The sequence below is a fragment of the Mus musculus genome, chromosome 11 (genome assembly GCF_000001635.26).
Source record: "Mus musculus strain C57BL/6J chromosome 11, GRCm38.p6 C57BL/6J".
In the NCBI taxonomy this organism is placed as follows: domain Eukaryota; kingdom Metazoa; phylum Chordata; class Mammalia; order Rodentia; family Muridae; genus Mus; species Mus musculus.
The window spans coordinates 57,443,079-57,587,257 of NC_000077.6; the positions used below are offsets into that span (position 1 = coordinate 57,443,079).

Below are 144,179 nucleotides of genomic sequence, written 5' to 3' on the forward strand. Positions count from 1 at the left end.
ATAAATATTTTTTAATGTAAAAAGCTACATTGCAGCCGGGTGTGGTGGTGCACGCCTTTAATCCCTGCACTTGGGAGGCAGAGGCAGGCAGATTTCTGAGTTCGAGGCCAGCCTGGTCTACAAAGTGAGTTCCAGGACAGCCAGGGCTATACAGAGAAACTCTGTTTCGAAAAACCAAAAAAAAAAAAAAAAAAAAAGCTACATTGCCATTGATTTGAAAAATTAAGAAGGTAGTTTGGATGACTCTGTATCCAGTTTTGGTTTAAGCTTCAGGAGTTGGATTGCAAAGTAGTTTATTTTAGGCATATTTAAGTACAGCACACTTTGGCGAAAAAATATTTCTGATGATAATTAACTCAATCCTGTGTACACAACGAAGCTTAAGACATGACTACATCAAAATTCTTTGTAAAGTATATGTGACATCTTCCATAAAGATGGCTCTATAGATTGACTACATATGACATCTTTCATAAAGTTAGGTTCTACAGATTGCACAGGAAAACAAGCTCATGATAAGGATGTAGGAGAGGCTCTGGTGTGGCCTTAGCACAAATGTCCCCATGCTATTAACCACCTCCATTCCCAACCTCTGGCTGAAACCAGGTCATGCACCTCTCCCTTTAAAGAGACGACCCTGCCTGTTTGACATTCCTTAGTGCTTCTCTGTGAGCACAGGGGTTCCTACGCCTCCTACAGGACACAGAGTACAGATAGATGATGTTACAATCATGTGGGTGACAGTAACACCCTCCTACCTCATGAGATAGGTAGTCCAAAATAAAACTTAAGAGTTAAACTGTGTCAAAGCTCAAATGGACCTAACCCATCTAACAGAATTTTCTGTCCAACAGAAACAGAGTACAGGCTCTTCTCAGCAGCCCACAGAAATGTCCCTAAGTAGGGCACATTCTGTGTCACAACGTGTGTGTTGATGAATAAAGACGAATCTAAGTCATGTTATGTATCTCATCAGCTTATGGTGGAAAAAGGTCAGAAATAAATTGCAAAAAAAAATGTACAAACTACACAAACACTTACACTTGGAGACTGAACAATGAGTTTGTTTGTTAGTTTGTTTGAGACAAGGTCTCACTATGTAGCCCTGGCTGTCCTGGAACTCACTATGTACACCAGGCTGACATCAGAGATCTTCCTGCCTCTGCTGGAACTAAAGGGGAGCACCACCACACCCAGCCTTGAACACTGAATTCTTGAATAACCAATGTATCATTGAAGAAATCATGGCAGTGACCAAAACCTGTAAAACTGAATGAAAATGGAAGCCCAACTTCCCAGCCCCTCCGGAGGCAGCGAAGGCAATTCTGAGAGTGCACATTAAAGCCGTGAGTGCTTACACTTAAAAAAAAAAATCAGAGTTCAAACAAGAAATGAATGATGTTAGTGCAGGTTACAGAAAGCAAGAAGCCACACGCCAAAGCAGCAAACAGCAAAAAAAACAAGGAAGAGCAGAGCAGAGGCGGAGTAGACGGAGACTTGATGAACAACACATGGAAACCAATCAAACGAAAGGCAGGGCTTTGAAAAGAGGCACAAGGTGACAAAGCCCTAGCCAAAGTAGCCAAAAGCAAGAAAGGGAAGACACAATTGATAAAATTAGGGATGTAAATATGTGTGTGACAAGTTACAGTGAGATGAAATCGGCTTGTATGTCCATCAACCTGTGTGGGACCATGTGTGGTACACAGACACATGGAATTTTATGCAGCTGTGAAGAAAAATAAACTCAATTTACTTGCAGGAATATTGGTGAAAATGTGGATTATTCGGTTAGGAAAAATAAAATTCAGGAAAAAAAATACCATGTTTTCCTCTCAAATGTAGAACCTTATGTTTTAATGTGAGTGTGTGTGTGTGTGTGTGTGTGTGTGTGTGTGTGTGTGTGTGTACGAAAGGGGACCTTGAGAGAAGAAGAAATCTTAAAGGGAGGAGAAAAAAGGGAGGGTGAGGGAGTGCATGGGATTGAAAGCAGCAGGAAACTGCTTGGGGGAGGAGGGAAGAGACAGGAAGGAGATGGGGAAAAAGAGAGCAATGGAAAGGGGGGAGGAGTAAAGTTTGATGATAGTATGTGTGTTAAGATGCCACAGTAAGTCTGTTATGGGTCTGGGGTCATTCAGAGATTCACCCATCTGATCATGAATAAGTTTTAACAAAGAAGAGGCTATTTTCACATACTGGCACATACAAGAGCACTCTCAAGACATAGCTCTGTATTACATTTGTTGGGGAGGGAGGGAGTGGTTATAAAGGTGAAACTCACAAGGCTACGTACTTCCTGTCTTCACGAAATCAGGAGCAAGCACACATCCTCGTGCACTTCCTGCCCACATGTGTTCTGGCACATATCCTGCCTACAGCAGTCAGGAGCAACCAAGCTTGTTTACAGCAGCAAAAACACACAGTTTGTACAAGACCAGGCGATTACAAGAACAGCTCCCAGAATTCCAGGAAGCTATCTGTCCTTGGGCAAGTAGGGCTTCCAGGTTAGAAGCAGTTTTGTTTTAGAGTTCTCATAAGCACAGTAGTTTTAAACTTTTAAACATAGCATTCAGCATCAAAAACCATCTACTTTGCATGCTAACCCAGAGACAAATCTGAAAGGGAAACTGACTTTTGAGTCAAAGAATATTGGCAGAAATACTTTCACTTTGGTCTTGAGGTTAGGACTACGGACATGCATCCTGTGCTTGGAGGAAACTGGCCTTAAATGAACATAGCCAAGAGCACTGTAGAGCAGAGGAGAGGTCTCCTCTGGTGGCTCAGGGTCACTCTGGCCTCAAGACGAGGCTAGCATGCACTTAAAAATGACTGCTCTTCATTTTTTAAAGTGATTGCCTAGAAATTCCTGGCACCATTTGAGAAAAATCTTAAGGACAAAAGAAAATGTAGTAGTGCAAACTGCCTGGAACCTGAGGGTTGGCAGCAATCCCCAGGAGACTGAAGGCCTTGGTACCCCGCTCCAGTGTTCTTACAGCCTAGCTACAGGGATGCTCCCTTTAAACACGTGTGTCGCTTTTACAATCATGAAATCCTCTTGCTACCAACCCCAGGAAAGACTGAAAAGCAAAATGAGCCCATATGTTCACTGATACGGAAAGCAGAGAAGCCCAGAGAGAACATGAATAATGTCTCCCTCCTTCTCCAACTCTATTAGACTGATAAGCACCTATTAGTAATTCATTTTTTAAAAGACTTCGGCGTTGAGGGTCTGAGGTGAAAGGGAGCCGTTAGTTTGCTTTGTCCCAGCCGAGATCACATGGTCAGAGAAGAGGTGAAATTTCTCCTCTGGTCTTGGGATGATGAAGGTGTCTGTCAAGAGATCAGAGTCTGTTGCATAATGTTCTGTCGGCATGGACATCGGAGTGTCAGTCATTAATGCTATCCTGTGCCTTCCTCCATCTCCCTTGTCACTCTCAAGGAAAATTATTTTGCACTGCATTTACCTTTGGGTGGGGGGGAATATTTTCTTCATGTTAAAATAAACTTGGTGATTCTAACCCTCATTAATCTGAATGTCAAAATTCCAAGTAGGGAGGAAGGAGGGGACTGAGCCCTCTGGAAAACAGCAGGTGGGAGAGAGAAGGAGGGGTTATCTTCTTGTTTCAGAGGATTATTCCCTTCCCCTCCCTCCACCCCACCACCTTCTTGGTTCCCAAGATATACTGTCTCCCCAGCTCTCTGTAACTTTCCCCCCAAAGTCAGGTTTCTGAGTCAGGGATAAAATAGAGAAAGCCTTCACTTTGTGTTTCAGAATTATGACAGCTAAGAATCTATTAGAGTTCATGTTTTAAAAAGAAAATACTTTCCAGGTCAGAGTTAAGATTCCGTTTAAGGCAGTGTAAGCATACGGAGAGAAACAAAGATATTCTAAAGAGACACCCGGTCCCTCCAGTTGTCAGGCCATTGAAACAACAGACCCCAAGGAACTAGACTTTCTCCCTGAATCCCAAACTGGGGGGAAGGGAAAGGCTAGAGCCTGCTATGGCCTGAGGAGATTTGTTTCCCAGAGCTTTCCCTCCTGACCTCAGTGTCTTAGTTAGGGTTTTACTGCTGTGAACAGACACCATAACCAAGGCATCTCTTATAAGGGCAACATTTAATTGGGTCTGGCTTACAGGTTCAGACTTCAGTCCATTATCATCAAGGCAGGAACATGGCAGCATCCAGGCAGGCATGGTGCAGAAGGAGCTGAGAGTTCTACATCTTCATCTGAAGGCTGCTAGCAGAATACTGACTTCCAGGCAGTTAGGATGAGGGTCTTAAAGCCACAATGACACACCTACTCCAACAAGGCCATACCTACACCAACAGGGCCACACCCTCTAATAGTGCCACAACCTCGGCCAAGCATATACAAACCACCACACTCAGTCAAATGGTTTTGCCTTTTTTATCCTTTTTTTATTGGATATTTTCTTTATTTACATTTCAAATGTTTTCCCCTTTCAAGGTCTTCCCTTTGGAAACCCCCTATCCTATCATCCCTTCCCCTGCCTCTATGAAGGTGCTCACCCACCCACCCACCCACTCCTATCTTCTCACTCTGGCTTTCCCCTACACTGGGGCATCAAACACACTCAGGCCCAAGGGCCTCTCCTCCCACTGATGCCAAGAAGGTCATCCTCTGCCACATATGTGGCCAGAGCCATGGGTCCCTCCATGTGTACTCTTTGGTTGGTGGTCCAGTTCCCAGGAGCTCTGGTGACACTGTTGCTCCCACCATAGGACTGCAAACCCCCTCAGATCCTTCAGTCCCATTTTCAATTTCTCCATCAGGAACTCTAAGCTCAGTCCAATGGTTGACTGCAAGCATCCATCTCTGTATTTTTTAGGCTCTGTCTCCTCTCAGGAGACAGCCATATCAGGCTTCTGTCAGCAAACACTTCCCGGCATCCACAATAGCATCCAGATTTGGTGACTGTATATGGGACGGCTAATATCCACTTACCTGTGACTGCATACCATGTGAGGGTTTTTTTGTGACTGAGTTACCTCACTCAGGATGATATTTTCAAGTTCCATCCATTTGCCTGAGAATTTCATGAAGCCATTGTTTTTAATAGCTGAGTAGTCCTCCATTGTGTAAATGCACCACATTTCCTGTATCCATTCCTCTATTGAGGGACATCTGGGTTCTTTCCAGCTTCTGGCTATTATAAATATGGCTGCTATGAACGTAGTGGAGCATGTGTCCTTATTACATGTTGGAGCATCTTCTGGGTATATGCCCAGGAGTGGTATAGCTGGGTCCTCAAGTAGTACTATGTCCAATTTTCTGAGGAACTGCCAGACTGATTTCCAGAGTGGTTGTACAAGCTTGCAATCCCACCAACAATGGAGGAGTGTTCCTCTTTCTCCACATCCTTGCCAGCATCTGCTGTCGCCTGAGTTTTTTTTATCTTAGCCATTCTGACTTATGTGAGGTGGAATCTCAGAGTTGTTTTGATTTGCATTTCCCTAATGACTGAGAATATTGAACATTTCTTTAGGGGTTTCTCAGCCATTCGAGTTTCCTCAGTTGAAAATTCTCTGTTTAGCTCTGTGCCCTATTTTTTTAACCTGAGAGTAACCTTTCCAATGCTGCGACAGAGAAAAGACCAGTGAGAAGGAAGGAGTCAAAGCCCCGAGTGGGCAGGGTTCTCCTTGGAGATCAGGGGCCATGGACACCCTCAGAAAAAGTGAATTGCCTCTTGCTGTGTTACATCAAAGGTAATACAGGGGGAAATGCCACTCTAAGCCATGGGTGAGTCCCCAGACACATTCTGAAGCAATTTCCCAGCTAGAGAATACAGCAGTCGGCAAATCTGCACTAACAGTAATGACTTCCTCCCCTGGAGACCCTTCACTTCCATGTAGCTCTCCATCCTCCCTCCCACACGCACACTGTGCTCCCCAGCACCAATCTTCCAGGAGCCTAGAAGTCCATGGCCATCTGAGAGGGGGTCAGAGAGTCCATGAGGCATCTTAAAAATGGTCAGCCTCCTCCCAGTTGCTCGGCTGTGTCAAGATGAAGCTGAACATCTCCTTCCCCGCCACCGGCTGTCAGAAGCTCATCGAGGTGGACGACGAGCGCAAGCTACGCAACTTCTATGAGACCGGAAGTAGCCGCTGATGCTCTTGGTGAAGAGTGGAATGGTTATGTGGTCCGGATCAGCAGTGGGAATGACAAGCAAGGTTTTCCCATGAAGCAGGGTGTTCTGACCCATGGCAGAGTGCGCCTGCTGTTGAGTAAGGGGCATCCCTGTTACAGACTAAGGAGAACTGGAGAGAGGAAGCGCAAGTCTGTTCGCGGATGCATTGTGGCCGCTAATCTCAGTGTTCTCAACTTGGTTATTGTAAAGAAATGAGAGAAAGATATTCTTGGACTGACAGATACTACTGTGCCTTGTCGGTTGGGTCCTAAAAGAGCTAGTAGAATCCGAAAGCTTTTTAATCTCTCCAAAGAAGATGATGTCCGCCAGTATGTTGTCAGGAAGCCCTTAAACAAAGAAGGTAAGAAGCCCAGGACCAAAGCACCCAAGAGTCAGTGTCTTGTTACTCCATGTGTCCTGCAACACAAACGCCGATGTATTGCTCTGAAGAAACAACGCACTAAGAACAACAAGGAGGAGGCTGCAGAATTCCTAAACTTTTGGCCAAGAGAATGAAGGAAGCCAAAGAAAAGCGCCAGGAACAGATTGTCAACAGACGTAGGCTGTCCTCGCTGAGAGCTTCTACTTCTAAGTCTGAGTCCAGTCAAAAATGAGTCTTTACGTGCAACAAATAAATAATGACCTTGAATCTCAAAAAAAAAAAAAAAAATGGTCAGCCTGTCAGGGAATCACAAAGGACATCTATCACAGGGTCTGCAGCCCCTCCAGCCACCCTTTACAGATGCCTTTCTTTTAACTCCAACCTGAGGCACGCATGGTACACCTGGGAGATGCTGTGAGAAGCCAAAACCATCAAGGTGAGGTGAGCAGAGTGTGGTGAGAACCAAAATGAGGCGGAGCAGCAGATAGAGTCGCTCTCAACAGGCTGGGGCTGCTTTACTGAAACAGCAAGGAACTCCAGCCTTTCCGTGGGATGAAGAGAGAGGGGCTAGGAGACATATGTAGCTACCAGGAAGTTACAGTTATTTTGTTTGATTGATTAATTGATGATTGATTGATTGATTGATTGATTGATTGATTGATTGATTGAAAGCAGGATAGGTCATTTTTGAGACCTAGAAATATTTTTCTGCAGATGGAACAGACTGGTCATGCTGGGACTAAGCTTTCTTAATGGCTAAGGGCTGTAAAGCCCGACTCAATTCTTCATGACCTGAGGCTATTATCCAACGCACATGGTCTCCTCCTCTAGAGCCCAAGGGAAGGCAGAGCTTAGCCCTAGTGATGTGCTGCTGAGAACTGGGGTAGGGAAGGGTGTGATATCATGGGTGTTAACCTCTGCTTACCACCTGAGAAGGTGCCCAATACATGAACGAACGAACCTATGGAAATGTAGATTTGATTTTGACTTGGGCTGGGGATATGAGGAAGAAATTGGAACCATGAAGCTAATTCTGGACGATTCTGACAGGTGTGAGAATCCTAATTAAGCTCATGGAAAACCCTCAGCCAACAAAATCCTAACTCTCTGGAGTTCTGAGGCTCGTTTTAGTTGATTCTGACTCTAGACATAAAAGACAGCAATGTTTAGCTGCGTACCTTTTAGATAGAAGGATATCACTGAAATGCTAAACCTCCATTCTAATCGTCTTCTTTTTACCATCGTCTAACGCCCTGCCTCCACCTTCCAGAAGTATACTCCAAGGCAATAGAGGGATTCTATTTTTTATTCATTTACTTAGTTACTTTTGAGGTACTGGTGAGTGAACCCAGACCTTGTGCATGCCAGACAAGAACTCCACATGCCAGACAAGGACTCCGCTACCAAAATATACCTTCAACCCTTACTTAAGTTTTTATTTGGTGGACAGAGTCTAGTTGTCTAGGCCTTGGGTTTGAACTCAAGATCATCCTGCCTCGGCATCCCAAGTAGCTGAGAGTGCAGGCTGCACCAATATACCCAGAAATAATCTATAATGCAGTGACCATAGAGTTAATGTAAGCACACCGAAATATAAACTGGCAATAACACCCTGTGTCTCAGTGCCTGCCCACCACTGACGTGTCAGTGCTAACTAACACGTTTCAATGCCCTCAAACGTTTCTCTTCAGCTACAAAGCAATGTTGAGGATCCGATTGCTAGAGAAGACACTGAACACAGGGTTATACTTTAAGACAAACTGGATAAGTACGTCTCTCAAAGCCGGGTGTGGTGGCACACGCCTTTAATCCCAGCACTCGGGAGGCAGAGGCAGGCAGATTTCTGAGTTCGAGGCCAGCCTGGTCTACAGTGAGTTCCAGGACAGCCAGGGCTACACAGAGAAACCCTATCTCAAAAAAAAAAAAAAAAAGGATGTCTTTCAAGATGAGACATATATAGCCCCAGACACAAGTTAACATCTGTAACCCACTGAAAAGAGAACCATTATGGTAAACAGAGTCAACATCTGTGCCCCTGGGAAAAGTCACCTCTCACTCCAAAACACATGAGTGGAGCTAAACTTCCCCCTGATGCCCCTCAGTGCATTTCCCAGCAGCCGAGCCTCGAGCATGCTCCCTCTTTGGATATTCTTATGAAGTCTTTTCCCAACTTGAGTCTTAAAAATGGGATAACACAAGGGCAAAAGCTTGGGAGAGCTGGGATGATGAAGACAGCTCTTTTGCCAGGCCCAGGCCAGGCTACAGTAGTAACTATGGACCCTGTTTGACATGCCACAAAGCTCCCCAAGGTCCCCTTGAGTCCTCAATCCATCTGCTCTAAATATGCACTTTAATCTGAGTACCTTCAGCTGAGCCCCAATCATCTGGTCTATTTCTATCGGTTAGCTGCTCATCCGAGGCCCTGGTCCAGCCAGACTGGTCTCACGGATAAACTGGGTTCAGTTTCAAGATCTGATATATCTACATGCCAGCATCCCTTTGTCCATGGAAAACACATTGTCAGGATGGGTTTTAAGTGTGTGTGTGTGTGTGTGTGTGTGTGTGTGTGTGTGTGTGTGTGTGTGTGTCTGTCTGTCTGTCTGTCTGTCTGTCTGTCTGTCTGTCTGTCTGTGTGTGTGTGTGTGTAACAAAGACAGACATTCAGAAAGAGGGAAAACAGGGAGGTGCCAAGGCCACATGGTCTTCACTCTGGGCCCTGCCTGGGGCTCCACTGCAGCTCTGCCTGCTGTTTCCATGAAAACAAACCATGTCTCTCTGATAAGCTTACCTCTCCCTATAATATAAGCAGTGGTGTCACCTGCCTAGAGCTTTGTATGTGTGCACACTCATATACATATGCACACATGGACACACACTCATACACACATACAGACATAAACACACAAATACACACATACATTTATCCATATATACAGACAGAAACACATACATACAGACACATATGCACACAGAGAGACATACACACAATTAGACACAAGCACATATACAAAACACATAAATGCACATGCATGCACACACAGATAAACACATGCACCTGTGTACACAGAGAGAGAGATACACTCGTGTGTGAACTGCTTCTCAGGAATTATGAGCAAAGCCTCTTACCACAGCTGGGCATCAGCCACAGAAACAAAGTGATTGTGAGCCAGGGCAATTCGTGAACCAAGGAGCTGAGCTGGGGCTCAGCCTCAAGCATGGGAGCAGAGGCAGCCTATGGGCAAGCACACTGCTGAAGAACTGTGTCTTTCCCTCTCCAAGTAACCGTTAACTGTTTGTATCTCCTTGGCTAGGAGGCAGGGCCCTGGGAGCCCATCCCCTAGTTCCATAAAGGAAAGTTAATGAACTCAGTCTAGTGCAGGTGTCCTGTCCACAATCACAGTTGCCGACAATTCAAGAATGCAACAGGCAAGTCACACATGAAGGACAGCATTCCACAACACACACATACCCACAGAAAGAGGCACACACACATATTTATATATACACATGTGAACAAGCATGCATAGATGTGTACACATACACACAAGCAAACACATGTATACACATATACACAAGTGAACAAACTTGCAGAGATGTGTACACACAGAGACCCGCAAGCACATACACGTGTGCACACATACACTTGTAAAAAAAAAAAAAAAAACTTGGGAAGATATACATACACACAAGCACACATATATGTACACACATATGCACACAAACACCCACATGTGTCCACATACATACACACAAGTATACACACATATGCACACAAGCACACACGTGTGTCCACATACATACATACATACATACAAGTATAACACGAGCACACACAGAGATCCATATGATGCTCAGAAATAGAGAAGGAATTTCAAACCTAAGATATGTTTCAGGGAAGAAATGGAAAGAATTACTGATGAGTGAAGCACACGGGGTGAGGGAGGATGATTTCCACGCCTTCTGAGGAAAATGACAGCTTAGGCTCTGAGGCTGGCAGTCGGGGTGGGTTGAGAGACACCTTCCACTTGCCTGTGCCACCTGGCTGCTTCCTTTTCTCCCAGTGATCAGCCTGCTCCCTCCTTTCAGATAAGTGTTCTCATACTTCAAAAAGGTAGTTCAGACCGTCTGTTGCAGTCTTCTAGCCAGAGCATGAGAGAGAATAAAGTATTGGTTCAGATAAGGACTGGTAGAGCTGACTGTTAGACAACAGAGTGCAGGGATCGTCTGAAGAATAACTCTCTCAGTGTACACACCCCGGGGTAATAGTGAGAGGGGGGCCTGGAGCACACAGACAAGATGCAGAGTGGGTAACTGGAAGCATAACTCTCTCAGTGTACACACCCCGGGGTAATAGTGAGAGGGGGGGACTGGGGCACACAGACACGATGCAGAGTGGGTAACTGGAAGCATAACTCTCTCAGTGTACACACCCCGGGGTAATAGTGAGAGGGGGGGACTGGGGCACACAGACACGATGCAGAGTGGGTAACTGGAAGCATAACTCTCTCAGTGTACACACCCCGGGGTAATAGTGAGAGGGGGACTGGGGCACACAGACAAGATGCAGAGTGGGTAACTGGAAGAAGAACTGCTCTAGATCTCTCAGCAACCCCACAAGCATGACCCAAAAGTAGAAACTGACCACCCACCCTCTCCCCACCATCCACCCCTGATGGAGACAGGGGACAGTTCTGGGAACACACTGAGAGAGATGAAAACAAGTGGCCAGAGCACCCAGGAGAGCCATTTGGTGATACTTAGCAAAGCATTAAGTGTATTTATGCTCAAACCCGCCGGTTCACCTCTCAGACACCTCCCAGTGGGAACGGGACAATGGCATGTGGTTATACAATGGCATGTGGTTATGAAACTTCCATGGATGCACAATGGGCATGCTCACAGTAGAAAAAAACCATGAGGAAATGTCCACATGGCCATGAACATGGGGACTGATCATGTAAGCAAGTTCTCAAGAACTTGAGGAAATTCCACGGGACCCCTCCCCTCCTGGAAAAGGGTCATAGGCACCCCCCCGGAAGGGAGGGGCTAATTACATTTCTCAGACCACAGGGAGGAGGGGAGACACATTCCTCGACCTTTGGCCACCTACCTCATTCCCTAGAGAGCAATCAGTTTAAAAGTCACACTGTTCTACCAATCACATTGTGCCGAATGGCTGCTGCCTTGAGAACTGTATAAAGGCTTGTCAGACAGGCTTCAAGAGGTTGTTCTCTCTCTCCATGTGCAGGGTGACCCCAACATGTTGGAACAATAAATTCCTCTTGCTTTTTACATCAATCCCAGCTCTGCGTCATTCACTCAGGGAGTCTTTGGTAAGCTAAGGCTCGCCCAGAGTCTTACAGCATGACGCAGTGCAACATTCCCACCAGGAAGATGGTGAGGTGGGTCTGTTTCCCTCATTGGCACAGGAAGGACTTTTGATAGCCTAACACAGGAAGCAAACAGTTCCAAATAGTGTGGGAACTGTGGCCCCATTCCCTCGCTTTGGCCCATTTTCCCCCTGAAAGCATAGGCAGGGTTTGAAAGATCCGAAAAGAATATTCAGTGCAGTGTCGGCAGGTTTGTTCTGGATAAGCAGGTTAGGCCTGAAACCTACTTTCTCTTATTCAAAATTGTGTGGGGGTTAAAGCGTTCAGAGAACAGCTTCCCAGAGCGAGTTCTCCCTTACTCTGTTTTTGTTCGAGGCAAGCTCTCTTGTCTCTGCCCCATGCTTACTTACCCCAGGCTAACTGGACAAGCTTCTGGATGCTTCTCCTGCCTCTGCCTCCATCTCTCCCATCTCACCATAGGGATGTTGGGATTAAAGATGAGCATCATGGGCATCAGGTTGTTTGGTTTTGATTGGGCAATCAAACTCAGGTCATCAAACCTGGTGGCGAGAGCATTTACCCACTGAGTTTCCTCCCCAGCCCTGGCTTTTTCTTTTAAAATGTGTTTTCCAGGGCAGCTTGGGGCTTCAGTCAGAATCCTTAGATGAAGTGTTTGCTGAGCAAGCATGGAGATCAGAGTTAAAGTCCCCAGCACCTGTGATAGTCACATGGAGATTAGTTCCTGTGATGGTGAGAGACAGGAGGATTCCTGGTGCTTGCTGGACAGCCAGCCTAACCAAGTCAGTGGGCTCAAGGGTTAGTGAGGAACCCTGCGTCAAGACAGAAGCTAGAGAGTGGCAGAGTGTTGACCCCTAGCTTCTATATACACTCTCTCTCTCTCTCTCTCTCTCTCTCTCTCTCTCTCTCTCTCTCTCTCTCTCTCTCACACACACACACACACACATATAAAATAAATGAAATAGCATAAAACATAAAGTATCTCTCTCTGATCTTTGTGTAGGTGAGTGTGTATGTGCATGTGTGTGTGCATGTGTGTGAGACCATATATGAGTGACCATAAAATAAATGAAATAACATAAAACAAAATATATGTTTGCTTTCTGATTTTTGTGTATGTGACCATGTGCATGTGTTTGTGTGTGCATAGGTCCACAGGCACATATGTGCATATGGAGACTGGAAGACAAGTCTCTCTCCCTCTCTCCCTCTCTCCCTCTCTCCCTCTCCCTCTCTCCCTCCCCCTCCCTCCCTCCCCCTCTCTCCCTCCTTCTCCTCCTCCCCCCCCCTCAGATTTGCCCACTAGCCTATAACAACAGGCCACTGGGCTCCAAACATCTGTCTCCTGTTCCCCACAGCTGGGATTACAGACACAGCTTCTGATCTGACTTCTGTATATGGGTTCTGAGGATCGAATCCAGGTCCTCACACTTGCCAGGCAAGCCCTTTACTGATGGAGATGCCTTCCTAGCCACCTTCTTTTTTTATTTTTTTCCAAGAGAAATCTTACAATCAAAAAATAGCTAATAAAAACATCAATATGTAAAAACTCTCTTGAAAGCAACTAAATATCATAATATTCCAATGGACTGAAGATATGAGTAAAAAGCTCTCAGAAGTTTAACTTGCATGTTTAAAATATTATATATGGGCTGGAGAGATGGCTCAGTGGTTAAGAGCACTGACTGCTCTTCTAGGGGTCCTGAGTTCAATTCCCAGCAACTACATGGCGGCTCACAACCATCTGTAATGGGATCCAATGCCCTCTTCTGATGTGCCTGAAGGCAGCAACACTGAACTCATATACATAAAATAAATCTTTAAAAAATTATATATTCATCTTTATAAGCTGTCAAAGAAATTAAGACTGGAATGTACATCTTAATTTAGTGAAAGTTTTCTCTTTTAAGTCTGAGCACAAAGGACAGGTGAGGGTTTGTTGCACACACATAATCAAACCCTGGCAGCAGACAAGTAAAATGGTGTCGTTCTTTGAAAAACAATGTTTCAGCATTATTCAGAAACGCTTTAATTCTTTGGTTAATTCCCATACTTCAGTGCAACATTTCTATTCTGCAGAGTGTTTTAAAGCAGACCTATGGTGCAGACGCACAGATAAGCAAGTCATGTGTATTGTAAATAGAAACTTTGAAACAACTAAGTCTCAATGTGTGAGGACAGGTTTGTGTACTCAGCACAGAATACCATGAGACACTAGATGTAAAGTAGTGTTTATGCAAAGCTTACAGCACAAAAGCACTTATTCTTTAAAATACATAAAGCTGGACACATATACAACTGTAAGTTATGTGTGTGTATGTAAAAACTAAGTCAAAGAAAGGAAGTGAGGGAAAGAAAGAACATTACAATTTAATCTACTTTCACATATTCTTTGGGAATTTTGTATTTGTACACAATGTATTTTGTATTTGTATACAATGTATTTTGATCATATCAATGTCTTCTATCAGTGGCCCATGTTCCCCTCCCAACTTCATATCTTCTTTCCATAACCCAACCAATATGTTCTGTTCATCTATTCATGGGTATGAGACCATCCACTGGGGGGCATGGGCAATCTACCAGGGGTCACAACCCTAAAGACAGCTGACCCTCTCTGTCTCCCCTCAGCAGACATCAGCCAGCACTAACTCCCCAGATAGGATGGGTACTCTCAGACATCAGCCAGCACTAACTCCCCAGCTAGGACGGGTACTGATGAACCACTCCTCATGGGTTTCATCTTGTTCCCGACTTGCACAGGCAACCACAGCTGCACTCACTTTTAAACTATGTAAATTATCTGTGTGTATGTAAAAACTTAGTCAAAGAAAATAAATGAGAAAAGGGAAAACTATAACACATTCTTTAAATATCTGTGAGTACTAGAGCTAGGAGTAATTTCTCTTTTCCATGTGCTTTGCTCTACATTCTGAGTGTTGAGCCATGAATATAGAATGCTGTTGTTAGCTGAGCTTTTCCACCAACTTCCTTCCCTAGATGTGTCAGATTTTTTTTTTAACCCCATGAAGTTATAGGAATTAAACATCCCATTTGGAATACAGAGTCTTTCTGAATAGCTCATTTATTCTTATTATTCCCTTGTCAAAATCTCCCCCAGGTTCCTGTTGCCTAGGATATGAAGGTCAAATGTTATATGAGCATGATGACCAAAAACCCAGTAAGGGCTTGAAGCCTCCTGATCATTTCCTACTGTTCCTACAATGGTTGGTGTCTATGTGTGTACCCTGACCCTTGCTCCAAACTGTCCCCTCCCCCACACCAATAGCCTCTTGTGGTTACATCTGTCTCTCCAAGAGCTATCACTCCTTATGAGGTGAAGACAGATCCCATTGTTTCAGAAAGCCCTACCCACTCCATCATGACTAGCTGCCCTGACCTCACTCTTCCCTGATTCAGTCTCTGCCAGTTGCTTTGACCCATCTCTGCACTGTCTTCCCTGAGTGATGGACACAGCATTTTGCAGGTGGGCTGTGTATTGGCAAAACAGGACTCCACACATTGACACCCACTGTGCATTTCTGGTTAGTCGCTAAAATAAATCGGAAAACATATGCCACAGTCAAGTGGCCACGCAGTGTGAAATCAAGGAAGCAGCTCTCAAAGGTTCTTCAATCCCCCTAGAAGTTTCGTTTGCTGCTGTGACCTTCATCCCCAACGGATAGGATCTTCTCTGATCCAAGAGGCATGGAGTTCAGTGGTAGTACCGTCCCTCTGTAGGAGAGCCCCCCCCATCACCACTGATGGGGGAATTTCCCTATGCATGCAGTGTTCCCAGGTGAGAAGTTATTTCCCAATGTTAGGCAGTCTGGGTCCTTGAAACAACCTCAGCATCAGTGATGTCTTCAGGTCTATGATGGAGAGAGGGCAAATCCACTCAAGAATTCCAAAAGACATTGCCCTTTCTAGTGCATCTGAGAAGCCGGTCCTTGCATCCTGGGTCATGGACAAGTACAGGCTTCCCTCCAGTGAGGCTATAAGGATGAGCGACAGGGAGCTAAGAGTAGCTGCAAATTTCTGGCCATGAGCACTAAGTTCATTACCACATCACCATAGGAAGCACTACCACTTATGAGCCCCTAGGTCACCCAGGAGCGTAGCCCAGAGTACCCAGTCCTCTGGATGATGCTGGGGTTAGGGATCAGCTCCTCTTTATAAACAGCAACACGAGGTCTCCAGAGCAGTACCCCCCCCCCAGGTCCCATGCCGCAAAAATAGTGGTAGCAGATAGATACACTCACACCACGCCAGCAGAGTCTGGTGTGGAGATGGCTCAGTCAGCTCAGTGCTTGCTGCGAAACTGAGGAGTTGAGATCATTACCAGCACCCACGTGAAAAGCCACATGCCACCAAACCTGGATGACCTGATTTTAAGCCCAAAGATTCACATAGTGGACGGAGAAGCCAGTCCTTGGAAGTTGTCCTCAGACCTCCACATACACAATGGGGCACGTGCATACACAGTAATCTTTCCTTCTGCTTTGTTTAGATATCTAAGCACCTTCATTCCAGCACTGGGGAGGTAGATAATTCCCTGTGCTCAGAGGTGAGCAGCTTGACCTAATCTAAGAGCCCCAGGTTCCTTTTAGAGAACCTGTCTCAGAAAATCAGGTGGAAAACTCCTGAGAAAGACATCTAATGTTGACCTCTGGCTTCCACGTGTGTATGCAATATACACACAGAGAGACACGCACACACACTCTCACACACACATGCTTGTGCACACACTTATGCACACATACTCACAGGAAATGAAGAACAGAAACGAAGCTTTTCTGCCAGCCAGGGGCCTTTCTTTACCTCTCCAGGGCTCTCTAATGTCCTAAGACCATCCCCAGCCTACCTCCTAAGTTAATTCCTGCAGCCTCAGCTTCAAGCACTTTCTCTCCTTGGAGTAGTAACTGATCCCCAGCCTTCGAAGCAGCCATTTCTCTTCCAGCACTGCCAAATCACCCCTTGGCCACCTTCCGGGATGACTCATCCCACGGCTCCTCCCGGCCTGATTCTTTGCACCGTTTCTGTCTCTTCTCTCGGCAGCTCTCCAACACATACTCTCCATTCTGAAAGGCATTTATGATTTCCAGGATAGGTTTGGGGGAAATTTTTTAGAGTAAGTTGGGAGAGGTGTAATGGTTTGGGGAAAGGAGACTTCCCATCCATCCAAACACCTTCTTTCCTAGGGAAGAGAGATTTGATGAAAACTCAGAGGGTGCTAGACAGGGAGGCGACTTAAGAGATGCAGCACAGAATGGTTCAAATGAAGATGGATCAGAAGCTCGGATTAAACGTCCCCGAGGCCTTCAGTCTTACCCAGAAATGTGCAACAGAGAACACACTTGGATTTGTGGATCTGATTTAAAATGCAAAATGTCTTTCCTCAAAATAGGTAAATAAAAGGTCAGATGCTAAGTGTAGTTCATGCCCTCTAAGCAGAACTAACCACCACCAAAGATACTCACCACACAGGCCATGTGGAAGCTAGGTGTCTCCTTGATTGTCCCTCCCTAGGAGCTAGTATTGCATGGCTAGGTAGCTTCGAGAAGGCTGAAATCAAAAGGCTTGGACCCCAGCTTGGCTCTCCTACCAATAGCTTTGTTAAGCTTTGGCCAATATTGTTAGCTTTATGGGCTTCAATTTCCTCAGACATATGGTAACATTTTTGCAGCACTGTGGGTGGATCCCAGAGCCTTGCACATGTGGACAGGGGCGTAATCACCTCGCCCACTGCTAAGCGCCCTCCATGACCTAGAGTAAGGGTCCTTCTAGGTCTCACATTTTGTTAACTTTCTAGTGAATATCAAAGTGGCCACTACCAAAGGCCAATGCTACCAGATGCTTGGCAAAAAGACATTTCCTCGGTCCCATATGTGTGTGAAACATTGTGTGTTTAGGGGGTGGGGGGCTGGCCCCTGAGACAACTCTGTAAACAGTGGACATCATAAAGATCCTATGAGAGCTAGGTGTGGTGGGTCATGTCTGTAACCCCAGCAGTTGGGAAGCAGAGACAGGAAGATCAGTAGTTCAAAATCAGCCTGTGTGTACTGAATTTAAGGCCACCTGGGTTACATGAGACCCTGTCTTCAAAACTCAAAACAAAAGAGGAACAACTACCACCAACAAAAGACCTTATGAACCATTTTTACATAAAGATTCAAAACAGCTTAAATCAATATAATTTAACATGGCCTTAATGTATTCCACAGAACCCTTTATACTTTCACTGTTGTGGTGGTGGTGGTGATGGTGGTGGTAGTGGTAATTTTGTTTCGTGCTGGTGGTAGTTTTGGTGATGATGGTTATGGTGATTATGGTTGTGGTAATAATTGTCATTGTTACCTCATGGAATGCATTTTAGGACACACTGGTAGTAAAGTTGACATCTTTCTTCTTGCCTCCAGTTTTAGCCCCCTTTTTGTATTCCTCCCCAAGTCAGGTCAGTACCTAGAAATTCCACTCAAAGCCAAGTTAGATGTTTCTGGGTGTTCTGTCCTTTCAAGCTGTGATAGTTAGCCTTAACTGTCAGTATGACACAACCTAGAATCACCTGAGAAGAGAGCCTCCATAAATGATTGTCTGCATTGGCTTAACCTGTGAGCAAGTTGATAGGGACTAGCTTAATTAATGAAGTGAGAAGATCCAGTCCACTGTGGGTGCACCATTCCCTAGGCAGATTCTTGAACTGTATAAGTGTGTTTGTTGTGACAGTGGTGGTGGTGGTGATGCCGGCCTCTGAGGATGTCTGTGGGGAAATGTCTTAAGTTAACTGATGTGGGAAGACAGTCTAGTGTGGGCAGCGCCATCCCCTAGACTGGTGGACCTGTACTGCATAAGATTGGAGAAACAGATGTAAGCACAAGCAAGCAAGTGAGCATGCTTATGTTCACGCCTCTCTGCCTTCAACTGTGAGTGCAATGCGATGAGCTGTTTAGAATCCCTGCCCCGATTCCCGCAGCGATGGTCTACATCCTGAAATCCTGAGCTGAAATAAGTCCTTTCTCCCCTAAGTTGCTTTCCATCAGGGTTTTATACCACAACCACAGAAACAAAACCAAAGCATGGTCATCGGCGGGTGACGCCTATGCCTGATCCCTGAGTATCACAGGACAGAACCCACAGTATCTCCTTCAGACACTGGTTCTGGACACAGAGAAGCAATGCTAAGGCCACTAAGGGAACTCTCCTGCTGGTGTTGGCAAGGTGTCCCCTCGCTAAGAAGCTGCCTCTCGTAGTCTACTCTGTTACTCAACAAAATAAATGCCCAGCAGAAATGGGTTTTCTTGACTCTGAAGATTACAAGTTCAAGACCAAGGTCCCATAGGGCTGGCTTCCAGAAGGGCTTCTCTCCCTGGCTTGTTAAATACATACATACATACACACAAAAATACATACATACATACATACATACAATAATACATACATGCATAATACATATATACAATAATACATACATAATACATACATGCATACATACATAATACATACATACAATAATACATACATAATACATGCATACATAATACATACATGCATACATAATACATGTGTGCATACATACATATAATAATAATGCATACATACATATAATAACAATGCATACATACATGCATGCATACATACATACATACATACAATAAAAACAAAACTGTGTCTTCACATGCCCTTTCCTCTGCTGGACAACAGAAAAGGAGAAGACTCTAAGACTCTAATCACATCCACCTCTTAAAAGGACACTAACCCCATTGGGTGAGGCCCCTATGACCTTACCAATTTTTGGAACGACCCTCCCTGTTAGGCACAGCCACTTTGGGAGGTTGTGAGTTCAATATATTGATGGTGTGGGGCTCCATGTGGTGCATAATGGTAATTCTCTAGATTTTCTGTAGCAGGAAGAGGAGAGTTTGAGAGCTTAAGAAGCAGAGAAACCAAGAAGCATCAACACTCCAAGCACTGTATGAATGGAAAGGGGTGGCCAGTCCAGTCCAGGCACCTACTGCCTCCACCCACCACCTCAGTACCCTGAGAAGTGACAGGATATGGAGAGGACTGGCTTGTGACACACCTTGAAAGGATGTCACCACATATGGGGCCCTACAGGCCAGCTTGGTTCAGAAGCTGCAGAGCCACTGTCTTCAGATCAAACCGACTCGCAGGCCATCTGCAGCAAATGTGTGACGGAGCTACCGAGGAAGCGAGGACGTGGCCTCGCACTCTGGGACAAGGAAGAGCCTCGGGGCTGATGGAGAATGATGTCCTGCCACAAAGATGTCCTGCCTCGAAGAACAATAAAATCTTACAGCACATTAAATTTAGGAAACAAAAATAGCCGGGCTGTACATCACTCCCAGGTCTACACCCAAAGGATGTACGCAGAGACACTCACTCATCCATACCCACTGCTTCTCTATCTGCAAGAGCTGAGACACGGACCTAGCATAAATGTCCATCCATCGGTGGCTAGACAATGGATATGTGGTATGTATACATACACAATGAAACTTTATTCAGCCATAAAAAAAGAAAGAAATCATGACGTTTGTAAGAAAATGGATGAAACTGGATATTTTTAACATTGAATATCCCAGGCTCAGAAAGACAAATATGTCTTCTCTCATGGACAAAATCCAGATTTCAATTTGTGTGCTTTGTAAGGAACGGAGATTTTTTTTTTTTTTGGGTTGGTTTTTGAGACATGGTTTCTCTGTGTAGCCCTGGCTGTCCTGGAATGTGTTCTGTAGACCAAGTTGGCCTTGAACTCACAGAGATCTGCCTGCCTCTGCCTCCTGAGTGCTGAGACTAAAGGCGTGAGCTACCACACCCAGCAACAGAAGAGGTATTAAGGGGAGTTTTGAAGGGGAACACTAAGGAAGGTTATACAGAATAAAAGTGGTTACTGGGGGAGGGGTCAGCAGGAGAGGAGCAGGACGCAGGTGGGGAGGGTCAATAACCAAAGCACTGAGGCTTGGGGAGAAAGAAGGCTCAGCAGTCGCCCACCTCGCCCTGCAATCCCAGCTCCAGGGGCTTCAACTCCCTGTCCTGGCTTCTGCAGGCATCTGAACTCACACAGCACACAGACACACAAGTACACACATAAGGAAAAGCAGATCTTTTTAAAAATTAGTACATATAAAAATGTCGTTATGAAACCCTTTCTTTTTTTTTTATGGTAATGGTAGCTTTTAAAAGCACTAATGACAAATATAGCCTGGGTATAGCTCAGTGGTAGAGCACTTGCCTGGCATCGGTGATGTCCTGGGTTTTGTCCTTAGCACTACAATAAATAAATAAATAAATAAATAAATAAATAAATAAATAAATAGGACAGACATAACCTGCAGCACTAGAAATTTCCCAGCTGGCACTCTGATGCTACACACTCTGGGCTGAGAACGAATCCACGCTGAGCAGGATGGCAGGCAAGGGTACAAGTGCCAAGCAGCTCCTGATGAAAACGTCCATTACATTCCAAGTGCATGCCAAGCTGGAAGTCACTCAAGAGCCCGTGGTTGTGTTTTATATATGCAATTCTACATGTACATAATTCTATACATGAGATGAAACATTTGCCTTTCTGAGTCTGGGATACTCAACATTAGAAAATGGCCAGTATAGGCAGTGGGCGGTGCCCAGTGACTTCCCCACCTCTCAGGAGCCACATCAGCCTCGGGGCATAGAAGCCTGGGAAGAATGTCATGCCCTGTGTATCCTTAACAACTCATCCCTCAGACTCACAATCCCAGAAGCCCGGCTGGGAACTCTTTCTAGTGAGTCCTAAAAGCTCTTTGCCGCCTACGGTGGTATCCACCTTGAACAATCGTTACTCAGAGTTCTAAGACCTAGGAAATCTTTTCCTGCCTCAGGGCCATTGCACATGCTGTGCTGAAACACTGTTCCTAGGACAGGCCTTTGGGGCTCAGCCTTGAGTTACCTGCTCTATGCCACAAAGACCACATGACTCCCTAGGCTCAAAGCAGACAGTTATTGGCACTAGCTTCTGGGATGTTATGATGATTGGGAGCTGAAGGGTACTGGAGCAGACCAGGTGACACCTGGTGATCCAGGTCATCCACTGTGCAGCCCTAACTGGGAGACCAGCAACAAAACTAAAGATTTTCCCAGAGAAAACTAATAGAGAACAGCTCTCCCTGGGAGCTCCGTGTGCCAGTGCAGACTCCAGTATCCGCACTGACTTCAGATCACTGACTCAAAAAGCCCAGTCCCAGGTCAAGCCCCGCCTCCTCTGCCCGGGCTTGCCTCTCCCCATTCCACCAGTGGTGGCGCCTCTAACTGAACAGGAGAGTCAGCACTCTTCTGAGAGCAAGGCCATAAATGCCTGTAGATTCCTGTGAGTGCCTGTTACCAGTCACCAAGGAAACGATCGGCCCCCCACCACCACCACCACCCTCCTATTGGTGAGCCGTTCCCACCACATCCTATCCTCCCACCCACAATCTAGGCGCCGGCACGTGGGCCTTTGGTTTACTTGTTGCGGGCTGAGGGACGAGGCAGGGATGGGAACTTCCCCTAGCTGGCTGGGCAGCATCTGACCATCTCCCTGGTTGGCCTAAGGGACACAAGTAGAGTGTACGGCCCTCCGTTGGCTCTACCCGATTTCAGTAGAGATCATTCAACCTTTGTCTGGGTTTTCACCACAGTCCTATGAAAACCATTGGCAAGGAAAGTCAACAGCCTTTCCCTCCCTTGGGAACCCCTCCCAACTCTCTTACCGTCCCCTAATGTCTCACTTTCCATGATAATTGTTAATACAGCCTGCTTCCACTTTGCACACAATCACAGAGTTTTCAGTGAGCTCAAAATCACTGTCCCAGCCTGGACTCTGATGACGGTGACTGCCCAGTGTCTTAGGTCTTTGGATCACATGTCACTAGGACGTGAGGAGTGACCCCAGAACTACCTTCCCAGCCTTCTAGCCATCTTCAAATTATAGTGATTAATGGGTCTAAACAAGTTAATTCTATGAGATATAAATCATCCCTCCATAAAGTTACAGTCATGTAAAAACTGCTCGCACATAGTAGGTCCTCAAAAGACAGAGGTGGCTATTGCAATCTCTCACAGAATTATTGACAGGTTCATGATGTGGTAACCCAGATAAATTAAAATTTTTTTATTCTACAAATATAAAAAAAATCGTGTAAGACCAAATAAAATTAATCCCCTGGAAATGCCACTTCATAACCCTGTTGAGAAATATGTATTTCTTGTACAATAAAAAGAGAATGAGAAAAATTCAATTCCATTAAAATATCACTGTAGAAAAAGATTCTATTGTTATGGAGGTGGTTTTAATTTTCTTCCTTTCACATATTCTCAATTTTGTAGCAATGAATACACGCTGCTTGGATAACACGGTGGAGGGCTGTTTTCATAAACGACTTACTTTGCTCTCAACCTTGGGCTCCACACTATGCAGAAGAGCTTGTTCCCTGGGCTCTCTCCACATGGAATGGGGCATGATAGATAACAGACCAGCCTGGACCGACGAAGAACAAGCGGAGAGCAAACGTGTTGCCCAGCAGGGTTAGAGGACCCAAGGAGGCAGAGCCTGCTGGTAGTGCCCCGCAGCAGCCAAATCTAGTGCCAGGCCTGGTGAGACAAAGTAGCTCAGACATGCATGTCACAAGTACAAACCGAACCCATCTGTGCCAGTCCCTCCTAGGGATAAGGTCAGAGGATGGAAATTGTTTTCAAAGGCATGGACCCCAAAAGTAAACTATCCTAATTTATGTCTTTGGACAGAAGTCACGAACATTCTTCTTGGTCCTGTTCTGTCTTCTGGAGGCCTGGAATGCCAGAGGGTAGCCATCTTGGTCCTGTTATCTCTTTCTTCTCTTTCTATGATGGATAATTGACCACCCCAAGCAGAGAACAGACACCCGATTACCTTGACGTGACCGGCTCATCCTCCTCTTCATGGCTTAACCCAGTCTCTGCCATAAATCCTATTAAACATTTAAAAACAAAAACAAAAAAAGCAACAGCACTGGACTATCAGCTGGATGGTGTCCCATGTGCGGGTCTCCTACCGTCAAGTAACTCCATCTCCTTTCTTAAGTTCCTACCCATGAATCCGTAATAAGACTCTTTCTAAACTCAGCATTTCTCCATGAATTTCGTTCTTCGAATTTGAGAGACAGGAACCCTGAGGCCATCGACCAAGTGGCGGTTTTGTGTAACTGAGCACCTAGTATCCCATCTACTGGGTTTAACCCCCCCCCGCCCCCCGCCGCCGCTGCCCCCAGAGAAAGGAAGGCTTCGTGTTACTTAAAGGCACCCCACTTCTCCCTTATCACGAGGAGTCACCATGCGTTGTGACAGAGTTCCATCATGAAGAAGGAAGTCTCTGGTCCCAGCAGAACGCCAGGCTGGGCAAGATTTGCACAGCCATATCTGAGCTGAACACAACACTTAAGAGTCAGTCATTCTGTGGGGAACCAGTACCTGGGGGGTGTAGGAAGGAGGCGGGGACTTCCTATCACAGACCCTGGTGATAACAAGTTATACAAGGTCCAGAGTTACAAGCCCTGGTCCCCTTCCGGCTCTGCCTCGACTTCCTCAGAATGAATCCCTCCCATCTATGGATTCCAGCGCCACAACTGCTAGGCTCCTACCAGGCTCTGCCTCTTCCCCTGCTCCTTGGCATTCCCCTGTTCCATGACCTCTCGAGCCTCTGGAAGCCCCAAGGTTCCTCTTCTGAGCAGATAGGCAAGAGGACCGCACCTAACTCAGAAAAGCATTGTGCTTAGAAACTCTAGCTGCAGGCTGCATCTGAATCTATCGTAAATGGCTCTAAGGATCCGAAGTTATGAGGCATTACAGCCAGGAGAGAAAGGAAATGAGCAGCCCCAGCTCAGCAGGCACATTGAAGGCTCCGGAGAGGAGAGCGGACCCCTGTGCAGACAAAAGATACTAGGAGCAGCTCTAGCTAGCCGTCTAGGCCATATCCTTGGGGCAGCACTGCCACCTGCTGGCCAGAAAGGAGCTTTGCAAGAAGGTGCCTTCCCAGCTGGCCCGGATAAAAAAATAAACCTTTAATCCCAGAAGACTGGACACAGACCGGAGCCCCAGAGATGGGGGTGTGATCAACGGAAAGGCTTAGGGATGTACTGGGATTCTAGAGGTATGAAACCCTGGTTCATGTCCCTACTTTTAAACATATCAGTTGCACACTGCTTAGCTTCCCAGGCCACCATTTTCTGGTCCAGGAAACTTCTATTCTAGTTTTGTTTCTGTTGTAATAAAACATTCAATAAAAAGCACCTTAGGGACAAAAAAAAATTCATTTGGCTTAAGATTCCAGGTTAAATTATTGTGAGGAAGTTAAGACAGGAACTTTAAGCACTACGCCCACAGTTGAGAGCGGGAGAGAATAAACACACAGATCCTTGCTTGATTGCTCTGCTTAGGGAATGGTGCCGCCCACAACAGACTGTGTCTTCCTATATCAGATGATCTAGGCAGTCCCCAGAGACGTGCCCACAGGTCAACATCTAGATAAGAGTCATTAAAACTCTCTTCCCAGGTGACTCCACTTTGTGTCAAGTTACCAGTTAAAAACTAACCAGCATGATCTGTCCTTTGTCAACTTGACCCACAAGCATGTCACTTTAAGCCATAACTTTCCATCCCTTGTCCCCAAAGTAACATGTTAAAATCATAATATAAAATACAATTCAATTCCAAAAAATCCCCCACCCCCAAGTCTTTAAAACTTCCATTGCTACAAAAGTCTATTTAAATCTCCAAAGTCTTGGTTGTGGGCTCATATAAAATAAAAGACAAGGGGCTGGAGAAATGTTAGGAGCATGTCAAAGATTGAGAGTGTTTGAGGATCCTAGTTCGGATCCCAGCACCCACATCAGGGCTCTCACAATTCCCTGTAACACCATGGACACAGAATCTGGCGCCCTCTTCTGATTTTTGCAGGTATTGCACTCAATATGCATATATCACCTATAGATATAAGTGCATTTATACAATTAAAAACAAGGCCTTTTAAAAAAAAAAAACAAATAATACTGCCTCGTTTGGGAGTAAGAATGAACATTAAATCCATGACTAAATTGTGAGATCCATGAAAGTGTCTCTCCCGTCACACCCACTGATCTTCAAGGTGAACCTCAGTATGGAGTCCCCACGCTGACTACATCATCACTCCTGGGTGCTTGTCACAGAAGCAGGTGCTTAGGCCCTTCTGAGTATGTCACTGGCATCTGCACTGTGACAAAGACCTCATTCCCACGTGATTTCTCGTGCCCATCAGGGTTCACGAGTTCCCACAACAGGACCAGGGCACCAGGCAGAGGTTCTTGGCGTCTCTCTAAGTCTCCTTTTTCCTGTACAGGCAAGGGGCTAAGAGTCCTGTCTGGTAAGCCGGGTGACATCATGCTAATGAGAAATAATGCCGATTTGACACGAGAGGCTGCTGACCAGGTGAGTAACGTACCTGCTCCTCACATGCTCCTTGAGAAAAAGAGGCTTAGGAGACATGAAGTCAACGGAGTCTCGTGGTGTGAGGGGGGGTGGGCAAAGAGGTAGAGTGGGGAGTTTTCTCAGACTACTTCTAGAGGGTCCAGGGCACAGGGAACACTGAAACTGTACCCCCTAATGGCATCATAAGTTCCCTGGGGCGTGCTGTCTTCTCACAGAAGTACCTCTACCTCCTCTGGATCCCCGAGCACTGGAACAGATCCAACCGGTTCTCATACCTTCATTGATCCCTACCCCCACCCCACCCCCTGCCACACCAGTTCTCGTCCCTTCTCTTGAACACTTGTGAACATTCTCCAGCTCTGGGAAGATCAGCTTGTCTCTCAGCTTCTTCAGGGAGCTCCCCCCGCCCCCCACAATGCCCCTGCGTTAGTTACTGTTGTATGAATTCAGACAGTGTTTGCTCAAAGAAAGTTCCATACCAGAGTATAGACTTCGACGCCTGGTCACAGTGCCCAGCAGTTAAGACCCCAAGAAGCTGTTAGCTCACATCCCAACCTAGCTGTGGTTGGGCTACTGTTACTGTAAACATGACTGTATTTAGAAATGCCTTGGGCACTGGTGACAGACACCTTTGAACGTCTCTGCCAGGAAGTTTTCAGAGAGCAGGGAGTTTTCAGAGAGGTTTAACTGCAAGGCAGGGGAGACCTGCCCTGGAAGTCAGTGGCACCCCTCCACAAACTGGTCTGCCAAAGTGAATAAAAAAGGGGGAGGGGAGCCAGCGGAGCACCTCATTGGTCTATTCCTGCTTCCTGACTCACCTAGGTTTGACCAATCAGCATCACACTCCTGGAACCGCAATCACAAGCAGCTCCTGACACTAAGCCATCCCCACCACAATGGAGACTGTGGGGCAGAGTCAGCCCAGTCTCATTCTTAACCAGGCGCTGGCGGTGCACACCTTTAATCCCAGCACTTGGGAAGCAGAGGAAGGGAGATCTCAGAGTTCGAGGCCAGCCTGGTCTACAGAGCAAGTTCCAGGACAGCCAGGACTAAACAGAGAAGCCTTGTCTCAAGAAAGAAAGAAAGAAATACAGCAACAACCCACTATTAGAACTCAGGTCACAGTGAAAGTGGGGGACTTTGATACCTCACTCCTTCCAACAGACAAGGGATGGGACAAAAACTAAACAGAAAAACATTGGGAACAGATAATGTCATAAATTAAATGGAGCAAAAAAAAAAACGTGCACCGAGCATGTCACTTGGACACAGAAGAGCCTACATTCTTCTCCTCAGCCTATAGAACTTCCTCCAAAATAGACCACATATCAGGACTCAAGGCAAGTCTCAACAACTATAGAAAATTTGACATAATATCCTGCCTTCTGTCTGAGCACAACGGAATAAAGCGGACTATGTCAAAGATGATAGGAACTGAAAGAACTCCTGGGAACAACCCCACCACTGAGTGATAACTGGGACAAGGAAGAACTCAAGAGAGAAATTTTAGAATTCCTACAGGTGGATGAAATGAAAACACAGCATGCTAAAGTCTAAGGGAAGACAGTCCCGAGGTTAGGAAAGATTAGAACACTAAGTGTCTACATCAAAAAAAAACTTAATCTCAAATCAATAACCAAATGACTCAACTGAAAGAACCAACAACACCTAACACAGTGGCTGGGGACGGGCTGGAGAGACGAGTACTTGCTGCTCTGCCAGGGCACCCACGTTTGGTTCCCAGCACCCACGTGGTGTCTCCTAACTCAAAAAAGCCTAGGGCCAGATGGATTCAGAGCAGAATCCTCCTCTAAAAGGATTTCAAAAGAGAACGAACACTAACACACCTCAGATTACTCCATAAGATAGAAAAGGAAGAGGCATTACTAAACTCCTTTTCGGAGGTTAGTATTACCCTATATCAAAACTACACAAAGACCAACCCAAAAACAGAAAGAAAGAAAGGGAGGGAGGGAGGGAGGGAGGGAGGGAGGGAGGGAGGGAGGGAGGGAGGGAGGGAGGGAGGAAAAGAAAGAAAGAGAAAAAGAAAGAGAGAAAGAATAAGAAAAAGAAAAGAAAATTACAGGACAGCATCTCTGATGAAGACAGATGCAGATAGATAGATAGATAGATAGATAGATAGATAGATAGATAGATAGATAGATAGATAGATAGATAGATAGATAGATAGAACCCTTCCTCCAAACCAAATTCAAAAACACATTTCAAAATATTATTATCAAGTTGGCTTCGTCCCAGAGACACCGGGATGGTTCAATATTGGTAAATCAACAAATGTAATCTATCACATAAAAAGATCTAAGGACAAAAAATTCATTAGATGCAGAAAAGGCCTCGGACAAAATCCTTTTGGAGCTAGATTTGCTAGGAATGCAGCTCGACACAATGGAGGCAGTTTAGAGCAAGTCCACAGCCAACCTCCTGCTCACTGGAGAAAACCTCAAGGCATTGTCTCTAAAACCAGGAACAAGACAAGGTGCCCACTCTCCCCGCCCCTCTTCAATGCTGTAACTGAAGCCTCAACTAGAGCAATAAGAACGGAAGGAGACAAGGACGTGCAAACAGGAAAGGAAAAATACAAAGTATCTATTTGCAGATGATATGATTTGACACATAAGAGACCCTAAAAACTCCAGAAAAAAAAAAGCTGATAAACACATTCAGCAAAGCAGCAGGCTACAAAACTAACACAGGAAAGTCAGTAGCTTTCCCAGCTCCAACAAGTGTACCAAGAAAGAAATCAGGGACATATGGCCATTCACAATAGCCTCAGAAACAATGAAACGTCTTGCAATAAATTTAACCAAGAAAGTATAAGTCTTATACAAGAAAACACTGGCTTCTTAAAACGTGAGATTCTGGGGATGGAACATTAGCCCATGCTTGTCTCCAAGGCACCTTAGCAGCTGAACCATCTCACCCCGACCCCGACCCCGACCCCGACCCCGACGACGACCCAGACCCCGACCCCGACGACGACCCAGACCCAGACCCAGACCCCCAGACCCAGACCCTGACGACCCAGACCCAGACGACCCAGACCCTGACCCAGACCCAGACCCAGACCCAGACCCAGACCCAGACCCAGACCCAGACCCAGACCCAGACCCAGACCCAGACCCAGACCCAGACCCAGACCCAGACCCAGACCCAGCCTCTATATTTAACAGATTCTATTAACTCAAATTAACTTAGCAGTTTTCTGTTCCACTCACACAGGAAGCCTAATGGGCTCATAACCTAGTAAAAGAGGCCTTGATGTGACATAATTCTGCTACACTGGGCACAGAGGTCCTGAGACGTTTGGAAAGGGAGGATTCCTGTATTACAGGTCACCCAAGAAGACTTCACAACACACTGAAAAGGTGAGCTGGGGCCAGCAGGAACAGCTTTGGCAGCTGAGAACCCTGGGAACGGACTCGCATCAATCAGCAAAGGCCTCCAAGTAGCTACAGCGTGAGCTGCGTGTGGGCAGGTCCTTCGCTTCAAGGAGACCAAACCAGCTACTGGGAGCTTGGCAGCTCTGTGCATGGTTTGTGGAGGATAGAGTCTTCAATGGGTCCTGGAGGGTACCCAGGGTGACAGCCAGTCTGTTGTGCAGAACACGGCAGCAGTATTTGTCACAGCTTGCAACACGCACTTTCCCTGAAGAACTAGGAGCTTCCTCCCCAAAGCCGCCACCAAGCCAAGTGACTTGGAGAGAGAGAGAAAAAAAAAACTGTCGTGCAATTGCTGGAAATGTTTAGGGGGTCTCAGAGACAACAATGCAGGAGGGGCAGGTGAACTGTGGAAACGGATACTCAGTGCTAAGGTAGAGGATCCATCCTCTCTCTCTCTCTCTCTCTCTCTCTCTCTCTCTCTCTCTCTCTCTCTCTCTCCACCTCCCACGGCTAGCATGTCTTCTTGAACAGCCATTCTGACTGGGTTAAGATGGACTCTCAACGGTAGTTTTGAATTGCATTTCTCCAGTGGATAAAAATACTAAACATTATTTTCATGTCTTTGTTTTACTTCTGATCTTATTGTTTTGTATCATTTTTGAGGCTGAGGCTCCTGCAACCCAGGCTGGACTTAAACTGGATATGTAGCGGGGGATGACCTTGAACTCTTGATCCTCCTGCCTCTACCTCCACCTCACCCATGCCCACAGATTTGAAGAGTCTTCCTCTATTCACTTCAAAGTTTCAGCCCTTTCGTTAAGGTGGGCCACTTTGAGCTGACCTTGGCTGAGCATGACACAGGTCCAGTTCAGTCTTCTACGCGAGCATGTCCAGAGGCCATCTTTCCTCCAGTGTATGTTTTCGTACCTGTGGTGGGGAGGGTTCTTCTGCTGGTCGACAGGCCGTGCTTCGTGCCAGTTCCGGCTGTTTTGTTGCTGTAAGTGTCACCTAGCTTAAGATTCGCGTCATCTCTCCAGCATTGCTCTTAGCTCAATGTCGTTTTGGCTGTGCAGGGTGTTTGTGCTTCCCCTGTGGGTTTTAGCATTGTGCTTTCTAGTTCTGTGAACAATGTCATTGGACTTTGGATGGGGTCTGCATTGAACCTGTTCATCTCTTTTGGTAATATGCCCACCTTCACAATGTTAATCCTGCCAGTCCCTGAACATGGGAAGTGCTTCCATCCGCTCGCCACAGTCCTTTCTTCTCACTTCTCTGTGAATTGCCTTCCAGCTCTCCATGTGTCTCCCTGCTCTGGGGCTCCATAAGCTCTTGCGCTAACCAGACAGCAGTTAGCTCCTAGGGTCCTGACTGATGGACATTGAATGCTCACTAACTCCCAGAGCACTTTACACCCAACCACCCCTTCATCATCCTTGGCCATCTCACAGAACTGATTGGCTGGGGGAACCTGAGGCTCCGAGAGGCTGAAAGGGAAGGGGGCCAGAGCTGCAGGCAAATACAGGGGATCTCCTCCCTTCTCCCTCCACGGTCCATCCCGCCAGGAATGCTCTGGCTTGGAGAGGAGGCTGAACACCCCAAGTCAGACTGAAGCCAGGAACAGGAGGAGGCGGTTGCCATGGCAACAAGTGGATAGAGCACTGTGCTTATTGCTTCAGCTCTCCTGACTTCAGGGGAAAAGGAAAAGAAGGATCAGCCAGGACAGGAAGTCTGGAGACGGAGGAGGCAGCCTGTGCACTAAGGATCTGGTGTTGGAAAACTAGGACCTGAGTGTGTGAGCTGGAGCAAGTCCTGCTTTTGCATGAGCCTCTGTGACTGTGGTGGTTTGAATGCTTGGCCCAGGGGGGGATGGCACTATTAGGAGGCGTGGCCTTGTTGGAGGAAGTGTGTCACTATAGGTGGGCTTTGAGGTCTCCCAGTGCTCAAGCTCTGCTGGTACAGAAGAGAGCCTCCTCCTAGCTGCCTATAGAAGAGAGCTTCCTCCTGACTGCCTGCAGTAGAGTATCCTCTTGGATGCCTTCAGATCAAGATGTAGAATTCTTGGCACCTCCAGTTCCAAGTCTGCCTGGATGATGTCATGCTTTCCACCATGATGATAATGGACTAAACCTCTGAAACTGTTAAGCCAGCCCCAATTAAATGTTGTCCTTTATAAAAGTTGCCTTGGTCATGGTGTCTCTCCACAGCAATAAAACTCTAACAAAAACAGCGACCATCAGAAATATCAGGCCCTAGGGTCTCCAGTACCTGACAATCCTAACACGTGGGAATTCTCTATCATGAATCAAGATCCAGAGGGCTGAAAACACCACCAGTGTGACCCAGAGGTGACAGCAACTCACTGGACTCTCAGGATAACTGTGATGTGCACAGCCTTCTCCCAGCCTCCCCAGTAGACCGAAATGTCCTAGAAGCCTCAGTCTTCCGCAATATAACAGAGGACGTTATGCGTGTGCATTATGGCAAAAAGGTACAGTGACCAAAACTGGCCAGCAGATGGAGCCAAGCACTCTGGAATCCAGAGCAGATTTCTAGTTTGGGTTTTGGTGGGAATTTTTATAGTTCGTTTTGTTTTACTTGGTTGGTTGGTTGGTTGGTTGGTTGGTTGGTTGGTTGGTTGGTTGGTTGGTTGGTTGTTGGTAAGGGACGCATACATGCCTGGGCATTTGTGTGGCAGTCAGAGGACAACTTTCAGGAGTTGTTGTGTGTTTTTTTTTTCCTCCCACCATTGTAGATCCCACAGATTAAACTCAGGCTTAGCATCAAGTACCTTTCACTGCTGCCTTACCCCACTGGCTCCTGTTTCCTGTTTTGATTCCCAAAGCTATGGAATCAGAAACCAAGACACGAAGGTAAGAGGTATGTTTGAGGTTTCCCACCTGCGAGCTGTCTAAGCCAGACATAAGATGCTAAGACCAGCCATTATCTTCCTCCCCCCCCCCCCCCCCGTCTTAGTCAGGGTTTCTATTCCTGCACAGACATCATGACCAAGAAGCAGTTGGGGAGGAAAGGGTTTATTTGGCTTACACTTCCATACTGCTGTTCATCACCAAAGGAAGCCAGGACTGGAACTCAAGCAGGTCAGAGAGCAGGAGCTGGTGCAGAGGCCATAGAGGGATGTTCTTTACTGGCTTGCTTCCCCAGGCTTGCTCAGCCTGCTCTCTTATAGAACCAAGATTACCAGCCCAGAGATGGTCCCACCCGCAAGGGGACCTCCCTCCTTGATCACTAATTGAGAAAATGCCTTACAGCTGGATCTCATGGAGGCATTTCCCCAACTGAAGCTCCTTTCTCTGTGATAACGCCAGCCTGTGTCAAGTTGACACAAAACTAGCCAGTACACCCCCCTACTTTTCTCTGTCCAGCCAGCAGGACTCTGGTCAGGCAGAATAAATTCCAAGACACCCTGATCTAATTCTAGCTTGCTTGTAATAGGATGATGGGGAACAAGGAAGGCAGTCCTCAGTCAGAGGAATCGGGTTCACAGAGCACCTGGGGTTGCCTAGACACATAGCACACGTCAAAAATGAACAGTAAAGTCGATCACAGAGGCTTTTTTTAAAATATTTTTTATTACGTATTTTCCTCAATTACATTTCCAATGCTCTCCCAAAAGTCCCCCATACCCTCCCCCCCCCCACTCCCCTACCCACCCATTCCCATTTTTTGGCCCTGGCGTTCCCCTGTACTGGGGCATATAAAGTTTGTGTGTCCAATGGGCCTCTCTTTCCAGTGATGGCCGACTAGGCCATCTTTTGATACATATGCAGCTAGAGTCAAGAGCTCCGGGGTACTGGTTAGTTCAGAATGTTGTTCAATAATAGCCAGAAGCTGGAAAGAACCCAGATGCCCCTCAACAGAGGAATGGATACAGAAAATGTGGTACCTTTACACAATGGAGTACTACTCAGCTATTTAAAAGAATGAATTTATGAAATTCCTAGGCAAATGGATGGACCACAGAGGCTTAACTAGCGTGTGGACTGTTTCACTGTGTAGCCCTTCGCCTCTGCTGCTGCGTTCCTGTGGAGTCTCACACCTGCGTGGCCTTTCTCCCTCACTTCCTTCTGGCTTCACCCTCTCCTAGGCTGGGAACAACTGTCATCCTGAGGCTAGGCCTGTTTTTTTCTGTTTTGTGGCCATCACTTCCTAGGATAAGCAGTCATACTTTAGCAAGATGATGAGGCAGAGGCCGGATGGCCAGGGTGTGAGAAAGCCCTGAGGTCATGGGAATCCCGCACCTTCCCATCCATCAGCTCCCAGGTAGCTCCATTCCCCCCACCTCTCTTGTCTCTGATCTTCTACAGACCCTGGAGCCAGCCTCTTCCCGGTGTGAGCAATCTCATCTCCAGCAGCCCCTCCCTCCCTGACCAGCCAGACCCTCTGCTTTCCAGGTACAGATGTTTCTCTAGCAGGGTCTCCTGGAGGCACAGCATCCTGTCTCAAGGACCCACACTGCTTGCCGTCATTGCTTGCTTGACAGTGGAAGGAACACCATTCTAGGTTGATATCTACCACTGTGAAGAAGAAGAAAAAAGTCTTTGTCCAAAGGCAACTGATGGAAGGAAACTGTTTATTTCGGCTTATACTTCCAGGTCACAGTCAATCACAAAGGGAAATCAGCCCAGGATCTCAGTCAGACACTGTGGAGGAAGACGTTTCGGCTCTCTCATCGGCTCCCATTTGCCCAGGGAATGCTACCACCCACAGTGGATTAGTAACAATGAAGACATTCCCCCACAGCTGACCACAGACCAACCTGATGAAGATACAACCTGAGAAAGTTGATACTTTTTTTTCCTCCAAGGGATTCTGGGCTACTAGGGGGAGCACTGTGGAGTCCAGCAATCCCCCTCAAGTCCGACCCTGCCCTGACAGAGGGCACTCCTTCCAACTAGAGGTTCCCATGTTTCCTGTTCAGTTCATTCTTCCTTAGGATCTGGCCAAACCAACCCAACTCTGACTCCATGTGGCCTTGGCTGGGACTCAGTGTGTCTGAGTGCCTCCCTGGTGCTGGCTTGCAGCTGAGTCCTCTCACGGGAATGCTGTGGGGTCTTTGCTCCTGCTCTGCCCTCCAGCCCGAATGGGACGGGCACCCCACAGACTCTAGAACCCTCATGGTACTGAAGACTGGTCTATCTTTAGACTCAGCTGATGTCCAGACATCAGACAAGAAGCCCGGTCCTGATTATATTGTCATTTTTTAATGCTACATAAATAAAATTATGCAGAATGTAGCCCGTGGGGCTTTTTCCTCCCCTAATCCGCATAATTAATTCCCTTGGGATTGACCTCAGCTGTTACAAAGATCTATTGTGGGTTCATTACTATAATTGCTGAGAATCACATAGTATGGCTGTATCCGAGTCTAGGTCTTTCCAGTGTTGGGGGTGTAATAAGCATAGCTGCTAGGCAAAGCATGTCCTCCTTTCTCATCACTAATTACACTAATCAACCCAGATGTCCCTACATAACCGAGGCCTTTGTTCCTGCTGTGTCGAACATGTTCTGTGACCATATTGTCCTTTCTATGCCAAGTCTAGTGGCTCTGGGAAACCCCAAGCAGGTGCTCCCTCACAGGTTTTATCACTGGATGGGCATCTCTGTGCCAGTCCCTTCAGGGACTAACACAGGACACATATGAGGCTAAAAATCACAGGACAGACTCACTGCAGAGGCTCTGCACACAGAGTTGGGACATCTAAAAGCCAGGCCTCTTGGTCTCTTTCACGGTCATTATCCTAACAATCAAGAATGAAACTGGTTTCCCTGCTGACAGCTCATGGTGACCGTGTCACGTCATGGAAAGCGGGAACTCTGGTGCTCTGCGTTTGAGCCCCATCACAGACACCTCTGTGACCTCAGACTGATGACATAACTCTCCCATGCCTCAGTTTCCTCTTCTATAAAATAGGCACATTAACAGCAGAGTGGTTGTAAGGATTAAATGGTGTAAGCATTACATGATACATACTCAGGACAGTATCTGGGACACTGTCACAAGGCAGGGTCTCCGTAGATGATTTACACAGATCAACCCACCAACGACTGATCACAGTGTGACGAGACTGATTTTACAGATCAAATTGAAGAGTGGATTACTTATCCATTGCCACAGAGCTGGGAAGCGAGAGAGCAGAGATTACTTTATGAGCCTGTCTGCAGTAGTCTTGCAGCCCCCAAACTGGGGGTGTCATTACCTTGGCCCCCAAGTGGTTATGAGAATTTAAAGTACATTCCACAGTACTTCCTATTCAAAGTGCTCCCTGTGTGAGCTTCCTTTTAGCTGTTGGTGGCTCATAATTCTGCAGTTCCAGGTGTGGGGCATTGGGCTACATACACAGACAGTCTGGTCTCCAGTCGAGCTGGGTTGTGGAACCCCGGGACCCGGTGGTGGTAATTCACCTACATGGGACGGTAGGAGTTCCCTCGTGTCTCCTGGAACTCTGACTCCTGTCAAAGTTACCTCTCCCACAGCCCCCACAGGAGAACCATGGTCAGTAGTCACATAGACAAAGTCCCAAGCTTCTGACCTTCAGGCTAAACTCCTCCCCAGTTACCTAGCAACAGTAAGATAACAGCCCACCATAAGAGGGGCTGCTTGGCCCCACCTCGCTCTCTTACTCCCCTTACTCTCCTCTCTTTCTCCTCTCCTCTCACTCTCTTGCTCTCTCTTTCTTACTCTCTAGCCTTTCTTCTTCTCTCTCCCTTTCACCTTTCTCTCCTCTTGGCCAGGGCCGGTCTCTCTCTCTCTCTCTCTCTCTCTCTCTCTCTCTCTCTCTCTCTCTCTCTTTCTACCTTCTCTCTTTTCCCCTGCCTTTCTACAATAATGCTCTAAAACCACAGACTATCTGTTCATCAAGGCCCACTGCACTTGGACAATGGAATAGGCTTTCCTCTAGTGAGCCGTTTCTAATCTCCTGATGGAAGGCCTTCCTGTGCTCTAGTCAAGGCCCGGACTAAGGACTCTCTCGCCTGTGTGGAAACCTCTCTCCCTATGCCCTCTCTCCCATAACCCCGGGGCTACAGGGTGTTGCCCCGGGGCCCCTGGTTGGGGGCTGCCCCTTGTCCATCCCCCACCATGTGGGGTCAGTAGCTTGGATGCCTACCCGGGGCCAAGTGGAAAGTGTCTAACAGCCCTCCCACATCAGCCTGCCCAGAGCTTAGAATGAACTCTGGCTGGATGTGGACTATCCTCCCTTCCCCCTTGTGATGATTTGTACATTCTTGGACCAGGGAGTGGCACCATCTAGAGGTGTGGCCTTGTTGGAATAGGTATGACCTGGTTGGAATAGGTGTGTCACTATGGGTGTGGGCTTAAGACTCTCACCCTAGTTGCCTGGGAAGTCAGTCTTCCACTAACATCCTTTGGATGAAGACATAGAACTCTCAGCTCCTCCTGCGCCATGCCTGCCTGGATACTGCCATGCTCCCACCTTGATGATAATGGACTGAATCTCTGAACCTGTAAGCCAGCCCCAATTAAATGTTGTTTTTATAAGACTTGCCTTGGTCATGGTGTCTGTTCACAGCAGTAAAACCCTAACTAAGACACCCCTCTTCCCCTACCCCACTTAGTTCCCACATCCAGGGACAGTAGGTATCAGCTCCTTGAGTCAAAACCAGCCAAGGCAGCAACAAGGAGCGATGAGAGCATCTGTAAACATCCGCCATGCTAACCCGACTGGACAGGCAGGCCGGAGACAAGGCCATCCAGCCCAGCCCAGACATGTTAGCTGCTCGCTCCCTCCCTCCCTCCCTCTGAGGCTTTCAAAGCTGCTCCATGGCTCAGCCAGAACCACCAGCATGAACTAACCCGAACAGAACACACACACTCCATATTGTTTCCCCAGCACTTAGCCCAGCGTCTCTCTACACATGCCGAAGTGAGGTAGGCTCTATAGTCAGACCAGCAAAGACAGAGCAGAAGATCTGAGCACAGGGCCTAGCTGAGTCTATGTCTCTTAGGAGGCCTCAATGTCCTTGGCTGGGAAGTCATACACTCCAGATGTCAGCAGATCCATTCTATACTGACAGCCACACTCACTTCTGATCCTGCGGCAGAACACCAAAGTGAGCTGGAGAGTCGCTGGGATGGGTTGACAACTTGACAACATCTGGAATCAACTAAAATCTAAACTTGGGGCTCGGGTGGGGTGGGGGGCACACCTGTGAGGGATTCTTGCTCGATTTGAAGTAAGCAGATCGACTTCTAAATCCAGATCTCTGAGGTGGGCAGGCATGTCTTTAATGCTAGATCTTTAATCCAGAGGCTAAGGTGAGAAGACACACCTTTAATCCAGGCCACACCTTCTGCAGGAAGCCTAGATAAGAGCACGAGAGGAGGGATGTTTTTGCTCTTTGCCTGCTTGCCCTGGCTTGCTGGCAAGTCCATTCCTTACGCTGAAAAGCAGCTGAGCCATCCAGCCTTGCAGCTGAGCAAACTACTGGGTTCTTAGACTTTCTGTTCCTAGGCTGCCATTGCCGGATTAGGTAGACCCCAGCCTGTAAGCCATCTTATTAACCACCCCCACAGAGAGAGAGTCATTGCGTAAGTTCTATTGCTCTAGAGAACTCTTACTGAAACAGTTACACTACACAGAGAAGTACATCCAGATTTACTGAAGGCAGTATTCGCATACTGCTCGACTTTCAAAACGTCTCCTTTAACGCACAGCTGAATTATTCAGCGCCACCTGAGAGGTAAGCGGGTTTCAGTTGCATGAAAAAGTTTAAAGCCCTTCAGGTTTAAAATCTCAATCGAAAATTCCATGTTCACTCTAAGTTACTCAGATGAGGCTGCCCATTCTAGCTCCTAAGTATGCAAGCTAGGCATGGTGGTGAATGTCCTTAATCTAGGCAGAGGGTGGTGGATCTCTTAAGAGTTTGACGCCAGTCTGGTTTACATAGCAAGCTCCAAACCAGCCCCAGATTTAAAAAAAAAAAAAAAAAAAAAAAAAAAAAGCATATTTGGGCCACTATGCAGAAAATAAGTGGCAGGGGAATGCTTAGCTACACATGTGACACCTGTACCACACCCTACCCCCAACAAGGCTCAGAGGACAGCTTCAAAGAGCAGACAGGCTGAAGAGCAGGTTGTCGAGGGTTACTGTGAAAGTGTTTTCTAGACATGATAGGAACGTTGCACCCATGAGCTGACAGCAGCTGTGGATGCCACACAACCTGAACCAGTTCAAGCCAGTCAGCACCCCAACATGGCTGGGAAGGGCTCATGAGGACCAACTGCTGGTTGAGTTGAGGAGCTACTGATAGCTGCTGGGGAGTGGATGAGTCCGCTTTCTTTAGGGTGTGGGCCCTAGTAGGCTGCCCATGTTCCAGTGGATGGATGGCCCTGCATACATGCACAAGTAGGCAGCCCTAATGGGACTCAAGTGGGTTATCAAAAAACCAAGCTTAAACGGGATGTGGGGTTGGGAGGGGACTTTGTGGAGATGCCTCAGGAGAGTTGGAAATGAGGCTTGGAGTGTATAGAATCCAAATGCATTGTTCACATGGATGCTATTCTCAATAATGAAATACTTTAAGACTATCAATACACGCACGCACGCACGCACACCCACATGAGGTAGAGTCACTTGACCTGCACTGGAGAAGCGTGGAGTGCACAGCAGCGGCAGTGTGGAGAGAACAGACAAGTGTGGGCCGCCTGCAGCTCCCCCCATTCTGCTCAAGGTCTTCCACAAACAAGGTCAGGCCTCTCAGAAGCGTGCTCTCTGGCAAGTACAGTCCTGATCCGTAAGTGAAACACCCGTCACCTCTCTTCACCTCTAGCTCAGCGACAAGTGCTGAGAGCGCATCTAGGTGTCCCTTTCACTCCCCGGGAAAATGACTGACACAAAGCGCTTAGGGACCTGGGATTCCTCCCGACGACAAATAACCAGCAAGGCTTCTGAGCAGAAAACAAGAAGACTGGTGTCTGAGGAGTGGGCTGCAGCTGGAGTCATAGCAGTGTGCGCATTTTCAAAGTTCCCTCACACACCAGTCAGGGCCTTATTCTCAGAATACCCTTGCTTCTCAAATGCTTCATTTTTAAGCCTTTTATGAAAATGGACATTATTGAAGTAAAATATTTTAATTCTAGATATTTAGGTATTTACCACGCTATTAAATACCACGCTTATAAAGTAGGTATAATTATATTTTATTGTAATGGTTTTCAAAGATAAAGAACAGGGCTCTCCAAAGTTGCCGGAGCCACTAAAAATCACAAAGTTAATGAACATTTTCAAAAGGCCTGGATACCAAAATAGCTTTGAACTGCTGAAAACTGCGAGGAGGGCTCGAGAGTACGGACGGCAGGTGAGCTCCTCTCCAAGCACAGTAACAAACACACGACAACAGAGGAACAATGAGGGGACTTGGGAGGCTACATCCTGCTGTAAGTGAACATCTTCACAGGACTCCACAAAACCCCATCACCAAAAGACTCCTCCCTCCTGCTCTGGAGTTGGCAGCTGAAAGATGTGCCTGCATGAGTGCAGCCTCAGGCAGGGCATGCACAATGCAGCCTGAAGAGACTCAGAGCACCTGCAGACTGCATGGTCTACTGGGAAGAGAGGCATTTGAAGCCAAAGGGCATTTCCCTGTGGTTCATACACACGGCTACGAGTTTCTACTCCATGCGAAACATCTAGACAGCCCTGTCCGGCCATCTCACTTAGGGCTAATGTAGTCTCAGTTCTCTAGAAGCCACAGGCTTTATTCTGGAAAGGAGAAAGCCCAGGCTACGACGAATGTCATAAACCCCAGGACACCAAACTGAGGTTTTGTTCTCTCCTGCTTAACAATTTTACCACTGGCTGCAAATGACATCCATAACAGTCTATAGTGTTTTCTGAGCTAAGAAAGTCCAGCATTTTTGCCAGAATATCCTGCTGACTTTCCTGAAATACATTTGGTTTTTCTTCTTTCTTTCTTTCTTTTTTTTTTTTTAATAATTTATTACTTATAAGGCTGGAAGAGCAGTGTGAGCAGCAGAGCGCATCAGCTACGCAGAGAAGCAAGCACCCCTGTGAGCCTGCGCCCTGCTGGCCTTTCACACACGTAGTACTATGCCTCGCTCTGGCTGCAGGGCTCCCTGAGCAAAGTCAGATTTCTTGGCTATCACCATCTCAGTAGGACTCTTCTCTGCTCCTCAGGGTTCTGTCAGAGGTCTCTGGACTGTGGCTCACACGTGGATGACTCTGTCTTGCTCTCGATGAGAGAGATCTGCAGCACAGGCAGGAGGAGTTGGAAGGCATCTTGAATGTAAGAGGCGCTGTTTGAGGCCTGGCGAGATTGAGAAGTCACCAAAAAGAAAAACGTTAAAATCACAGGAAGGAGAAAATACTTAATGAAACAACAGACCTGGGTCTGCGATCCAACGGGAGCCACAGCTTCTGACGTAAACAAAGGACAGGCCTGACGACTGCACTCAAGTTTGACATGGGACAAGACAGACCTAGGACTCAGAAAATGCAGCAACACCAAAAGAATACCAGCTCCTCCAATTGTGATAAAAACTGCATGGCACTGGTACAGCGACAGACAGGTAGATCAACGGAATAGAATTGAAGGCCCAGAAATGAACCCACACACCTATGGTCACTTGATCTTTGACAAGGGAGCTAAAACCATCCAGTGGAAAAAAGACAGCATTTTCAACAAATGGTGCTGGCACAACTGGTGGTTATCATGTAGAAGAATGCAAATTGATCCATTCTTATCTCCTTGTACTAAGGTCAAGTCTAAGTGGATCCAAGAACTCCACATAAAACCAGAGACACTAAAACTTATAGAGGAGAAAGTAGGGAAAACCCTCAAAGATATGGGCACAGGAGAAAAATTCCTAAATTCCTGGGCATTTTGTTCCCTATTCTAAGGAGGAATGAAGTATCCACAGGTTGGTCTTCCTTCTTCTTGATTTTCTTGTGTTTTGCAAATTGTATCTTGGGTATTCTAAGAACAGCAATGGCTTGTGCTATAAGATCGAGAATTGACAAATGAAACCTCATAAAACTGCAAAGCTTCTGTAAGGCAAAAGACACTGTCAATAAGACAAAAAGGCCACCAACAGATTGGGAAAGGATTTTTACCAATCCTAAATCTGATAGGGGACTAATATCCAATATATACAAAGAGCTCAAGAAGCTGGACTCCAGTAGTAACTCAGCTATTAAAAACAATGAATTTATGAAATTCTTGGGCAAATGGATGTATATGGAGGATATCATCCTTAGTGAGGTAACCCAATCACAAAAGAAGTCACTAGATATGCACTCACTGGTAAGTGGATATTAGCCCAGAAACTTAGAATACCCAAGATACAATTTGCAAAACACAAGAAAATCAAGAAGAAGGAAGACCAACCTGTGGATACTTCATTCCTCCTTAGAATAGGGAACAAAATACCCATGAAAGAAGTTATAGAGACAAAATTTGGAGCTAAGAGGAAAAGATGGACTATCCAGAGACTACCCCACCCAGGGATCCATCCCATAATCAGCTACCAAACCCAGACACTATTGCATATGCCAGCAAGATTTTGCTGACGGGACCCTGATATAGCCGTCTCCTGTGAGGCTATGCCAGTGCCTGGCAAATACAGAAGTGGATGCTCACAGTCATCTATAGGATGGAACACAGGGCCCCCAATGGAGTAGCTAGAGAAAGTACCCAAGGAGCTGAAGGGGTCTGCAACCATATAGGTTGAACAACAATATGAACTAACCAGTACCCCCAGAGCTCATGTCTCTAGCCGCATATGTAGCAGAAGATGGCCTAGTCGGCCATCATTGGGAAGAGAGGCTCCTTGGTCTAGCAAACTTTATATGTCCCAGTACAGGGGAACACCAGGGCCAAGAAGTGGGAGTGGGTGGGTAGGGGAGCAGGACGGGGGGAGGGTATAGGGAACTTTAGGGATAGCATTTGAAATGTAAATAAAGAAAATATCTAATAAAATAAAAAAATATATATATCAGCTCCTCAACCCACCCATCACAGCAGCTCTGACTGCTGCTCAAACTTGACAACCAAGGACTCTGTTCCACTACTGAATGGGTACACTGTTCCCACACTAGAGCCATCACAGCTCCTTCCACTGACTCAATGATGGAAGCACTACACACAGGTATCAACAGTACAGACACAGTCTGCTCAGTATGACAGACATGTGGACGAGAAGCCTTAGAAAATCTACACCCAAGTATGCAGATCTGGCTTATATCTGACAGGCTCTCCCCTCCCAGAACAATAGCCTGAAATAAAGAGGTGCATTTCCAAGGACAATATGTAAGAATGCCCATTCCAAATGGGCACAGGGAGCTCACACCAGGAAAGCCTGCCTTGTGTATACTTGTCAATGGCTGGCACTCCTATCAGAACTTCAGTGGGACACTCGAGAACACAGTTTCCAGCCAAGGGAGACCTTGGAGGTCATCGAGTTACAGCTCCTTGCACTTAAAACAGGTAAGATTGCTGGAAAAGGCATCTCCAACCCAAGACTATGAAGGAGGCCTAGGGAGCCCTCCTGGCTGCCAAGTGCTTTCAACTCTGCCAGATACTAAACCATAGGCTCATGTTTAACTTATCACAAGAGGTCTGAGCTACTCAAGGCTGTGTAGCTGGAGAGTTAAGAGCATTTCTTTAACACTAACTTAATTTAAACAGTCTAATTGGTTCTTCAAAAACTTATTATTTATTTATTTTATTTATGTGTGCACACATGTGGGTGCACACATGTGGGTGTACACATGTGGGTATACACATGCCATAATGCACATGTGGAGGTCAGAGAACAACCTTTATCCGTTCTCTCCTTCTACCATTGGCTCCTGTGAATCAGACCCATGCTGTCAGACTTGATAACAAGCACCTTTATCTACTGAGCCATCAAACTGACCCTTACTTCATAATTAAAATGTAGTCAATTACCCACATATTTCCCTCCTAGCTTTACAGAAGCTCTTCTCACCAGGCCATCACAGGGCTAAGTTGTCGGAACTCTGACATCATGGATTCCAGAAACCACCCCTCATGGGTGACAATCTGACCAACTACAGCATCCTCTCACTCCTCCTCCAGAAACTATTTCTCTATATACATTGGTGCTTTGCCTGCATGTATGCAGACAGTTGAGAGCCACCACATGGGGGCTGGAAATTAAGCCTGGGGCCTCTGGAAGAGCAGCCGGTACTCTTAACCGGTAAACCAGATCTCCCCGGCCCCTTTCCAAAGACTTAGCCCCTATGGTGTTACCACTCACAGTCTGACAAGGATATGCAAGCTCTGGTGCCACTCTGTCAAAAGAAGGAACTTTTTCCTTGGAAATGGCCACATGCCTTTTTCTAACACCTCTGCACGAGGCCCAGCCTTTCAGGAAGCAGTGTTTGTCTACGTGAGTTTCAATCTTTCATGTTCAACAGCTGGTCTCCGGAAGGTGTTTCATTACTGAGAATTGTACATTAAGCTTCAAGGAGTAGAAACTGAGTAATGACAGCCTATGGCTCCTTCCATGTCACTTTACCCTTCAGCTTTGTTATACCCTCTGACTACTGAGTAGGGAGAGTACATCAAATTAACAGCATTTAGTGATGTCTGTATCAGCAGAGCTAAACTGCAATCTGGTTTTCAAAATGCAAAACCTAAGGATATAAAAATAAATTAATGCATAATAGCGCCTTAGGAGTCAGAGATGTAAAAACCATTACTACTAACCTCTAGAAACACTGCAGTGATGACTGGATTAAGAACATCTGCCTTCTCTCTGACCTGGAATAAAGGAGAGAGTTTGTCACAGAACACCTTAAAAAAAAAAAAAATCAAAAAAAAAAAACCACAGGCAGAACAGATTTTCACCCTGATACACACATGGGTGAAAGGCACAGAACATCTTGACCAAGGGCAAGCCAAGTGTCATCTCTGGAAGGAAACCTCGTTGTAAGCTCACTTTTATACCTTTCTATGCTCCCAAATTGAGAATAATGCATTGCTTAGTAGTTTTGCCGCTATTGTTGGTTTTGTGTGTGTGTGTGTGTGTGTGTGTGTGTGTGTGTGTGTGTGTGTTCTCGGGGTGCACATGAATGACGGCAACAGCACAAGTGTGGAGGTAGAGGACATTTCAGAGCCAGTCTCTCCTTCCACTGCCTCTGGACATACAACTAAGATCATCAGGCTTGCTCAGCAGGCACCTTTACCCTGGAGACATGTCACCAACCTGTAGTCATTTATCAACTTTAAAAAATATCTTCATTCTGTATGATACAAAATGGAGTTTTATTCAGGCAAAAAGAGAAATGAAGGCATGTCATTAGCAGGAGAGATGGTACTCTCCAGAACTGTCTTCAGCTGAAGTAGAACAAGCCAGTCTCACAAAGAAAAACGTACATGTTTTCTCTAATAGATGTAGACCCTAGAGTAACAGTTCTCTGTGGGCGTGGAGAAAGGGCTGGGGAGGCAGGAAAGTGCAAGCAGGACTATTCAAGAGACAGAAGGTGACCTGCCAGCACTAGGAGGGACAAGATAAAAAAATGAGGGTGAATTTGTATGCTTGACAGTTAGTGTTGTCAACTTCACAGACTCTAAAATCATCTGGGACATGAGCCTCTGCACATGTCTGTGAGGGCTTCTCTTGTCTAGGCTAAGTAACTGCTGGTGGGACCAGCCCCTAGCAGGGGCTCCTGCACTGCTCTGGTGGAGACAGCAGGCTGAATACTAGCATACATGCATTCGCTGCTCTGTGCTGACGGCAGACCACAATGCCAGCGGCTTCAGGCTCCTGCTGCCTTGACTCCCCGCCACGATGGACTCCACCCTGTAACTTTCCCCTTAAGCTGCCTCTCTTGCAACATTCCATCACAGCAACAGGAAAAGAAACTAGGACAGTGCATTCAGAGAAACTTAAACAATGAAGTAAACATGCAGATAAACTATAGGAAGAAAAGTCATCTTCATTTTAGAAGGGCAGTTGAAACCTGACTCCAAACACTGGGACAATTCTAAAATAAGCGCACAAACACTTCAACTGTTTTGAAGACAGGCCTCTGAGCATCTCATTCATACAAACACAGCGCGAACACAAACACGTCAGTTCTTTGTAATTGACTTCTCTTAGTGTGTCTTCACAGAACACACAAAATAACTCCATTAAACTATTCGGGAAACCCAGGAGCTCCTTTAAAGGAAACGCTAGGGAGGCCGAGAAGCTGCATGACTCCAAACAGGACAAGTTTGAACTCCAGCTTTAGCATTTCAGCTTGGCCATGGTTTTGCTAGACTAGGCTCCGCAGCACCTCTGCCACCACAATGCTGACGCACACACTGAGGAGTTAGCCTCGTCTTCTCCCGCAGTCTTGCTTTATTCCTCCCCAGAGATCATTAGTTTCCCAATCACCTTCCACATCACTCACAGACCGTCAGCAACATTAGATCATAAAGGTGCGGAGGTCAGCCCTGGCTGAAAACGCCTCAACCACACATAGGAAACAGAGAGTGACAGAAAGTAAAGAACAAGGCCACAAACTCAAAGCCCACTCCCAGTGACACACTTCCTCCAACAAGCAAGGCTCAACAGCCTATAAATTCCATGGCCTCCCCACGTATTGCCATCAACTGAAGACCAAACAGTCAGACACTATGAGGCATTTATCATGCAAATCACCACAGTACATGCCACTCAACTATAGACATGAGAAAATAAAACCATGTGTCTGTAATCTTATGACCTCTGGCAAGGGGACAGAGACTTCAATGGGGAAAGGGTAACCTTTGATGCCTGAGGCAGACAAATGCAAACCAACGAATCTACAACCTGCACCTCATAGCACACACACTCGCATCAACTCAACCCTCACCACAGACAGAAGAGCTCATCAACGAAAATATCAGTTGGTCTCAGGTGAGGCGACGCCGTCTGTTAAAACACCAAAAGTGGGGCCGGGCGATGGTGGCGCACGCCTTTAATCCCAGCACTTGGGAGGCAGAGGCAGGAGGATTTCTGAGTTCGAGGCCACACATATTGTCCCATTAGTATAAAACGTCTGGAAGGAGAAAGCTTATCCCCGTCTAGCAGGACGTGTGACAGGGAGTGCTGACGTGTAGAAATCTTAGAGGCTGAGATGAACTCTCCTAAACTCTAATCCTAACAGCAACTGTACATCTCTGGGAATATACTGACAAGCATCAACTTGTATGGACACAGGTGAACTTTGGTACGTAAACTATATCATTCAGACATTGGCCCCGCGAGCAGGAATTCTTACCCCAGCTGTGGTCAGGCAGGTGGTGAACTCTTTAGACAGCGAGGCCAGGTCTTTACACAGCATGACTGTCATCCTGGAGAGAAGAACACATCAGGAGAGTTCCACTCTTCTTTGTCTTTCTATTCATTTAACACACTATGCTTAACAACTGCTACCCAGAGACAGATCCCTCCTAGTAATGAAAAAAGACGTCTTTAATGACGTAAATACATCTCTTTCCACTATTTCAGTATGGAACACACAATTCTAGAGTGATACACTTCAACAACAGAGTGACCCTGCCACTTGCTCTGTACTCCACCGGCGATGGACAGTCCTAATGAGAAGTTCCCATTCCTTCGGGCTACAGACAGACCCTTACTTGCCTTTTCCTATAAGGCTGCTTCTTGGGTGAGTGAGCTCCCTGACTCTGCAGTGGAAACCATGCTTTCTTCCCTCATCATGACTTCTAAAGCAACCACCCTCGCTCTCAAATTCCAGTACCTGCAGGGCCTCTCCCTTTTCTAGCCCTTTCCTTCTTACCCAAGACCCTCCAGCCTGAGTTATGAAAACAGCTCCCTGCCCTTGCTCATCTGTCACCTACGTCAAGTCTTCCACACCTCGTGTGATAATTCCCTAAGGCTCAAACACTGACATAGTCTCCTTAGTCTCCTTATCATGTGTTGACTTCTTTACTCCCCGTATTTCCATAAGATAGTCATTGGTAATATTGGCTGGCTGGCTTGCTTTGTTTGTTAATATTGAGACAGGGTCTATCTATATAGATCTCTGGCTGTCCTGGAAGTCATTATGTAGACCAGGTTGGCCTCAAAATTGAAGTTGGCTTAGGCTACACAGCAAGGTGTTCTCCCCACTCCCCCATGTCTGTCTGTCTTTCTATGTGTGTGTCTCTCTCTCTTACATACACACATACACATTCATCCTCTCTCTCTCTCTCTCTCTCTCTCTCTCTCTCTCACACACACACACACACACACACATAAGAATGTCTAATTAGATTTATAAACTACTAGGCTTAGGCTTACCCTTTCTACTGCAATTATTCACATTTTACTACTTTGTAAAGTTTGGGTTTTTTTGTCTTTTGGTTTTTTTGCTTTTTGGTTTTTTGAGACAGGGTTTCTCTGTGTAGACCCTGGCTGTCCTGGAACTCACTCTGTAGACCAGGATGGCCTCGAACTCAGAAATCCGCCTGCCTCTGCCTCCCGAGTGCTGGGATTAAAGGTGTGTGCCACCACACCCGGCTTTTTTGTTTTTTGGGGGTTTTTTGTGGGTTGGTTTTTTTTTTTGTTTTTTGTTTTTTTTCGTTTTTTTTGGTATAAAGTTTGTAATGTTTGCTCAAAATCAGCAAAAATGAAAAAATATGTGTGGGGCTTGGGCAGCCTCCTTTAACTGCCCTGGGTCTATACCTCCTCCATTTGTACTAATCATTTACCTTTTGTGCTGTAAAAATTAGAAATAATATCCATGAATCCCTTAGCACAGTGCCTGGCATCCAGTGAGCTCTGGTGACTAATAACTGTACTTAGGAACTGAAGAACTTAGGACCACTTTCTGTTGTTACTTATGCCAAGTTCCACTCCTACCGAGACTAACAAGCTGCAAAGACATAGTTTTCAGAGAATAAATCGGTTAATGAAGCAGGCGGGTTTACATGCAGACTTGTCCCTGCTCAGTAACAATAGCCTAAATGAGCAAGCCCATGTGCAATGGGACCAGTACCTGCTAAAAAGCAACTTTCTAAAGCTGGAAGGAACAAGAAACCCTCTCAGCACGTCTCTTTGGGAGATGCAGACTGCATCGTACTTACTGGGAGAGAGTCTGGCTCCTCTCTAAGGCTGTCACCTCCTGCTTCTGGCCATGCAAAACCAATGCTGCTGTTTTGTGGAACAATTCTATTGAGCAGGCAGTCAACTCTGCTAAGCTCCGGATTGCAAATGCATGGATATCCTAAGAGCCAAACAAAGCAAAATAGTGCTGTTACTGCTTATCATGTGAGTGGAAATGACAGCCCCTGGCTTCTTACACTAAAGAAAGAATATGTGCCTTCCAAGTAGAAGAGAAGAACGGCCACTGTTTAATGGGCCTGCTCTTCTTCCACAGTGTGGTACCTTCCACAGCTGAGCTCATAATTACAGCAACAGTGGCTCCTGAACGGCTGGCTGTGACTATGCAACTAAGGCTGGCCAAAGGACTAAGATAGTGTCTGACAACTTACTCTGAGTTACATCCAGCTTCCCTCCTTCCCTCCCTCTCTCCTTCACTTCATCTTTTGTATTCACTCCTCTTCTACATTCTGGAACTGAAATGATACCAACCTGAATGTTGAAATTACTGATAACAGCATAACAAAATAAAAGGGCCCTCAGCTCAACTGCAATGTCACCTCTATGTAAGTGTGTTGGGGGGGGGGGGAATACACTCACCTCTGTGTGAGTATGGGGGAGGGGTGTACTCACTTGTGTGCATGAGTGGGGGGGGGCGGATGCACTCACCTACGTGTGAGTGTAGGGGATGCACTCACCTGTGTGTGAGTGTAGGGGGAGGGGTTCACTCACCTATGTGTATGAGCGTGGAGTCCAGAGGCCCATGTCCGATGTCTTCCTCTATCAGCCCCCACTTTATCTTTTGTGACAGGGTGTCTCATTAAATGTGGAGCCTACTGTTATGGCTAGACTGCTGACCAGTGATATCTGGGGAATCCTCCTGCCTTCACACCCCTCACCTTCCTGCACTGGGGTTACAACTCCATGATACCACGTTTAGCCGTTTATATGGATGCGGGGAACCCAAGTTCAGGCCCTAATGCTTGGGCAGCAAACCCTTTACCACTGAGCCATCTGCCAGCCCCTCAAGTTCACCCTTCTTTAAAGGAGCTTAGTTGCTTTGGTTACCTCTATTGAATGTTTCTGGGCTTCCTCGGTATTTCCTGCCTCCGACTCTTTTTCTCCTTCTTCTTTCTCTGCTACTGGCCTAGCCAGAGATGTTCTGATCCATTTGTAGGCTGTATTTCTTGCCTAAATAAGGATTTAGGCAACAATTAAATGCAGTTCTTACCAGCAACACATCAGCACTCTGGAGGACAAGCTCTTCACACAAGAACAGACCATGTAACTTTTCAATCCTTATTAAGTTACAAACCTTACACTGAATCCTGTCCAATGGCTCCTTGCGAAACCCCCAGTCCTGTCCAATGGCTCCCTGTGAACCACCCCACCCCACCCTGTGGCTTCTCTGGAACTGAGGCTTGCACTAGGGAAAGTGCATGCATCTGGAGCACAGATCAGATGCTCCACAGGCAGGTCAAGGTGCAAAGCACTTCCCCCAGCACCTTGGTTACCTCTATTGAATGTTTCTGGGGGTGTGTGCAGGGGCGTACTCACCTGTGTGCATGAGTGTGTGTGCGGGGGCGTACTCACCTGTGTGCATGAGTGTGGGGTGGGAATGCACTCACCTGTGGAGGGGGTAGGAGGGTGTGCTCACCTATGTGTGAGTCCATCATGCCCTTCATTTATTCATGCTCACACCAAAGACTTTGGCTCAGTATCAACAACCTCAACTGTTTGCAAAATGTTGGGAATTAGTTTGTCTTAATTTGGCTCCCAAAAGCCAGCTTCCAGACACTGAGGTCCCTGCCCCCAGCTGGCTTTGATTGGTAATAAAGAGGTGCCATACAGCCAATGCTGGGCAGGGAGACAGGGGCAGGACTTTTAGATTGTGAGGGGAAGGGACTAAGGAAAAAGAATCATGACAGGAGAGCAAAAAGAACAGACCCAAAGACCTGCTAACATGTAAGAATCCAGGAACGTGGCCTTAGGGGCCATTCCCCCATTGGGTCTGGGGTAGCAGAGATGAAATATAGATTTTAAAAGATGTTTACTCAGGGATATTGGAGGGGAGTATGTGCTAGCCTTGGGAGGTTCAGAAGTGCCCAGCCATTGAGCTAGCCAAGGCATATCCAAATTAGCTGGCATGTGAATGTGTCTTCCATTTATATACCCAGAGCTCTAGGGTGGGTACAGCCCAAGCAGCCCACTGGAAGCCAAAGCAGATTAACTATTCACCACTAGTAAGATTCATAAAAATGGGCTCTATATTCATTTTCATTTGTGCCTGCATGTTTTAAGTGCAGACAATGACAGACACACCCATACTGTCCCATGTACAAGTTCACTGACTTCATACATAAAGACTGTCGCTCCATACAAATGCCACAAATTTCCTTTCTCCTGGTGATGGACTCCTCTAGTTTCTCTAGTTTGATTTGTTTTAAACACAATCTTCTAATTCTTCGCCTATCTTTATAATTACTGCTCTTCAGTGATTATCCTGATCGGTCTAATCCTGATCTTGCTGGCCTACCTATATCCTCTGACCTTGCTCACCCTAGTGCTGCTTTTGCCTAGATCACTATTTCTCATCTTAACTTCTTTCTCTGGAAAAATGAAGCACCCCAAATACCTGCTAGACACACATCTGACATTCTGCGATGACTCCAGATACAGCATGTAAAGGAAATGAAATACTTTGATCTTTCTATCTCTAATTCACCCTTTTATCAGCCAAACTTTGGAAGTACTGTTCTATAATAGTGGCTCAAGCAAAAATATGACAGCCATTTGGATTTTTCCATCAGTCTGATTCTGCACAAGGTCCACCTGCCCCAACCTTCCTCTTCTATTACCATCATGTGCACTCAGAGCAACGTCATGACTGCTCTATTACTTCTAATGTGTCTTAAATTTATTTTCACTGTCATAATACTGTCAATGATCTGCTGACCATGCAAAGCTGACCATTCCCCTGTGGGGGCTTGAATGAGAATGGACCCCAAAGACTCATATATTTGATGCTTAGTCAGTAGTTGGTGGAACTGTTTGGGAAGGACTAGGAAATATGGCCTTGCTGGAAAAGAAGTGCCACTGAGGGTGGGCTTTCAAAAGCTCACACCAGTGTGGCTGGTGTGTGTGTGTGTGTGTGTGTGTGTGTGTGTGTGTGTGTGTGTGTGTGTTTGTGCAAGCACGCACGTGCAGTCCCATGCTGCCTTCCTGTCTGCCTGCCACCATAGTCCCCATCATGATGGGCATGGACTAACTCTAAGACTGTAAGTAAGCAAGTCACAATTTAAATGCTTCCTTTTAGTTGGTCATGGTGTTTTGCAAAGAACAGTAATTAACAAATCCCTTTTGGTCATGGGTGCCCTATCAACTAGATCATGTTCCTTCACATTATCTACCCAGCCTTTCAATCTCATTCTTCACTGTGTGCTCCAATAAGATGAGCTGTAACTGCACCTTTTCCTCCCAGCCCTTCACCCTAAGCATCATCTCCACATAACTTCTGAAGACAAGTTTCCTGAACAACCTCCCTCTGAATTTCCACAATCCCAGAATACCACTAAAATCCAGTGCTTACAGAAGATACTGAAGTCAACTATGTCAGTCTCCTGAGTAGGACACGTACTAAAGGACAGCAGCAGAACGCCCATCTGGCTTGCATACCTAGTCCCCGGCGAGTGTGTTTCACAACTGCTTTATCTCCTTTTTTTTTGTAGCACACTGGCTTGGGTTTTAGATTCTTCTGGGTTTTTACAGTCTGGACTCCCAGAATCTCAGTAAAATTGCTAAGAAAGGACAGCCATCAACCCAAAGCCGTTAGCACTTCCTTAAAGCCATGTACAAAAGCCTGCTAAGATCAAAGCCATGGGAGAAAAGCTCCTCGCAGAGCCACTCCAGAAGCAACGCTGTTCCTTCTGACTATCGCATCCTCTCTTTTTATTCCACTCCACCTGGGTTTTTATTATTTGTAGAGGAAGAACTCCATTACCTGTGCTAACTGGTTTTTGTCAACTAGACACAAACCTACATATCTGGGAAGAAGGAATCTTAATTGAGAAAATGCTTCCACATGACTATAGGTAGTTGAAGGAATTGTCTTGATTAGTGATTGACATGGGAGAGCCCAGTTCACTTCGGTTGGTACCACCCCTAGGCCAGTGTTCCAGGTTGTGTATGTAATAAAGCAGGCTGGGCGGGAGCAGGAGGAGTAAGCCAATTAATGATGCTCCTCCAGGATGTCCTAAAGGAATTCTTGCCTCCAGGTTCCTACCATGTCTTCCCTTAGTGATGATCTGTAACTTGAGGATTGTAAGAAGAAATAAAGGCTTTCTTTCCTGAGTTGCTTTTGGTCATGGTGTTTATCGTGGTAACAGAAAATAACTGCCCTTGAATGAAGGGATCCACTTAATTAATTTTATACAAACAAAAGGAATGCATTGAGCTGGACAGTGGTGGCACACACCTTAAATTCCAGCACTTGGGAGGCTGTGAGTTCCAGGCCAGTTCAGTCTACAGAGTGAGTTCAAAGACAGCCAGGGCTACACAAAGAAACCCTTCTCAAAAAACAAAAAAGATAAATTAATTAAACTCTAAAAAAAGGCTGAGCCAGGCAACAGAGATCACAAATGATCACAAATCATTCCAACTAGACTATAGTTATATGGCACTGGACTTGAGCCTTTAAGTGCTCTGAGTAATGCTGTTACCAAGGCTACAACATGAATGAGCAGAAGAAAACCTGGTATTCGTTTGTCTCAGAGTTCTTTCCTCTTCAGAATAGTTGTTCTCCCAAAGAGCCTGCAAGAACAATCCAATCTAATACTGAAAAAGAAAACCTTCACATTACTTAAATATTAACTCTCTGTTTCAAAAAAAAAAAGTAAACAGAAGGGGATAGAGAGATGATTAAATTGGCAAACAGCCAGCCACAGTGATTCACGCCTATAATCCCAGCATTAGTGAGCCAGAGACTAGAGGATTTCCCTGGTATCCAGCTAGCCAGATCAGTAAGCCTCGGGTCCAGCAAAAGACCTTATCTCAAAAAATAAAATGGAAAAATGACTAGAAGACAACTGACTTCAACCTATGACCTCTATATGCACATGTACATGTAGCACACACAAAAACAAACAGTGGATTATACCAAAGTGCAGAAACAGGGATAATCTGAGTGTATTAGATCTATCAAGACCAGAGTACAGAATATAAACAAGTTAGAAGACACCAGTGTATGTAATCAAGACCAGAAGGGCTGGAAACAGAGCTCAGTTGGTAGGAGTGCCTGGTATACACAGAGCCCTGGGCTCCGTCCTTAGACTGCATAAACCAGGATGGTAGCATATGCCCCTTTCCCAGCACTGGGGAGGTGGAGGCAAGGGGATCAGGAGTTCAAGGTCTCCCTCAGCTACAACGGGAGTTCAAAGCCAACCTGGGTGACATGTCTCAAAAGACTCAGAACAGATGCTAAATTTAAGGAAGAATCCCCAGTTCCAGACATACGGAAAGAAAAAAAAAGAAAACTATGAGGAGTGGGAGTAGGAAGACTGTCGTAGGATCTTTACCAGTCTCTTCACGGCAGCTTACCAGCAGCAAAGGGAAATAAATCATAACTCTACAGAGAATTGTGCGACACATCACCAATAATAAACAGACAAACATCTCACCCCTGCAGATGTGACGAGCTATCACTTACACAGGATTCTGGCCCTGGAATGTACAAACTAATAAAAGAGAGAAAGCCTTAGACAAACCCCAGTACAGGTAGCAGCCTGGGAATGTTTTACTTTTAGTGTGGGGGAAGGGAGAGTTGTGTTTTTCAAAAAGATACACATCATGAAAGCTAAGGGCTGAGGAACCACTATAGATGAAAGGAGTCTAAACTAGACAAGTAAAGCTAGTTCAAACCCAGGGGCTCCAGGGGAGTGGGCGGGATGGTCTGAATAACAATGGCTCCCACGGGCTCCCACATTTCAATGCTTAGTCAGGGAACTAGAAGGTTAGGAGGTGTGGCCTTTTGTCAATGTGTGTCAATGGAGGTGGGTTTTGAGGTTTCAAAAGCCTGTGCTAAAGTGCTAGGCCCTGTTTCTTTGCTGGCTAGAAGAGATCAGGATGTAGCTCTCAGTGACTGCTCCAGCATCTTGCGTGCCACCATGCTCCCTGCCTTGACAATAATGGACGAAGCCTCTGATACTGTAAATCCCCTACCCCAATTAAATGCTTTGTTTTATAGGTGTGGTCATCGTGTCTCTTCACAGCAACCGAACACTGACTAAGACAGTCAGTGGATACATGTGGAGAACAGATGAAGTCAAAGTCTGGTGTCAGTGTTAAATATGCTGAAGTGACAACTGTACTGTGGTTATGCAAAGGGATAGCCTCATCTTCCTATTTACTCTCAAACGGTGAGGTTCATGTGACTTCAGTGCGGGTGCCTGTGGTTAGACACTAGAAGTAGCGTGCCAGCACTAGCGAGCGCATCAGGTGCTGTTAGTACTGTTTTTACAACTTTTTTCTCAGTTTGATGCTGTTTCCAAAATGCTATAAGCAATGTCATGTTTTGAATGTGAAATGACCCCTAAGGGCTCATATTTGGGACACAGTTTCCAGCTGGTGGCACTATAATGGCAGTCTGTGAAGCCCTTCAGAGGTGGAGCCTACAAGGTCCCTGGGGTGAGGAGACTCTGAAGGGTATGGCCCAGACCATCCTCTACTGCTACGGGAACAACCACCACCTCGCACTCCTGGCACCATCCAGTCAGGGCTGAATTGCCATGCCCTCCCCACTATGGTAGACTAAGAGCCTCTGAAAATGTGAGCTAAAGTAAGACTTTCCTCCCTTGAGCTGTGGTGTCAGGAGTTTCAGTCCCAGGGATGTAAAGTTGTGAGGAGCTGAGTTCTTGAGGCAGCTGCTGAGCACAGCCTACAAGGCTTCGCTGAGGAAGGCACCGTCTGCCCAGGCCAGTGTCTCTCACGCCTTACCTGCTTGGAGGTAAGTAAGATGGCTGTGCTGACTCCACACACCCAGCAGCTCTCATGGCCAGACAACAATGCCTGCCTGTTGCTAACAGCTGCTGGAATTGTTCAGAGATAGGAAAGGTGGATACAGAGGCAGGAAGCAGTACCTCATGAGCAGTGGAATATATGTGAAGTCCCTCCTCTGAGCTCTGACAAGACTCATTCCAAACACATGATATCTCAACATCACCACCACAGCTCAGCCATGGGACTCTCATTCCCGAATTTTAGATGGTCACCAGTGGAGTCACTGTCTGGAGTCACAGCAATGCCGAGCTGCAGCACTGCGCAGGCAGGGCCCATCCTCATCATCTCTGATCCCATAAAGGTTAGTCAGTACTGCCAACTATTAAATGACCAACTCTACAGGCTCAAGGAAGCATTTAAACAAAGTATTCCAAAAAACAGGTCAGGATGGGACCCGTGCTGGGAAGAGAGACATGGGCTCTACACACTGACCTAGAGAACAGCAGACAGGGAAATTTTGTGGGATCCTTTTCTAGAACTATCAAGAAGAATACTTCCTCCATGCTGGCAATCCCATCGGCCAGAAAATTATAATCGTATGCTCATTATATGTATGTATTGCCAGGAGGTTAAGACAAGCTCTTGCTATATAGCTCAAGTTGACTTTGAACTTGCAATCCCTCTGCCTTCAGCCTCCGAAGTGGTGGGATCACAGGCATGTGTCACCACACCTGACTGACTACCCATTAAAATATTATAAATGAAATAATGGAAATCCCCATAAGGGAGTAACTTACCCTGGCAAGCTTCTCTGGTCGGGAGGAGACGTGAAGCTGAGCAAACAGATCTGTTATCTCCTTGGTAAAATTGTCATCCCCTAAGAACCAAGAGCCACATGAAACATTCAAGAAAGGCTGTCATCAAGAATGCTGTGCTGAGCCGGGTGTGGTGGCGCATGCCTTTAGTCCCAGTACTCAGGAGGCAGAGGCAGGTGGATTTCTGAGTTTGAGGCCAGCCTGGTCTACAGAGTGAGTTCCAGGACAGCCAGGGCTATACAGAGAAACCCTGTCTCAAAAAAACCAACCAAACAAACAAACAAACAAAATGGTGTGCTGGGGGCTAGAGAGATGGCTCAGTGCCCAAGAGCACTGACTGCTCTTCCGAAGGTCCTGTGTCCAAATCCCAGCAACCATATGGTGGCTCACAACCCTTCCTAATGAGATCTGATGCCTTCTTCTGGGGTGTCTGAAGACAGCTACAGTGTACTTACACACAATAAATAAATAAATCTTTAAAAAAAAATGCTGTGCTGTCTAGTTTTAAGTCAACTTAATCCAAGCTGAGTCATCTGAGAGAAAGGCACCTCAACTGAGAAAACGTTTCCATAAGATCAGACTGTAAACAATCAGTGATTGATGAAGAAGGGTCTAGCCAACTGTGGGCAGTACCAACCAATCCCTGGGCTGGTCTTGGGCTCTTTAAGAAATCAGGCCGAGCAAGCCATGAGGAACAAGCCAGTAAGTAGCACTCCTCCACAGCCTCTGCATCAGCTGCTACCTCTACGATTCTTCCCCGTTTGAGTTCTCACCCCAGTTCCCTCAGCACTGAGCTGTTACCTGACAATGTAAGCAAAATAAACCCTTTCCTCCCTTAGTTACTTCCAGTCCTGGTGTTTATTACAGCAACCACTCAGTAGGACACAAAGCATGCAAGCAAATGGGGACCATGACCACAGCAAACTAGGCATCTAAATGAACAATGCCTTCTCTCTTTCTCATCTACATCCTGCCCACTGGCCCCAGCTGAGTGGTACAGAAGATAAGTCTTTTTTTTTTTTTTGGTTTTTCGAGACAGGGTTTCTCTGTGTATCCCTGGCTGTCCTGGCACTCACTTTGTAGACCAGGCTGGCCTCGAACTCAGAAATCCGCCTGCCTCTGCCTCCCGAGTGCTGGGATTAAAGGCGTGCGCCACCACGCCCGGCTGATAAGTCTTAAACCACAAAAATCTCTGAGCATGAATATCTATAAGATTTTTTCTTAACCCTAACTCCATGCTACATGAGAGCAAATTAGTTCCCTTCTATGCCTGCTACTTCCCTAGAAACATCCCCAGAGGAATTCCAGGGGAGCCATCTTGGTTCTTTTCCTTCAACTGTACTTCTGCTCTCTCTTGATAGTTAAGGCGGAGAATAAAAGTGATTTACTGATCCCCAGAGCGATGGGCTTTGGGAAAAGCTGTTCTCACTAATACAGCCTTCACTCACATTAATTCCAGTAAACAACTCCCAGCCACAACCTACCATGAAAGGACACAATATCCAACCTCCATAGTCATTTGGTTTTTCCAACTAAGTGTGACTGGGTGTAAGGGGGAGTCTGCATCAACCTGGGCCACAGGTGCTCCAAGGAGTCCACAAAATAACCAATAGCACAGAGGGAAGAAAAGGAGTCTATGATTACTACACTTAGCAGCTCTACCCTGAGGCATATTTTGGGTTGTTAGTAACAGAACATTATGGTAGTGTATATATTAAACTTATAAGTATTCAAATATAGTATGTCTGAGTGATCAAAAAGCTATTACTATCAAATGTAGTAATGAAAAAAATATCTGGCAAGTTACTGTCCGGTTCTGCTACACAGAACGGACTATACAAACACTGCTCCGGAACAGAAGCAGTGGCTGGGTGTGCGGTCAATGCTGAGTGCTTGTCTAGATGCATGGGTGGAAAGGAAGCATGCTACTGCTGCTTAAGAGTGGGGCGCCGGGGTGAGGGGGCTGTGGGTAGAGGGCTCTGAAATGAAGTCTAGAAAACACAGGGGTCCACAGGAATGAAGACATCCCAAGCTGAGCTCTGCACTGTCTCCTCCTGCTACTCCCAAGTTTCTGTCTTAACAGCATCAGTGACATACAATTAACTACCAAGTCACTGGTGCATTTCCCACCAAAATCAGAGAGACACAGCAGGCAGGAGAGTCTCAGAGGAGAGCTGGGGCGGGGCAGGGCGGGGCGGGGCAGGGCGGGGCAGGGCAGGGGGGCAGGGCAGGACAGGGCAGGGCAGGGCAGGGCAGGGCAGGGCAGGGCAGGGCAGGGCAGGGCAGGGCAGGAGGACTACAACATCACCATGTTTTCAAAGGCTTCGTTCCTAGCAAAGGTAAGAAGGAATATCACAGACTGTTCCATCTGTTCAGAAAACCTGAAGCTCTCAGAACAGTAAAATACATACATACATACATACATACATACATACATACATACATACATACAGATTTCTAATTACTGTGCAGAGCCCAGATGTTGACAAAATTGAAGAAATATGGACAAGTGTTCCATGCACAAATAATCTAAACGAGGTTGACAAATGAATGGGAACTGTTCTACCTTGGCCTGCTTAGGAACAATGGAAGACCCTGCCTCTCACAAAACCAAAACTGTGTTATTGGTTCCCTGTTGAGGCTTTTCAAATGAAGGTTTTTAGCTGTTTACTTAAATTTTCTAAACAGTGACAATGACAGTGAGCACTTGTTAGGCACCTACTATATGCCCAACTATAAATATATTTAACTTACTCCTCATAACACCACCAGAGGAAGTAGAGTATCTGCTAAGCAAGATGAAACAAAGGCTCTGTGATGAGCCTCTTCTAGAGGTCGCACAGCTTTGTGAGAGGCAGGTCTTCATGGAACCCAAATCTAACTTTAAACTGTAACACTTGGGGCACTAAACTAGTGTCTCGGGATCTCCAGACAGCTTTTAGAATGCATATTTAAAACCATTTCTAATCAAGAGCTGAACCTTCACATAAATTGTCATTAGTGAGACATTACAGATGAAGTCAGCTTGACTTCTTGAAACAGAAAACATCCCTGTCTTAAGTAACACCAATACTCTATTTCTGTTTTTCTCTCACCGAAAAAGCCCTCAAACCCTGTGCCAGGGGATCTTTGCTTTGCTCTCATGAATTATTTGGCTTCCCAATCACAGTGGATTAGAAAGGAGAAAAATCAAGTGAGACTGAGAGCTGTCTAAGGCAAACTTGCCACACTCAACAGAAGTAAAAGATAAACACGCAGAAGAACACACAGAACAAGAACACACAGCTCTAAAAGGCAATGGCAGAGGGCTTTTAGCTCACGGCTGGTTGGCATAATTAATCTAGAAATTCTCAAACCATGAAAAGCTGTGGACTCCCAGGAGCTTTTATTTGAAATGCAAGTTATACATATTTAAAATTAAAATTAAATGTCTAAAGCATTATTCATTAAAAATAATAACTGCACTGTAATCAGGATTATTGTATAAGAAAAGAAGGAACAGAAGGCAACAGTAGTAAGCCAGGCTGGAAAGACGGCCTCCTGAGCGAGGCGCTTGCTGCAGGGGTGATGACTTGTGCTCAGATCTGCAGCACTCACACAAGAGCGAGGCATGGCAGCTCATGTCTGGAATGCCAATGCTGGAAGGCAGGGCCAGAAGGACACTGGGAGCTCCCTGGCCGGCCAGCCTAGAAGACTCTAGTGCTCCAGACTCATTGAGAGACCCTGTCTAAGAAACATGAGATGGAAAACAATAGAGGAAGGCACCCAACATCATCCTCTGGCCTCAACAAGGACATGCACATATGGGCACAAACCACCCCCTTACACACACACACACACATACACACACACACACACACACACATGCATGCACAACATGTTAACAACCCCACTACTTGTTAATAAAACAAACTTTTTTTGAAACAGGGCTAATGAACAGAAGATCTCGCCTCCATGCCCAATTTTATGTGATTATGGGGACTGAACCCAGAAATTCATATGTGCAGGCAAGCACTCTACACACTGAACTACACTGCCAACCCCAACAAAATATAGTTTTAAGGAAATATACATCTTCCGAAAAAGGGAATAGTATTGAGAACAATGTCATTGTTTTATATCTTTGTGACATGTCTAATAGCATGCTAGCATAATGAAAGAGATTCTCTTACACAGTTTTACAATTAGACTGTTAAGACAAGATGTTTAAGGTGGACAATATCCAACCATGCATGTACGGATGCATTACTGCAAAGGCAAGATGCATTTTAATGACTTTTCAAATAATAATAATTACCCTTTAATAATCGTGTATGTGTGTGTGTGTTTGAGCACACCAGCCAAAGAGGAAGAAGGGGGAGAAGGGGAGGGGAGGGGAAGGAAAGGGAAGAGAGGAAGAAAAAGGGGGATAGAGACACACATGTGCAGAAGTCAGAAGACACCTTGGGTGTGAGTCCTTGCCCTTCTCTTAATTTAAGATGTGTGTCTTTGTTGCTCACTGCAGCATACTAGTCTAACTGGCTTGCAAGCTTCCGGGAATTCTGTTGTCTCCACTTGCCATCTCCCTGTAAGGGTGCACACTGTGGTGGTTTAAATATGTACGCCCTTCACTACAGACCCGTGTGTTTGAATGCATGGCCCATAGGGAGGCACAATTAGAAGGTGTGTCCTTGTTGGAGAAAGTGTGCCACTGTAGGCAGGCTTTGAGGTCTCCTAGGATCAAGCTATGACCCTTCTGCTGCCTGTGGATCAAGATGTAGAACTCTTGGCTCCTCCCACACCATGTCTGCCTGGATGCTGCCATACTTCCCTCCATGTTGATAATGGACTAAACCTCTGAAACTGTAAGCCAGCCCCAAATAAGTACTTTCTTTTATAAGTATGCCTTGGTCATGGTGCAACACATACCCAGCTTTCACATGAGTTCTGGAGACTCGAACTCAGTCCCTACACTTACACGGCAAGCATTCCAACCACTGAGCCATCTCACTAGACCCTACTGAGTACTACAGAAAAAAACAGCAGACGGTTATTTCTTAAAGGATAGTTGCAATTACCTGTATTACAATGCACCTATATTACAATACACAACACCCATAAATCATATTTCTCAACAATTTTGCAAAACTAAATAGTTTCAACATTTACATTTTCTAAAACATAGAGATGTAGGTTGTAAACACAATAAAGACAAAAGATCACCACCTTCTGGATAACAACTACCTTGCATGCTTCAAGATGGGATCAGGGATTACAGAAGCGGGGAAGGCACAGATGAAGCGTCTAACTGCATACAGAGGCTAGCGGTGATCACCGGGCAAACAGGCAAGAAGGTAACACAATGGCTCTCTATCAGAAACAGTAAGCAGAGACGTGCTGCAGGTTATGCTTACAAAGGGCAGGGTCCTCAGGCCAGGGTGTGAGGAAAGCATAGAGAGCCTGCGACAGAGTGCACAGGGAACGCCCACTGGCTGCAGACCCCTGCATTACCTTGTCTCTCCTCCTCCTCTTCCTCACAGAACTCTGCTAGGGAAAACACTTCTTTGAGCTGCTCTAGCTCAAGTCTAGTTGTCTGTAGTTCTTCTCCACTCAGAGAACTAAGAATAGATTTCACCTAAATGGATATGAGACAATTAAAATTTGTTGGAAAAAAAAAATCTCAAATAGAGAAGAGTCCACAGGTAAAACATGAATTATAAACTAGCCAGTCAGTGTTTCTGGGTAGGGAAGGGGGGCCAGTATCACACTATGTGGCCCAGACTAGTCTTGAACTCTCAAGTCTCCTACCTCAGCATCCTGAGGTCATAGGCTTGTGCTATCATGGCTAACTCCCATTCCTTAAAATTTTAACTCCTGAGCTGGAGAGATGGCTCAGAGTTGAAGAGCACCAGCTGCTCTTCCAGAGGACCTGGGTTCAATTCCTAGTACCCACAGGGCAGCTCACAACTGTCTATAACTCCAGTCCCAGAGGATCTGATAGCCTCCCCAAATATACATGCAAGCAAAACACCAAAGAATAAATCATTAAAAAATAAATTTTAACTCAAGAATCTAATTTCTACAGAAAGGTTGGGAGAATCTGTACTTTCTAATGAGATATTTAAAAACTATTAATGCTTAACAGCAGCTTAGAAATAAAGAGAAATAAAATGGTCTTGAACTGGGCTGGAGAGATGGCTCAGAAGCTAAGAGTGCTTGCTTCTCTTACAGAGGACCTGAGTTCAGATCTCAGCACCCACACCAGGATTCTCACTACCACCTATTACCTCTGGTATCCTCTCCTGGCATCCATGGGTTCCTGCAGCATATGGCATACACACACAAGTAATAAAAAATAAATCCTTAATCAGGTATGATGATGTCCCCTTTAAACCCACCACTCAGGAGGCTGACAGCAGATCTCAGTGAGTTTGAGGCCAGCCTAGTCTACACAGCAAATTCCAGGCCAGTTAGGGATACATAGTGAGGTCCTGTCTCAACATAAAACAAATCTTCACACAAAAAAACAAACAAGCAATAACAACAAAACGTCCTGAGCCAACAATTTGCAAACAGCTAACTGTATGCAAATTGGCAGCTTGTCAGTAAGGTTTCTGGCAGCTAAAGCCAGAGACCTCAGGGAAAGAAAGAAAGAAAGAAAGAAAGAAAGAAAGAAAGAAAGAAAGAAAGAAAGAAAGAAAGAAAGAAAGAAAGAAAGAAAGAAAGAAAGAAAGAAAGAAAGAAAGAAAGAAAGAAAGAAAGAAAGAAAGAAAGAAAGAAAGAAAGAAAGAAAGAAAGAAAGAGAGAGAGAAAGAAAGAAGAGAGAGAAAGAAAGAAGAGAAAGAGAGAGAGAGAGAGAGAGAAAGAGAGGGAGGGAGGCAGGCAGGCAGACAGGCAGACAGACAGGTAATGGAAAATGACAAGTATGTTAAAAGCTCTTCTTTAACCTTGTCCTTTCTGTGTAATTAGGACAATCACCCGTGGTCCTTCCCATCACCTTACTTACACATTGGTTTCTGCTTGCTGTGGAAGGTGCTTCCACACTCCCCCAAAGGCCTCGCCTCCGAGTGCCACAGAAGAGCCTCTGCAGCCTCCCTCTGAGGATGGGAATTACCTTTATCTCACTTTCTCGGGAAAGCATCTCCAGAGCTTCTAGATGTGAAAGGCCTTGAAACTCATCAAAGAGTAGCCCATAATGAGTTTTCTTGTCTGTTTCCATGGTTACTTCATTGGAAGGCCGCTGCTCTTCTTTATCCTTTGCCTCTCGTAAAACCTAAAAAGAGATTGAAGTGTTGTACTGCACCGAGTAATGAGAGCTCAAGAGTGAATTTACAGAGCAGAAGGGAACACAGCTGCTCAGGCTCCACTCAGAGCACGGCCCCTTCCATCCTGGCATCACAGTCCAAATCCAAGAAGCTCGGAGACAGCAGGAACAAGTTATCACAACAAAATCAGATGCTAGACAGTGTAAACAGCATCCAAGACACCAGGTGCTGTTCTGAGGGTGGGGGCGGGGGGAGGTCTAAACATTAATCTAACAATTAATCTAACAGCTCTGACAGGGCTTAGCATCTCTCTGCTGACAGGAGGCTGCTCAAAGGGAAACGGAGGGACAAACAGCTAGAACTCCTCTATGCACTGGGGCTCACTGCCCATCTCACAACCCCTAAGGATCCCAAAGAAAGCAACACTAACAAGGTTTCCAAGTCGACAACAGCAAAAATCAAATCAAAACACAAACAGGAAGAGCATAGGTAAAGGAAACAGAACCTGAGACAGCGTAGAAGTCCGATTCATCAGGCCCTTGGTTCTTTTAAATCCAGGGTCCCCTTCTGCTATGACATCCATTGTCTTCTTCCCAATGAATTCCAAGGCATCCAAGCCCCCACTGATAACGCTCTTGCCCTAGGAAAGCCGAAAAATTCCATTAAAACAGATTTCCACAAAATTCCATTACAACTAATTGACGACACAGGAATGGCTACATAGTGTGGAGCTGCTGATGCAGGCCTGCAGTTCTAGCTACTCGGGAGGCTGAGGGAGGAGAACGTTCAAGTATGGCAAAGGCACATCCAGGAAACTCCAGGCCTGTTTGAGCAAATGGTAAGGTGAAAGGCAGTGGGATGTACTGCTAGTTTAGTGGCAGTGTATTTGTCTGGCATGTGTGAGGCCTTAAACTCAATCCCAGCACCAGGAGGGGAAAAAAGCAGCAGCAGACAACAATACCAAGCACTAGGCAGCCTGAAGAGCGGCTGATGCAAGCACACACAGCTCACCCAAATGCACACAGATAGAACCATTCGGGAAACCTGAGAGTCAGTACCTGCTACAGCTGCCTTACCCAGAATCTTAATTAGAGTTTCCATTGCTGTAAGGAGACACCTCATATAAAGGACAACATTTAATTGGGGCTGGCTTATAGGTTCTGAGGTTCCTTCCATTATCATCAAGGTAGGAATCATGGCAACATCCAGAAAGGCATGGCACTAGAGAAGGAGCTGAGAGTTTTACATCTCAATCAGAAGGCAACCAGGAGAAGACTGTCTCCCATATGGCTAGAAGGGTCTCAAAGACCCTCCTACAGTGACACACTTCCTCCAACAGGGTCACAGCTACTCCAACAAGGCCACACCTCCTAACAGTGCTACTCCCTGGGCCAATACATACTCAAGGGAAACGCACACAAGATAGACTAGAGGACATGTACAAGAGTGTGCAATGCAACACTCTGTAACAGCTTACACTGGAAACTGGCTTGGTATTTACTAACTGTGGGATCAATAAAGTGTGACCAAGTCACACTATGAATATAGCAAAGCTGCAACATGGATGTATTCAGACACAGTATGTGGAAGACTAGATGTACATCTATTGCTTCATTTATACATAGCAGAAGAGCAAGTCAAAACTAAGTCATGATAGTGCAAGTCCCAACGGTGGCTATCTGAGCTGGGGAAAGACAACATGCCCCAACATGGGAAAGCAATGGACTGACAGGTTTCTTATTATGGTTGAAAATTACAATGTCATGAAAATTCATCTAAACATATGTGATGTCATATTCTTCTATATTGCATGCCATATTCCAAAAAGTTAAAGATCCTGTCTCAAACAAAAAAAAAGTTTAAAGTAAAAAAAAAAAACTAAAAATACTAGCCACCTTCCCTTATGTAGGAAAGACATTAAGAGCCCTATCATTTTTCAAACATTTTCATCATCTAGAGTTTGCAATGGACAAAGCAAAGTTTCCCTTTGTTCATCAAAAAAAAAAAAAATCACATTTCCCTTATGCATAAAAGATGAAGTTACAAGAGAAATTACTTTCTAAAGATTTATTTATTTTACGTATCTGAGTGTTCTGTTTTCATGATCACAAGAAGGGGAAATCAGATCTCATTACAGATGGTTGTAAGCCATCATATGGTTGCTGGGAATTAAACTCAGGACTTTTGGAAGAGTAGCCAGTGCTCTTAACTGCTGTGTCATCTCTCCAGCCCCAAGAAATAATTCTGTAAAGCAGAAATACTTCCTAAGGACACAAAGCCAAGACCTGCCAGTCCCTAAGACAATCTGTTGCTTTGCAGCTTATACTCCACTTGTCTGGCTCAAACACACAGCCCATCATGACAGCACAGGCCCCTGCACTTTTTCTCACCGTGCTCTGCACAGCTGTAGAGATGGTCGAGAGCATCCCGAATGGTGCAGCCACTAGTAAGCTTCCATTCTCACCAGCATTTTTTTCTCCTGAAACAGAGAAGGTACAGAAACGTGAAAGAAAGGATCATTCATTGCTTTAACAACAAATATGTGTTTTTTTAGAAACTAGACACTGGAACTGGAGAGATGGCTCAGCGGTTTAGAACACTGATTGTTCTTCCAGAGGTCCTGAGTTCAATTCCCAGCAACCACATGATGGCTCACAACCACTGTAATGGGATCTGATGCCCTCTTCCAGTGTGTCTGAATATAGAGACTGTGTACTCACATACATAAAATAAAATTAAAAAAAAAATTAGGTACTGTTTCTGCACCCAAGACCTCAGGTCATTATGTTTTTATTTTAAAACATTTGTTATATTACAAAGAAAGATAAGGTAGGCAGTTTTTTTTTTCATTCACTTCATTTCAATAATAAAATCAAGTCTTGAACAAACAAAGACTGATATAAAATCAGACTATAAACTGAATGATCTCATAGACACAAACTTCTAGGTAAGGGAAAACAGGCAAATGACTAAGCAAGGATAAAAGTTTCATGAACCTTTTTGGTCAATAAAATATTTTTATATTCCCATTAGACCCAGGGAAGTACGTATCACGGTGTCCTATTGATTACACAGCATAAATGTAACTACCCCGCCAAATATCCAATTATAAAACTGCACAGCTAAAAGCAAACTCCAATTCACTTTGTCCTCGAAAATGATGCTTGTTAGCTGTCATCAAAGAGACCTTCACTACAAAGGTATCCATGTCTCAAAAGCAATCTCTTCCCGTTTATTAACTTTAAAAACCCTGAGGGAGGTCACCTTTGGGGCAAAAGGGGTGTAATCATGTGTTCATGTGTGTGCAGTACACATGTATGTCATGTATGTGTATGTATGTGGAAGCCTGAGGTTAACCCTGAATGTTCTTTAGGAAAGCCTCTTTTCTGAAGGTCTCTCGCTGGGAACTGATTAAGCTGGGCGAGGTGGCTATCAAGCTCCACACAGCTTCCTCTCTCTGCCTTTCCAACAGTAGTAGTACAGCTCTTTTTGCATGGGTTCTGGGGGTCAGGGCCTCATGCTATAGCACACAGTTCAGACTGTGCTACCACATCATCTGAGTGCCCAGTCTGAAATAATCTCTTAGAGGCTTCTGTTTCTGGTGACAATGTTCTAACTGCTCTTGGACTTGCCTTCCTACTATAACAGCTATAAAACTGGACAAGAAGTAAGAAATGATTTTCAGAGTCAGACAAGGAGATTTTGGTCCAACAGAAAAGAGAAACAAAATGACTACTGTGACTGAATTGGCTTGCTATTCAGAAGATTCTTCTAACTACAGGGAGGGAAAGGCAGAGATGAGAGACAGCAGGAGCTGAGAGGACTCTGTAACACAAAAGAAATAGAGTCATCCCTGGATTCTAAGCTTCTTCAGAAACACATGATCCTGAGTGCCTCGCTATGAACACTACACTGCTCAGCGTTCAGTATATAGGCACAAGGAGACTCCACAAGGCTGGGGAAAGAAACTGCCGGGGAGCAGTAAGCTAAATAATCCCCAGCACTCACACTAGGCTAAGACACCTCACTTACAACCCATCAAGCAGTCATTAAGCACTTGGGAAATAGATGGAGCCTACAAAAGAGCCAAGCCTTAAACAAACCCTACAAGTAAGCAAGCCTAAGCAAGACTCGGACTAAGCAAGCACACTAACATTTTTGGTTTTGTTTTGAGATAGGTCTCAGGTTCTCTAATCTCCTGCCTATACTTCCTGACTGCTGAAATAACTGCTGTGTGCCACTATACCCAGCTTAGAAACATTAAAAGATTCATTTAAGCCACACACACCATAACTACCTGCAAATATAAGGAAAGCAAAGATGAACATGGTCCTTTAAAGAAACACAGATCACTAAAAGATGACCAAAGCAGCCTGGTGGTGGTGGCACACACCTTTAATCCCAGCACTCAGGAGGCAAAGACAGGCAGACTCTGAGTTAGAGGCCAGCCTGGTTGGAAAGGACTTCTTATCAAAATGTAGTCTACTCTAATTTGGCAAAGTTCTATCATTCTTACTGAACTACAATCTAAGCCCATGGACATCCACTGGGTAGAATTACTGTCACCCCTTTAGCCTGGGCCACACTCTCCATTCTCATCTTCAAAGACAGAAAAAGAACCAGCAGCCAGACACACACCCTTCTGTCCTCACATTTTCATACCCAATCTAACACTTTCACTTGGAAGACGTTAACTCTATAGCTATCCCACCAAGGAGCTCACCATGGAGGACTTTAGTCTTTCAATGCATGTCTTAGCCCATGGACCTCAGTAGCAGATTGTCCTCCAGTGCTATGAAGATGACACAGCTTCCATCTAATGCTACTTCTAACTCCCAAACCCACTCTTCTCTTACTTCTAGACACTACAGCATCAGCATAAGACCCCACGTTTTTTAGATGTATTTTTATTTATGTGTATGTGTGAGTCTGTGTGAGTAGAAGCTATGTGTGTGCAGGTGCCCCTGAAGTCCAGAAGGGATCAGATCCCCTGGAGCTGAAATTATAGCCGAGCTGCCTAACACAAGTACTGGAAACCAAACTTCAGTCCTCAGGAGATATAGGAAGAACTCTTGGGGTTGAGTCATCTCTCCAGCCCCAAGACCCATTCTTAACCAATGCCATTTGAGAATTATGCTAGGAACTGCTGAAAGAAGACATTGACTCTCTTCAAAGGAAGAGAGATGGTAGGGGAAGGTCACGTCCTCTCTACTCCACTCCTGACTTGGAGCACGTTCAGTTACAGTTACTTGATGACCCTTAGGAAAGCCAGTGTGAGCTCTGGGCTATGATGCAGCACTCGAAGGACTAAGGCAAAAGGACTGTGTGACTTCAAAGCCATCCAGGGTAAGAATGCAAGAGGAAAGGGGGTGGAGAGAGAAAATAGGGAAGAAGAAAGGGGGAAGAGGAGAGAGAGAAGAGGAGGCAGATGGGAAGAGGAGGGCAGGAGAGGAGGGTGCCAACATGAACAGTGCCTCAAATTCACACACGCAGAAGCCTGTGCAGCCATGGTCGTGTAAAGTGAGCTCGTCTCCTGGCTGTATCTAAACTGCAGTCACGTAACCTAACTTTATGACAATCTGATTCTTACTCCAAGGAACACACAAATGGGAACAACTGGAGCCAGCTAGTCTCCGTGGTCACGTATGCCAGAGCTCTATCAAGGTGGAGCTGGAGGAGACCAAAACGGAGCCAGTTAGCTTCAAAGGAAAATGATAGAAATAAGCAAAGAAAACAACAGTGAGAAACAGTAAGGCCTCCAAGGGATAGAAGAAGTAAGCCTGGCCTTAAAACTCTGCTGGTCCCTACTGATAACTGTGTCCTTTTGAGTTTGAGTGACTGTAGGTTTCCCTTTGATCCAGACAAACCAGAATAGAACTTCGTCTTCATACAGGAACCCAAGTGAAAACAAACCAGTTAGCGCACTACAATCATTCTGTCTTGCCACAGCGCTCAAACTGAGCTAACCATACTGACAGGAAACCTAACTATGACAAGCAAAGCGGCGAGCTCTTCTCACATGGCGTGCTTACAGCCTCACTGCTGAGTGTTCACCTCATCCATGCAAAAGTGCAATGAAGAGACACATGAACGGCTCTGGGAGACACAGCTGGAGCTCCTGACTCCAGACCCCCTTCCTCACAGTCTCAAGATGTCCTACGGGTCAGGGACTGAATGAGTATTATCTTAAGTGCTACTGCTGAAAGTGAACTTAACTGTCAGTTTCAACTGAAACCCCAAGCACATATACTGACCTGCTGCTTGCTTGACTTCAGCTGAAATTTCAGTGGGGCTAGGAATCCCAAGAGAAGTCTCTGCCTTCTCAATGACATTTGAAATACCTTGTCCTGATGAGAAAAACAATTAACATTCACGTGCTGTGTGTTGTTACTAAAACAGAAGAAAATAATAATAATAATAATAATAATATCTGCTTATTTCTAAAATCATGATCATAAGACACATTGTTTTAATGATATACACATCCTTGTCATTATCTCCTTACCAGGAAACAAAAACAAAACAAAACTCCCACTGACTTATCACTAAAAAGTAGGCTTAGATGAATCCCTAGACTTCAACTTCCTAATAGAGCATGACATGAGCCCCAGTGCGCACAAAATATAAGAAAACGATCAAGCATCTTACCTACTGTAGCTACCGTAGCTGAGGCTGAGGAGAGCAGAGACTTGCCCCAACTGCCCCAATAACCCCACCCAGTCTGAGGTACATCTTTAGAAGCAGTCTCCTGTTGGTTTCCAGTGAGAGAAGAAACAAGACAAAAGAAAACAGAAAGTTAGAGGAGACTCAGAAGTGCCCAGATAAGGTATCTAACCATTAGAGAAGCATAGGTCGGCAAATCTATGACTTGGGGAAATCCTGCTGGACTGACAGATTTATATATTTATGCCAGCAGCGTATAAATACCCTGCAGCAAATGCAATTCCTGATAAAGGCATTGCTGCATCAGAAAGCTGACAGTTTATGGCTATAAAAAGAAGGAAATGCCACTGTAAATTAGTACTGATCCCACACCCTTTTTAAGACTTGTATTTTTAAATCCCCAAATTTTAATAGATATGCTACTTTGGCTACAGCCAGTGAAACCTGAGCAGGAAGAGCAGAAGCCTCAAGGTCACTGGAAGGTTTGGTCTCTGGTCTTTTCCGGGTGGACACTACAGGCTGAGATTTATCCTCTGGCTTCTCCACTGGCTCACAGTTCTCATCTTTAAGGGTCGAAGCTACTCCGGTTACCACTGGAGACTCTGGAGGATCCTTATCTGACATGACTACAACATCGCCTGCTAAAACAAAAGCCCAACAAGAATCTACTGATGCCACTTTCTTTAGTATAAACTATTTGCTTAATGTTTTTGAGACTTTCAGATTCATATACTACTGCAACAATACAAACAGATTCGATATACCTCCAGCCACCTCCCCCACCAGAAGCTGACATTGTTACAATTCACCAGTGTCCTTCCAATTTTACAGTTTTTAAATGTGCCTTTACGTGTACATTAGTTACATAAAATGCTACCCCATTTACAGCCGTCCATTGGTATCTGCAGGGAATTGGCTGCAAGAACGCTGCAGGCAACAAAATCTCAGTGGTCACATCCCTTCTACAAAACAGACAGCATGTGCAGATCACAGAGTGCATCCTCAGTTTCATGACCTCTACTTCGTTTGTAATGTCTAACACCATACATGATGCTTTGCAATCGACCTTAAACTCTCTTGGGAACAATGACAAGTCTGCACAGGTTTAGCACAGATGAAACTTTTTCCAACTGTTCTCTAGTTATGATTAGTTAAATCTACAAATGCTGAATCCCAAACACAGAGGGTCAACTACTTAACTCTACTGAGCATCAGTACAGGTAAGGCACAGTTCAATCCTAAGGATACCTGGACCATCCTTTCTGTAGCCAGACTCTTCCCACATTTCTTTCAACCTACAGCAACCAACTACTGATCTGTTCTCGGACACTGACATTTTGAAGTCATATATACATTGAGGTACACAGATTATCTTTGGAGTGACTTTTTTCACTCAGCCTAAGTCCCTCCATTCTACTATGGTTGCATCAGAAGTCTCTTTCAATTTCTCAGTAACATCATTGTGAAGGGAGGGAGAGAGAGGGATGGATGGATGGATGGATGGATGGATACATACATACATACATATATACATCACAATATATTTGCCCATTCAAGGTAATCTGCAGTTTCCAACACGAGGCTGTCATACAATTAAAACAAAGTTCACGTACAGGTATTTATGTGAACATAAGCTTTTCTCTGGAATAAATAATGAAGACTACATTAATAATATGGGTCATAGTAAATCCATGCTTATTTTTAGATATAACTGTCATCTTTTCCAGAGTAGTACAAATAACCAAAACTTTCTGCATTCTGATGAGGTTTCCCCGCTACTTTGAGCCATTTTTGTAAGTGATGTGGTGGTAGCGCACTGTGGCTTCTGTTTCATTTCCTCAAGACTAAAGACACTTGACATCTTTTCAAGTGCTTATTTGCCATCTGAATATTTTCTTCTAAGAAACATCTAGTTGCCCATCTTTTTTTCATTGTCTTACTTCGTCTTTTGAGACAGGATTTCCCTCTTTGCTGACTACCTTATGGCAATCCTCCTGCCTCAGGCTTCCAAGTGCTGGAATTACAGACATGAGTCACCACGCCTATCTTTTTATTATTTTCATGGGGTCATGTAATGAAAAGTTTTCATTTTGATGAAACCAGTTTATCAATCTTTTCTTTCACTAGACTATCCTTCAAAAAACTCTATCATTAAACATCCATTCTGACTTTAATTGTTCCAGACATTGTCTAAACTATGTCAGATCAGCTTTCAATTTTTTAATATTCTTTACAAATATTCCTAATACTGTTTTGATAGTTAGGTCAAATGTAACCAAAGCCTAATTGAATTCCACTTTTTATTTCATTTACTCTGCCGTGTGTAGATCAAATCCAGGACCTCATTCATGATAAGCAAGAGCTCTACCACCTAAATACATCCACTGGTCCCTCAGGTCAGCTGTGGAATAGCAATGTTATCCAATGCAATCCCTTCCAAGAATACAGCTCTTCGGCAATTAAAGCCAACGTGTCACTGGTACTCCCACTAAGAGAAATGCTAGTTTCCAGAATAACCAATTACCACCAATGAACATACACACACATACAACATACACACCAGGTATGCTGACAAACATTTTATTCAGGCATGCACTAAGAGCAAGATAAATCCAATGCTTCTAATGCACTAAAAAAATTAACAAAAAAGGCAGATGGGTTATAGCACAATAATTGAAGAACATACAAAAAATACTTAGTGGCGTTTTGCCTTCAATCCCAGCACTTAGGACGGAGGCAAAGGCAGACCTCTGAGATTTCAAGGCCAGCCTGGTCTACAAAGTAGGTCTTAGGACAGAGATAGCTACATAGTGAGGCACTGTCTCAAAACACACACACACACACACACACCAAAACTTAAAGAATAGAGAAGACAGTCTAAGCATCAGAGAATGATTCATAAAGTGTACCTAGAGCAGTGATCACAAACTGGAAGTCTGTTAGCTAACTACAACTTACAGGGGTTTTTAATTAGTCCACACTGTTTAAACCTTTTTTTTAATTAGTTGCTAACATTTAAAGTCTCATCTTCCATAGAAACAAAATGACATTTCTAGGTCCCCTTGTAAAAGATAATGCAACAGGGACACTTAAGTAGGTAAGACCTATCTGGTGCCAAATGGCTGCTGAATCCTTTCGCATTTGAACAGCATTCTCTCATACTCTAGTATCTCCAAATTTATAGTATTCTTTTATAGTAATCCAATTAGACCATGCATGCATCTGTGTTTGTAATGTCTACCTTAAATATGCTTAAGATTTTAACGAATGAAAATGCCAATGAGATAAAGAAAAGTTCAGGCTTATGACAGTCAATCTCAGTTGCCAAACTGATATGCCTAGAACCACCAGAGAGTCCTCTGGGCACATCTGTGGAGACTGTCCTGCTGAGGTTAACAGACTCGGGAAGACCCATCTACTGTGGGTGGCACAATGACAAAGGCTGGGATCCTGGAAGGTGTCAAAAGGAGAAGCCAGCTGATGGCAAGCATTCCCTGCTCTCGGCTTCTAGACTGTGGGTGCAAAGTGACCAGTTTCCTACGTGACCTTCCTGCCACTGGACAAGCGAACTGTGACTCAGAATAAGATCGCCTTCCTTGTTTCTGTCTGGGTATCTTATCACAGCAACAGGAAGGTAAACAAACAAAGGGTATGGAGACAGCACAGAAGAAAGGTCAGGGAGCCATGATATAATCCCCTAGAGTCATGTCTCTATTAGGGAAGAAGCAAGGGTGACAGGCTAGAAAGGTAGACCAAGAATATGCTGCCTAGTGTTCTCCCTCCTCTCCTCTTCTTTTTCTGCTGCCATCTTGTCTCTCCCTCCCAATAAAACCTCTTCCACGTGAAAAAAAAAAAAAAAAAAGGTGTTGCCTAGACTCTATGGGTACACGATATGCATATATTAAACTGTCCCAAAAACTCATAGAAAAAAAAAATTCCATACACAAGTACCAATTGCCATGCAAACTAACTCAGAAAAATAGAAAAATAACTCGTTTAACTTATTCATGGCAAGAACCTTTTGCATATGGACCCAGTTCTGGAGACAGAGAAGATATGTAAGGCAATTTCTGCCCCTGTCAGTCCAAAGGCTGATCTAACAAAAAGACACCGACATGCTTGCCCAAAGTTCAGAAGGTGTTCTTGCAGCTGTATAGACACTGTTTTAGAGCTACCTTTTTCTTCTTTCTCCGAGTTACAACATATAATATATAGTCTCTCGATTTGCTCTATGTAAGCAAATAGAACGCACATATTGCATACGTTCATTTAAATTTTATGAAACTAGAACATTCCGATTAGTAAACTCCAGCTGTCCCTATTATTTCACTTGCACAATAGAGATTTTAATAAGCATCGAGGACGTGCCAAGAGTTTAGGCTGAGTCAGGAGACAAGATTCGTGAGTGGTGATGTCCCTCTCCACCGTTCCTATAAGTAAGATTAAACACATACCAGACATACGGAATTGTACTATTTAATGTTTTCCGGGTATGGTTTTTCCTGATTGGAGGAGAACAATCCAGGTGACTGGAGAAGTCAAACAAGGCGCCTCACAGTCGAGACACAAATATGCCCAGAGCACACGCGTGACCATCGCCTTTACCCGGAGGCGGCGTGGCTGGCGTGGCTGACTAGCTGGAAGCCGAGCCTGGGGTCAGCGCTGCCGCCGGTCCGTGCGACAGGGAGCCCCAGCTGCAGGCTGCGGCGACTCCCCAGCTAACGTGGCGGGTCTCTCGTCTCCGCACGTCCGCACGCAGGTCCCACCCCCAGGCCTCAGGTAAACAAGCTCTCCAGCCCTTCGGCCGGCAAGCCCACCAAACATGGCTGGAAGCGTTGCAGCCCCTCAACCCGTGACCCCGAGACCCCCCAGCCTTCGCCGCCCTCACCCGGAAGCCCCACAACCCCGACACCGCCCCTCACCGCGGCCACCGCCGCTCGCTCGCCGATCCGACCCGACCGTCGCGGAAGTACTCCTGACCTCAGCGCGGAGGCGGGGTCGCCGTCGAGGAGTACTTCCGGGTCAAGCATCCTCTAGGGCGGAAGGCGCTGACTGCAGAGAGGTGAGTGAATCCGCTGCTCCGGTGGCTTCCTGAGAGGTAAAGGATGCTTGAAGCTGGACACGGGGGATGCCAGGATGTCCGCCCTCCGTGAAGGCTGGGTGTGGGTGTCGGGGTTCCGCCATGAGGTATTTCCAGAATACTCGAGGGCCAGCGACGATCCGGGACACAAACTGGGAATTCAGGGCGGGCCCTGCTCTCAGCTCACTGCAAAGGTGGTGAGGAAGGGAGACCACCACCATCAAAACAACGGAATCTGAGGGGGTAGTTAAGTGCTTTCGTCCAAGTTTAAATGCGGTGATGGAACGGAACTGAGTGAGGAAGTGAGAAGGGGGAAGCCTGCCTGTAGGGAGGAGGAGTAGAGGTTTTGAATAAATAGTAAAGGGAGACGGGGGGGGGGGGGGGGGGCGGAGAACTTGGGCACTGGGTCTTTGTGAGGTCGGTGACCAGGCGTTTGACTTAAAATTTGGAACTCGATGGGAAGTAATTGATAGTTTCTAAGCAGGAGAGTGATATGCTTTTGATTTGTAATTTTAGATGTGCAGTGCATCGCTTCATTTGTCCCTGGGCAGTTTATCCAAGAAGACATTAAGCAAAATTGTGTTAAAATATGGGGTGGGGGGGGCACCTGAAACCCTAAAGACTTGCTTTCGAGTGTCTCGCTGTTGTGTTGTGTTGGTGTATAGCTAAGTGGGAGTGCGTTTGCCTGTCATGTGCAAGACCCTGGGTTTGATCCTGAGCACAAAAAAAAAAAAAAAAAAAAAAAAAAAAAAAAAGGAACAGATTCCCCTCCTCTGTTCAATCCCTTACATCAGTGTTCAGATGTAACTGCCACTTCCTAAAACCCTTCAAATGTTTGACTTTACTTTCAATAGTAATTCTTTACATTTCCGTATGCTGATATTCTCTACGACCTTACTAAATGCCTGTTCCTTTGAAGATTTGCAAGTTCAAGGCTAGCCTTGGCTACATTGTGAACTCTAGGCCAGCCAGAGCTAAGTAACCACATCCTGTCACAAACAAAAACGTCTGGTCCAACAAATAAACCAGAAAAAAGATTTCTTCTGGTTTTCTTTTGTAAAGGAAAAATGTATAGGAATGTATCTTGGGCCACTAGTAACTGTCTTGTCTTTTACATGTTGCCATTAGTATTATAGTGACAATTCTGAAAAATTTTGGTCTTAGAGTCCATTGCACTTAAACTTACCAAGAATTTTGAAGAGTTTTGTTTAAATAGATTACTACTGCCAGTACATTCCATTTAAGAAATCAAAACTACTCTCAAAAAAAGAAGTAGCTTTAAAATGGTAAGTCACTAAATGATAACTGACATTTCTATAAAGATTATTTTCCAGGTGAAGTACTGGCACAGGTCTGTGATCCCAGCATTTAGCAGATGGAGGTACAGGCAGGAGGGGAGCTCAAGTTTACCTTGGAGTGCAAATTCGAGGCCAGCCTGGACTACATGAGACCTTTCTCAGAAACACAGTTTCTCTAATTTCTCATGGGAAGCTGTTACTGGGGAAAGGAAATGATAAGCAAAAGGAACAACTAGAACCAGAATGTGAGGTTGAAGACAGTTTAGAGACAGTAGAGAGTAAGACACACGTAACTGAAGCTTTGTGTGGGGACTGGAAACATTGTATGATTCTAGGCAAAGAAGGGGATGATAATGGAATCAGCATCCAGATATGGAAACTAAGCGGCCTCGAGCACATCAGAGCAAGTGATAAAGGTGCAACTTAAGACCATACCAAATTACAAACTATTTCAGGCAGTTTGTGCACGTGTGCACTGTTCCTACATATTGAACTCCCAGAGTGTTACAACTGCTATCTGAAGTTTTAAGCTTATCTCCTAAATAGTGAGAAGTCTCCTAATAGATTTTGTTTTTCTTTGAAAGACAGTATTTGGATATATCACAAGCGGTTAGATTGGATTTAAATAAGTGTGGTACCCAGATGGGGTAAAAGGACTGTGATCTAGGCAGATACAGTAGGACCTAACTGGAAAGTATCTTAAAAAGTGTAATAATGACAATAGCATGTATTTGTAATGTACCTACATCCATGCATGCTTCCAGACATTCCAGGATTGTTACCGTTACTAACCCCATTCAGTAGATGTGAAAACAAAGGCTTTTCCAGACTGGGCTTCACTCAGAACAAGGACCAGGTACGTGTAACTCCAGAGCCCATTCTTCTGACCACTAAATTATATAATCCTATAATTTTGGCGTTACAAAACTGGAAGGCTTCAGTGGATTCCCTCTAAGCTGTGTATGGGGTTACCGTGATGGGCTTTATCTACTGAGTTAAAGATACAGTGGCAACTTCCTTAATTTCAGACTACAGAGGAAAGAAAATGAGGTGGGAAGGTCCTGAATCTAAGCCCGTTTCTCAGACATCCTGCCACCCGCTTCCAGTCACTGCTGTGCCAAAAAAGGATACAAGTCAGATACTGGCATTTAGACAAAGCTCTAAAAAGGATGGTTTCTTAGGAGTTTATTTCTGGGAAGAGGCACCATAACCAAAGCATAAAGGACAACATTTAATTGGCTCTGGCTTAGTTTCAGAAATTCAGTCCATTATGGCGGGAAGCGTGGCAGCATACAGGCAGACATGGTGCTGGAGGAGCTAAGAGTTCTACAGCTAAACAGGAGACTGGAATTCCACACTGGGTGGGGCTTGAGCATAGGAGACCTCAAAGCCCACCCCTCCAGTGACACACTTCCTCCAACAAGGCCACACCTCCCAATAGATCCATTCCCTATAGGCCAACTACTCAAACACATGAATCTGTGGGAGCCAAACCTGTTCAAACTACCATTGATGGATACAGAAAATGTTTTTTGTTGTGCCAGAAAATATGTTGACATTTGAGCTGAAATCGTCCATATGTCTGGGGGTAGCGTGATAGGCTTCGGGAAATGACTGGAAATATAAACTAGAAACTTCTAAGTAAATGGCCTTCAAAATGATGACCTCTGTTTGAATAATAGTAACTTTAAATAAGTGCATTTAGTGTGTGTGTATGGGAACAGGCAGCATGTGTGCCATGGTGCGTGTGTGGAGATCAGAGGACAGGCGTGGTATTGGAATTGCCAAATTTAAAAGGGGGTCACACTTCTAACATTCATGAATCCCCATTTTTTGAATACTCCCCTTTTACCTTTATGTGGATCCCACGATGGAACTCGGGTCTCCAGGCTTGTTCAGCAGTGCCTTTACCCCTTGGACCATCTCTTTGGACCTAGAACTAACTTTGCAATATCACAGATCCCCATGGCAACACTAGCGGCAAGCCGCACAACTTGTGTTTGCTCTTTGCAGTGGATGGTGGGGACACGCAAGCTGTTCTCCATTTGCTTTCTTCCTTGCCACCTTGGAATGCCACTTTGTCAACTGTGTGGCAGTTTGTATGGGAACCTCCAGTTTGCAAGTGTGACTAAAGGCAGAGCAGAGCCGAGGCACTGTAAATGCAACAAGGAGCAGTTAATGCTGGGAATAAGACATTAGTATCCTGCTGTAATTGGAGTGAAAAACATTGCCATCTGCGCGCCAGTGTCCTCCCCCTTGACTTTAACCAGAATGATTTCTGCAAACGGCAGTTTCCACAGCCAACTAAATGCTGTGCCATGGGAACGGAAGGCAGCCATATTGCTTCCTTATTTGCTTCTGTTGAGAATTGGAGCCGAATGGAAATATTTCTTCACTCAAAGTTGGCAGGAACAGCAGCCAAGCAGTCTGCTAGGGATGGCGGCAAAGGCTCTTCTCTTCCTGACTTTTAAAATAATAGTATTCAGGATGGTTTTCTGGGGTAAAATCATCTACTTTTCTGCTTATTCATGATCCTAACAAGTCAGCTGCTACACTGACAATAACAGGCATGTTATTGGAAGTGCCAAATTTAAAAGTGGGTCACACCCCTAACATTCATGAATCCCCGTTTTCTTGAATTCACAGCACAGCCGCACCTCCCTCCAGCACTGCTCCTGCCATCTTGTGTGTATGTGCTTAGCTGTTTCTGCCCCCAGCTTCTAAACTAGTTTGTAAATTTCTGTGCATGGGGGACGGTCTGACTCACCTGAGCAGCAGCGGCAACACTGGCTGCTTCCCCTTCCGTGGGATAGGTTCCAGGTTTAACTGATGATGTAAAGTCAGTCTTTGAGTTGAGCAGTGGCAGTTGCTGACCTCCATCGTCACTGCTTTGGGAAAGGGAATGGTCACGTTAAAGTCTAGGTTGCAGGTAGCAGAGACCACTAACGCTAACTTAAGGTTTCATATGAGGAATACACCTGAACCCATATGAGGGATCTGAGTCCTCACTCTCCCGCTGTCACCTTGGACTTGTCTCTGTTGTCTCTAACCGCTCAACATCTGTTACCTGCAGGTGGGTTCTATTTCATGGCTGATTCCAGAAGGCCTTTGTGGTCATATGCCTGTGATGGGTCTAAACTGGCTGGTGCTGAGTGGACACTCAAGGCTGTTGTTATGAAGTCAGGTCAGGCTGCTGTGCTCTCTTTGACATGGGATCAGCTTCGGGGTGACTGTGGTGTTTCTCTAGACCCTGTTATGAAGGTGTTCGTGAACCACTAGTGAGCAAGTGACTGTGTTTATATAGAACAAAGACTAGTTGTGGGTCATAGGGTACTTTGCTCAGAACATCCCATAGAGCAGTGCCTAATGTTTGGACGCTTTAATACAGTTCTGCATGTTGTGGTGACCCCCACCACCACCATTAATCTATTTTTGTTGCTACTTCATAACTGTAATTTTGCCACTGTTATAAACTCTAAATATTTGGATATACAGGGTATCTGATATGCACGTCCTGTGAAAGGAACATTTAACCAGCTGGTTGAGAACCACTGCCAAAGTATAAAGGGAATAGTTGGAGACGCGTGATAACAAGGGTCACCTGGTGACTGCAGCTATGGTTATCTTAGTCTTACAAGGCTTATTAATCTTCTTTCTCCAACCTGACCATTTTCCTCATTTGCTTCCTTGTTTGGAAGATGAGCTTTAATGATTTGTGGTTTTAATTGTGAATAAAACCAAATAAAGAGCCAGAAGGTGGTGGCCTATGCCTTTAATTCCAGTGCTCAGGAAACAGAGGCAGGTGGATATCTGAGTTCAAGGCCGGCCTGCTCTACAGAGTGAGTTCCAGGACAGCCAGGGCTACACAAAGAAACCCTGTCTTGAAGAAAGCAAACTAACATACAAAAAAGTAAAGATATTTATTTCTTTAAGAAAAAAAAAGTCATTGGTACCAAAAACATGAGTTCTGTAAGAGCCAAAGCAGCATGTGTGAGCCTCTTTCTCCACCACCTCTTCCATCTTCTCATGGCACTCTCTTCTCTCCATCCCTCTTGTCCTGACTCTTAGCTTTCCATTGGAGCTAGGCTGAACCAAACTGTCTAAACACCCTGGATGCTCACTCTTCTTAAATGGCCCTAAACTATAAATATCTCCATTCTAAATCCATTCTAAAACAAAGGTTTCAGTTAGCTTACTTAGCCAGGAGATTAACCCAAGCAGAGGCAGGGCTTGAAAAGGGATAAGGGGATTATAAGGAAGCGTGTCTGCCACAAATTCAGGGCACAGGTGATTTGACATTTTGATTGATGTTACTCAAAAATAGTGATTTGTGTTTAGACTAAGAAAAGTGATGTTTTGAATTAAAAATTGAAATTGCAGTGGTGCCTCCCCACCCCAGAATATGGTGTTCCGAGTTAAGGTGCTGAGTGGTGTAACTGTCAAATGGTGTACATGTAAGAACCATTCTAAAGAACCATCAGCAATAATAACTAGAGTGCATGTAGTGAGTGCTGTTGCAAGACTGGTTTACATGGATTATCTCTAGGTGCCACTGTCCTGTAAGAATAGGTACTGTTGTTTGTCCTACTTTAAAGATGAGGGGGACAAGGCACAAACTTTAAGTCCTTAGTAAAAACTACAGGGCTGGTTAGAATCCAGGAAGCAGGCTCAGTCAAGTCTGCACTCTGAACCTCTGCCACCCTGGCTTTATCAGATTGCAGGCATTCAGTTGTACCAGTACAGAGGAAGCCAGGACCAGAATGGAATGTGACAGATCAGCTCTGTAGTAGGAAGTGTTCCAGCAGTCTAGAGCACCATTAGCAGGACTGTCAGAGAGAAGAGGAACTATGTTGGTTCTGCCAGATGTCAGCTCTGGGACCCTTGCCTCAGAATTACCCAGGATGCTAATCTAAGCCCACATCAGATCTGTTGTTTGTTTGTCTAAAGATTTATTTATGATATATATATATATATATATATATATATATATGAGTATACTGTCACTGTCTTCAGACACATCAGAAGAGGGCATTATATCCCATTACAGGTGGTTGTGAGCCACCGTGTGGTAGCTGGGAACTGAACTCAGAACCTCTGGAAGAGCAGTCAGTGCTCTTAACCACTGAGCCATCTCTCCAGCCCCTAGATCTGTATTTTTAAAAGCTCTCTAGACAATGTTAATATTTAGATGAGTTTGAATTCCTGAATTTTGGTGATTTGGGGGGCGGGGGGCGACTCGACCTTTTCCCTTTAATACCTGGTAATGAGAGGGTTGCAAGTCTGTTGGAAGAGTGCTTGTACACTTGAGAATAAAAACACTAACACAGTGTTGCTCCAGAAGTACTCCCACCTACTTCAGGCTCTGAGATGAACACCCACCATGTTTATAGAGAAAACAAAAGCTGTATCAAGTAGCTCTCCACAGCTCTAGTCTGTACCAATTCTGCTTTACCTCCTATCCTGACACCTCCTTCCAGAGTTTCAGTGTAGAGAGCCACATTCTCATCTATTCAGGTTTCTAATGAGCATATACAAGGTACCAACCTGTCAAAGGATATACATTGATGCTACCCAAGGCAAAAATGGAGGAAGACTCAAAATGTAGAGCAGTGCACACTGTAGAAAGCCTCCCCGAGAAAGTAAACAGTGCAGTAGATCCAAGGGATGAGCAGATCAAGAATGGAACTGCTCAAGTTGGAGGCCAAGGCACAAGCAATAAGCAGGGACTCACTGGTCAGGAGGTACAGGAAAGAGCCACAGTTGTTGTGGTGGGTATATCTCACAGCCAGACTCAGAGTCAAAGAACGCTGGATCCTGATTCTGGAGGGAGAGAAACTGGGTTGGATTCTTGGTTCTGACATGAAATCAGAGATGGACTCAGGGGATTGTAATGACTGGGATAAGTAAGAGAGATACTTGTCCAATAACAAGAATAGAAGAGGTCAAAGAATAGAGTAGTTCAAGCAACATGGCTCACTTGTGAAATGGGCTGCAGGATAGCATGAGAACAGACCTTCCTCTGACACACAACACTCAGCAATGACTGGCTTAACGAGGGCTGCTGAGTCAGCAGGCCTCACACCACAAGGCTACAAAGATAGTGGGAATACAGCTCTAAGCTTGAAGCAGGTGACAGTAACTGAAGTAAGTCATTTTTATACTTGGCCATACAGGTGATTTTACCCACAGAAGTGGTGTACAAGTCTCTTTTAAAGAAAAATACGAAAAGAAAATGAGTGGATTTAAAGGTTTTTGCCATAGCGTCAGTAAAGAGCATGACAGTGGGAATGAATGACGATTCAGTTTGATTCAGATAAACCTGGGGAACTCCCTGTCGAAGTCCCAGGGAAAGCTTGGATACTCACCATGAGAACTGCTAGTCTAGGAGGAAGACAAAGTCATGTCTATGAGATATTGTTCATCCTCAGTGACCAAGAACTTGAAGCTTACACTAGCACAGAGCCTGGCTTCTGGTCCTCATGAGTGTTTCATTGTTGGTACCTGTTGGTTCCCATTAACTTCTGGCATAATCCTAACAAGCCATCACTGTGAAGTTTATAAAGTAAGCTAAATTGTTTATTAAATGTCCAAGGCTGTTTTCCTCAATGTCATCTTAGTAGGTTTTTATGAGGAAATGAGAGTAAACACATGTTTAATATGTTGTGTAGCACCAAAGTCTGAAGTTTTTGTTTTGTTCTAAATAGTCTATCCTTAAATTTTAAAGATTGGGATTTTTTTATTGTCATTATTCATCCAATTCTTTAAGAGCTTAATGAAAATTAAATGACATTTTAAAACTTGTAATTCAGACTTTGAAGGTTTAATGGCAAAATACAATGACCCATTGTTTTTTATGTTCTATGACCAAGCAGCCTTCCTGTGAGTATAAAAGGAGATAAATGTCATTCTCCAAGCTAATTACCTTGAACTTTGAGAAGAAATAAGACAGAGCTTCGCCACATATTTATACAAATATGGATTGACATTCTCCTTGTGAATTGGTGGTTTAAAGTGGGGAATCAAATTAACAAGAAGAAAATCCTAAACACCTGAACTCAGACTGGACTTTTATTTTGCTTTTTATTCTTCCAAGTCTGTCTAATAGTCATTCCTTGTAATTGTGTATTTGTGCGTCTACCAACTGCACACTTAAGATGTCAATTTTGTTAGACTTCAATCTAGAAATAGATTTCTGTACATACTATTAATATACTCTTTTGTCTCTTAATTGTAAAGAAGATGGGGCCAGGGGGTTGTTTTGGTTTTTTTGCATAGCATTCTGAGAGGGAGATTGTATAGCCTCAGAAGTTAGTATCTCTCTCTTATATAGGTCACATAGTATTTTTTTTCCCAACATGGCCAGATTTTACCTCAGATTTCCCTGAATTGTTTGTTTGATCTGAATATGTAGTTGAATTATACAGATTTTGATCTCTGTGGTAATGAGGAAGACATATCAGTTGCTTTACATACTGGTCTAGCATATGGTAGTAGTGCAGGTTGAAATCAAAGATTAAACTATATTCCAGCTCTCATTGATTCCCGGTTGCATAGAATTTTCTAAGTGAACTGGAATCACTTGTGTTCCGAACCAGAAGCATCCTTAGAGAGTCTCTCATCCTTCTCCTCAGTGGGCGATGAGAAAGTGGAAGCCCAGGGAAAGCTGCTTGCCACAGTGGGGGTGCTGGCAGCAAGGTTTGGCTGCAATCTAAGACTGCTGATGCCTGGCTCAACCTTGTTTAATTGGTTTGTGTCTATTCGTTTCTGGGGCATGTAGTTTTATCCCATGATGAGTCTCAGTTGGGTAAACACTATGTGGCTTTCTTTTAGGCTGGCCTCCACATTCATCTTTTAGTTTTGAAAGCCTCAGAATACCTTGGACCACTTCTTTGGAAAACTTTTCTCCCAGCAACAAGTCATTCACTGCGATCCTCCTCGGCCACGTTTGAGTTTTCCAAGTCTAAACAGGACTGCCTTTGATTTTCCCATGAAGCTGCATCACTGCCTGTCCATCTTACTGGTGGTCACTCTTGTGCCAGCTGCTCTGGGTTTGGAAGATGTGGCTCCACTGGGAGCGAATCAAAGTTCTTACAATGCATCATTTCTCCCAAGCTTTGAACTCTCAGCAGGTTCCTACTCAGGTGATGATGTCATTATAGTCAAAGAGGGAACAAATGTTTCATTGGAGTGTCTTCTCACGGTGGATCAGTATGGAGAAGTCCACTGGTACAACTCAAAAGGACAGCAGCTGCACAGCAGAGGTAATCCTGTAAGGTGTGATCAGCAGGTGACTCAACCCTGCTCCTGGGGGTTATGACATACTGAGCAAGAATTCTCCAAGACAAGATATCAAGGAGACTAGCTCCAAAGGGGTTAGGGATACAGCAGTGTTGAGCACTTTTCTAGAATGCACAAGGCCCTGGGTGTTATCCCCAGTGTGGGGGTAGTGGATAGGGGTTAAGTTCTAAAGCATTCTACATATCAAAAAGAACAAAATAAAATAATAATTATTATAATTATTTTGTTTTACAAAAGGGTAGGTATCAAAGAAAAGGTTAGAGCAGAAGAGACAAGTGCTCTTCCCTTCTCATGCCCTTGCACTAACTGGTGGAGTGTGTCTCAGTGGTAAGCCCTCTCCTGGCAAATATGGGTGAGATCTCCAACATCACACTCAAAAAGATCTTAGTCTCTTTTCCAGTTGCTATAGTAAAATACCCTGACAAAAGGAGCTTAGGAAGAGAGGGTTTTAGCTCACAGTTCCAGGCTACAGTCTGTCATTTCAGGGAAGCAGTGGCAGTCGTTGAGAACAGCTTAGACATATTACATCTGTAATCAAGAAGCAGAGAGCACTGAGAGCATGTTGCTGCTCGGCTCAGTAGCTGCAGGTCACCGGGCTTGGTGAGCTGTGCCTTTACCCACTGAACTAGCCCTGGCCCATCCTAGATGTACTTAAAAACATAATTTTTGTACCTTGTCATATAAGCTCATGATAAAAAGTAAGCAACATTTCAATAAAAGTGTATAACCCATCACCCCACAAATAAACATGCCTTTATACTTCTGAGACATGTTCTTTTCATGTATAAAAATGTATAGGTAGAAACATGGTGTAGACTCACGTGGATGATCATGTCTTTGAAAGATTGGTCTTTTGGGTCTGTGTGGACGGACCTGTCTCCCTGACAGATCTGGTGTCTGGCAGTGAGAAAGAAATGCTGGCCTTAGGAAGGTCAGAAGATCAGTTTCCATTGCTTGTTTTATGCATATAGAAGCTTAGTGGGACGTCACAGTCTGTCTGCCTACCTTCTTTCCTTCCTCCTTTCTCTTTTTTTTAACAAGAGTTAAACAGTAGGACTAACAGACAAGCTACAGTAATTTTATGAAAAGGCAAATAAGGTCTTTTCTGTAATTTTTTTCTTCATTTCTGTTGGATTTATTAGGTGGAAAATGGTTGGTTTCTGATAACTTCCTAAATATCACCAGCGTAGCCTTTGATGACCGTGGGCTCTATACATGTATCATCACTTCTCCAGCTCGTGCCTCCTACTCCGTCACCCTCCGTGTGATCTTCACCTCTGGAGACATGAGTGTCTACTATATGGTTGTCTGCCTGATCGCCTTCACAATCACACTCATCCTGAACGTCACTCGGCTGTGCCTGATGAGCACCCACCTCCGCAAGACTGAGAAGGCCATCAATGAGTTCTTCAGGACCGAGGGGGCTGAGAAACTCCAGAAGGCCTTTGAGATTGCCAAGCGCATCCCCATCATCACCTCAGCCAAAACCCTCGAGCTGGCCAAGGTCACACAGTTTAAGACCATGGAGTTTGCCCGATATATTGAGGAACTGGCCAGAAGTGTCCCTCTCCCGCCCCTTATTCTGAACTGCCGGGCCTTTGTTGAGGAAATGTTTGAAGCTGTCCGAGTGGATGACCCTGATGACATGGGAGAGAGAATTAAAGAGAGACCTGCTTTGGACGCTCAAAGTGGCATCTATGTGATTAACCCAGAGCTAGGCCGAAGCAACTCTCCTGGTGGAGATTCAGATGATGGTTCTCTAAGCGAGCAAGGGCAGGAGATAGCAGTACAGGTGTCTGTCCACCTTCAGTCAGAGACCAAAAGCATTGGGACAGATTCTCAAGACAGTAGTCATTTCAGCCCACCCAGTGACCCTGCATCTGCAGAGGGCAGCATTCACCACAGAGTGAGCATATGACAACTGACAGCTTGCCCAGTGCTCAGGAAAAGAGCCTGCTATGAGAATATAACATAAAATGACCAGGGTCTTCCCGTTAACCTTAAACACACCACAGCATGAATTGCCAAAGTCATTGTGAAAGGGCAGCATTTTTCTGATATTTGGTCATTTTCCTTAAGGTTGCTGGAGTGATGTGTGTTAAGATTGAAAGGTGCCTGGGCCTGAGTAAGACTTCTCTGGTCACAGTTTTTCTTTGGCTCATGTGTGACACATTGAAGCCTGAGTTTCCCCATCAGTAGAATCAGTGATTTGTTCTCCTTGAGTTGGGACTTCAACCAAAACTTCTTACCTACTGCACCTCTAAGTCAGCCTTTCACTAGATCTTTGGTCCATCCTTTGAGACCTTATTCTGCACTCTAATTGTCTACACCAGTGCCAGACATGGAGATACTCTGCCCTGGGGAGTGAGCATGTGCTGGTGCAGATTTTAAGTGAGGCACCACTTAGTTACACAGATCTAGAAAGTAAAAATCACTCTCACGGGGTGTGGTAGCACACATCTTTAATTCCAGCACTAGAGAGACAAAGATGGGCAGATCCCTGAGTTCCAGGCGCAAATCCAGGAGAGCCAGAGCTACACTGAGAAACCCTGTCTCAAAAAAAAAAAAAAAAACAAAAAAAGAGGACGAGGAGAAGAAAACCACTCTCTCCATGAGAAGTGTATGTATTCTTCTTGGGAGTACATCCTTTTTAGCTTACCAAGACCTTTAGTCCATCGAGGCTGGCCTTGATGTTCCCAGGGGAAAATGTAATTGGTGTTTTGTGAACAAGAACTGTGTCAAGTCACCTCTCTGGAAATTCATCAGTTTAGATACTTTTTAATAATGTCTCAGGCTCTCTCTTTTTAGACGTACTAAATTCCCAGGTGGGCTCTGTGTAGGTCTCGAACTGCAGAATCCGCTTCAGTGCCCCATGTCCCTCAACCTGGTGCTAACGGTGATTCGCCTCTTCTTGTCCTGCTGAGACTCAGTGTCAGTGTTTTGGGTCTTCGGATGCATCCTTTTGAGTGAGGGCTCTTTTGTAGCCTTTCTCGAAGCTCCTACCTGAAATCGGATGAGAGCACTGTGCTCAGTGCATAATTATATTAAAACGGGCAATCCAGACCTAAGGGGGGAAATGATAAGGGGTGGTGCTGCCCACCTCATCCGGGTGCAGTGAGCACTGAAGCTGGCCAGCCCTTCCTGCTGGCTGAGAGTGACGTGACAGATTGTAAATAGTCTTAACAATCGTTTCCTCCACTGCAGGAAGCTCGTGCCATAGATTTTTAACCTCATGGCCGTGGAGCTCATTGTGATGCTTCACTGCATTTGGCTTCTGATTGTGGGAGATCTGCTTGAGCTCGAAGGTCCTGAGGGAAATGTAAAGTGTCAAACAAACAGAGGACAGCAGGAGATTCAAACTGTAACCAGTGAGCTCAGTGCCTGCCTTTGTCGGGCTCATCACCTCCACTCTAGACAATGTGAACGAATCAGTGTGCACTTTTATCAAGTGGCATATGGATAATATGGTAATACTGCCTTTTCTGTCTCTCAGGCTGTTTCCATGGAAACTTCCAGGGCCAAACAAAAGCTTCCAATCATTCAACCAAAAGCTTGCCTTGGCTCAGAGATGTGAGTTTCTTTAAGGAAAGCTGTTTTCCTATATTTGGCTGTAGAATAAGGGCTCTTACACATATCCTAAGTTACAGAACATGATTTCCCTTCCTACTGTTCTCTGGACATGGTAAATTTTTAAAAATCTCTTCTGTGGGGGTCAGTCTCCTGAATTTCCCTCATATCTGCAGTCCTTCGCCTGATAAAGCAAGGTTGGGGTCACTTCTTACAATGAAGCCTTTTGCCTTAAATACTGGTTTTACCCCCACGTTTCCTAGAAGGGACATTGTCTTGAACTTCAAGGTAGACATATTGAATGACCAGAGTTTTAGAAAATGATACTTTGCAAAAAATGGAAAATATCAAAACAGTTGGGTAAGCTTATAGAATTTATATAGGCCACTCCACCGTAGCCTAGGTCAGTCATCACAGAAAATAAAACAGACACTCGACGTGGTGGAACACAGCTGTAATCCCAGCACCTGGGAGGCAGAGGCAGAAGGATTGCAAGTGCTAAGCCAGTCTGAGATATCTAACAAGATCCTGTCTCAAAAAGCTAACCAATAGGCACCTATTTGAGGGTAGGGGTCAGTTTTCCTGCATGCGCTAAGCCTGGACTTGATCCAGTGGTATCCTAACCAGTGGCCAATGCATCTGCCCTGCTCTGAGCCTTCCAAGTTCTGTTAAAATAGGGAAGGGTCAAACTCAGGAGGAGTGGCAGACCTGTAAACACTACTTTTCAAAGTGAAGAGGACAGCTGTTGATATTTTCTATGTCTAATCAAACCAAACGGATTTAACAATCTCATCTGTTTATAAACCTTTTTAACTTTAGGAACTTAAAACCACAGTCTGAAAGTCTGTTACCAGCTGGTGTCAATATCTTTCTGTCTGGCTGAATTTTATAGATTAGTTTTGTTTTGTTTTAAATACCTTTAAGCAGCAAAATGTGTCTAAAATAGGTCTGTTGCCATATTGTGAATTCTGTATCATCATTTAATGAACTTCAATGTCCTTACAGAATTAAATAGTGGCTTCATAAAATAGATCTACCAAAAGCTGCCATTTCAGCATCTTCATATACTCCTTCCACACATGCACTCTTAAGTTGATGCCCTGTTGTGTTTAGAACAGTTTGGTAACCCCAGTCCTCAAAGCCATGTCTGATATGGCTTAAATGTTTTTTTTAAAAAGCAGGACTTGCCTTACTATCCAACCTGGCTTCAAACATGTTATCCTCCAGTCTCAGACTCCTGGATACTAGAATCATGCATGCACTACACTGCCATGCTAGCCTTCATCTGCCTTTGTTTCAGTATGTAGCCTAGGCTAGCCTTGAACTTAGAGCAATCCTCTTGCTTCTGCCTCACAAATGCTAAGGATACAAGTGTATGTCACTATGCCTGCCTTTTAGGCTTACTTCTTGAGTCAAGCCCAGTGAGCTTGTCTGTTTCCTGTCCACTACACATTGATATAAACATGGTAAGAACTGCTGACTCTGGGACAATTGTGAGAAAGCCCCCACTGCTACTTTGCCTCTCTTCCATATGCTAAAGGTCAGATCCCCATCTGCGAGCCACTTCCTCTTCAGTTCCCCAACCTCAGGAGCCCGTGGGCCAATGCTTTCAACCTCCTATATGTAGTTTCACCCTACAGCAGCCTAAGCTGGATTCCTGACTGACCCAGGAGGCTGCATGCATGCTGTCTAGAGCCTCGCTCAGCACAGTGCCGGCCTCATCCCCACACCAGCCATCGTCACTCTAATGTATCCTCCTTCCAGAACCACAGTCTTCTCATCTAGGCAAGAATGTGACAACACTCAGCCTCGTGAAAATCTCTGGGTGCTTATGGCCCTGTCACACAAAAGGGAATGAGTGTTGTTTGATAGTACTTGTATCTCAACAATTATTTTTAATAAAACTTGCATTTAAAAATTCAGAGTTGAATGATGTATATTAAATGGTGTATATACAGGTAGAGAGTGGACTTATCATATGTGATCCAGTTTGATCATTTTTCAGGTTTATTTTGTGTGTATGAGTGCCTACATGTATGTCTGTGCTCCAAGTGCATGCCTGGTGCCCAAAGAAGTCAGAAGAGAATGTTGCTACTTTGGAACTGGAGCCATGAATGGTTGTAAGCCACCATGTAGATGACTGGGACCCAAATCCAGGTCCTCTACAAAAGCAGCAAGTACTCTTAATATCTCTCCAGCCCCTGAAGTTTGATCCTGATGATTCTAAACAAGAATGTATTTGAATGCAGTATGATTGTTTCAATACAATATTCTCCTGATGTGCGTGGTACCGTGAGCCACCCAAGAGTCAGCAGCCTGGCATGTGTTCCCAGTGTGTCATGTTTATGAGCTTCAGCAGCTGGGAGCGTTGACTCTGGGAGAAGTGTGGTGTTCTGAAATAGGAGAAAGGCAAGAGTAGAACATACAGCCCATTACTTAAGTGACACCATTGACTGTAGTCAAGAATGGGTATGTGGAATTTGACGTTAATTAACTTTAAAGAGGAGCAAATTTAAATTAAGCATGGAATTCCACCACACACATCAGCATTTGCTGGCCAGGCTTGATGATGAGTTAATGATGCCTCCTTGGTGGCATAGTATTAACTGGAGCAGCATAAGGACACATGAGTTGCCTAGCATAGTATATAGTGCAAAGGCTGTATCAGCGCTGTTAGCCATGTCCAGATAATACACATGTCAGCCATAAGTAAGTTCCTCATACTTCTCAGAATTGTATCTGGCTGTGTGCTGAGGCAACCTGGGGATGGTGGCCTACCAAGAGCAAACTGTTTCTCCATTCCAGCACAAGCAATTTAAGGCTGATGCCAGGACTCAGGCCAGCTACTGAGGACTTGGCTTCGAGACTCTTCTCCATTCTTGCATGTGGCTTTCATTCTCATAGTCACAGGATATCACAGTTGGATTCTAGGAGATTCTGAGACAGTTTTTGTGAAATCAGTTTAATTTGGAGATGATTGTAGAAATGCAGGGAAGTAAGACCTGAAGAAGGAAGCCAGTACAGGAATGCTTTGGAGAGGGTTACTTCTATGGGCTCCTGGTGTTTGGTCTTCCTGGAGATATATCTAGAGTTGTCTGGGCCAAAGGCCAGCAAGATGGGATATTTGCCCTCCAAAATATCTATTATTAGTAACAGTCCATTCTCAGGGTCTCTTAACACCCTGGTATTTGATCCCACATGACCCTGGGTGACAGGTGAATGAATGAATGTTCAAGTCTGTCAGTAGGAAGTCTGTGGTGATTGAAGGGATGGTGAGTGGCAGCGATTTACAGGCAGGGTGCCAACATCACTGGCTAATAGGACAACCCTCCTGCCTCTAGCATGAGATGTGAATTCAGGGTAGAGAGAAGGGCAGACAGTCAGAGAGCAAAGCTGAGTCTGTTCGTTTTTTTTTTTTTTTTTTCAATCAAGAAAGCAATATATTTCCCGCAGCTGTACCCACGAGCTACCATAACTAGGTTAGGGTGTGTTACCTATCTTGATATGACAAAATATCTGCAAAAGCAACCTAAGGGAGGGAGGGTTGCTAGGGTTCTTGGTGTGAGGACGGTCTATCATGGGGGGAGGCAAGGAGGCATGGAGGCAAGGGCTTGATCACTTGAGCAGACCACGGAGTCAGAGACATGATTGGTGGTGCCATGCTAGCTTTCTCCTTTTTCCTCCTTTGTTCTGTCCCAGGCCCCAGCCCATGATAATGATGCCTCCCACATCCAGGGTGAATCTGACCCCCCACCCCACCCCAACTAGTTAATCCTCTCTGGAGACACCACTGCAGAGGTGTGCCTACCTCACCATAGGCCTGTGGGCTCATGAGTAGACAGGCAAGCAAAAGCCACAAATGCCAGTAGATTCTCAAGCTCTTCAGGCTGTTTCCAGAGGAGATGCTAAAACCAGCTGATCTGGAAAAGGAGGCCTGTGGATTTCTAGAGGAGGACTTAATATTCAGTGTTATCGTTAGCTTTGGTTTTTCTAAAGTCTGCAGCTTACACACACTTTAAGGAATAAAAGCCCCTTAAATCACAGCCATGTTCTTGAGTTTTTATGTTTTCACTGGAACTATCGATTAGGCAATGTATATATGTAAATACACATATGTCACCCCATATGGTGGGGGACCCATGGTGCTGCTGCCTGCTAATTATTTCTGACAGTTGGGCACTCTGCTTTGCCTCCTGCTCAGCTGTTCAAGAAGGAACACTCAAGTGTCCTGAGTACCAATGAGTCAGCCCTTAAGCGTCTCCTTTCAAGAAAAACGCCACGCTCTGAGAAACAGCTTGTCCCTAAGAGAAGGGAAGTATCTGGAAGAACCAACTCCCTGCATGCTTGTTTTCCATGTGAAGTCCATTGCTTTTTTGGAAACCTCAAGCAGTCCATTCCCGAGGCTCCTCCATGCTGACACCTGGAACACCTAGGGCTATAGGTGCTGCCTTTTGAACATCTCAAGTGTAGTACTCAAGGACCCTATATTAGTTAGGGTTTTACCACTGTGAACAGACACGATGACCAAGGCAAGTCTTATAAAAAACAACATTTAATTGGGGCTGCCTTATAGGTTCAGAGGTCCAGTCCATTATCATCAAGGTGGGAGCTGGCAGTATCCAGGCAGGCATGGCGCAGGCAGAGCTGAGAGTTCTACATCTTCATCCAAAGGCTGCTAGTGGAAGACTGACTTCCGCGAACCTAGGGTGAGAGTCTTAACCCCACACCCACAGTGACACACCTATTCCAACCAGGTCACACCTATTCCAACAAGGCCACACCTCCAGATGGTGCCACTCCCTGGTCCAAGGATATACAAATCATCACAGACCCTGAGATAGAATGTCCGAGATAAACTTAAGATAAGGGTAATTAAGGCTATGAATGGACAGACAGACAACACATGTTAGGGGTTCTGAGGGGATTTCAAGCCTCAGTGCTATAGGTGGACAACATGGCAGGAGCCCTGAAGAGGAATCAGGCCCACATGGAAGAGCTAGGGTCCCTTAGGAAAGAGGAAGATTATCTACATTATCTGCAGCCAGAGTCTCAGATTCCCCCACAGGTGGCAGGGAAAGGGGTGAAGAGAATGTATGGAACATGAGTAGCCACCCTCACACTTTGATACATCTGAGCCTCAAAACATACTTTCCCAAATGCAGGCACTTGGAGATCTGTTAGCTGGAGATTCACATACCATGCTCTCAATAGGGAGCCTGTGTGGCTAGGCAGAGGGAAGGGGAACTGCAGGTGGTGTGGCCTGAGCGGCACTCTGCTGTGGATTCTGACACTTTTGTCAGTGAGTGTGTGCACACACACTGGGTATGGATGGGACCATGAACAAAACCAAAGGCACCTCTGTTCTTCCAGCTGGGAGAAGACACACAGACACACAGACACACCAGACACACAGAGTCAATGGGTTAAAAACTGGGGCATCTTGAAGGAAATGCCCTTGATCAAAAAGGTCTGAGGTATTTGGCCTTTGAAGAACAGTTCCTCAAAAAGTTAAAAGAATCGCTTGGGACTTGTGATTTGAGTGAGAGTGGCCCTAAAGGCTCCTGTATTTGAATGCTTGGTCCCTAGTTGGAAAGGATTAGGAGGAGGGGCCGTGTTGGAAGAGGTGTGCCACTAGGGGTGAGCTTTGACATTTCAAACGCCATGCCATGCCCAAGCTTTCTGTCTGGTGCCTGGAGATAACTCTTAGCTTCCCCTCCAGCACCATGTCTTCCTCCCTGTCTACCTGCCTGCCTGCCACCATGCTTCCTGTCATGATGGTTGTGGACTCATCCTCTGAGACTGTAAGCCCCCAATACCATGTTCCTATGATAAGCCACCTGAAAGGGCTTGCGTGGTGCTGAGTGCTAACTGGCTCAAAACAGGATAATACAGACAGAAGAACTGAAGGGCAAAAGGCAGGAATGACAGAAAAGAACCAGGTTGCCAGGTCAGGGTGAGATTTAAGCTAAGCATGGATGCTCAGCCAAGCCATGGTGGGAAAGGAAGGCTGTTAACCTGACCAGGAAATTCCGAAGTCTTCCAACTTGGCTGGCTGGCTCAGCAGGAAAACAACTCCAGCTCAGGGGCCTGGAGAGATGGGTCAGTGGGGGTTTCCCAGGCAAGCATGAAGATCTGAGTTCAAGTCCCCAGAAGCCACACAAAACTGAGCATAGTAACACAAATCCATAAACTCCAAGGTTCCTCTTTCAAGATTGGAGGCTGAAAACCAAAATGGACACCCCGGTGCACACAGTGGCCGAGACAGAAGAAAGAATGAATATCCAGAAGCCCATAGGCAGCTAGCGACCCTGTCTCCGAGAAGGAGTGCCTGGTCTCCTCACCTGAACACCAGCTCCATTAAGGCAGAGCCCTCACCCATCTCACTTCTTTTCCTATCCCCAGTGGTTGGAAAAGAGCCTGTCACCAACTGTCAGTCATTCATTCCTTTCATTAACAGTGACAAAAGGGTGAATACTGATTGTAGGGGCTTAAGAAAATTATTTGGCATCTTTGCCTCACTTTATCCCTGTACATGATGGAGGAAGGTAATAGACTACTTGATTCCTAGAATACAGAGGAATACAGAAATACAGAAGACTTCAGTAAGTATTAGGAGAAACAATTGGATTGTATGGACAGAGAGCCATTTGAAAGTGGCAAAATGGAGAAAGGGTTTTTCTTTCTTTTTATTTTATTTTTTTAGAGGATTTTATTACTGGGTCTGTGTCACCTTAGCTGCCCTGAAACTCACTCTATAGACCACGTTGTTGGCCCCAAACTCAAAGAGGCCTCTCTGCCTCTCTGCCCCTGCCTCCACAGTGCTGGGATTAAAGGTGTGCACTCTGAGCCCCGCCAAAATCTTTTATTGCATACCAGGATGTCTGACAGATGATTTTTTTTAAGATTTACTTATTATTATATCTAAGTACACTGTAGCTGTCACCAGACATACCAAAAGAGATCGTCAGATCTTATTTTGGATGGTTGTGAGCCACCATGTGGTTGCTGGGATTTGAACTCACGACCTTTGGAAGAGCAGTCAGTGCTCTTAACCACTGAGCCATCTCTCCAGCCCCAATGATTGCATTCTTAATGATCAACAAGATCAGTGTGGTTCTTCCAACCCCCAGAATGTTCTAGAGAAAGATAGATACCCTGTGATTGAGTAAGTACTGAAAGAAAATAAAGCTTGAGACCTGTGATTCATGTAATTTATGTCAAATAGCCCAAAGAGTTGTTTGTGAGCTTTGAAACCTGGGGCTGAGAACATAGCAGAACAGGCCAGGACATGCCAGGGCAGGCCCATTGTTAAGACATTCCTGAGGCTGCTTGGCCATAAAGATAAAGAGAATGACATGCTGGACTGGCCTCCCTATATCCAGCCCTTCTGACCTAAGTTAAATGTTAACAGGCTGCTGATGTTTAAATGAACCAATCATGTGAAACTGCACCAATTCCACCCCCAGCCCCAGACCCTTTTCTATAAAAACCCCTAGCTTCCAAGCCTCGTGGTCGAATCCACTGTCTCCTGCGTGAGATACGTTTCAACCCGGAGCTCTGCCATTAAACTACCTTATGTTTTTACATCAAGGCATTCTGTTCTGTTCTGTTCGTGTTTCTTGAGTGCACACAGAATCGGGAGTTGAGTGGGGGTTTCCCCACTAGGTTCTTTCAGTACAGGTGACAAGAGTCTCTAAAGCTCATCAGAAGGGACCAGATGTAGCCTGGTTGGCATGTACAAGTCCCTTGGTTCAGTCCCCGGCACCACATGGACTAGAGGTGATGGCACAGGCTTGTAATCCCAGTACTTGTAGACAGGAACTGGAAGATTGAATTCAAGGTGATCTTTATCTATATAGCAAATTCAAGAATAGTTTGAGATACTTGCAACCCTGTTTCAAAAAAAGGAAGGAAGAAAAGAAGGGAGGGGAGGAGGGAGAGAGGGACAGAGGGAGGGAAGAAAGGAAGGAAAGAAAGAAGAAAAAAAGAAAGGAAAGAAGGAAGAAGACAAAGGCCACCTGGGACTCTTCAGAGAATGCCCTTTCAGCTGATTCATACTTATGGAATGCCCTAGCAAAGGCTGAGAAAAAAAAAAAAAAAAAAAGACTTCATGCATTTGAACAGACCATTTGCTAATGGTACTACCCAGTGGGCCAGTGCCAGACAGCAGACCCATCCCCCTGCCTGCCAACGCTGGGAATGCATCTCCCCTCACAGAAAAGTGAATTGTTACAGAGAGGGAAGTGACGTGATCAGTGAGGCTCTTCAAAGCAGGCTGGAGGAGAGCACAGTCACCAGTACCCCCGTGTAGATGACAGCAAGTGACGCCATGTGGCCCACTGGGCCCACTGTCCACAGAGGGACTTATGGTGCCGGGGGATTAGAAAGGGTTAAAAACTGTGCACATTTGTGAGGAGTGCAACTCTCAGGAAAGGCCCTGTATTTAGTGGGCACCTCATCATCATTGCTTGAGTTGCCTGCTGTATATCAAGACTAAGTTAGAGTTTATTGAAGCAGGGAAATGAGCGCTCAGCATGGTTACCTAAGGACCAGAGTCACTTGTGGCCTATCCGTGACACCCTCTCTAGAACGCTAAGATGCACAGCTCTAGGCAGCAGGAGCCAGAACAAAGGCTCCTCCACCACTTCACCAGTGGACTCGAGCGATGTCCTCACTTCTCTGACTATCAGATTGGCTGCTCGTGGGAATGCTACCTCACCAGGTTATAGGGTTTCACATGTCTGGTACAGAAAGAACCAGCAATGAATATCAGAGCGTTTTGGTAATCTTTCGCTTAATAACTAATGGTACACATATTAGACCACTTCAGCAGGACAAAGAATTCAGAAATGATTGTCTCTTGAGGAGGAGGGGGAGGAGAAGAAGAAGGCATTATAACATGTTGGGAGGTGTCTTACACCTCCATCTGTCCAATATTTGGGCCCTGGAATGGCTTCCCTCTAACAGCTTTGAACACATTCAGTGCTATCTCTGGTCTATTCTGAACATCTTAAGCTGAATTAGCATATATCCATATCAATTCTGCTAACAGCCAAGCTTTTCTTGCTGCCAGAGCATACATATGGAAATAAGCTTGCATAGTTTCTTTGTGGTCTCTTTGTGGATTCCAGTGGTGTTAATAACAGGTCATATTCTCTCGATTTTCTTATTTTTAAATAACTAGGTTTTAAATTATAGTGCAAGCGTGTTGTCTTAAACTATCAACTGTGTAGGATTTTAGGTTAATGAAGAAACAATTGATTCTTTGCTGCCCACCTCCTGCTCCCATTTATGCTCTACATAGTAACAACATTTTACACATCCTTCCAGAAACTTCCTGTCCTTTCTTTCAACATATATTCCCATGAAGTGTCTTCATATACACAAATATAACCCCATCTTTCTTTCCCATCTTCCCTCATGTATATTTTCTCCAGACTCCAGATCTTAGATCTCTTCATACTTGTACCTATAAACCTGCCTTGGTTTTTTTGTTTCGTTTTGGATTTCTTTTGAGTAACTATCTGGTATCCTTAAAATAAGGTATTTTTATTTTATGTGCATTGGTGTTTCGTCTGCATGTATGTCTTTGTGAAGGTGTCAGGTTCCCTGGAACTGGAGTTACAGACAAGTGTGAGTTGCTATGTGGTTGCTGGGAATTGAACCCAGGTCCTCTGAAACAGCAGCCAGTGCTCTTAACCACTGAGCCATCTCGAGCCCCAGCTATCTGGTGTTCTTTAACCAGCTTTCCTAGATGTATATGCGAGATGTTTCTATCTTTCCCTTGTACAAGCACTTTTATAAAACACTTCCTCTGAATATAAGTCTTGGTCATTTGAGGGGCTTTATCTGTGAAGTAAGTTCTTACTTTTAAACTCTGAATAAACATTGTATGTTTGTTCAACACTAGCATATCACTGATACTGTTGGACCCCCAAAGAGAGTCCTGCCTTACTGAACAGTAGAGAGGCAATCAATACCTCAGGATGCATCATTAATTTTTTATTGATTATTGGGGAATCTCACATAATACACCTGTATCTTGCTCACCTCCCAATGTTCCCATGTCTGCCCCCACCTCTCATCACCCCTCCCATGCACACATGCAAAAAGAAAGAAACAAGTCCATTTTGTGTGGTCCATACAATCACTAGGACATGGTCAACTTCCTAGTAGCCAGCCCTGCAAGGGAAGATGAGTCTTTCTCTGTCTGCATCCACACCAGAAACAGTCAACCAAGGAAAATATGGTGGCTGTAGACAGGTGGGCCCAGCTCTCTCCGCAGCCCACACATGTCAACATGGCTCCAGGCAGGAACCCAGACCATGGACATCCACATGGGCTTTGATGGTAACACAGGCTGCAGACATCAGCACTGCCCCTGGTTGACCCACTCAGGGCCTGCAGCAGCTACAGGAACCATGGGCCTCAGCACAGCCTCAGGTGGCTATTCATGCCGTTTACATCAGCATGGCCTTCTGAGGCAGCAAAGTCTGAGGGCATCACCAAGGCATCAGGAAGCAGTGCAAACTACATAAGTCAATGTGGATCTCAGGCTTCATTAAGGCCCAGAGCCGCAGCATGGACCACAGACACCAACATGTCCTTTGGGGGCATTGCCGACATGGTGGTCCTTCCAGGAGGTCCAATCCAGAAAGAGAACCTTTCATTGGGCCTCCATCGTTGTCCAAAGCCAATGTGATCTAGTGACCAGGCGGCAGGTTCGGAGGCTGTGTCTGACTCCACATAAGCTCCAGGCTATAGTACACCATTCCACTGACCCTACTGGGCAATGACATGTCCACCTCAGCCCTCTCTCTCACCTGTCACAGACATCATGTCACCAGTTCCCTCTCTCTCCTTAACACACAGCACTGCTCTGTTTTCCTATCTTTTCCACCTCTCCTTCACATATCTGTTCATCGTAGTGGACCTGCAGGTGAAAGACCCACAATGTGAGGGCTCCCCCACGTTCTGACTCAGGAGAGGCGACACCCCAAAATCACCCACAAGAAACGGGTCTTGCTGCAAATTGCAAGAGGATTTTTATTCAAGAGCGCTCTCGGGCCCATGGTCATACACCACGCAGGGGTAGAGGACCGTGGCGCCCCGAGTAGCTGGGTAAGGGGGTATTTAAAGGAAGAAACCGAAACTCAAGGAAGTGGGGAGGGCGTTGTTGGAAGATACCAAAGATACCAGTTAAGAGTCACAAGGAAGTGTAAAGTTACAAGAGTCACAAGGAATACCTGGTAATTGTTAACTCTCAAGACAGCTTCTAAGAGCCCCTAACAATAGCACATTTGCATTGCAGGTTCTGGTAATGGCCAGGGTGACTTTCTTTGAATGAGCACTCTTTGAACCCAGGAAGCGGGTGGGTAGAGGAATGTCGCTATCTCTTTTATGATTAGCATACCTTTACAAAGGCCACATTCCCAAGCCTGGGCCTAAAGGCCTAGAATTCTGTTTTTACGTTGTTATACTTTCACAGGGAGGTAAGGATGGGGTACTGGGTGTCTTCTGTCACCTGGGCTGAAATGCCAGGGCAGGGTGCTGGGTGTCTTCCATGTCATTACATTTTTAGGGTAGAAATTGGTGATAACATGACAGCATGCTTTCAAGGGATATGTGGCCTCCCATAGTTGTTTTGATAAATGCTGTCTATTGGTTTTAGTGCTTGTATCCTAGAACAGCAACCAGTTAGGAATTCATGGTAAAGCCTGAGGTTCCCTGAGAAACTACAGTGGGTTAGTACAGTCACAAGCTCTGGGGGTGCTGCAGTAACTATAATCAATGAGTTAGTATAATCAGAGATCCAGAGGGCTATAGTGATTACAAGCCAATGATTACAGTTAGTATAACCAGAGTTCTAGTGAGCAGTATCATGACTGGGATCACAGGTTGATAGACTCCCAAGCTCTGGGTTGGGGGTGTTATCATGTATTTAATAGGACTGCTCAACTGATTAGGAAAGTCTTATTCTTCTTATATTTGTGCTTGTTTGCTTTGGTTCTGGTCTGGTTTTTCCAGACAGGATTTCTCTATGTAGCCATGGCTGTCCTGAAACTCTATAGACCAGGCTAGTCTCTAACTCACAGAGATCCACCTTCTTCTGTCTTCTGAGTGCTGGGATTAAAGGTATGCATCACCATGTCCTGTGTCCTTTTTAATTTTTAAATTATTTATTTAGTGATACCTGGGGGCAGGGGTGCATACATGCCACAATGTCCATGTGGAGGTCACAGGACAGCTTGAAGGAGTCAGTTCTTTCCTTCCTCCATGGAATCCTAGGATTGACCTAGGTTTGTGAGGTGTAGCAGCAAGCACCTTTATCCACTGAGCCATCTTGCCAGCCCATAAAACCCTCTTTTGATGGTCAAGGAAAACCTTATGAGCTTCAACGTTAGAAATTTCCTCTGGCTACATCTCCAAAAAGCCTTGGCATTTTTGACAGAATAATGTCTCTGCAGCCAGGAGGTGTTAACCCCAGCATCTGAAGGAAAGCGGTTCCAACTTCAACAGAGCAGCACTGGCCTTTATCCTGCAAGCCAGGAGCTTCAGAGAAGAAACTGGACACTTCTGTTATGATTGTTATTCACTCAACAAATATTTACAGATCACCTGATGGACACGAAGAAGAATGGGAACCAAAGTGCAAAGCCTGCTGTTATCTCTACCACCTCATCCACCGAGTGCCCTCAGATCAGTCCTTGCTCTTGCTTGACTTTACTCTCCCTGTCTTTAAAACCAGCTCCAAATCACAGTAGCCCTGGAGAGCCTCCCAGCAAGGCCTCTCTTTGGTGCATGATGAGCATGGATACGCCATCTCCCTCGGTGTGTTCTTAACGGTGATCTCAGCTCCTAACTCACATTAGGGTTGGAGGAGCACAAAACCCTTCTCAGGTTACTGGCATGTTGTGGGGTTACTCTGCCAGTCTCCTTGATGAGTGATGGTGGTACTCACCTTTAATCCCAGCACTCAGGAGACAAAGCAGGCCCATCTCTGAGTTCAAGGTCAAGCTGGTCTACAGAACAAGTTCCAGGACCACCAGGGCTACACAGAGAAACCCTGTATTGAAAAACAGATGACAACAATAAAAAAACAAAAAACAAAACAAAACAAACAAACAAAAAAAAACCACAAACTTATTGGCTTAATACATCAGAAACGTCTTGTAGCAGTGAGTTTGTGCTACACCGCTTTGGCTCTTGATGGATTGTGTGTACACACCTGCCTAGGAAACATCAAGATTTGAGAATAGAAAACGCACACACACATACACTCCAGTTAATTTTAAAATGTCTAGGCTACCTCAAAGGCTGGGCACTCCTAGACCTACTTCTGCTACCCCAGGCCCAGTCAGGGAAGTGGCGAGTAGCCACCCACCTGAATGGCTCAGTGGCTTTCTCTCTTGTAGCTCCTTCATCCATCTGTATCTCTTCCTCGAGTCATGGTGGTACTTCCTCTTCTCCACTTCGTCCTAGCCTGAGCAACTCTAAGGGTCCCTCCCCATCTCTCTTTACCCAACCATTGGCTGCTGGCATTTTATTGATCAATCAAAAAACCATTTGGGGACAAGGACCTTTAGCGTTTGTACACGCAGATTCCTGACTGAATCAAAGCATTAGAACCAATCTCTAACAGTACCCTCTTTCACAAATGTGAAGTTTGACTTATGGGATCTAGATGTAGCTGAGGCCATGCTGTCCCTAGGAGGCCTAGGGAAGGACCCTTCTTGCTATCCCTAACTTCCAGTGCTTGCCAGCCAGCCCTTTATGTTTCCCAGCTTGTAGCTTCATCACTGCAAATTCTGCCTCCATCATCACATTGCCTTCTCCTCGTGGTTCTCCAATGTCTCATAAAAGAAAGGAACCAGGCATGATGGTGCTTACCAATGATCCCAGCACTCCACGGAGGAGGGATGATTAGCCTAGGCTCCACAGGGAACAAGTTCCCATCTCAAATTAAAAGGAGAAAGGAGGGCTAGAGAGATGGCTCAGCACTGACTCTTCTTCCAGAGGTCCTGAGTTCAATTCCTAGCAACCACATGGTGGCTCATGACCATCTATAATGGGATCTGATGCCCTCTTCTGGTGTGTCTGAAGATAACTACAGTGTACTTGTATGCATAAAATAAATCAAAAGAGAGAGAGAGAGAGAGAGAGAGAGAGAGAGAGAGAGAGAGAGAGAGAGAGAGAGAGAAGTGAAAGAGATGGAGGGAGGAAGGAAGGGAAGGAGAGAAGGAGGGAGGGAGGGAGAGAGGGAGGGAGGGAGGGAGGGAGGGAGGGAGGGAGGGAGGGAGGGAGGGAGAGAGGGAAAGTGACCAGTCCTTGGAGTATGGCCTACCCTCATCCAGTATGACCTCATCTTAACCAGTCACACCAGCAAACCTCCCATTTCTAAATGTCATTTGCTGAGTCTCCAGGTAGTCATGAGTTGGAGGACACTATTCAACTCGATACAGATCCTATTTCAATACAGATGCTTCTACTATGGATACAAACCGTCACAGCAGTATGTTCACAACCCTGGAGAGACCTGCAGCCTGGTACAGAGGGGTGCCACTCACGGTCAGAAAGGGAGGAGGACGTATGAACATTCAGATGTTTTCCATGGAATCAGCATCTGGCCCCTGCATTTCTGTATGGGAGCCCTGGGGGTGATGCAGGCGGTAAGCAGGCCTGTGTGCAGTCACACAGTGCCAGGGTACCACAGCAGAGAGGAATATCCCGGGATGCTGTGCAAAGCCCGAGGATCTGTACATCGTGCCGTGCTTATGATTGCTTTAACCAATTACTGACTGCTACTGTGCTCCTTCTGGGGGACCATCAAAGTTCAAGTGTGAATACAGAGCACCCCTCCTCCAACTGGCACAGGGCTACAGGCTCTTCAGGTGGTGAGGGGAATCTCTGCTGTCGGCGTCCTTGCCTCTGGAGTCACCTCTGTTCTCCCGTCTCTCTGGCTGTGCCTGGGGGGATGAAAACTCGTTCTCTAGAATTCAGACTCCTTTGTCAGTAAATTAGAGACAGCAACAGAGCTTTCCAGAGCTCTGCGGAGAGGAAGAAGTGCTTGGAGGAGCATAATTCATGTGCAGCATTAAAGGCAGCGAGGAGAGTATAAAAATACACTTAATAAACATTTGTTCTTATTAAAATATCTACTCATTCCCCAGTATTGTAGAGACTCCTCCCAACAATGAGTAGAGCTTTCAGGTTCTTTCCTATTAGACAAAACTTTCCAATAACCTGTTTGTCTCCAGTTTCCCTCCTCCCACTCTGCCCCTTGCATCATCCCTGTGCTGAGATTTCTGCCACTGTGGTCCCCTGTGCTTCCATGCCACTGAACCCTGAGATCCTCCTCCATCTTGTTGATCAGCTTCTGACCGTTCTTCTGCCTTGCTATAGTTTTTCTCTTTGGTCCCTGAGGTAACTACTTCCTTCCTGTAGTGGCACTCCCCAGTAGCTGCCTCAGAAATATGGGGACTTTGTTTGTCTGTTTTCTTCCCTCCTAACTGACCTCATCTGGCTTTGAGTCATTTAACACCGACTGGCACCTAGGGCTTCCACATCCAGCCTGGTCACCTCCACTGAGTGAAGCCCAGGCAGCACCTCCAGTTGGGCCTCAAAAAAGACGTCTTAGTTGGGGCAAGGAGGCAGAGGCAGGGGCAGGCAGATCTGTGTGAGTTCAAGCTAGCCTGGTCTACAAAGTGAGTTCCAAAACAGCTGAGCTACACAGCTTATCTCAAAAAGCAAAAGCAAACCAACAAATATCTCAAGCATAATGTGTTTAAAATCAAACTCCTGGCCCTTCCAACCTCCCCTCTTCTGGAATGGGAAAAGCAACCTTGGAGTAAAGACAACCATTCCGAACTCTGCTTCCCGTGTACAGCCAACCCAGCCTCAGATCTGCTGCAAGCGTCTGTTTCAGCCTCAAGTTAGAGCCAGAACCCACAGCCTTTGTCTCCTCACTGCTGCCACCGAGCCACCTTTGTCCTGTCTGACAGCCATGCCTTCTGGCTCAGCTCCCTGCTTCTTCTCATGACCCCATGACCTCTCCACCTAGAAACCAACATGACATAACTGCCTATGCATTCGAACCCCTTGGTAAGCTGTAGAAACTGCAGAGTCCAGACCACATCTCAGACCAATCAAAAGCTGGCATGGGTGTGTCTGCCTCTGAAAGTCAAATCGAATCATTCTCCTGCCTAGAAACTTTAGCTGGTTTCTTGTCTTTGAATAAAAGCCAAAGTCCTGGTACACCCCCACCCCCCTTTAGCTAGCAGTTCCCACACTTCAGCTCTGCCCCACTGGTGCATGCCTGACTCTCTCAGTCTGCACAGGACTTGATCATTTGTGTTCTATCCAGCCTCCTGGGGTCACTAATTTTCCAGGTCTGGGCACCATGGCAAGGGCCTACTTTCCTGGCACAGCCTGCCTACCACCTCTCAGAATGCATCTTCTTTTACTCTCCATGGGCTTGGTTAATGCCAGATACACTAACATTCTTCATCCTAATCAAGCTAGACACTCACATTTTCTTTTTGCTGTTCCTTCTGCCTCAAGATCCCCACCTGCCACCTCTAAAGCCACCATATCATATGAGGCTTCTCCAATAGCTTATGTAAAATCACCGCCCTCCAGCCTGTCCAGAGGCTTGGTGGTAAGAGTGCTTGCTGTTGCAAGCATAGGACCTACGTTAGGATCCTTAGCATCTACTTAGAAAACTAGGCTTGGTCTGGCTCAAACACAAAATCCCAGTGCTGAAGGAAGTGTAGACAGGCTTGCTCAGGCTTGATGGCTTGGGTTAGCTTCAGCTCCAGGTTCAGGGAAAGACTGTGCCTCAGGGGAATAGGGCAGAGAGTGACAGAATACACGGACAGGCAATCAGGCACAAACGCACGAATGCACGGCACACGAGTGAACACACACACACACATTGCTCCCCTCCTTCCCTCTGTATCCCTCACTTCCACTTTACCTTTTCCATAGATCCCATCATCCATCATGTGTTGACACATATGTGTATTTGGTTTTTCAGCCCCACCCGTTCTAAAGCATAAACTTAATGAACACAAGGACATCTGTTCTCACTGCTGTTTCCACAGCATGTCAAACCACATCTGGTCCACAGCAAATCTCAACAGCTATAAATGGACTAATGGAAACCCAGATCAGACTTACTGTAGTTCCAGGGGCAGCCAGCAGAGGCCGCTGTGGTGCCACTGATAGGACCAGGGGCACATGCTCTTAATAATCAGCCAGCTGCTCCCGTTCCTGGGTGGGAAACAGCCACCAATCAGGCCCAGCTGGGGTATGGATGCATGTTTATTATTATCTCCAAGATCTGGTTGGGGGCAGCTCCGGGAGATCAGCTGCAAGCCATATTCGGTAAGCTTTCTGCAAGGAAGGCATCAGGGTGAGGACAGTTTAACAAAGCCACAACGCATGGACAGACAACAGCTCCCGGGGAGAAAAGGGGAGGGGGAAAGAGTGAATTCGGCCAGACTCAGGAGGCCCAGTCCGGGGTTGCAATTAGAGTGAACATGTGGAGTTGACATCCAGAAACTAGATTCCCAAGAATTACGGAGAGCACAGGCAGGCACGAAGCCTGGCTCAAAGGTGCCCCCGGATGTCCTCGGCTCTTTCCCTGTGCTTTAGCCCTCACACGCACAAGCACTTTCAGACATACGCGGCTCCAGTTCTCCTTAGAAGCTCACCTACGATTGTTCTTTATGACAACATATTATACAAAAATTCTGGGCTTAAGAATTTTAAAACAAGCAGACAAACTTTCGACCCACTTTTGGATGTGTGACTCAAGATTTTACTTGAAAAATGTGGTTGGCACACCTGTGTCTCTTCATTTGGGATACTTGATAACGTTCTGTGAGCCACCCAAGTGTCCAGATAACAGGAGGTGACTTATTAGCTCTCACTTTGCACTTGAAAGCCAGAAGAGATCTTATCAGAGCCATTTTCTTGGCTTTGGAATTCAGGGGAGCCACCGGTTCATTTGCATACAATTTGCATGCCTCTTAAGCATATTAGCTAAACATTCCGGAAACCCTCACCATGGGCTCAGAAACCCACTACAAACTTAATTTCATTTAATCCACCTGAAAATCAATGAGGGGAGGCCTGTTCTACTCTCCCACTATCTCAAATGATACTCACTAGTTTTGAGTAACCTGCTGCCCAAGCCAGGCTAAGCGAGGAGTCTGAGGCCCCCTAAGAGGATGGGAGAATCCTCTGCAGAACAGGCCATAGAGGGAGCCAGAAGGGCAGTGAAAAGCCACCTGGCTTTACAACACGTTTGTCCTCTGCCAGCTGCTGATTTTCCTGCCACAAAATGATTTCAGTGTTTCCCTTGAAAGTTTGGGAGGACTGAAGCACTTAAGCCTGGTGGGACTCATTAAACAGGAGTTTGCCCTGGGCTGGAGAGATGGCTCAGAGGTTAAGAGCACTTGCTGCTCTTGCTGAGGACAGTGATTGGTTCCCAGGACCTACATTGGGCTTATTATAGCCACCCACACCCATTCCAGGGGATCTCATGCCCTCTTCTGGCCTCTGTGGACATTGCACACATGGTACACATAAGCGTACGTATAAAATAGTAAGACAAAGAGCCCTGTAGTTTATCCTGAGACCTTGTTAAAAGGTAAGAGTCCCAAAGCTCTGAGAGGCAAGCACTTTGGCCTCACCTCTCAATGTGTCCCCTCAGGCTTTACAGCCATACCACAGACCATTCTCTAAATAAAAACATCCTCGTGCTATGATTGGTCTGAGGCCTTGGATTTCCCCAGCTTGCTCGTGGTGAAGTTGGAGCCATGCTCCCCACAGCTGTGGGATCCTGAGACAGTCATTGTTTAGCCACTGTCCCCTCCTACTAGCTCACCTTTTCTACTCCCACTCTGAGATTTGAACGGAGAAATAAGGCTAGGAAAGGCTAAAAGCTGCCCTAGTCATCAAGAGAATTAAAGTGGAGAGAAGGGTGAATGAGAAAGGGGGGGGGGGGAGACTGGGGCTGCCCACTCTCCAATCAAGAGCCTCTTAGCGCTAAGCTACCCACTTGGGCACAGCAGTAGTACACAGTACAGTGACAGTGTAGATGGCTTTTGGTATGCCAGCTGCAAAATGCCTTAGTGAGCATTTAATTTCAGGAAAGCTTCATGCTTAGAAGATTGTATCAAGGGATGTCATGAGTTGTACATCAGGAGGCTCCTATTGGCCACACCAGCCTCAGCACCCTATGTCCTGACCTCCACCGCGCCCCACCCCAGCTCTGCCTGTTACCACTCTGACTCAGATGACCTTACAGTTCCTTCTAACACGACTGGAACCGTGGAAACATGACCTGAAACATGACTCAGTCAAGGCTGTGGTGGGGGCACTTGGCCCCACCAGGATTGTTTTAATCCCTGGGTAACTTTAGGCAGGGTCGACACTAAGGTACCTTCTTTAGGCAAACACTCGCGTCCTAAAGCTTCCCTCTGTCGTTTCTCTATAAGACTTCCTTTCCCAGAACCCTTTGTGTCTATGACTGGCTCCATAGTTAGTTGTGTTCACATACTCGGTCTTATGCATACAAAGCAGAGGGCAGCTTTTTGGAACCAGTCCTCTTAGACATGGTTTTCAGGGTTATCTTTAAAACTGCCTTCTTAGAGGAGTGAACCTAACTCAGAGAGAAAAGACCTTTATGTTGAATTTTGGGAATTCCAAAGTAGAGAATGCTCCTAGCACAGCTCAAATGTCTGAGGAAGACAGCCAACGTTACCCACCTGCGATTCTAGCCCAAGCTCATACTTCTGAGATTTCAAGTCATTTTCCTGATGCAGCTCTGGTCTCTCCTGGGTCTAAGAAGTCGGGTTTTCCTTCTTATCATGTTGAATCTAAAGTCATTTATCTCCATTTCCTCGGAGCACTCTATAATCCACCTCCACTTCCATCTAGTGCCTGCAAGCTAGGGAGAGGAAGAGACCCAGGCTACCTGTCCTTCACTATTGCCCCCCTCCCCAACCCTGAGGCAATTAGATTAGCCCCTCCTGAAAACCTTCAAGCACTGAATCCCTGTTGCCTTGTTGCCACTGGACATTAGTCATGATGGGAAATGGTGCCTGTGCCAGCCCTCTAGAGCTCTTCAGAGCTGGAGAGAAGGCATGGTCTGTAAAACACTTGCAGCTCAGGTATGAGGATCTGAGTTCTGTCTAGTAGGACTCGGCCATCTGAGGGATTCTGCCAACATCTTCATGAGATCACTGGTGCCTCCTTGCAAGAACGCACTGCTATCAGGCCTGTGGACTAGGCATTTTCTATAGAAGGAGAGGGTCCCTGGGCCCCCTGTGAGTACCTAGATATTCCTCATGGCTATTTGTGTGCAACCGACCCCATTTTTAAAAGAATCTCCATTTTGTGTAAGAGCAGGGGCTAAATTCTAATTCCAGGAGGAAAATCACACCTATGATGACCACTACCCCCCCCAACCTCCTTAGCAACAGCCAGGCTACAATAGCAGGACCAAGGTACATAGAGATAACCTAAGACATTCTGCAGAGAATAGATAACCTGACTATCCTGGTTGTGAGGTGGTCCTGCCCCCATGTTTATTTACTGCAGATTAGGCCAGAAATGCAGTTTTAAAAATATTAACTTGATTATCTGTACGGAAACTCGCCAAGTTTGCTGTAACCACAATAAAAACCCTGCACCCCTAAACTTGGGGTTCTCATTCTGACCCACTGCGATGGTGAGTGTGTGAGAGACTTTACTCGTGACCTCGTACTAAAAGACCCTTGTGTGTTTGCACCGGAATTGGCTCCTCGGTGGTCTTTGGGGGTCCCTGCTACTTGGGCATGACAGGTGTAGCAGCATGCACTTATAATCGCAGTGCTGGAGATGTGGAGACAGGTGAGTATTTGAAACAATCTGGCCAGCTAGCTTAGCTAAATGGGCAAGGTCTAGGCCAGAGAGAGATGTCTGAAATGGCAAGGGAACTAGCAGAGGGTAGGCAAGGGTAAAGTACTTGACTGGCATTCATGAAGATGTGGCCTCAATCCTCCGAATGGGGATGTAGGGTGTGGAACCCAACCCCCCACCAAAAAACAAAGCCAAGATGGACAGCTCCTGAGGACCACCTGAGGCTGACCTCTGCATCCTCAGGGGTGTGCACAGGGGGGTACAGAGAAGTGAGATGGGCAGGCTGGACCCTCCGTGAGGACAGCAGGGCAGCCCTACGCCCTTCCCACTCTATTGTATGGTTTCTGAGGACTCTGTCCTTCCCCCTCTTAGGTTGGCACAGAGTCCTGAGCCGTCAGCATCATTTTCCACTCTAAACCCTTCTAAGCCCCTCTCCAGCACTCTCTCTCTCTTTATCATGGAAATGAGAAACTGGAAAGGGAAGCGCCTCCTCGCTGATGGCATGCAGCTAGCCCTGGGCCTTTTGTTCCTAGGGCTGATGTCAGGCTGTGGGTTGTGCGACACTGAGCAGTTCACTCCATTCTCATAAGCTGCAATTTCCCCCTGTAAAGTGAGAAAAGAAAACTCAAGTTGTTCCAACTCCCAGCGCACCTCTGTGTGTGTGAGATGGGTTTGTATACATACATGTGCTTGTGTGTATGCATGCACAGGCCAAAGGATGATTTGGGGTGTCGGTCCTCAGGGGCTACTTGTTTTGAGACAAGTCTCTTACTCGGTCCTGGGGCTCACTGACTAGACTGGCTGACCAGCCAACCTCAGGGAGCCCTGTCTTCCCCTCCCCAGCCCTGTGACTACAGGCTTATTGGTCCAGGTGAATTCTGGAGATCAAACACAGGTCTCCATGCTTGTGCTCTGTTAACAACCTAAGCTATCTCCCTAGTCCTCAACCCATCTTTTAACTTCCATTTTACTTCAAGTTCAGAAGCCATTCCCACAGCCCCTGGTGGGACCAGTGAAAATGGCAGCAGCTAGTGAAAACAAAGTTTTGAGATTAGAGTCTGTGTTTCATGTACATGGAACTCAGCTCAGAAGTTTGGGGTTTGGCTATAGGAGAAGGTCTAGTGCTGTCAATCACATTGCTAGGATCTTTATTCATTGTATATGCACTGCATGGTATGAGCACAGCATGGTATGCACACAGCACTATATGTGCACAGCACTGAATGTACACAGCATTGTATGTGCACAGCATCTGGCTTGCTTTGTTTTCTGCACCTACAACTCTTTAGCACATCTGCAGCCTGCCAGTCAAAGCCAGACTGCCAGCTGTTAGTGTGAGCAGACTTTCATTGGAACATAGCCACACCCACTGTGATGGTTTGCATATGTTCCACTCAGGGATTGGCACTATTAGAAGGTGTGGCCCTATTGGAGTTGGTGGGTCACTGTGGGTATGGGCTTTAAGACCCTCATCCTAGCTGCCTGGAAGTCAGTATTCTGCTAGCAGCCTTAAGATGAAAATGTAGAACTCTCAGCTCCTCCTGCACCAAGAAGCCTGGATGCTGCCATGTTCCTGCCTTGATGATAATGGATTGAACCTCTAAACCTGTAAGCCAGCCCCAATGAAATGTTGTCCTAAGAGTTGCCTTGGTCATGGTGTCTGTTCACAGTAATAAAACCAAATAAACTAAGACAGCCACCCTCTTTGTGGTGTATATGACAGCTTTCTTGCTGGTAAGGAAGAACTGAGTAGCTACAACAGAGACTGAAGGAAAGACAAAATGTCTGTTATTTGACCCCTTACATGCAAGGGTTAAAACCAGCTGAGTTCTTCCTGCCTGCAATCCCAACACCCAAGAGCCTGAAGCAGGAGGATTGCTATGAGTTCAAGGTCAGCCGAAGTTAACTAGTAAGGTTCTAATGAAAGACCCACAACGTGAGGACTCCCCCACGTTCTGACTCAGGAGAGGCGACACCCCAAAATCACCAACGAGAAAACGGTCTTGTTGCAAATTGCAAGAGGATTTTTATTTAAGAGCGCTCTCGGGCCCACGGTCATACACCACGCAGGGGTAGAGGACTGTGGCGCCCCGAGTAGCTGGGTAAGGGGGTATTTAAAGGAAGAAACCGAAACTCAAGGAAGTGGGGAGGGCTTTGTTGGAAGATACCAAAGATACCAGTTAAGAGTCACAAGGAAGTGTAAAGTTACAAGAGTCACAAGGAATACCTGGTAATTGTTAACTCTCAAGACAGCTTCTAAGAGCCCCTAACAATAGCACATTTGCATTGCAGGTTCTGGTAATGGCCAGGGTGACTTTCTTTGAATGAGCACTCTTTGAACCCAGGAAGCGGGTGGGTAGAGGAATGTCGCTATCTCTTTTATGATTAGCATACCTTTACAAAGGCCACATTCCCAAGCCTGGGCCTAAAGGCCTAGAATTCTGTTTTTATGTTGTTATACTTTCATTCCCCCCTTCTACTTGTTAGTAGTTCTAATCTTAGAACTAGACACAATTTTTTTTTTGACATACTTGATCCTTTACTTTAGGGCATGGTACTGTTGTCTTAAAACTAAAAGCCACACTGCACTAATTTCTGTTTTAATAAAGGTGACTTGTCTATTTAACACACATGGACCTATAATTAAAAGCAGAAGCAAAATCAAAAGGGGTCCCATAAAGGTAGAAAGTAGGGTCGTCAAGAGTACAAGATAAGGGCCTTTCCACCGGAGTCTCAAGGTTTTCTGCGTGGAGACGTCTAATGTAGCAGGTCTTCTTTTTTTGAGTAGGCCTCCTGGAGCTGCTTTTTCGCTCGCTGTCTCACTCACTGGAGCACCTTGAGCCTAGAGAACAAAGGCTGGGAAAGCAGCATGTCAGCACTATGCACAGAGGCTATTTTTACCAGTGGAGGGGGGCCCCCTGTAGAGTAATTTATAGGGGGGTCAGTCTAAACTGTCCAGGGGTGTTTCTATCCCTGAAGAGCATAAAGGGTAGGAGAGCTATCTAATCATAGCGCCAGTCTCCGCTGTCAATTTGGTAAGGATCCCTTAATGGTTCTATTAATTTTTTTTACCTGTCCTGAGCTTTGGGGCCTGCGTGCACAATGTAACTTTTAACCGATCTCTAATATCTTGGCCAGTCCCTGATTTACCTGGGCAACAAAGGCAGGTCTATTACCTTGGGAAGATTTCTTTTAGAAATTCTACCTCATCATAGCACAGTCCTTGAAGCTTTTGACTATTTCCTCTGCCAAGTCAGAGTCCTGTAACATAGCAGTCAAAGGACCTAACCACACCTTTGAATTTTTTTGGCCCCCAGGCCAAGTCAAATACTGTCCATAACTTGATAGTGCTCAGCGACGTATCTAAAGCTGGTCTCTCTGATGTCATAATAATCTTTAGGGCTCCTTGACTGCCAGGATCACTGCTCCTTGGGCCTCCTGATTGGCGGTTAGATCTGCCACCTGAATTTTTTTAGCCACAGCATCTTAGGTCTTTTTCTGTAGATGTCAACAGCCCTCTTTGTATATTGCCCCGTACAGTGGCAAAAGCATACCTGTTGTCAGTGTAGACTTTTCTTTGCCATTTATAGAGCTTGTCTTAAAGTCACAAGTTCAGCTTTCTGGGCCGACATCCCTCAGGAAGGCTGCTGGCCTAGATCACTTGCTTTCTGTTCACCACCATACTGCTGTCCCCGCCTTCTGCTTACCTTTAACCTCGAGGCTACTGTCCTCAGACCAAGGCTGATCTGATCCTTCAGATCATTTCTTTTGCCAGAATGTCAGCGCAGTGATGAGTAGGTGCAGTCTCACGCAGTGGGACAGCAGGTGGAATGAAGCGAAGATCACTCATTTAGACAACAAAAAGCTCTGATGTGTCACAGGAGCGTTGGTAATGCTTTCAAGAGTGTGGGATGCCACTACAGTTATTTGCTGTCTCAGAGTGAGCTTATCAGCATCCTTGACAAGCAGATTATGGCAGCAATAGCTTTCAGGCAAGAAAACCACCCGCTGGCAACAGGGTGTAACTTCTTGGATAGGTAAGTCACTGGCCTTTTTCAAAGTCCCAAAGTCTGAGTAAGGACTCCTCTGGTGACCCCTGCTCTCTCTTTTACATAAAGAGTGAAAGGCTTGGTTAGGTCAGGCATAGGCTGGCCATCAGTAGGGCCTTTTTAATCTCTTTAAAGGCTTTCTGGTGATCTGGGGTCCACACAAACACCTCCCTTTTTTGGTTAGGGGGTACAACTGGGCAGCTACGGTCGCCAACCCAGGTATTTAGAGTCTGTAGAAGCCAGCAGTACCCAAGAATTCTCTTACTTGCCTTGGTGTAGTTGGGGTGGGGATCTGAGTTACAGTCTTTTTCTGGCTTCTTTTAGCCACTGCTTTCCACCTCGAAGGGTGTATCCCAAATAAGTCACTTCAGTCTGACACAGCTGAGCCTCTTTAGCTGAGGCTCGGTCTTTAGTTGCCCAGGTTTTCTGTCTAGATCCTGTCTTTTTTTTTTTTTTTTTTTCTCCTACCACTGTGGCAAATTTTTTTCTTGTCTACTATCCCTCCTGTTTTCTCTTTCTTTTGCCTCCTGCCTCTCTCTCTCTCACACACACACTTTCTCTGCCTCTTTTACTAGATCGCATAACTGTCTCCTTTTTGTAATACACCTTTTAATCTCTGAAGTTTCTTTCTGATATCGGGAGCTGACTGCCTTATGAAAGGCCATGGCCACTGAGGCCTTTTGGGCTTCCGAGGTAAGATCAAAGGGAGTGAACCGCCTGAAGGCTTCCATAAGCCTTTCAAGGAACACAGAGGAAGGTTCGATCGGCCCCTGCATTACCTCTTACCTTAGCCAAATTAGTGGGCCCGTTTTGAGGCACCTTGGAGACCGGAGCCTGGTAATAGATTTTTAAGCTCTCCCTACCTTTAGCCATGTTGCAGTTTCAACTGGGGCGAGTCAAAGGGAATCCCATGTCGATCTCATTTTGTAGCTGTGTAGACCGCCCGTTGGCTCCCAGGCTATTTTTCTAGCCTCTAACAGAATTCTCTCTTGCTCTTCGGTTGTTAAAGGCATCTGTAACCGCTGTTGACAGTAATCCCAAGTAGGCTGATGAGAGAACATAAGGAACTCCGCCAACCCTGTGAGGCGTTGGGGATCCTGAGAAAGGGGGTGGTTAGTTTTCTAGTTATAAATACCAGCAGAGGAAAATGACCAGTACTGAAGGGTTTAAAGTTTGAGTGGGTCCACCAGAGTCCGCCCGGACTCTGCTCTGCAGGTCCCTGTGGATCCATGTACTCACAGCGGTCCGCCTCTCAACGCCCCGAGGGGTTTGGGGTTCCCTTGGCGGCTGGGGTCGAGGCTGTGGATAAGGGGAAGGTTATGGACTAGGCCACTCAGGAGGCTTTATAGATTTTAGAGGAGCCGATTTAGCTGGTTGCTCCAATTTAGGAGAAGCCTTCAATTTCTCTTGTAACATGAGAGCACAACCACAATTTTGAGAAGCAAAACTCAATTTTAACAGTGTAAACAATCTATTTTCTTTAAAAATGAACTCTAAAAACATTACTTGCTACAAAGTTTGGCTGTCTGTTCCTGCACACAAACACAAGAAGGTGTAGCCGCCAATATATCTCAAAGACACTACCCTAAATCTTATCTTTTATAAATCAGATTTCTAGGATAAGAATTACACAGAATATTACCCAATTCAGGCGTATCTTTAGAGACCTGTTCCCATGGGTTGTCTCATGTTGCATGTTGTAGTTCTAAATTACTCTAACCCAGAGTTACCAGTTTTAAGTCAACTTTTTGTTACCAATGTTACAAATTTTTAATCATAACCAATAACTTATGAGCCACTAATCTATAACCAAGACATATAAAACATATTTATACTTTTGAAACTATTTAGAAACAAAAATGAAATGGCCATATACATTTGCTCATTTAAACCAAACAAAATTCTTAATTTTTCTAGCTGTAATTTCAAAAGAGGAGCACCTTGTCACCTGATGAATCCAATTTTTGTAGGAAAAACAGCCATCTGTTCCCTTACCATAGAACTTTGAGAAGCTGCTGGTCCCTATAAGAACAGCATTTATAATCAGTGCCTAGCAGGGCTTCTCTAGCCACACTAGATTCCTAACTACAGGTGCAGGGTTCTAAAGACCAATTAATACTGTTTATTTTATTTTATTTTATTTTTTTATTACCAAATTATCTCCAGATAGTCGGAGAGTACTGCTTTTCTCAAAACCCATTTTCTCACATCTCAGGTGTAAACTATCTCTAGTCAGGGTATAAAGCACCTATGAGAATTACCTTTGTTTCTCTAGATTTTCACATAGCTCTAAACACGTACACAAAAACACATAAAACAGAAACCAACAAATCTAGACACACTCGACCCTTTCTTGTCCTCCACAAGCAGGCAAAAGAATTAGACGATGTTGGAGGGGGAAGCTTCCGCTTCAACAGAACTCGGTCCCTCTGACCGATCCGGAGACGGCCAGGCGTCCCTGACTCTCCTTACCTCCCAGGGCGTCCCCCAGGGCCACAGCCTGTGGTCCTCTTAGCACGTCTGCCGACCACAGTCCTCCGGTCCTTACGGCCCAAAAGGACAGCTGCAAATACAGACGCGCGCATTTCAGAAAACCCCATCACCCCATCGTCTACAAACACCGTCGTCCACTTCTACCTAGACGACCAAAACCAGAGAATCTCACTTGTTTCTCACTCTGCCAGGTGTAAAACCAAAGCACGAGGAGGTGGGACTCGAACCCACGATCTCGTAACCCTGAAACCAAAGCACGAGGTGGGACTGGAACCCACGATCTCGCAACCCGAAAACCAAGGCACGAGGTGGGACTCGAACCCACGATCTCGTAACCCTGAAATCAAGACACAAATTTAATAAACTCAGATGGATCCAAACTCAGACTTTGCCGTGTTTCAGAAACATAGGACAAGACACAAACAACCCAACATAACAAGCACATGTTCCAATGTTCGTTTCAGAAAACAGACACTCAAAACAGATACACCGGCCGGCACACACACAAGAGGGGATCCCCATACCTCCAAGTCGGTTCTCGGGTGTGAGGGGTGGTCGCGTTTCCCGGCCAACGCACCAAATGAAAGACCCACAACGTGAGGACTCCCCCACGTTCTGACTCAGGAGAGGCGACACCCCAAAATCACCAACGAGAAAACGGTCTTGTTGCAAATTGCAAGAGGATTTTTATTTAAGAGCGCTCTCGGGCCCACGGTCATACACCACGCAGGGGTAGAGGACTGTGGCGCCCCGAGTAGCTGGGTAAGGGGGTATTTAAAGGAAGAAACCGAAACTCAAGGAAGTGGGGAGGGCGTTGTTGGAAGATACCAAAGATACCAGTTAAGAGTCACAAGGAAGTGTAAAGTTACAAGAGTCACAAGGAATACCTGGTAATTGTTAACTCTCAAGACAGCTTCTAAGAGCCCCTAACAATAGCACATTTGCATTGCAGGTTCTGGTAATGGCCAGGGTGACTTTCTTTGAATGAGCACTCTTTGAACCCAGGAAGCGGGTGGGTAGAGGAATGTCGCTATCTCTTTTATGATTAGCATACCTTTACAAAGGCCACATTCCCAAGCCTGGGCCTAAAGGCCTAGAATTCTGTTTTTATGTTGTTATACTTTCACTAACTAGCCTGAGCTTTAGAGTAAGACCTTCTCTAGAATAACTATATAAAATTTGAAACAGTACTTTCAGGTTTTATTTATTTATTTTTAAGATAGGGTTTCTCTGTGTAGCTCTGACTGCTCAGGAACTGGCTCTGTAGACTAGGCTGGCCTCAAACTCAAGAGACCAACCTGATTCTGCCTCCTGAGTGCTGGGAATCAAGCTGTATGCTCCCAGGCCCTGATTATTTTTTTTATTTGTGATAATGTGGTATTTGTTTAATTTAGTTTATTAATATGTTTATTAATTTTCTAAAATTATGTGTATGTGTACATGTTTATATATGCATGTGGTAAGTGTAGGTACCTGCAGGGGCCAGAATAGGGTGTCAGATTCCCTGGAGTTGGACTTACAGGCAGCTTTGAGCCACGCAATGTGGATGCTAAAGACAAACCAAGGTCCTCTGCCAGGGCAGTAGTTCTTAACTACTAAGTCATCTCTCCAGCCCCTGGTTTGTTTGTTTGTTTTCTTTCTTTCTTTCTTTCTTTCTCAGTCACTTATTTTGGCAGAGCCTTGCTATGCATTTCTGGCTGGCTTGAAACTCACTATGCAGTCCAGGTCTGGAACTTGCAGATATCCTCCTGCCTCTGCCTTTTTTTTTTTTTTTTTTTTTTTCCTTTTTCCAATTTTTTAATTAGGTATTTTCTTCATTTACATTTCAAATGCTATCTGGAAAGTCCCCCCCCGTACCTTCCCCACCCTCACTCCCCTCCCCACCCACTCCCACTTCTTGGCCCCCTGTGTTCCCCTGTACTGGGGCATATAAAGTTTGAAGACCAGGGGGCCTCTCTTCCCAATGATGGCCGACTAAGCCATCTTCTGCTACATATGCGGCTAGAGACATGAGCTCTGGGGGGTACTGGTTAGTTCATATTGTTGTTCCACCTATAGGGTTGCAGACCCCTTTAGCTCCTTGGGTGCTTTCTCTAGCTCCTCCATTGGGGGCCCTGTGTTCCATCCAATAGCTGACTGTGAGCATCCACTTCTGTGTTTGCCAGGCACTGGCATAGCCTCACAAGCAACTGCTATATCAGCTGCCTCTGCCTCTTGATTACAGTCCTGTACCACCTTGCCTTGACCACTATATTTTAACCATGATAATTATAGTACTTCACTCTGCTAGGTGCCTTCTATGCCATCTGTTACCCAATGGACTTCCAGATGTGTGTCTCATTTAGTGATGGTGACAACTTCCATGACACACCCACACTGTCGTTCCTGGGTTCCTAAGCAGCACTGCCAAGTGGCACAGGTGACATTCCTGAGCCTCGGATTCCACCTCTAGGAACTTTCCCACGAATTTCCCTTTTCATCAGTTTGGTGGCCCAAGCTGTGAGAAACAGCTGTGAAGATTTTCTCCTTTGACTCGAAAGCTGTTCCCGAGTTCTGTTCAACAGGACAGCTCTCGCAGCCATGAGGGCGAGATCTCTGCATCTTTGTGTACAGGAGCATCTCTTTATTTTATTTTATTTTATTTTTATTTTTAAGACAGGGCCTCATGTAGCCAAGGACAACCCTGAACTGATCCTCCTGCATCTGCCTCCTGAGTTCAGGAGTTACAGGTGTGCACCACCACGCCCTGTAAGCATATAGTTTTTTTGCAGCCTACTTTTAATAAGGATTCAACCTCTCCTCTCGCCCATCACCCAGCAGAGGGAGTGGAAGGGAAAGGTTGTTAGGATAGGGGAAGTGGACCTGCTCAGCAATGGCTCTTTGGTCTTCTTGGGCAGCAGTTCAGTCCTGTAGCAAACACCAAATACGATTCAGCAGCTGCAGACCAGTCCTCTAGGCAGGCAGACACCAGGTACGAACCAGCAGCTACAGTCCAGTCCTTTCAGCAAGCAGACACCAAGCAGCTATAGTGAACCTCACGAGCAGTTCTTGGGCAAGATTCAGTGGCCGCATCGTCACAAGTTGAGCTCAACAACACTACGTAAGGTGAACCAATACATGTGTGTTGTTAGGGAAGAGTAGTGAGGTGGAGCAAACCAAACAAACCAATGCTCAGTGCTCATCTCCCACCGTCTGTGGGGTCATAGTTATACTCCTTCATCAAGTCCTTTCACGTGTCTGCTATAACCAAACATCCTTTCCCCTGTGCCTGTTTCAGGAAAACAATCTCTTACTTGCTTGCTTTAGCAAGACATCCTTTCACCTGTGTGCCCCAGCAAACCATCATTTGATATAACTAACTTTCAAAATAACTAGAAGTTTACCCCTCAACACCCAGTTTATCCAGTGCTAAGAAGCAAGCCCAGGGCTCCAGGCATACTAGGCAGGCAGTCTACGGCTCAGCTACATCCTCGGCCCCACACAAGAGTGTCTTATTCACATTTGACTGCCTTTCATAGCATTTATTTCTACAGTTGCCTGTGACTGACACAAACGCTCTCTGCTTTTCCTTTATGGCAATTGCCTTTCAAAATTTATTTATTTAGGAATAAAAAATGGAATTGATTCACATATTAAGAAAACCAGGATAATAACAGAGCAGACGGTATGTAAGTGTGACACAAGGCAGACAACAGTGGAGCAGAAATGCAAAGGAAGAAAGCCCTGAGTGCAACACACATACACATACACCATACCATACCACACACACCACACCACACACAGATACCACAAACACACATACCACATACCATACACACCACTCACACCACAACACACACACCACACATACCACATACACATATCACAAATACACCACACATACACACATCACACACATATACACATCACACACACCACACTCAAACATACCACACACATACCACACACACACCACACATATACCACACATACATACCTAACACACCACACATACATACCACACACATACACCCCACATACTTGCACAAATGCACACACTCACAACACCCCCAAGAAGTCTCGAGGCCTTGCCTTCTTCCCAACTGTAGATTCCCCGAGCTCAGGTTCCCTCTCTTGAGAGAGTTTTGATGAAATCATCTCTAATATCCGGTGCCATCTAGTTGTTCTTCCAGGCTTGGAATTCACCAGATTTTAACTCAAGCTACGATTCAATTAGACTTGCTAGAGCTGCCCTTTAAGAGCCAACAGCCCCACCCCATCTCTCTCCCTCCTTGATGAGCTGACACATCCCTCCTAGGCTGCCGCAGGAGTCAGTGCAAGCAGGAGCTCCCAGGTCCTTAATTTGCACTTCCTGCCTTCAAATCGAACAGGACCAGGTTGGCCCAGGACATTTACCAGGAGAAAAACATGTTCCTTGACATTTCCTTGTTCACAGATATTCTACCGGAGGCCCTGAGAGCTCCTCTCTCATCAGAGGACTCTGTTTGCTCCTCCAGAGACAACCATGCCCACAGCTTGCCACAGCTGGAAATGGGGTGGGGGCGGGCGTGAAGGAGGGATTTTATTGCCAAACATAAGAAGCAGCCTAGCAAATGGAGTCCAAGCCTGTGTGAGAAAGCAACCTGAGGGCTGGAAAGATGGTTCGGTCCATAAAGTGCTTGCCCTGCAAACACAAGGCCTGAGTACAGTCCCCAGAACCCAAGTTAAAAAATAAACTAAAAAAGCCAGGCTTGGTGGCATGCACTTACAGGAAATAGAGACATGTGGACCCTTGGGGTTCACTGGTCAGCTAGTTTTGCCCACATGTCAAGTTCCAGGCCAGTAAGAGAACCTATCTCAACAAACACAAGGCAGACAACTCCTGAGGAGCAACACTGGAGGTTGTCCTCCGTCCTGCACATACATATAAGCACACACACACACACACACACACACACACACACACACACACACACACACCACCTGCCCAGAAGTGGTGAGGGAACCGACTGTTCGCTGTTGCCTTTAAAGTTGCCTGAGCAGTGGGGAGCACCTAAGACCCAGCAAGAGCTGCAACCAGGGTACCAACCTCAGAGTTTAGCTCTTTAGCCCCAGCATCAGTCCTAAGAAGCGATAACCAACAGCATTTATTTCATTACTCTTACTCCTCCTCCTATTGATCACAGCTCCATGTGGCTTCACACCACCGACTATGATAGTTGTGGGAAAATGGTAAAGACTTCTGGATATATAACAACCAAAAATTAGCATGTCAGGCAAAACACCTACAGACATAAAATAAAAATAAAGGTTAAGACACACACACAGTGCATTCATGGCATTTGTGGCAGTGCCCGTCTGTCTTCGCTGTTCTATTCCGTGATGTCACTGCAGCCTTGGGGCTGAACACATGAGCCAGGTGCTCTGCAGCTCGTCAGCCGCTGGATACTAAGGAACGCTGCCTGACTGACCTCAGCCCAGACTCAGGGCTGCGACCTGTTCCAAGTCTCCTAAAGGCTTACTGTTCATGCCAAGTTTTCAGTTCCTTTAGAAACGGAGCGATCTAATCAGGAAAACAAAGACAGCGTTTCCTGCTACTGTCCCTCAGCATGTCTCAAATTAGTGTACGCTCGGAATGTATCGTAGTAGGATGTTTGGTTTTAAAATTGCTGTTTGGGTTATGACTTGAGCTTCATTAAAAAAAATCATTAAGTGAACGATGGCTTGGGATTAAACAGGATTTCCAACTATTTCTGAAATGGCTGTAAACACACTTCTCACATTTGTACCATGTATCCTTGTGAGTCAGTCAGCCTTCTCGGCACAGATGATAGAAAACCAAAATACCGGCCAGCTCCGAAGACCACTGAAGAGTCTGTGTCCTACAGCATCAAATATGCAGCCCAACATGAACTATAATAGGTAAGCATAAACAAGCTTATCCATCTCATTAGTATGCACATTTGATTTAGTCTAAAATCAATGATTAAAGTATACAGATACCGGGCTGGTGAGATGGCTCAGCAGTTAAGAGCACTGACTGCTCTTCCAAAGGTCCGGAGTTCAAATCCCAGCAACCACATGGTGGCTCACAACCATCTGTAACGAGATCTGACTCCCTCTTCTAGAGTGTCTGAAGACAGCTACATTGTACTTACATATAATAAATAAATAAATCTTTAAAAAAAGTATACAGATACCAAAGAATTGTTTTAAAATAAGTTTCTTGGGCTGGTGAGATGGCTCAACAGTGAAAAGGCTTGATGCCAACCCTGACAACCTGAATTCAATCCCCAGGACACACACACACAAAACACAATAAATAATTTTTAATGTAAAAAAATTGGGTTTATGTACATTTTATCATTGTGACCATCTGCTTCTATGCCTGTTTTATACACCTACATACTCTGTATTACATAAAAAAGATTCACAGGCATAAAGGGTCACAAGTGGAAAGTCACCCTGGTTCACATGAAGGAGGCAGGACTCAGAAGGGCTGTTAGCTGTTAGCAGTCTTAACTCGACTGCGAGCTTCACAAGTGCAAGGTGCCTGTTCCCTATTTTGTAAGAAAGGAGGTTGAGATTCAGGGAGGTAAGCTCACACGGCTAGGTAGAAATAGAGATGGGATTTGAACCCAGATCTTGTTCCAGTTCATCTTCCCATGAGGCTTCTGGAAAACAGGAGAGCTCAGAAACAGCAGGAGGGTCAGGAGCCTCAGCCTCCTAAGTAGCTGGGCTGTAGGTAGGTACTACTGAGGCTGATTGCTTCCTTAGTGTTATAAAAACAAATCTGTGCCCTTTATGTTTTTATTTTCTGTGTTTTTCCTCCCTCCCTCCTTTCCTTCCTTCCCCCTTCCCCCAGAGCTGTGGATTGAACTCAGAACTTTCTGAATGGTAAGCAGGCACTCTACCACGGAGCCATGGCCCCAGACACCATGCCGCTCACCTGAATCACTTCTGTGGCTGATCTCTGCTGCACAGACACAGCTCCAACCCACTAGGCCCTCCCTCATCTCCTAGCTTCCTGCAGAGCTCATTCCCCTCTCTGAAAAAATAAGCCAGGAATAAAAATATTTGGATGACTGGGGGAACTGGGTTATGCAGAAAGGGTAGGTCCTCCTGGGGAGGCCTTTACACAGATCTACCACCACGTTAGTGGAGCTTCCTGAGATGGCAACCTTCCCTCGCTGCTGGCGCATCTCCCTAGACAGAGAAGAGAAGAAGCCGGCTCTGTCAAGCTTCTGCCAGGCAGCCAGGCACAGGGGCCCCTCAGGCACTCGCTGCTTTCTCGCTCTCACCCTTTCTTTTGAGCCTGATGTCTTTTTTATCCTGCACCAAGGGGCTTTGTGTGTGTGTGTGTGTGTGTGTGTGTGTGTGTGTGTGTGTGTGTGTGTGCTTCTCTTCATTAATTTGATCACAGAGGGCAGATCTAAGACACGATTCAAATAAATGAAAGGTTCTCCAGGAGCTACCGAAGTAGAAGCATCTCCTCTAAGCGCTCATCTGTGCCTCTGAATTCATTAGCTAGGGGTATACCGCACCGCCAAAGAAGCACGTATGTGGTGCTCGCACCCTGGAGAGCCCTCTGCACGAGACACCAGGTCACCTTCCGCTGCTGCAGTCAACCAGACAAGTGTTGCATCTACCAACACTTTATCATGAATCTTGCCGCCTGCCTGACAGCCTCTGCCCCTCAGATTAGATTTCAGGAACTAGACTGTCGTTTTCCTCTACCTGGGAAGACAGTTATAAGCGCAGGGGAGACTAGCCATCGTTATAGGTAGCCTAACCAGAGAGGCAGCTGCAACAGAACAGCTCCCCTCCCCACCTCCCCGGCTGCCTGCAATGAAGGAGCAGTGGGCCACAGCTTGGATGGTGTGGTTATTATAATTGTTTTTTATTATGTGTAGATGTGAATCAAAGTTTGTATTGATTAATATTCTGCTGCTGTGATAAAATACCATGACCAACGCAATTTATAGAAGGAAGAATTTTATGCCTGAGTTCGAGGCCAGCCTGGTCTGCACAGTGAGTTCCAGGACAGACAGGGCTACACAGAGAAACCCTACCAAAATAATAATAATAATAATATTTTAAAAGGAAGAGTTTATTCTAGCTTATAGTTGCAGAGGAATAGGAGTCCACTCTGGTGAGGAGGCACGGAAGTGGAAGGTGTCCAGAGCAGGAAATAGAAGCTGAAAGCTCACACCCTCAATAGCAAACATGAAGAAAGAGTGAACCAGGTGTAACACGAGGCTTTTAATCTCAAAGCCCACATCCACTGACATACTTCTTCCACCAAGGCCACACACCTCTTAAACCTCTCCCAAACAGCGCCACCATCTGGGGACTAGGTATTCAAGTACCAAGTCCTGTGGAAGACGGTTCTCACTCAGATCACCACAGAAGTTAGCTCTCAGCAGCCTTCCTCAGGAACATCCACCTTTTTGAGACAGAATCTCCCTGGCCTGGAACCCAGCCAGTCTCTGCCGCCCAGTACTGGGATTGTAGGTGTGCAACGGCTGACTCTCTAATCAGTGCTTCAGAGTGGCAGAGTGATGACTGGAATCCACTCTGTCCTGAGCTCCAGGGTAGAGTGGCCCAAGTGTTTCCCCACCCGAGTCACACTGGCAAAAGGACTGAACAAAAGTCTCTGCCTCCCCAGGAAGACCCCCTCCCCATTCCTCCTCTGAGTCTCGATTTCCTGCAGTCTCTCAGAAGTCTCCTCACTCATCCAAGTCTCCATCTCTCCCCCTCGTAACTGCCATGAGGCAGGGGCATAGAAATGATAGTTATTCCTAGAAGGAAAAAAACTGTGTGTTTGTTAAAGACTCTACACACCTGACTGACTAACAGACAACTGACTGACAAACTGGCCAGAGTATCTGTGACTATGGAATGTAGGAATGTCACAGGTTCAAAAGCAGATTATCCTGGGCTATCATATATATATGCATGCATTTCCCTGGATCCCTGAAGCTAGAATTAGATGGTTAGACCACCCAGAGTAGGTGCCGAACTCCATCCAGTCTTCCACAATATAAGTGCATACTCATAACAGCTGAGGCATCTATCCAGTCCATTAGACTCTTCATAGACATTTATAACCACGTTTGTGAACAGACCCCCTACCTTCCACTGACCCAAAGGCTAAGGAGGCCTGCAGATAGTATCTGAGGCTTATAGCAGGGGCCTCACTGCTTTGTTGAAGCCACATGCCCAATGCCTACACCAATGCTTTTGAAGTCCCTTGATATGTGGTGGCTTCTTTGTTTTTACTCAAACCAAGATGGTGGTGGCCATTGTTGAACACTACAGCTGGGTATATGAGTGATGCCTCATAGAAGGTGTCTTAGTCAGGGTTTCTATTCCTGCACAAACATCATGACCAAGAAGCAAGTTGGGGAGGAAAGGGTTTATTTGGCTTACACTTCCATACTGCTGTTCATCACCAAAGGAAGTCAGGACTGGAACTCAAGCAGGTCAGGAAGCAGGAGCTGTTGCAGAGGCCATGGAGGGATGTTCTTTACTGGCTTTCCTCTCCTGGCTTGCTCTCTTATAGAACCAAGACTACCAGCCCAGAGATGGTCCCACCCACAAGGGGCCTTTCCCCCTTGATCACTAATTGAGAAAATGCCTTACAGCTGGATCTCATGGAGGCATTTCCTCAACTGAAGCTCCTTTCTCTGTGGTAACTCCAGCTGTGTCAAGTTGACACAAAACTACCCAGTACAGAAGGTAAGACCACATCCAAACCTTCCATCTAAGTGGTGACTCGACACTTCCCTATCACTATGTATCACCTGATTTCCTTGCCACTGAGGACAAATACCTGATAAGAGGCAACTTAAAGGAGGAAGGTGCGTTTTGTGATTGGAAGATAGAGTCTGTCATGGCAGGGGAGCCATGGTGTCAGGAGTGTGAAGCAGTTAGTCACATTCAGTCTGCAATCAGGAAGCAACAAGTAGACAGGAAGTGGGGAAAACCTATGAAATCTCACTGAAGGTGCACCTCCAGTGACTCACTTCCTCCTAAAGACTACAGAAGAATTTTAATCCAGCAACATGGCTGCTCTGGCTTGGGATCACATACAAAGAATTTATATGCCTGAGTGACTGAAAAGACACACCTTTAATCCCTCTGGCTGGAATAAAGACACCCCCCCCTTAGTACATACCTCTAATTACAGACAATGAAGATAAAGATGGCTTGTAGAAGGAAGCAGCCATGTTTGAAAGTTATGTCTACTTGAGGGGCAGACAAAATAATGAATCAGAGAAAGGTTTGACAGAATGAGTCAGAGACAGGATACGCCTAACTCTCAGGAGGACAGCATAGGAGAGGCTACTTAAAGAGCAGGTCAGAGTAGGTCAGGAATAGAAGGCAGTTCGGTTGAGTTCAGGAAATGCAGTGCAGTTGAGTTTGTGAAGTTCAGTTCAGTTCTTACTGTCAGGGCAGTCAGTGCAGTTCAATCCATGGAATTCAGAGGCAGTTTTTTCAAGCGGAGCAATTCAGTGAGAAGCCAAGAAAAGCCCATTTGAATCAGTCAGCTTGGAGAGAGGACTTTGAGCCAGAACAGCTGAGTTGAACCAGCCAGCCAGATCTCAGAAAGAACTTGAAAGGGTGAGTTTATTCAGCAGTAAGCCTCTGAGTAGACAATTGCATCTGACAAATAAAAGTAACTTTCTCAGACTCTAGCTCCCAAAAGTTCTACAACCTTCCAAAACAGTGCAACTAGCCGGAGGCTAAGCCCCTAAACACAAGAAACTATGCGGGATATTTTACATTCATATCAACACACACTACCAAAAAATGCTAACCTTTGAGATCCAGAGAACAGGAGCCACCTGGCCAAGTGCTGTGACCTCATACTGTCATTGGGAATGGTCATCTCTTTATGTTCCCAACACCTGGCACCCTCTGAAGCTTGGTAAATAACTCAAGTCCTGTGTGCATGGGAACATGTTTGTGTGTCCAAGTGTCCCTGGGTACCAGTCCGAGAAGTCATCTGATTTACTTTCCGCTGTCAAGTACAAACCACTCTAGGTTGTCAGCACTCAAACCCAGCATGACTTCCAGCATGTTGGTGGTGACCCCATCCTGGAATTCTTTCCAGGGTCAAGCATTCTCCAGCTCTGTTCTGTGCTTCTCCACAATGGGTCCTAGAAAGCAGAGAGGGAGGCACCTAGCATGACCTGAGAGGAGTCTCTTCTCAGCAAGAAATGTCTTTCTTCAGACTTAACCTTCCTACAGCCAGGCATCACAGACTGTATGTGCCCTCCTCTCTCCAACTTGCACTGCAGTGGGCAGAAAAAAAAACAGAAGCCTGTATCAGTTACTTCTGTTAAGGCTGTAACAAAATGCCTGAGGAATGCAGCACAAGGAAAGAAAGGTTTACTCTGGCTTAGAGTCTGAGTGTACAGTTGATCATGGTGCGGAAGCCCCAGGAGCAGGAGCCGGAGAGAGCTGGTCATGGTGCATCCAAAAGCAGGAAGCAGAGAGAGATGAACACTGGTACTCAGTCCACTTTCTCCTTTTCATCCAATCCAGGACGGAAGCCCACAGAATGGTGCCATCACATTCAGAATGTATTTTCCCACCTCAGTGAAACCTAGTTTCCTTTTTAACACACCCTCCCAGTGTGGCCCAGCGCTCTATATGACTCTAAATCCAGTCAAGTTAACAATGTAGATGAATGGAACCATGCTGGTTTTTCACTAACAAGGACCTGTCAGTGCCAGATCCCTTGAGGAGAAGAGCAAGGTGATCAGATGGCGGGCGGGTGTGTGTGTGTGTGTGGGGGGGGTCTGACCCTGTGGGGAGCACTGTGTGTAATCAGCACATACTTGCTGGTTCTCCCCTACCCTGAGTTTTGCCTCAAGTACCATTATCTCAGCACTATTATCTTATCTTATGCCTTCTGTACAATACTTATTAAATGGAGAAGCAAAATCAAGGCTGGGGAACACAGCCCTGTCTTGTGCTGTTGAACACACCGTCTGATTAATGAGGACTTTCTTTTTATCATCTTAGGATCTTTGAGCTGGGATTAATTTTAAAGGTCATCTATTTCCAAACCTTCATCTAATCCTCTCAAATTAAAAACCACACACACATGATATGTCTGTGTTGAATGTTCACAAGAACCACACTACGTATTTTATCTTAAGTCTCTCCACAGCACACTAGTACATGAACCCTTGCCTCAGCCCTCTGTGGTAGCACAGTTATACTCACCCCTGTGCACACCTGATGCCTAGGGCTCAGGAGTTTCTATTGCTCGGCCATGCAGCAAGCCCAGAACAAAAAGTTTCTTCAGTTTGGGAACCCCGAGGCTCTCCCCACTGCTTTAAATTTTTACAGTGGGTTGTCAATAATTTAAAAATGGAAGGCAAACATGAGAATCAGCCAGATTTTCAGCGTTTCCTGGGGAGCAGAAGACCTGGCCACCTCAGACTCATATTCCTACATGGAAAGCGAGAAGACTGGTGATGGGTCCTTTAGACGCAAGCAGATCATGTCAGTAACTTGATTAGCTTTCCAGCCTCCCTAACCACTTTTGGAACCAAACTCAAAGATGTCACAGAAGTGTAACTGTCCTTATAGGACAGAAGATACCTTCAAGAGAGACTTGAGCCCCTCCTTTTGCCTGGCATACAACTAAAGTAAATCCCAAGAAGTTTGAGTGCCCCCCCTCCCCGCCCTGCCCCAGGAGTCTCACACTAGGAGAAGAAAAAGGCTGAAGCCTGTTATCAACCAGAGTGGGAACACGACTCCTGGAAAGAGATCCCACAGTTCTGACAACTTGTCAGAGCGCCTAGAATCAATGCTGGGTAAAGGCACTTGCCCAAGTGAGCCCTGGATCCAATAGCTCCTTAATGTCACATCTTGTCATTGTTCCCTGTTCTGGACCCTCCACCCCGCTGATAAGCTTGGCATTCTGTCTCTCTACCCCTAGCCACCTGTCAGATCTGAGGAAACAGATAACAGATGACAGACAAACAGTATCTGGGGCACCCACAAGTCCACCAAGAGCCAGACTCAGCTGGTAAAAGAAGACCCTCCCCAATGGTGATGGGAGGGTGGGGTCTGGTTTTGTGAAATCATTCCTTGTATTATTCCAGAGAACAAAAGACAGAAACTTCTCAGAGCCTCTGGGGACAGCTGGATATGGAGCAGGTCTTTTGTTGCCACCTCTCCCCTACCTCTTCTGTCCTGTGAGAGACATCCAATGGATGAAGACGTGTACTTATTAGTTCATGGGGAGCAGGATCTGTAGTTGCTCAGTGTCTCTGTGTCTTTAGAAAGTCATATCCAGCACAACATGTAGAAGCTATTTAGTTTAATGAGCATGACCCTCCCCCATAGGCTCACATATTTCAATATTTGGTCCCCGTTGGTAAAGCTGTTTGGGAGAAGAGGTGTGTCCTGGGCATGGGCTTTGAGGTTTCTTTCTTCTTTTTTACATTGCAAACTAATTTTTTTTTTCATTATCTTTTGGCTTTGAGGTTTCAAAAGCCCATGCCAAGCCCAATCTTTCACGCTCTGACAGCTGTCTGCAGATCAGGTTGTGAGCTCTCAAATACTGCTCTCGTACTATGCCTCCCCGCCTGCCTGCCTGCCACCATGCTCCCTGCCATGGTGATCATGGACTTACCTCTGAAACTGTAAGCAAGCCTCTGATTAAATGCTTCTTTTATAAATTGCCTTGGTCACAATATCTCTTCATAGCAATAGCACAGTAACTATGACGGTATTCCATACTATCTGTTGAGCTGGCAGAGTACTCGTGTAACTTGCATGAAGCTCTAGGTTCAATTGCCAGCACCATAGAATCCAGACATGGTGGAAAACTAGGGGCTGGAGAGACAGCTCATTCAGTATAATACCTGCCATGCAAGCATGGGGACCTGAGTTCGGATCCCGAGCACCACCTAAAAGCCAGGCTCCATAGTGTACATCTGTAATCCCAGCACTGGGGCAGGAAATGAAGATAGGACTTCTTAGAGTTACAGGACAGCCAGTGTACCCCAATTGGTTAGAATTCAAGGATAGCCTTGAACTTCTAATCCTCCTGCCTGGAGGGGGTGGGGGAGGAGAAACCATTGAAACCTCCCATGCTGGGGGCCATTCCTGAGAACAGTCCATCTACAGTCCCCTAATAGTCACCAACCCACAGAATAGCCTGTGTATGTGTGGGGGAGGGGAGCAAGAGGCAGAAGAGTAAGGCAGAACATTGTTTCTTGACAAAGGAGGACATGGCAGAACAGTGGAAGGGAAAGTCTAAGAAGTATTGATGGAGAGGAAATGAGGAAGGGTGTTAGGATATTGGGGTTCTGTGAATGAGGATGGAGAGTGCTGGGCTGAAAGGCTGGAGTAGGCTGTGTGATAACGGGATACATGCACGGATGGTCTAACCCATCTTCAGACTGAGTTTCCCATCTGACTGCTCTCAGTACATCTTACCTCGGTTCCCAGAAGCAGCAGAGCTGGAGGTGGAGTTTCAGGTGTAAGAGCGTCTGCCAGGCGCACTGCTCCTTGACATGTTAAGTGGTACTTGGCCTTTGGTGCCTGACATTTCCACAAATAAGAAAGTGACATGCTCAATGGGCGCTCAAGTGCTCTGTGGAGTGAGATCCGTGCTAAAGGTAGAGAAATCGGGTGCCTGATGAAGACAAAGGGCATGTCAGCAACAAAGCTCTCTCTTGCAGTTATCTTGGGGCTCTCCCACCCCGTGCTCCTGTGTTTAGAAAGCCACACGTTCATGAGGGAGGCAGAAAGTGAAAGCACCGGATGATCACAGGCAAAGGGAGGCAAAGGTCTCACGAAAAGGAGGCGAAGGAGCCAGCTCACGCTCTTAAAACTGAGGCTCTTCTGTGACTGCCTTGTTGGTGTAGAACAGTTTCCCATGATTTAATCCTTTCTTCCAGGAGTTGGATGGAAATATGTGAGACTCAGGATGTGAACAAATAACATGTGTTCTGGAATACTGAATCCTGCAAAGGGTCAGGAGAGGCCCTGCCCCCAACACCTACCCCCATCCCCACCCCAGCTTTACAGACAAAGCCTTAAACAAATGCCTGAGGCCAGGGAGAAGACTCAGAGCTGTGGAGAGGAAAGTCCCAGCCTGCAAGCTGTGCAGAGGGCTCCAGGGTTGTAGCTTCACTGCTTTCCACCCATGCTGGAGTGGGCTTTGCAGTGATCCAGCTGCTTTTGAATCAAGTAGACTCCTGAAAATCACCCCAATAAAATGCATTGGTTTAATAAATTGGACTTTGGTGCAGTTGTTACTTTGGACCCTCCTGAGTTTCCTTTCTGGGGTGAGTAGGTGTGAGTATATATCATATCTCCCCAGGAAATTCTCCCACACTGCACATGTGGATTCAAGCTCATGTCCCGTAGTAGAGGGCTCACATGCTCAACTAGGGTGGCTTGGTTAGAGGCATAAGAGACAACCCATTATATCTATAGCTGGAGAGTTCAGAGATCTACAGAGAGAGCTAGCTATATTTTTAAAAATCATGCATGTGTGTGTATGAGAGAGAGAGAGAGAGAATGGGCACACATGTGCTTCAGTGTGTATGTGAAGGTCAAGGGACAACAAGGAAGGGTCCCCTCCTTCCACATCACTTGAGACAGGATCTCTTGTTTCTTCATTGTTGCATACAACAGGCCAGCTGGCCCACAGCTTCCAGAAGTCTGTCTCCACCACTCATCTCTCAGAGCATGGGGACCACAGAAACACCCAGCTTTACAGGGGTTCTAAGGATCCAAACCCAGGTCCTCGTGCCTGAGTGGCAAATGCTTTACCCACAAAACCATCTCCCTACCCTGAGAAGTGGCTCTTTTAGGTCAATTCAAGCAGAGAGCTGACTGTCCACGTCTAGAGCCCATCCCTGGACTTATTTGTAATGGATAGCCCAATGATTTGAAAGTGGGATCTAGGGCTGGAGAGATGGCTCAGAGGTTAAGAACTCCGACTGCTCTTCCAGAGGTCCTGAATTCAATTGCCAGCAACCACATGGTAGCCCACTACAATCTGTAATGGGTCTGATGCTCTCTTCTGGTGTGTCTGAAGAGAGTAATGGTGTACTCATATACATAAAATGCCACGCGCTCTGGTTGAGTCAGCTTGACAAGCCTAGAGGCTTAGAAGCTCTTCACTGAGGCAGAAGAGTTTCACGGAAACTCACTCCTGGAGTCTGGCATTCTCTCTAACCCATACATTAATTTTCCATTTCTGCGTTAGTCTAGTGTATGGATCCACGTGCTCTCTTTTAGTATTATCTTATTATAAGTGCCTTTTTTTAAATTCTTTTTTTTTTTAAAGATTTATTTATTTATTATATGTAAGTACACTGTAGCTAACTTCAGACACACCAGAAGAGGACATCAGGTCTCATTACAGATGGTTGTGAGCCACCATGTGGTTGCTGGGATTTGAACTCCAGACCTTTGGAAGAGCAGTCGGGTATTCTTACCCACTGAGCCATCTCACCAGCCCTATAAGTGCCTTTTAAGATTGAATTCTGACATAGCTAAAGCCAGTGTTCCAACAGTCCTAGAACGTCCGTGAGCAAGACCTTGGGCTTGCTATTCAGTGACATTCAGAATAGCCTCTGGTATTACACTATCACTTAGAATAAAAGCCAAGTCGAACCCATATACAGGAATTTACAATGGTTTAGGAAGTAGATCGGGCTATGGTTTTAGAGTATTGCATTATTCATGAGATGGTTAGCTAGAGTGGAACTCCCTAGTTAGAACCATGACTTGGGTGTGAAAGCCCTTGCCCTAAGAGAGTAAAGACCTCACACCTGGCTTATAAGACTATAGCTGAGTTACACCCATACATACATACATACATACATACATACATACATACATACATACATACATACATATTTACAATGGCCTAAGGGGAAGGTGGACTATACAGTAGACTAAAATAGGAACTATGGCAAGGGCACAAAGCCCTTGACCCTGGCTTCTAAGATTAAGTGAATCTTAGGTGGAGCCCTTGTTGATCCCAGTTGTTAACAATGAATTCTATCCCAGGTGGTCCCTGTTAGACCTTCTGTGTTTGCATTCCTCTGTTTTATGTAAGAATCCAGTAACCTCTTTGTACCTTGCAAGTGTGTCACCCAACTTCATTATTGTCTTCTGTATAAAAAGTCTGATGCTCTATTTGACAAATTACATTCAGATACTACACAACCTCTCCTGTGCTCATCTGTCTGTCAATTCATCTGACGCTTTGCCCACCTGTGACTAGAGACCCGTTCCACGCAGACAAAGGGGCCCAGAGGGTCTGCAGCAATAAAATAAATAAATAAATCTTTTTTTCTTAAAGCGGGATCTGTGTTATCATGAAAGCCCCAGACCAAACCTTACCTCTTGTATGAAGTCAAACCATTTATCTTTGTTTTATTAATTACATGTATTTATTTTGAAGGGGATATCCATGTGCCATGGGGCAGAGGGAGGTGTAAGTCAGAGGCCAGGTTGCAAGAGTTTGTCTTCTGCTATGTAGGTTCTGGGGCTCAAACTCAGGTTATCAGCTTTGGCAGCAAGCATCCTGGCCTGCTGAGCCATCTCACAGATCTGCCATCTGTCTTTTAAGTGGTACCCTTCCTTAGCTGTAACACAGAGAAAATAACAGTGCCTGCCATACTGAGTGATGCCGAGAAGTGCCTGAAAAAGTGTGCTCTGAGGACATTGTGGTGTCTGGCGCACAGCCAGTGTGTAACAGTGGCAACCACTAAATAGAAAGAGCTCAGATTCTGCTGTCTGTCTGCCATCCTAGCTGAGCATTCCAAAGTGGTACCTACCATCTGGATCCTGACTGTCCACCTGGCTGTGTATGGATCCTAAAGGCTTAGGAAAGCTAAGCTAAACAACACTTCCCAGAAGACATACTGCTGGAAGGAAGGGACTTGGGCTGGTCAGAGGTCTCCTCTACTAACACTTGCATCCGGGGACCCAGCCCTAGACAGTATAGCTTGTTGGCAAAGCCGAGATTTCCATACGAAAACTACTTGTCAGCACTTTGGACAGCATCCCAAGAATTCTGCAGTGCCAGAAAAGTGGGGGTGGGGGGTGGGGGGGGGTTGGGGACAGATCTCAGGCTGGTAGAAGCTAAGAATTTAGCAAGAGACGATGCAAAATTTCCTCCTTAACTTCTTATAGTTGGGGGAAATTGTGCAGGCAAGGGAATAATAGTGCAAGGCAGCTAAGAATGAAATGTCTCACACATGTGGCTTTCACTCTCCTCTCCCACAGAAAGCCCACTGCTTGTTAAAAGTTTGGATGAGGAAAGAACCCAGATGCCCCTCAACAGAGGAATGGATACAGAAAATGTGGTACATTTACACAATGGAGTACTACTCAGCTATTAAAAAGAATGAATTTATGAAATTCCTAGGCAAATGGATGGACCTGGAGGGCATCATCCTGAGTGAGGTAACCCAATCACAAAGGAACTCACACAATATGTACTCACTGATAAGTGGATATTAGCCCAGAAACTTAGGATACCCAAGATATAAGATACAATTTGCTAAACGAATGAAACTCAAGAAGAACGAAGACCAAAGTGTGGACACTTTGCCCCTTCTTAGAATTGGGAACAAAACACCCATGGAAGGAGTTACAGAGACAAAGTTTGGAGCTGTGATGAAAGGATAGACCATCTAGAGACTGCCATATCCAGGGATCCATCCCATAATCAGCCTCCAAACGCTGACACCATTGCATACACTAGCAAGATTTTACTGACAGGACCCAGATATAGCCGTCTCTTGTGAGACTATGCCGGGGCCTAGCAAACACAGAAGTGGATGCTCACAGTCAGCTATTGGATGGATCACAGGGCCCCCAATGGAGGAGCTAGAGAAAGTACCCAAGGAGCTAAAGGGATCTGCAACCCTATAGGTGGAACAACATTATGAACTAACCAGTACCCCGGAGCTCTTGATTCTAGCTGCATATGTATCAAAAGATGGCCTAGTCAGCCATCACTGGAAAGAGAGGTCCATTGGACTTGCAAACTTTATATGCCCCAGTACAGGGGAACACCAGGGCCAAAAAGTGGGAGTGGGTGGGTAGGGGAGTGGGGGGAAGGGTATGGGGGACTTTTGGGATAGCATTGGAAATGTAAATGAGGAAAATACCTAATAAAAAAAAATATATATATATATAAAAGTTTGGATGAGCCAGGCAAAGTTTGGGAGGCAGAGGCAGAAGAATTTCTGAGTTCGAGGCCAGCCTGGTCTACAGAGTGAGTTCCAGGATATCCAGGGCTATACAGAGAAACCCTGTCCTGGGGCAGGGTGGCAGTTTGGATGAGGGGCTGGAGAAATGGCTCAGCAGTAAGAGCACTGACTCTTCTTTCTGAAGTCCTGAGTTCAATTCCCAGCAACCACAAACACATGGTGGCTCACAACCATCTGTAATGGGATCCAATGCACTCTTCTGGTATGTCAGAAGACAACTATAGTGTACTCATATACACAAAATAAATAAAATCTTTAAAAAAAAAAGTTGCCAGGCAGTGATGGCACACGCCTTTAATCCCAGCACTTGGGAGGCAGAGGCAGGTGGATTTCTGAGTTCAAGGCTAGCCTGGTCTACAGAGTGAGTTCCAGGACAGCCAGGGCTACACAGAGAAACCCTGTCTCAGAAAAAAAAAAGTTTAACACCTCCCCCAACCCTGCCTGCCTCTTATCAGTCATATCATCCACACTGCACGGAACTGAGGCTGCATGGTGTCTGAACCTAGAGTCTGAACTTGAAGCCTAGGTAGGAACTTCCAGGGTCAGTCCACCAGCCTGTCAATCACCCACCCGAACCATCTCAAGGATCTGAGACCTTGTTGAGTCAAAACCAGAATAAAAACAAAAATACAAAAAAACAAAAAAACAAAACAAAAAAAACCAGTATTAGTTCTCGTCATCCTGCTTATGAATACCCACATGTTCCCCACTGTTTTGTGCTTAGGGCAACACCTGATGCACATCATGTGCATTTTTTGTTGGGGGGCTCTCCTTTGGGGACCAAGAAATAATAGTTTGTGTTCCCACTGGGATCTGAAGAACATGAAGACTGGGACATGAGTTAGGTAATGGAGGCCCCAGTGTGATCTCTGGTCATCCCCTGGCTGATTGGATGACCAGGAGAAAATGATTGGGGTACCTGTGAGAAAGCATGGTCCTTGTCACTCATCTGAGCATGTCATATGTAAAGAGACATACAACCACTGCTTCTAAAGACTTGGGGAGGGCTGGAGAGATAGCTCAGTAGTTAAGAGCACCAACTGCTCTTCCGAAGGTCCTGAGTTCAAATCCCATCAACCATATGGTGGCTCACAACCATCCGTAATGAGATCTAACGTCCTCTTCTGGTGCATCTGAAGACTGCTACAGTGTACTTAGATATAATAATAAATAAATCTTTAAAAAAATAAAAAAAGGCTGGGCATGGTGGCACACGCCTTTAATCCCAGCACTTGGGAGGCAGAGGCAGGTGGATTTCTGAGTTCGAGGCCAGCCTGGTCTACAAAGTGAGTTCCAGGACAGCCAAGGCTACACAGAGAAACCCTGTCTAGAAAAACCAAAAAAAAAAAAAAAAAAAAAAAAGACTTGGGGAATAAAGATGTCCTATGTGTGTGGTAAAGAGTTCCTTAAGCACAAATACAGGATTTTCGCATGTGTGAAACTGAAAATGTTAAGGAAAGACAGGACCATAGGCATAGGTTGACCTTTTTTATATACTTTTAAGGCAAATCTTCTACTTAACATCTTATGTCTATGCATAATTGGGTGTGTATATGATTAAAATCAGGTGCACTATGAGACAGGACATACATTGTAGATTTTATAACTTAAAATCTGCCAATCAAAATAGAGGACTTTGTACTGGGGAGATGGCTGGGCAGTTAGGAGCGCATGCTTCTCTTGCAGAGGATCTGAGTTCAAGTCTCAGCACCCATCTTGGGCAGCTCCCAACCCTCTGTAATTCCATCTTTAGGGGATCTGACACATTCTTCTGGCCTCTCAGGGCACTGTACTCATATACACACACTCACACAATATACATAATTCATCATAAAATAAATATTTTTAAAAAAATAGAAAACCACCCTCTGCTCCTAGCAACCAAACTCCTCCTTCTCTTGAACTTTGTAAATCAAAGCCCCAAACCATGAGTTCCGTTGTCCATGTGGCCTCCAGTCACTCTTGACAGCATGCTGCTGACCTGTGCTGTCGCTTGGCTTGGAATAAACTTTCCTTGATTCTTTGCAAATCCATGTGCACTTATTTCAATACATTGAATATCTTATGGCTTCCTCACAGCCTCATGCTTAACTAGCGTCCCTATACAACCCAGGAGTTCCTGCCTAGGGAATGGTGTTAGAACCAAAGAACATGGGAACACTTGTCCAATCCCATAACCAATGCAATACTTGGAGACAGAAACACAAACGTGGGGACCTTAGTTTAATCCTCATAGTCCATGTAAAGGCACTGGGCACGGGGTTGGAGGGACAGCTCAGGGGTTAAGAGCACTGACTGCTTCCAGAGGTCCTGAGTTCGATTCCCAGCAACCACATGGTGGCTCAAAATGTAATGGGATCTGATGCTCTCTTCTGGTGTGTCTGAAAACAGCAACAGTGTAATCACATACATAAAATAAATCTTTTTTTTTAAATACTAGGTCTGATGATATGGGCTTGTAAACCCAGAAATGGGAAAGCAGAAACAGAAGGATCTCTGGTGTTTACTGACCAGTCAGCTTAGCCAAATCAGTAGGTCCCAGGTAAAAAGTGAAAGACCTGTCTCATAAAACGAAGTGAAGAGAGTGGTTGACCTCTGGCTTCCACACACTCTCACAGACATGCATCCAAACACATATGTGCCTAAAAACATGTATGCACATGCCAAAACTTCCCAAAAGTACTGTCCTGGGGACTAAGCAAGTCTTTAATTACATGGACCCTTATGGGAAAGCAAGACATATCTCAAATCCCAGCATACCCCTTGATTTGGTCCAAGATCATAACTATGAGCAGGCCATTGCCAGCTAACCTGTTAGACACCAGGAGTCGCTGAGCCACAATAAGCTCCACAGCTCCATTCATAACCTGAGGATTGAAAAGGCAGGCCACCTTAACTACATGCAGAAATGAGCATCTGGCCTACTACCCAGCATGGTCTGCTCAATGCCCAAGCTGTGGCTCTCTTGTAGCTCAATGCTCCAGAGGCACATGATTGAGGTCACAGTGGTGCTTCCCTGAATTTCTGCATCATCCAAGGCTGCTAAACAAAAACTGGCATCTCTAGCTGTCATGGTGGACTAGGCAGCTTCAATTGACAATGACGTGCAGCTGGCAGTTCCACCTGACAGTTTCCCCTCTGCCGACTACTGTTACTGCTCATGTAACCTTGAGGAGGGGACTTGGGAGTCTTGTAATTTTCTCTGCTTCCTGAGCCTGTAAATTTCAGGAACTTCCTGAATCTTACGAGCCTCCTACTCCCCAAAGGAGAACCCACTCATCAGCAGTGAGAACTACACTCAAGTGTTGTAATCAGCTTTCACTGTCAACTTGACAGCCTAGATTCTTCTGAAAAGGAAGTCTTTTTTGTTTGTTTGTTTTGGGGTTTTTTGGGTTTTGGGTTTTGGTTTTGGTTTTGGTTTTTTTTTTTTTTTTTTTTTTTTTTTTTTTTTTTTTTTTGAGACAGGGTTTCTCTGTGCAGTCTTGGCTGTCCGCCTCCCAAGTGCTGGGATTACAGGCATGCGCCATCACTGCCCGGCTGAGAAAGAAGTCTTCATTGGAGGATTAATGACATCAGAGTGGCCTTGAGGTGTGTCTGTGTAGGATTGTTTCAAATCTTAAGTGATGTAGCAAGGCTCAAAGTTAGCATTCTGTCTAAACTCCACCCCACAGTTACCTGGCAACAGCTAGGTAGGCCTTGCTCACTATAAAAGGGGCTGCTTGCCCCCTACCCCCTCTCTTGCCTCTCTCTCTTGCTTCTTGCTCCCCCTCTCTCCCCAATCCCTTCCCCCTCTCTCCATGTGCTCATGGCCAGCCTCTACTTCTGTACTCTCTCCCTCTCTCTGCCTTTCTGTCTCTACTACCCTCTTAATTTCCCCTTCCTATTCCCTAAATATACTCTATTTTATTACTATACCATGTGGCTGGTCCCTCAGGGGAAAGGGATGCCTTGGCATGGGCCCACTGAGGCATCCCCTTCCCCATACCTCACCACAGTATAGAACATATTCGTCTATATCTTTATCTTTTTATAAACACATGATTAGTGCCTAACACCATTCCCTAGGCAGGGACTCCTGAGTTATACAGGGAAGCTAGCTGAGCACAAGGCTGTGAGGAAGCCAGCACACAGCATTCCTCCATGGCTTCTGCTTCAAGAACCTGCTTGAGTTCCTGCCCTGACTTCCCTCAGGGGAAGTCAGTAAGTTGTTTATGGTCAGAGTATTTTTATCATAGCAACAGAAAGCTTCCAAGGACCTTGTTCGTCCTGCACCAGTCTGGCCCCATTCCCACATCCCTCCTGGAGTTGAGCATCATCGAATACGATGGGCCCTAAGAACCACCAGGGAGAGAGCTTCAGTCAAGAGTGGGGGGTTAGTAAATTCACCATTACTCCTGTCTGTCCCCTTGCACAACTCCACACACACCCACACACATACCGGCCCCTGCAATCTACAAACAGGTTTTAACTGCAAGCCCAGGAGGTACCAAGGTGGCAAAGAGTTCTGTTTTCACTTCCTTGAAAATTCTCCTAAATGGTCTGCCTTGCCAACCAGTCTGCAAAAAAGAAAAAGAGGTGAGGTTCACACCATTCAACTCCCAGGCTGTTGCCATGGAGTCCTCCAGACACCATTACACCAGCAACCGAGGTTGGGGTGGGGTGGGGGGGACTGCCTCAGCAATGGAATCAAAAGAGGGGAAAATAGCCAGCAGGGGAGCCAACTCTTGTTTAAATGCAAATACCTTTGAAAGGAAGCAATTGAGGGAAAGGAAATTCTGAAGCCCCCAGTCTCTGCACGCGTGTTGCTGAGGCTAAGGCTGATAAGCCAGTGCCTTTCCCCAGCAGGAGAGGCCAGGCTTCATCTCCTGACAAAGTGAGAACCAGGCTTGCTGAAGCCGTTTGCCAGAAGTGCGTGCGTGTGTGTGTGTGTGTGTGTGTGTGTGTGTGTGTGTGTGTGTGTGTGAGCTGCTCCTAAAGTATGGAGCCCAGAGGGTTCCCAGCCAGCAGTGCCTGCCCCAGCAAAGGGCACCTACTCGGAGGGCTGACACTAGAATTGAAAGTGAAGAAAATGGAGGTTTTTAGAGGGCAATATCAAAATATCCCCACCCCCCAGGAGCACCCCAGAACTAGATGGGTGGGGTAGAAAGTCTTCTTTGAGTCTGAAATGCCTCAGCTCCTTCTGATAAGTACAGGAGATTTTTTTTATGTGCTTATTGTATCCTGCTAAAGATAAGCTGCAGTTCTAGCTTAAAACATGCTAAAACTCAAGCATTTAACCACAAATAAGATTATATCCTATACTGCGATTAGATTGTACTAAGGACCATTCTTTCTGGACCCTTATAAGACATTTAGTAAATCTACCCGGAGAAGTGGGCAGAGCTCGAAGGCTGAGGAAGGAGGATTCATGCCCTGCTGCTGCCCGGGAGCCCCCTCCCCCAGTCACCCCTGAGCCCAGTCTTGGGGCCCTGCTGGGCTTTGGGAGTGTCCTACAGGCTTGCAGAAGGAGGATGGGGGGGGGGGGATCTCAGCCTATGGCTGCCTCAGAGGACTAAAGGGACAGACTTGAGAGAAAGGAGCTTGAGAGCAGCCATGTCTTCACTTGTGCAGGTGCGTGTGCGCATGTGTGTGTGAGAGAGAAAGAAAGGGGGGTGGGGAGAGCCAGAGGTCAACCCTGAGTGTCGTTCCTCTGGAGTCTTGTTTATTTTTCTTTTTAAGATGTGCCTATTTCCATTTTCTGTGTATAAGTGTTTTACCTGCGTGTAGATTTGTGTACCGCACGCATGCTTGATGTTCACAGAGGCCAGAGAGGGTGTTAAGTCACCTGGCACTGGAGTAACAGACAGTGTGAGCTGCCATGTGGGAGGTAAGAACAGAAGCAAGCTTCTCTGGGTTAGGGCTCAAACCCAGGACAAGTGCCACTCAGTACCTGGGCTCTGTCCAGCACTTCTCACCCACCTCCACCCTAAATCTCGCTCCTCCAGGGGCTGGGCCTCACCTCCTTTCCCCAGCCTGATCCCCATATCAAACTTGGCCATTTTGTCTACATTGTTCTCTTTGCCCAGGCTGCCCCCCCTTTTTTTTGTTTGTTTGTTTGTTTGTTTGTTTTGTTTTCCAGATAGGGTTTCTCTGTGTAGCCTTGGCTGTCCTAGAACTCACTTTGTAGACCAAGCTGGCCTGGAACTGAGAAATCCGCCTGCCTCTGCCTCCCAAGTGCTGGGATTATAGGCGTGCCCCATCACCGCCCGCCCGGCTCAGGCTGCCTCTCTTGGTCAGTGGATCTTCTCTTGCTCTCCGTTTCCCCTCTCTCCTCTCATGGTCTGGTTTAGTCTGTCATTCATGGTAAGCCTGGACTCTCCGCCCACCCCCTATTCTGGGGGAGGAACCACAAAACAGGTGACTTCATGTAGATCTTGACCCGGGGTTCAGTGGCATGGCAGTCCACCTGGCAGACAGATCTTCAGTTTCCAGGTATAAAGTTCCCAGAAAAAAGCCACATTTCTGTTGAAGGTCCCATAGATGGATGGCAGATTAAAACATCCTTGTGGAAAGTTAGAATGCTGCATACTCAAATCACCTGAGATAGCTTCAGCCTTCTCAATAGCCAATAATCACTCACCTCTGTATGCTTCCTAACACCCTTTGACCATCAGGTAAGGTTTTTGCCTATAGCAGCAGACTTCTCCACTTAGTTGTAGCTAAGCCAGGGACCACCATCAGTGTATTTGCTGAATTCTTGAATTTATGTGAAGTGGAAACTTATGGTTTCTTTCAAAAGCCAGTTGTGTTGGACGGTGTTTTGCTGGGGCTAAAGCAAACATGTGAAGGGAGGATGTATGATGAAGGATTCTTCAATAACGGCATACGTGTGTCGGTTCGACTTACATTGCTCAGCTTATGGTGAAGCCAGAGAAACTCGCCAGAGAATTTCTCATGAGGTCCCTGCGGCTTCTTGCTGTTTCCGAGGACTCGGGTCTGCTTCTGAGAACTTGGCAAAGTCTTGTCAGCTAACAGATTCAAGTGTTGAGACCAGACTCCTGGGAGGCAAGACCCACTTGAGGACACGTGCTATTTGGCAGGAGTATTAATAGGACTCAAAGGACAGTGATGGGGGCTTCTTGGTCTCACGACTTCATCTTTGCTGATCTTCACTTTGTTAAGAGAGGCACGGCAGAGAACTTCTCCTGGTGTCCCTGCTGGTCTGGGTCCCTCTTGCTGACTCATGCCACCATTCAGTGGAAGCCTGGCTGTTTCTGCTAAGTCATGCCACCATTGCTGCTTTGTGTTTGCTATCCTGCAACTACTGAACTGGACTGCTGGTATATTCATGAAGTATTTGCAAGTAGATTGAATTGCTGTTACTCACTCCTGTGAACTGAACTCTGATTTCCTGATAATGTACATGGTATTTGCTCCAAATTTCTAAACAGGTCCACTTCCCCAGTATGCTAATAACCTGTCTTTTCCACTACCTCTGGTGGGCGCTGGGCTAGAAGGGAGGTTAAAGCCCTTAAGAACCCATATTAAAATAAGATTTAAAACACAAAGATCTGCCTCCATAGTGGTGGGATCAAAGGTATGTGCCAACACATCTTAAGACTTTTTTTTTTATGTTTTTTTGGTTTTTTGGTTTTTCGAGACAGGGTTTCTCTGTGTAGCCTTGGCTGTCCTGGAGCTCACTTTGTAGACCAGGCTGGCCTCGAACTCAGAAATCCACCCGCCTCTGCCTCCTGAGTGCTGGGATTAAAGGCGTGTGCCACCACGCCCGACTGACATTTTTTTTTTTAATGGCAAAAATATAAAAAGGTCTCAAGATATTGGGCACTGTCAATGAAGAATAATCAATTTAATCCAGGCTGCAATGTAAGGAAGGCCAAGCTTGGTATCATCCCTGAGACATAAGAGAATTAAAGCAGAGAGAGCAGTCCAAAACATCAACAACAATGACACAAAACAAAATAAAAACCAAAAAAGTAGGATTTAAAAACTCTATGTCCACATTTATGGTTTGCTTTTGTCCTGTGGCTGTAAAATACAAAGTCCATGGTCTGCAGAGAACAGGTCACTTGGGGTGATCTGAATTGGGTTTCCAGGCTATGGTTGCTCAGCCATGACTGAGAATAGACTCTTCTTCCTTTGGGAGGACTCTGTTGACATGAGAGCAGAGGGCTGGGCAGAGAGGACATAGAAGAGAAGCTTAGATGACAGCCCAGGCTTATATACATCATAGAAATGACCATGCTTCAACTAGGTTTAGAAACATGCAGTAGTCAATTAGCTCATTGTCATCAGGAGACTGGAGAACACACACACACACACACACACACACACACACACACACACACACACACACAGAGAGAGAGAGAGAGAGAGAGAGAGAGAGAGAGAGAGAGAGAGAGAGAAGCTGTCAGGTCCAAAGCGGAAAGCCCCAAGGACACCCAAAAGGAGGCAAGCCCACTGACTTCGTCCAAAATGAGTCTTGGCTCCACTCAGGCTGGACTATAAGACTACTGAAAAGCTCACTCCTCATCTCTCAGCAACCTAAGGAACTGGTTTCTGCCCTATTGCCTAGTCCCTACCTATAGTGCACATCAAAGACACTAGGCCCACAAGCTCCTTCTCTCACTACCCTAAACTTCTAGGCCTCTCCAGTTCA

The 144,179-nt window shown here is 45.7% G+C and overlaps 2 protein-coding genes, 1 long non-coding RNA gene and 1 pseudogene across 20 annotated transcripts; 2 read left to right on the top strand and 2 right to left on the bottom strand.

Annotated features, from left to right (window-relative positions):
• Positions 6,003–6,804, top strand: Gm12242 (predicted gene 12242; annotated as a pseudogene).
• On the bottom strand, positions 39,912–75,578 carry Fam114a2 (family with sequence similarity 114, member A2). Of its 15 annotated transcripts, none has more exons than NM_001168667.1 (14): positions 75,495–75,566; positions 71,017–71,210; positions 70,558–70,657; positions 70,164–70,256; positions 66,300–66,388; positions 64,415–64,549; positions 63,759–63,917; positions 62,156–62,279; positions 56,648–56,727; positions 49,926–50,048; positions 48,842–48,981; positions 47,032–47,104; positions 44,489–44,542; positions 39,912–41,062 (listed from the first exon to the last, which is right to left on the bottom strand). In NM_001168667.1, the coding sequence occupies exons 2-14, from the start codon at positions 71,194–71,196 to the stop codon at positions 40,940–40,942; spliced, it is 1,473 nt and encodes a 490-aa protein (NP_001162138.1). In that variant the 5' UTR covers positions 71,197–71,210; positions 75,495–75,566; the 3' UTR covers positions 39,912–40,939. The 15 variants fall into 15 exon arrangements, 10 of the variants coding, with proteins under 10 accessions (NP_001162138.1, NP_001162139.1, NP_080618.1 ...); NM_001168668.1 differs by having other exon boundaries at positions 70,996–71,210; NM_026342.3 differs by having other exon boundaries at positions 71,017–71,213.
• Mfap3 (microfibrillar-associated protein 3) lies at positions 75,574–90,739 on the top strand. 4 transcript variants are annotated; one of them, NM_145426.2, is made up of 3 exons: positions 75,587–75,670; positions 84,781–85,211; positions 86,391–90,739. In NM_145426.2, the coding sequence occupies exons 2-3, from the start codon at positions 84,938–84,940 to the stop codon at positions 87,164–87,166; spliced, it is 1,050 nt and encodes a 349-aa protein (NP_663401.2). In that variant the 5' UTR covers positions 75,587–75,670; positions 84,781–84,937; the 3' UTR covers positions 87,167–90,739. The 4 variants fall into 4 exon arrangements, with proteins under 4 accessions (XP_006532914.1, NP_663401.2, NP_850930.1 ...); NM_180599.1 differs by having other exon boundaries at positions 75,587–75,634; XM_006532850.3 differs by lacking the exon at positions 75,587–75,670 and adding an exon at positions 75,739–75,759 and having other exon boundaries at positions 86,391–90,737.
• Positions 90,740–112,285: 21,546 nt separating this feature from the next.
• On the bottom strand, positions 112,286–115,248 carry Gm51895. Its single transcript, XR_003949677.1, has 2 exons — positions 114,638–115,248; positions 112,286–112,581 (listed from the first exon to the last, which is right to left on the bottom strand). It is a non-coding gene; the product is annotated as a predicted gene, 51895 (long non-coding RNA).
• Between the last annotated feature and the right edge of the window lie 28,931 nt (positions 115,249–144,179).

What these genes read in the sequence shown, in the direction of transcription:
- Fam114a2 (XM_006534013.3), bottom strand. An exon ending in GGACTTCTACGCTGTCTCAG is followed by an intron (nt 63,918 to 64,414) that starts GTTCTGTTTCCT and finishes ATCTCTTTTTAG; the next exon opens with GTTTTACGAGAGGCAAAGGA. An exon ending in AGAGGAGGAGGAGAGACAAG is followed by an intron (nt 56,728 to 62,155) that starts GTAATGCAGGGG and finishes CTTGGTTCTTAG; the next exon opens with GGGATGACAATTTTACCAAG.
- Mfap3 (NM_145426.2), top strand. Translation starts at nt 84,938, where the DNA reads ATGAAGCTGCATCACTGCCTGTCCATCTTACTGGTGGTCACTCTTGTG. An exon ending in ACAGCAGCTGCACAGCAGAG is followed by an intron (nt 85,212 to 86,390) that starts GTAATCCTGTAA and finishes TGGATTTATTAG; the next exon opens with GTGGAAAATGGTTGGTTTCT.